This window comes from Heptranchias perlo, chromosome 33 (assembly GCF_035084215.1).
Source record: "Heptranchias perlo isolate sHepPer1 chromosome 33, sHepPer1.hap1, whole genome shotgun sequence".
NCBI classification, from domain to species: domain Eukaryota; kingdom Metazoa; phylum Chordata; class Chondrichthyes; order Hexanchiformes; family Hexanchidae; genus Heptranchias; species Heptranchias perlo.
The window spans coordinates 13,125,930-13,244,776 of NC_090357.1; the positions used below are offsets into that span (position 1 = coordinate 13,125,930).

At 40.4% G+C, this 118,847-nt stretch overlaps 2 protein-coding genes across 2 annotated transcripts; one reads left to right on the forward strand and one right to left on the reverse strand.

The window, feature by feature from the left end:
- Nucleotides 1-1,631: 1,631 nt before the first annotated feature.
- Nucleotides 1,632-40,651, reverse strand: LOC137301483 (A disintegrin and metalloproteinase with thrombospondin motifs 15-like). Its single transcript, XM_067970994.1, has 9 exons — nucleotides 39,824-40,651; nucleotides 34,531-34,919; nucleotides 20,965-21,097; nucleotides 19,718-19,885; nucleotides 14,535-14,818; nucleotides 11,968-12,145; nucleotides 8,920-9,095; nucleotides 6,472-6,647; nucleotides 1,632-3,895 (listed from the first exon to the last, which is right to left on the reverse strand). The coding sequence occupies exons 1-9, from the start codon at nucleotides 40,392-40,394 to the stop codon at nucleotides 3,109-3,111; spliced, it is 2,862 nt and encodes a 953-aa protein (XP_067827095.1). The 5' UTR covers nucleotides 40,395-40,651; the 3' UTR covers nucleotides 1,632-3,108.
- Nucleotides 40,652-63,935: 23,284 nt separating this feature from the next.
- LOC137301484 (A disintegrin and metalloproteinase with thrombospondin motifs 8-like) lies at nucleotides 63,936-89,869 on the forward strand. Its single transcript, XM_067970995.1, has 8 exons — nucleotides 63,936-65,199; nucleotides 71,901-72,033; nucleotides 76,489-76,656; nucleotides 79,471-79,763; nucleotides 82,258-82,444; nucleotides 83,238-83,404; nucleotides 85,828-86,003; nucleotides 88,240-89,869. Exons 1-8 carry the CDS (start codon nucleotides 64,237-64,239, stop codon nucleotides 88,976-88,978), a joined length of 2,826 nt encoding a protein of 941 aa, XP_067827096.1. The 5' UTR covers nucleotides 63,936-64,236; the 3' UTR covers nucleotides 88,979-89,869.
- The last annotated feature ends 28,978 nt before the right edge of the window (nucleotides 89,870-118,847 follow it).

Consider the following 118,847-nt stretch of genomic DNA (forward strand, 5'->3'; position numbering starts at 1 on the left):
TGGAGCCAGAGTGAAGACTCCGGAGACCAACCATCACAGAAGTGGAAGACCCTACGTCAGGGACGTAGAGACGACGTCGAGAGAGAGAGAATGGAACGCCTGGCCAGCATCAGCTCTCCTTTTCAGGTATTATCCTTTATATTCTGTGACCGCTCAGGGAGTGTCAGAGAAACCTAGTGGGTGTGCGTTTAGATCCTAGTTTGGGTATAAGACTGTATAACCTGTTGTAAACTGCATGCCTATATCTAACCAGACGTATAAGCTATATGTATATGATCTAACAGCGTGAATAAAGTGAATTGAGAATTAAGAGAGAATTGACTCTTCTCCTCTGTGTACTAAGCCAGTAACCGTAACCGGTGACCTCCGGTCAACACTGCATAGGCTCAAAGATGAAGAATGGATGTGCTGGTGAGGTACCAGAGGGCTGCCAGGGCTGGTGAACCAATACCCCAGTAAAAGTCAACACGTTCGGAAGAGGCAGGGAGATATGAGGAGATGCAATAGCAGAAAAAAAAACTATAAAAGAGAAAATGATGCATGCAGCTACTGCTGTAAAAGGTGCATTCATGGCTTTTAAGCCAGATGGCCAAGTAGCAAAAAAAATCATTAGGATGTAGTCACATGAAAAGTGGTTCATCACACAGATAAACAAGTATTCAAGGGTTAACAAGTTCAACTAATCATTGTTTTTTTCCCCTCAGATTTACCCGCCTCATGGTGTTGTGAATATCTTCAGCACTTGGCTAAGCCAGGGAGGAGGGAAAATCCTATGAATGCTAAGTTTCCCTCAGGAGCAGAAAAACTAACATTATATAAATTGTGCATTATCTCCACAGATCATAGATGTAGATCAAATTTTGACTTACATCTTGGATTTGCAATAATTACATGGAATTGCATAGATTTTACAGCACAGAACCAGGCCATTCGGCCCAACTGGTCTATGCCGGTGTTTATGCTCCACAAGAGCCTCCTCCCACCCTCTGTAACCTTATCAGCATAACCTTCTTTTCATTTCTCCCTCATGTACTTGTCTAGCTTCCCCTTAAATGCATCTATCTGTAGTTGAAATTGTGAAGAAAATTAATTATTTACCTTTCCATTTTGTAAGGTGCTCTGTAACCGATTCTTACATTTCAGTGAATGTTTTGTTGTAACAAACAGTAAACATTGACTAGAACTCATACAGAATATCTCGAAAATTTAACCAGACTTTTAGAAATAATGAATATGCGGCAGTGATTGGAAGACAGCAATCTCATTAAAGGATTTCGCTGATAGCATAAGCCATGAGTGTGGAGTTAAGTGACTTTTTAACCATCATCTGAATCCAAGCCAGCTGTGCAATCACTCTTATTTGTCTTTCCGACAAATACTGTGATATTCATGAGGAGGTTTTTGAGTTTTGGAGGGTTTTTTTTACTGATATTTATTGTCACAAGAGGCATTGTCAAGCAGTGCACTCGTCATTGGTGTTTGAAGATGTCCACAAAACACTACAGGTTTAGTCAAACATATTGACCACCAGTGAATATCATAACTCAATACTTCTGTTCTTGTGGAGGTACAATTGATCTGGCACCATATGTATATAATTCCCCTCAACAAACAATTAGACTACTAATTCATAGATATTTACAATTTTATTTGCGCACAATTAAACAGATGTATACATGGTATACATAACAGCCAATAAATGGTATTTATGCCTTTTGCAATTTAAAAATGCAAAAGAGTAAAATAAATCCCAATAACATATGAACCATCTTTTAGATGGAAGAACAGTAACTGCAGTCCCTCCCAACCAGAACGCAAGTGAAAGGGTTACAGAGTTTGGCAATATATGATGTGTTTTTTAAAAAAAGAAGCACTACCACAATACAAAGGTGGAAATGGAACAAACCATTAATACGAGGTGGCCTTGCATTTTAGCGACTTGTTCACAATACATTAAGAATTCAGACCTACTCATTATTGTTACGGGACGGATGACACAATTCTACAGATTCAATGTTTTTTTTGTAAAAGAAATTGAAAAATTGTCCAAAACTATCACAAATGTTTACAGGCAAGGTTATAAAATGTGCAAATGTGGACAAACAAATAGCACCATAGTTACAATCCTACCACAAAAATAACAGAATAATTAAATTGTCAGTTTGGTTTTCCATTGATGGTTTTGGAACCCAGTACACACAATAAATAATGTTGCCAGCATACAGAAAATGATTTATGCACCATGGAATATTGTCCCTCTCATAATAAATTATTACATATAAAACATGGTAGTTTACTAAGAGATACTTGGAAGAGATCAATTTACAAACAGGCTCAGCTACCAACACTGTAATGCTCTAGTTTTGGATAACATCCAAATGTGTTTATATTTATACAGAACTGTATCACAAGGCTCTACTGCTCTTTCATAAATACAGTTTTGTTAGAACGTAACACTTTGTAACTGATGACAACAGTTAAACTTGACTAAACGTCACTCAACATGTCATACTATAGTATTATTGGGTAAAATATTCTAATACATTTCACAAAGAACAGCTTATCTACCTAATATATTTCATAAAGTAGCACATAAGATTGCCCGTTTACAAATAAACTAACTTCCACATCTCTGAAGTTAAGGATGGTCACCCATTTTTGCATTGACCCATCAATATATCACATTAGGGCATATATCCCTGTATAATATTGCAGCTGTACCTACACTGGTCCCTGTATTATTTTGCACTCAATGGTGAATAAAACACCATCAGGCCATTAAAATCTTTGACTGCTTCGAACTTGGTGACAATCTGCATTGTGTAAGTGCTCAATAGGCAATCATCACTTCTTACATTAGTACATGGTCAATGAAGTCACTGAAACAGTTTAATACCAACTTACAAATGTCAGAGGTAGACTTCGACATGTAACTTTCAGGTAATTTCATTCACAATTATACATCACAGATCTCCATTTTTCCCAATGTGGAGTAGTTCTTTTTTTGTCAACTTTCCATTTGGATTCAGGTGTAACAGATATAACTGTTGCTGGAAACCTGCCATTTCTAAAGACTACTCTATCTGAAATAATGTCCACTGATGACTCTCAGCAGGGTCTCACAGTACAAAAATCCAGCTCTTGTGGCTTCTTCCTTATACTGCAATGTTCCCTGGGCAAAGCATGCCCAGTATCAGCTTTACATTTGATCATACGTCTCTTGAAGCCTTTGCCACAACTCTTTGAGCATGGTGACCATCCGCCAATCTCCCACACTGGGCAAGGATCTCCACACTGCCGTATGACTTCTGGTTTCTGGGTGGTATCACAATCAAATGCTATTTTACCATGATTGTCTTCACACTCAACAGATCTATGTTGCAGTCCATTTCCACAAGAAACAGAACACTGAGACCATGTTCTCACCACCCATTTATAATTGGGTCTTTTATAATCTGGTTGCCTTGTATCAATTTTATTTAATTTGCTCAAACTGTCATTGTTCAGCAAGATTCCTTTTGTGTCTTTTTTATTGGGACTATGTGAAGATTTATCTTCTTTGTTGTCCTTAGGTAGATAGAAGGAATAGCGAACACGAGGAGGAGTCATTTTTCCAACTGATAGGACTTCAATGATCAATGGTTCCTGGATGGGTCTAAAAGCTTGAAGGCTTTCAACAGAAGTTGCTGTTCCACTATACCTCAACAAGCTTCCCTTTATTACAATGTCCCGCTCCACTGCAGAAACGATGTAATGGCCATTGAGTATATATTTGCCGTGCTCATTTTTAACTGCCAAATAGTTGTCATCATTGGTCATGCCTCTGTAGCCTCTTTGCTTGACATCAATGCTGGTGGCTCCAACTGGTATCGTCACAATATAATTATACCCATGTCTGTTGAAAGGAAACATTGTTTATTTTGTATTGAATATGCTAAGTATTGAAATATTTGGTGAGCATCTTTCCCCTTCGCCCAGTCTCTGCTTCACCTTTGGTAGCCCCACACAAATACATACTCCAAATCTCTTGTCTTGCTACCTTCAACAGCCTCCTAAAAACCTGCCTCCTTGACTGATCGCCTCCCTTAACTTTTCTCTACCCCTACAAGGTGTTCATTTCCATCTATGTGAAAATCATCTTGGGACATTTTACTATGACGAGTTTATACAAAATGGGAATTCAACAATTTGCATGTCATTTTCAAAGAGTGTGTCTATTTAATTATAGCACATATCGCTGAGGGTGAGAAACATTCAATGTGGAAGATTGACAGAGGGACAGGATGTGATGCTGTTTCTGAGAGAACTATTCATTCAGTCAGAACATCACCAACAGAGTGGTTTGGCCAGCCTGTTTACTATTAAATGCTTTACAAGAAGCAAAGAAACTCTCAAATACAGACAAAGGAAATAGAACCTTTGGTGATAGCAATAAAATGAAGGTCATTAAACCTAATTTCCTTCAAAGTTTGCTTCTTTTAATCGCTTTAGTAATTTTTTAGACTCAATTCCCTGTTAAGACTGTCCTTGAAACAGATAGGTCTGTACAAGAAGAGTAATGGAGCAGCACAATGGAGATTCAATATACTCTGCCATGGAGCAAGGTTCAAATTCTCACCACAACTCCCCATATGGTGAGCTTTTGATGCCTGTTGTGCCATTGTGGGGTATGCTATGTGAAAGCCTACTGCTGCCCACAAGCAGGAAGAGAAAATCACCCAGGACCCTTATTGCCCCTTCTAGCATCCAGCTATATTGGCAGAAACCTGCGAGCAAATTACCTGCCGCTCGTTTTGCCAGGGATAATAATTGGTGCAGAAACCTTAAAAAGCAAAGGGAGAAACTAATAAATAGTATTAAAAAACAGCAGCAACGTTGCTGCCTGGTATAGGAACATAGGAAAAGGAGAAGGCCATTCAGCCCCTCAAGCCTGTTCAATTAGATCATGGCTGATCTGTATCTTAACTCTATTTACCCGACTTGGTTCCATAACCCTTAATACCCTTGCCTGACAAAAATCTATCAATCTCATTTTTAAAATTTTCAATTAATCTAGCCTCAACAGCTTTTTGGGGGAGAGAGTTCCAGATTTCCACTACCCTTTGTGTGAAGAAATGCTTCCTGATATCACCCCTAAACAGCCTAGCTCTAATTTTAAGGTTCCTTGTTCTGGACTCCCATAGCAGAGGAAATAGTTTATCTCTATCTACCCTATCAAATCCTTTAATCATCTTAAACACCTCAATTAGATCACCCCTGAATCTTTTATGCTCAAGGAAATACAAGCCTCATCGAGGCAATTTATACACATGGTGACCATGTTGTTGACATCCCAACATAGTGTGCTAAGCTTGGGCTTCCCAGATCTCAATAAATGGAACTTTTTAAAAATGATGTGCACTTTTTTTGAAAGTGTGAAATTCTACAACTTTCTTCCCTTATCTCCCTAGGACATTTACCACTTGCGGTCAAAGCATGTGGGCAAGCTGATCACAGGCCTTTAAATCTTGCTCTGACCTGACAGCTAGAACATGTATAAAAGCAGCTCAGGGATGACTCTCCCTCTGTTTTGTTTCTCGCTCATGTGAGCACCTAGCTTCCACTCGGTGTTTTCCCCCGGAGCAGGGTACGGTAGCATAGTGGTTATCTTACTAGACTCATCATCCAGAGACCTAGACTAATAATCCAGAATCATGAGGTCAAATCCTGCCAAGGCAGCTGGGGAATTTAAATTCAATTAATTAAATAAAATCTGGTTTTAAAAAAAACTAGTATTATTAATGGTGGCCATGAAACTACCAGATTGTCATAAAAACCCATCTGGTTCACTAATGCTCTTTAGGGAAGGAAACCTGCTGTCCTTACCTGGTCTGGCCTATATGTGACTCCAGATCCCCAGCAATGTGGTTGATTCTTAATTGCCCTCTGAAATGGCCTAGCAAGCCGCTCAAGTAGGAGGAGACTCACCACCACCTTCTTAAGGGCAATTAGGGATGGGCAACAAATGCTGGCCTTGCCAGCGACGCCCACATCCAATGAACGAATTTTTAAAAAGCAGTGTAGTACACATTGGTGCTGCAACATTGTATGCCACTGTGATATCTATAACATAGGTTTTAGAAGATTGTTTGAATCTACAGATAATGCTTCCAGAGAGCAATAACAAAATTACACCATGAGCATGCTTTTGCCATTTGCTTGTTCTATTTTATCTTCAACAAGCTTCACTTTCTGGGGGTTTTCCAAAGGATTAATGGGCACCCTGTCACAAAGAAAATTAATTTGTATAGATTATATCGTTCTTTCTACATCAGGATAACATATCTAATTATGGAAATTACTATTTATCTTGTGATATATGATATTTTACATAACTGTGAAATTCAAATAAATGCTAATGGTGTTTTAGTGGAAAAGTATTAAAAGTTAAAACCAATTAAATTGTAATGTAAAGAAGAAAGAAATACATACATGGGTTTCGTGAATAAGCCAGAAACCTTCTTGCAGCTTTTGTGATCACCTCCACATATTCCACATTTGTCAAACTTCTTGTTGGAGCCAAGCTTTCCATCGCACCCGGCTTTTATACACTTTCCCTGGACACATACTGCTGAAGTGTCTGGCATACATGGAGTTCCGTCTACCACCTGGGTGTTTGAGAAAGAAATTGTGAATTATGAACCGTCAATGACTAAACCCTTTGCGTCTCATCCCCCACAGACTGAGCCCCAGTTTTTCCAACGTTGGTGTTGACAGGCAGTCATGCACTGATTCTTCTTTTGGTCTGTCTTTGAAATAGTTTCCTTTTTGTGGTTGTCTACTATTGTGCAAGTGGGCTTATGATGGATTAATGACATGAACGCCACGTTAAAGAGACATTTACATCATTGTAGCCATCTATAGGGATTTTCCAAACACCATTCATGCTATGCACCTTGCTACCTTTGATGAAGAATGGGAAATAGCTATGTGACATGTAATCTAGTGAAATAATAGACATAGGATGGTGCTTCATAAATACAGACATAATTGAAAAAATATTTCCACTGCCTAACTCCTTATGCAAGGTGGATATAATAAGCAAAAGGGTACACAGGGATAGACTAATATTGTCTGGGACATAGTCTAAACAGCTTTTTGTTTTAAAGCAGTGGGTTTTGTGACAGAGCTTCATGTCATATCAAAGATTGACAAAGGAGCAACAATATTTTTTTAATATATATTCAGTTCCAGATCTTTTTAAAAGAAACAAAATAGATGTGTAACTGCAGTTTTATTAGAATAAAAAGTTGTCTCTAAATCAACTAAATGAAAATCAGATTTCAAAACAGAACCAGTTTAACGACGCCCATGGCATAATGATAAGGTGAAGAAAGTCCTATTAATCGTGCAGTAAGGGATTCCTTTCTTACCACCTCCATCTGCCAGCCATATGTGCTGGGTTTAGCAAGCTCCATGCCAGACTGTTAGGCTGGGCATCCCGCCACAGAGAAAAAATGACACACTGTCTTGACCAAAGTACACCTCCTCTCATCTGGTCCATAGGGTGGCATTAGGCCCATTCGCCCACACTTTCAGACAAAGTAAGGATTCCTAAAGCTAAGTGAATTTGAAGGGAGGAGGAGAAGGCAGCAGAAAATTGGGAAAAATAACTAGATAGATAGGAGGTGTGGTGTTTTGAAGGTTACCCGATTGTAAGGAAAGTGTTTGAAACTTTGATGAGGGATCAAGTGCAAGGACAGGGTCTCATCACTGAGAGCTAGAATGGGTTCAGAATGGACAGATCACATCTGACCAATTTACTGGATTTCTTTGAGGCAGTTATAGATCTGGTAGAAAAGATTGAGGCAGCTACATAGAATTACATATAAATTCATCACAGAAACAGGCCATTTGACCCAACTGGTCTATACCAGTGTCTGTACTCCACATAAGCCTCCTCCCACTCTAATTACCACTTCCCATCCTGCCCTCATATCCTTCTATACCCTTCTCCCTCATATATGAATTAAACCTCCCCTTAAATGCATCAACGCTATCTGCTTCAACCATTCCATGTGGCAGCAAATTCCATATTCTCAACACTCTCCTAATTTTTTTATTTCTTCTGTTAGTCGCTATCTTATATTTATGGCCCTTTGTCTGGACTCATCAACAAGTGGAAACAGTTTCTCCACTTCCACCTTATCGAACCTCTTCATAATTTTAAGCACTACTCTCAGGTCTCCTCTTAATCTTCTCTTTTCCAAAGAAAAGAGTCCCAGCCTACTCAATCGTTCCTGATAGTTTTGTCCTCTCAATTCTGGTAACAACCTTATAAATATTTTCAGCACTTTCTCCAGTGCTTCAATATCCTTTTTGTTGTATGGGGGCCAGAATTGCACACAGCACTCCAAGTGTGGTCTAACCCAAGGTTCTATATAAATTTAGGCAACATTTTTAGGAAGAGGATAACAGAATTGTAGAACAGATTACCAGCCGGGGTAATGGAAAAGAAAACGATGGCAGGTTTTAAAATAAGAATTGGATGAATTCCTTTTGGTAAAGGGAATAAAGGGCTATTAGTGCTAGAATCATGGTAAGGAACTCAATGGGAGGTTTGGAACAGTAGCCTAGATGGAAAAATGGTCTTCTCTTGCCCAAAAAGTTAGGAAACTTTCTTTGTGTCCTTCAAGCAAACAAATTGCATGACATAGACATGAATTTGCAATATCAGTCTTATATCATTACAATAAGTTTAGAATAATAGACTGTAGGAGTGAAGTGTTATGAACTGGAAGCTGTGAAGGTTTTCTATGACAGTTCAAATTTAGAAAACTTGGAACAATATCTATAACTCTAGAAATAAGCTTCCCCCATTATAAATGTCATGTGTGCCCTGGTCTTAATATATTGCATTAAAGAATCTCATATGCTTACCTTGGGTGCAAGAACATAGAAGTATCCAGTACCATTCGCTCTGCATACAAGTTTACATTTGTCCTTGGGGGATACCCCTGAATATTTGGGAACCCACACAACAGATGGTGCAAGTCTGTTTGTATTGACATTGTATCCATTGAAGGATTCACACTGCTCCTCTCTGAAACTTTTACCTGTAATTCAAGTACAGACCAAACACAACCATTAATAGATAGTCAGAAGGGGTAAATATAGGTGATCACGTCTGTAATGTGGCAATATTCTTCCTTCACCATAGACATATAACTCAGGGCCTTTGCAGGCTCAAGAGGATTATGAAGCTGTGTCATGAATGAAAGAACAATGGCTGGGGTTTGTAAAGCAGATGTTACCATTAGTCCACATACAAACGCTGTGTTGTGTTCAAAATGCTCGCACAGATACTCCAGCACCCATGACCTAATGCGATAGTGAGTATAAGCTGCATTGTCCACTAGCATCGTTGTCAAAATTATACCTGTATTGTGCCAATACCTGCACTATAACTGGGGCATTACATTCTATATGTGAATTCAATCCCTTCACCCTGTAAAGCTAAGCAACTTCTCCCAGCCAATGCCAATGGCACCTGCTGTTCCTTTTCAATGGTTTTGTCTAAACAACAGGAGTAAAAAAGAACAGAAGGTTGCTGCTTGGGTTTTAAAAAGGGACCTTATTTGATACAAAGAAATTGGGGGATATTTTAACAAATGTATATTTGTCATTTTTATGAGGACCTATAGTATAGACCTATTGCTGTGTGATGAACTGGAAATAGCTGCATCTGAGCCAATTATTTCAAACGGATCCTTACATGCAAACTATGTTCAGTTTTATGTCAGGGAAAGTTTGAGTGCCATAAGTGTACTTTGCACACACAATAAAAACATTTATTTAAATGATTTGTACTATTTGACATTAGAAGGTACATGTATATATCACACATACATTTGTGGTATTATTGATATTGAATTTTAAAAATATTGAGTTTATCACCATTATTGAGAATTTTCTGTCTCTTCAGTACTTAGCATCCCCATTACAGTTGGCAGTTTTTGTTTCTATTGGTGAAAATATTTCCTTCAGTGCTCGTGAATTTATTAAAACCTAAAAAATAAGGAAAAATTCTTCTCCAAACTATCCACCATCCAATACTTATTTTGTTTACATCCACTGAAGGAAATTAACTCTGGTCTGAACTGAATAATAAGCCTTGACCGGCCCTAGTGTATGACATCTTTATGCAAAAGATCCAAAGTCACATGCTGTTTACTGGCCAGTTACAGAAAAAAAGGAAAATATCCAGCAACACTACCTTTAGTGAGAACAAGCTGGTGTGCAACACATCAAACACTTCCATCTTCTAACACTCCACAGACCTGTTCTTGATACTTTAGTCTATTCAACGATTCAGGAATGATGCCATATTGGCTTACACCCAATTATACATCTAGCCAGAGTTCACACTATTTAAATGACATGGGTATAAACTTTGCAATTTTGTAACCAGTATTACAGTGTCAACAATCCTCCATATTCGGACACTCACCCACACAAATTTATGAGTTATGGGGAGGAGAAAGATATTTTTAAATGTGTCACATTCCATAGCCTCTGAGCATCATATAGTATGCACAAAACAAATGGCAGCAGCTCTCAAGGAATTAAAATATAATTGCCAAGTCTTTTTTGCCAGGCATTAGCCACTTATATTCCAAAGGAAGTACAGAAGTAAAAATAATTACTGAGTCTTTAAGGACATTTTTAAAAGAAGGAACAACTATTACTGTTTTATTTTTTAAAATCTGTTCACCACATTTGATATCTTCAGAAATGTGCCAGAGTAACAATGTTTAATTAACTTGAGGACAGTTCTATTATAAGTAGGTAAAATAGGGGGTGCTATATTATTTTTCACTGTTATAAATTCAGATGATTAAGACCAATCAGCCCCTACAGTCACTGTATCTAACTGCCACTTGAATGCCTCCATTTTTTTTGTCTCCTTACTCAGAAGGGTACACACTATACCTGCCACATGAAAAGACAATGCTTTTTCTTTTGTTGTTAAATCCCTTAGTCTTGGCTAATTATCTTTTTTCTAAAAAGAAACTCTTCTGGTGATGCCACAATAATCTGCACAACAAACTCATCAGCCTTAAATGCACCTATTAATAGTGATAAAGTAAAGGTTGGTGCAACTAATTGAAGATACAAATGGCAATGGAAAAACTTTGTAGTTAATTATGTCACTCAAATCTTTTAAGTGTGCTACAGTCTTAAATCAGATTCCCCACCATCTGTTATTCCATACTTAATAGGGCTATTGGGACCATAGTGCCAGGCTTCTCAGACCTCCCAAAGCATTCTTCACATTAAAAACTGTATCAGCATCAAGCACTTCTTGATCAGCTTTAGCATGAGTCAGATACAAAATAAAGCTCTCTACTTGGCTCCAACAATGAACCTTAACTCAAACTTCAGAACAGTCCCCCTTACTTCAGCGGTATGAATTTTCCTGGGCCTTGTTATCCTTGGGGCCTCGCCAATTAAGTGTTGAATTATGGATAACTTTTTATGGATAACTTTATGATACAGAGTCATATAAACTGAAAACTAGCTTTGAAACTATCTAAACTGATTTAATTTTGACTTTCCAGCTATCAGAGAGGAGAGGTTATGCTATCAATATAGATCAGAGTCCCAATGGTGAAAGGACAGTGTTCTTTCTAACCTATTAAACCATCCAGTCACCTGAAAAATGGACATTGTCAATTCAGAAAGAAGAGGGAAATTGACCTTTAGCCAAGGGAAGAAGGCAACGAAAATGGTTTGAGATTTCTTGAGTAAGCTGCGGGGTAACTAAATAACCATAATGGTCCCTTTTTGTTCCATCTCTCCTATAAACTTAGTACTACAGAATGCATACAACAGATTGCCTCCAGTAGGTAACATTATATGAAAATGTAAAAGTTATTAGAAGTTGGATAAAATAACAACACAATATGTCTTTAATAAATGTTTTACCATTGTCAGGGCATGGATCCAAATTGCAGGATCGGTACTTGACACGGATCCCAACACAATATCTTCCACCATTGGCAGGGGTTGGATTGTTACATTCCCTCTTGGCAAGCTGCACACCACCTCCACATGTACGTGAACATGATCCATAAGGACCCCACTTTCCCCATCTCCCATCGACCTGTAATAAGAAGTGGTCAACAGTACTAATTTAAAGCTTTATCCTTGTACTGCAAATGATATATATGCCAATATTACAAAATAATACAGGCTGACACGATTATTAACTTTAAATTAAACCCAGATGTAAGTGAACAATTTTTTTTATCCATTTTAAAGCGGAGTTGATTGGGCTTGCTATTGCCAAATCATTGCGAATGCCAAAGGTTTTCATGATGCTGTGATCAATTACTGCATTATTTTCTTATATTTACACTCTAGATTAATAGACATCTAATATTACTGAACTGACTACATGTTCTGCCCAGAGATTCTCAGGGCTGACCATTCTGATTTGCTTTGATATGAACCCAATGCTGAGAAATAATGACCACTGCATCTAGCCAACTGCAGCATGTCAAAGGCAATATTTCCATGTTGAAGGGCAATTTGGAATCATGCTTTCTGTGCTCAATTATTGTTATTAGTGGTGTTTATCTATTCATTAGGGACCTTGACCTAGGAGTTCCAGAATCACACCTGCAAGAGTGATTCTGGACTGTACATTTTCAAGTTTACTAGGAGTGGGAGCTTCCTTAACCTTCTCATTATCCTTTCCAAAGTGTTGTCAATTAAACATTCATCAACCCTTTAAAAAATAAAATACCATCTAGTCTATTTAGATAAATGCACAGTTTAAATGTTTATCAAAAAACTAAATCACTTATTCCCTTTCTTTTCTAGAAGCCTGATCTGTTGAGTGTGTAGTTTTGCAGGCCACATGCCCAGTCTACACTTAAGAAGCAGAGTATTGGCTCCAATCTCACTTTTGTAAAAGTTAATATGCTAATTGCTCACCTAGACACCTCAGTTCAACTAATTATTTGCAAACTACATCCTAGCTAGGCGATTATCATGCTTCTCATGTCAAACTGTCCTTTTGTTAATATAACATGAGATTTATTTTAATTTTTGTTGCACAACTAACTGTGTATATCTTAGATAAAGAAAATTGTGATGGATCAGTTATACCCTTATATACACTTAATGACTGTTGCACAACACAGTGTTTACTGCAATCATATTAGATCCATTTACCATTTTTAAATCTGCCAACATTTTAGATATAAATTTTGGAAGGTTGTTTACAAAGATAACTAATTAATTTTATTGTATCTTACCATTATGAAAGCCCATTACATTGAAAGCACTTCTGTATCTTTTTCTAAGCACAGCAATGTCAGGTAAAATAAATTAAGTTTTACTATATTTAATCACATTGTCTACTGACAGTATAATATTCTCTCTCTCTCTCTCTGCCATTTGGGTCTCTTTTTTTCTGTCTGTGTAATTGACACAATGTATATCCAGTGTACTGGGACGTGCTGTTCTCCGTGACTGGCCTGTTTGAACAACAATGACACCTTTTGATTGGTGTGATGCTGTCCCAGCCTAATATAAGATATGCGATTTGAGAATCTTTCACTCAGTCACCTGACAAAGGGGATAATCTCCGAAAGCTTGTGATTTTAAAATAAAATTGTTGGACTATAACCTGGTGTTGTAAGATTCCTTACATTAGTATAATAGTGAGAAGAGCTATCTTTTGACATTAAGTCATAATGGCATCTCTGTGGGATAACTGTAGGACTGATGGGTTTCTGGTGCTTAAACTGTTAGTTGCCATACAAGATTTACATACTTATTAAATTTAATTGGTGTCTATTGCATGAGTTATGAACTCTTAGCAGGTTAGCTGTCTTATGACATTAATGATTTAGCATTAGGATCAAGTATGAAAACTTCCTGCCAACTATGATCACTGACATATTTAATTAAATTAAAATGTTCCACTCCCCAGATTTTCAAGTACAATTCAACACAATTAAAAAGTAACTCATTTATACAGTAATTTTTTGACTATGTATATATTTAATGGTATAACAAGTTGCATCCAGAGGCAACTGTAACAAGGACAGACATCTGTTGAAACTGAAATTGAAACAAAAATGATCTGGGGTCAATGATGAAAAGGCATTGATTATGTTTTCCAGCCAATCATTGAGGAACTAAAGTTAGAATGTTTTCTTACATGTAACCATATATGGACCTAGCACCAAGATAAAGTGCATATCACAAAATACCCAAATTATGTCTGATTTAACTTAATTTCTATTTTATGAAATAATTGTCCATAGATTAGACACTCATAAAATGTACTCTAGAAATATTGTATGATCCAAACTAACTACAACAGCAAATTGAAATAAGGATTATACTCATGTGAAGTATAAAATGAGCACATGCCACTGAATGTCTGAATACAAATATCTAGTGTGAAATGAAAAAAGAAATTGTGTATCACACAGGCACAAAGTTCTTTTATAATAGCAATTAGTCATAGACATTACCTTGTACTTTGTCACATCGTGCGTTTCCACACAGACACCTTTCATGCAGAACTTTCTGTCTCCACAGCTCGTTCCGTCTGCCCATGGGAAGTGTCTTGTCTGGCACACCAGCTGCCCACGGGCTTTCCCAGTGCACCACAGTTTCAGGCAGGGCTGCATATATGGGCATGGTTTTGAGTTAACCCCAAAAGCTAGTTCACACTGTCTGTTCAAGTTGTAGCTTTCTCCCGGTAAGCTATCTGGTAATGTAATCGGCTTCATTGGCTCATCTAGTAGGCAGTCACCTGTGGATGAAAGAGATTAGCTACTGACATTCCATAGCCAAATACTGTTACAATTAAAACTAAAACTGTTTTTTCTCCTCAGGAAACTTAATAATACACAAAAATGCTAACAATTCACTCATAACAGCATTGGTCGTGTATGACTCACAGTCAGGTATGTTCTAAACTGAGGCGATGGTGTACTTTACATAGCAGATGGACAAATCTATTTTGTAACTCATTCTGCTAGTGATGCAGGAACCAGTATTCATATAATGAACTTCTGGAACTACTACATCAACCATATAAATTAAATGGTATACATCACCTGTGTAAATAACATACAGTACTGGTCCTATATATATATGTACCAGTATCAATGTTTACATGGTGTGCGTTGTGTGGATGTTATCGAAGATTACATGTTACTGTTTATTTTAAGGAGGTGACAAACATTTATTCAATGTTTTGCAAATATTGATTGGTTCCATAAGTTATCATTTCAACTAACTACTATCAAAACAGTAAAAATGTAAGAATCCATTACAATCTTTACGATCTTCACCCACACCCCCATAAGAGTTTCCAGATTCTGATTTTTCTAGTAATTTTGCCACTATCTTGACTTCTGTCCAAATCATACAAATGTTTTAAACAAGAATTACCAACTACACCACTCTTTAATTCTTATGATGATCTGCCTCTGTCTCAAATCTATAACTTGAGCTATGATGCAATGGCTCAATGCCTTTGAAATTCTCAGTGCTATTTCTTAAGTTCGAATAACATTTAAATTTAACTCTAATTAAATAATCTGAACATTTTATATACACAGGGCAAGTAACATCATAGAATCTTACAGCACAAAAAATGGCCATTTGGCCAAATGGCCACTTTGAAACAGCTATTCAATTAGTCCCACTGCCTCACTCTTTCCCCATAACCTTGCAAAATTTTTCCTTTTCAAGTATATATCCAATTCCCTTTTGAAAGTTACTATTAAATTTGCTTCCACCACCCCTTCAGGACGTGCATTCCAGATCATAACAACTCACAGCGTGAATAAATTTCTCCTCATTTCCCCTCTAGTTCTTTTGCCAATTATCTTAACTGTGTCCTCTGGTTACCGACCCCCCCCCCCCCCACCCCCTGCCAGTGGAAACAACTTTTCCTTATTTATTCTATCAAATCCCTTCATTATTTTGAACACCTCTATTAAATCTCCCCTTAACCTTCTCTGCTCTAAGGAGAACAATCCCAGCTTCTCTTGTCTTTCCACATAACTGAAGTTCCCTCATCCCTGATATCATTCCGCACCCACTCCAAAGCCTTGACATCCTGCCTAAAATTTGGTGCCTAGAACAGGACACAGTGTTCCAGCTGAGGCCTAACCAGTGATTTATAAGTGTTTAATATACAAATGGAAATTATATTATATAAATTATGAGTCTGAGACAATTAGATCCATTGTTAAGACAATGTAGGGAGAACCTACAACTGTCATTGATCTGGCACAAGAGTACGTAATGAAACATGATCCATGCTTTCGCTTCTTAGGAATAGAGAATCCTCTGCAAAATAGTTTTTGTTAAATTTAATAGAATTTCCCCCCTTATTTTCAACTAATGTAAATCTTATCCATGTTTGATTTCTATACAAGCTTTGCCTGCTTGGACCATTTTTTAAAAAATCCTGCTTTCTAATCCAAAGAGCACAGCTGCACCTGCACGAATCCTTACAAATGAGCAATTGCACCATATGGGATCTCAAAACACTTAAAACTTTGAAACTATCTGGCTCAATTAGGCTTTGAATTTAGACAGCTGCCAGTGTCAAGCAACCTGAATAGCGCCTCTGAACTCTGCCTGATGCATTCAGTTCTAAAACTATTAGCTCAGCAAATATTCCACAGGATTAACAATATTGTGCCATGTGATTATTAGCAGACAGACAAAACTGCTGCTGCCCCACCCTGCAGGTCACCAGTTGTTGTCAAGCATCATTGTACTTTCAGCTTTTATGACACTGGATGCTTGGCAAGCTAATGTTTGTCACCGATCATTGCATCAGTCGCTGCACAGTCATCCTTGTCCTGATGAACATGTGATAGTTAATAATCCTGTTCATCACTCAGTAGTCTTTGTTTCCCTTATCCCTAAGCTTAAGAATTTCTCCATCCATGCTCCCATAAATCCCCTACATCATACCACTTTGATCCTATAGAAAGCAATATTGCACCTTCCACTCTGACTCTTCATTCAGGTGCCAAGATGTTGCAATATTACTTCTTTTCATGGTCATACTTCTTAGTTTCCATATCAAAATATGCATTCCATTCACTTCAATTCCTGTTGCGTTTAAAATAACGGGATAAATATGTAATCACCAAATACTAACTAGGTGCTTAATTTAACTCTGAATTCAAATGTCTTCCATTCCTTCCCTTTAAATATGGATGGATGCCTGCTTAGTTTAAAAAAGTAAATAAATACAATTGCTTGTTACTGAACAGAATACTTAATGTGTTTGTGTGTATATATAGTGCTACATACAAAATGGAAGATAGTCCACTCAATCCCTTTATAAATAAGGTACATCCATAATTGAACATTCATAATATGATAATGTGTATTCAGATAATTCATCAAAACCTCAGATTTCAATCAAATCAAATTTGAAATGGGTCTGAGTGACTCCTTAGAAAACATGGATAATATAACTCCAGTGATCACGAATTTTAGGCAAGTAATGCTGTTGTTAATTTGCACATCAGCCAAGATTAAATTGATTTATTAAAAGTATTCAACTCCTTGACTAAATCAGCAGAAAACAAAGCTATCTTGTTAAATTGAATTACAAACATTCACTTTCTCTACATATTCAAAAGATGGCAGAGTAGAATTCATGGACTCAGCAATTCAATACAGTTTTTAAAAGTATACTCTGAACGTGCTAGACACATTTATGTCTCTGTAAATTATCGTACTGAATGATCGGCATGCACATTGAAAATGCCAAAGTGGCACCAAACTATGGACGGTTTTGTGCTATGTGATCTCATGTCTACTAAAAATTGAGTTAAGACTGATCCTCAGGATCTTTTTAAAGGTAGAGATATTCATTTAATCCTTCTAGGCTAGATTCAAACCTAAGGCCCAGAAGTGAATGAACATTGTGCCACTCAATTCCCTCCAATCCTATCTTATAAATCACATATATTTGGCTAGGAATTACTCTTACATTACATTTATAGTAAATGCATGTCTTTGCTCCTGAAATTGATAGAATTCCATGAGGCTGGAATTTGTTGTTTCCCCTGGCTGGAGAGTCGAGAACTAGGGGTCACAGTCTCAGGATAAGGTGCACAGACTCAGGATAAGGGGTCGGCTATTTAAGACTGAGATGAGGAGGAATTTCTTCACTCGGAGGGTTGTGAATCTTTGGAATTCTCTACCCCAGGGAGCTGTGGATGCTGAGTCATTGAGTATATTTAAGGCTGAAATGGATAGATTTTTGGACTCTAGGAGAATCAAGGGATTTGGGGTTCGGGCGGCAAAGTGGAGTTGAGGTCGAAGATCAGCCATGATCTTGCTGAATGGCAGAGCAGGCTCGAGGGGACGCATGGCCTACTCCTGCTCCTATTTCTTATGTTCTTATGAAAAATTTCCAGTCAAAGGACTTGTGACGAGGCATCTTTATACATTATTTAGTTATTGTTTTTAATAGGCCAAGCTATCGTCAAAGTGAAATAAATAAGTAAAGGCTATTGCAGCCAGGGATATAACTTTTCATGCAGGACATTGTGTTTCTCCCCCTGCAGAGCTCCCTTATGCAATGGACTTTTCTGTAATAGGCCTCTTGGACAATACTTTTGAGTATGTAGAACTTCACTGATTAATACAATTCTCCGTCTGTTCGGGTTTCTAGCATTCATTGTACAGAATTGAAAACAGCTGTACAGAAACAAGAAAGGGAGGGGTGGAAAGAATTAAAAACAACCTCACTAAAAATACTAGTTGGCGTAGGTGTCTGAAAACCACTTTAATTCTTGATGAATCTCAAGATTAAAATGTCCGATCAAGTGTAGCTTATGCTGCTCGCTCACTGAAGTGCCATTATTTTTCTGCCAAGCATCAGAAAAGAATCCTTTGTTATTATATTTTTTAATATTTCTGAAGGAGAATTCCGCAATTAGAAAAAAAAAGTCCTGCATTTCTGGACATTTATTCTGGATTTACTCATGCCAGAGATAGGCATTTCTCTCAGTGCTACAAAGTGCCTTTGGAACTTCACTATGCTAGATGTTGCATTTTGCATTACTATCAATATGTAACAGTGTTGCTAGTCTCAGAGGTAGTAATCCCATTTAAAATAAGGATCACAATATTAACCATATCATGAATTCAAAAGTTAAAAAAAGAATATATTCACATTGTGGCTGCTGAGCAGAACTGGTCCACTATCAGGTGAATGAGTTTAAAAGAGATAAATGATTGAACAAGACTTACAGCGGATATTTTCTGATTGGCAATGTTCAGGTACGAACAATTAGTATTTCATGTTATATTCCTCTCCGGCCTTTTTTTTAAAGACAGCTGCTAATCCATTTCAAGTTCAACAGCTGATCTCATACACTAAGCCCCATTCAATGAGAATGGTTGGCATGTGGTGTGATTATAATGCATTGTTTCTGATTTTTTGCTTCTCTATAATGGATCCATTGTTTTAGTTGTGAAGGACAATGTGGCAGCTTTGTGAGGGTAACAGTTCCGACGACAAAGAACAACACAGCAAATTAATTGTATTGTTCTATGTGAAATTCAGTTGAGAACAGAAAGTGGAAGAGGTGGATTATTCATTTAAGTAAACACATTTAAAATTCATAGAAGCTTTGCCTTGCAGCAATGGTTTCCTGCTTACCATGCCCACTATCCAAGAAGTCTGTGATGATTGCTGCACTGCACACTGACCACGGTTTTGAACGGTCAATGTGTATGAGGGTTGGAGACATCATGTGATTGTCCTTCAGCTTCCCAAACACATTTTCACACGCCTTGACGTTGTCATGTGGCATATTAAACACATGGCCTAAAACCCAATGACAAAAGAATTTCAAATAAAAATGCAGTCATATAGAACCTGTCAGTTACTAGAGATTCTTTAGGATAAACAGTTGTAAGTAACTAGTTTTCTATCAAAGGACACTGCAAAATATTGTAAGATAGTGTACATCAAAAAGTACACCACTTAACGTAACTAACTCAACTATAGACCGAATTGTTTCACTGTATCTCAGACCTATTTTGCCTCTTCTTTATATATCCTTCATCACTGGGCTATGTCGGGTCCATATATTTCCCAACTGTGCTATCAATAATATTCAATGTTTACAATTGTCAACCCCAGTCCATCACCGGCATCTCCACATCAATAATATTCAATGATCAGCTTTAAATTGCAAAAGAGTAGATAATCAGCCTTCACAGCCCTCCCACCAAACTCAGCAAAATATCTGTCTGAATAGTTTGTGCACAAGCCAGTTTCTTCTGAAGGAAAGCCATTCAGCTTGGTCACTGCACATGGTCATTGTGATATCACTTGTAACAGCCTCCACTCATTCTGCACAGCTGCAATAAAGATGCCATCTGGCATCTATCCAGGAACTTCAGGGAATAATGCCAACTGGCATCTAGCAGTGACTGAGTGCATTCACCAGATCTGGAGAGTTCAGTGACTAATCAGCAAAATATCAATGACAATTTATTGTAATATTCAAGGACAAATAGCTAGCAAACAGCACTGTCTCTGGATTACCAATTCCCCTTTGTTTAGTTTCTTGATCGTAACAAATATCAGTGCACACTAGTTAATGGCCACATTTTCCTAAGCTTGGACCCATTTTCCCTCACTAGTTTTAATTTTGCTTGATAGAAATAATTGGGTGAAGGCAATATTTTGCTTGCATTCAAGAAAATGCATTAAAATGTTTTCACTAAATTTACAAAATATACTTAAGTTATATTTCATTTGGGACAGAATATCATTCCAATTTAAGATATTGCTCTACACTGTGCAATATGCTGAGGATTAAAAATAAATGGGGAGAGAAAATATAGGAAAGGACGTTGGATATTGCTATATCTAATGGAGTGCAATATAACTTATACCTAGTTCATGAGCAGTGGTAAAGGCTGATGGAAGCCCATCGTCTTCAATGACGGAGCAGCTACGCTTTGGGTCACACATGGTCCCCACGTCCGCCATCCCCAGCGTGTCACATGTCTGAGCACCGCACAAGTCCTATAAATAAATAAAACATAGACCTTTCATAAAGCAGCTGTGAGCTTGGAACGCCAGTACAGCAGAAGCGTTAACTGGAAATAGAAAGTGTAGCCATTAAAAAAATAAACTATCACACCATCCGCGTTTAAGGTTCCACAGAACCACATGATGTACAAAGTCTACAAGGCAGTTAGTAATAACTTCTAACAATGGTAGGTTTAGACAAAAAAAGGTGAGAGCTCATTATAGTTGCAAGTTCACAAAACATTTTTAACTCAAGGCCGGCCAAGTACTAAACTCACATCTGGCAAGCTATTGCCTGGCTAAACCATTCAGTATGGAGTTTATCACTGCCAGTAGATTACATGTGTTTGCATTTTTATTTTAAATGTCATGATTGGGAGGCCTGCCGGATTACAGCAAGTTTTTTTAAAAACTTTATTTCTAAGTTATTTTTCTTTAAAAAGTCACCAAGGTATATTTGCCAGCTAAGTACTGAAGAGTAAGACCCTGGTAGGAAGTATTCTTGCAACAGTTTGAAGACTGGTAGTCAGGCAGTCACAGTAAGCTGTGAGCCACTGTACAGATTTATAGCTCTTATATGCAGGGAGTGTAAAGATCAGATTGAATGTTAAAGAATTGAAAGTTTACAATGTTTGTTTTAGTTTTTAGTAGTGTAATATGCTCCCATTATTTTACCACACCAAAGGGAAAGTTTCATTTGTATTACTTTTCCCCAAAGATGTGCAAGCAAAAAGGCCATTTTTTTCCTATCCGATTTCATACTGAAAGAAAATGATTCTTCCTACATTCCAGGATCAATGACAAGTAGTCCCAGCTTTAAAGCATGGGGATAGCTTGGACCACTTGTCACTTCCCCCTGTCAATTTCTGGAAGAATACAGAGTATATTTCACCCTCAGTAAAGCTTACTTTGCCTTTTCTCCACCTTTCTGTGGTGAGAGAAATGTTCCCCATTACATCGACTCTCATTCTGTGTGGTCACACTAAAAATGTCTTCCACCGCAATTTGGTCGAAAGGTTTTTCCGTGCACCCCCATCCCTACGTTGCAGCAGGAGGGGCAACATTTCTGAGGAGAATACAGCTAGTAAAACCCACCAACCATTACACCGCCATCAATTATTCACAATGTTCCAGAATGACATCATGTGATACTCGGAATGATTATGTTTTGACACTGGTATATCATGAAAAGTATGTTCAGTAGATTCAGTTTCAATAAAATGTCCCTGTAACCTAGATACCATAAACTATGTACTCCTTTAAACTATTCTGACAAATGGCTTATAGCTGTAGTCCCAACACACTGAAGATGGTAATGCTAGAAGATTGCCAAAAATTCAGCAAGATTTACCAGTTTAACAGTTTCCATCCCTGGTGAATCTTCTTTACCAACTATAGCACTGTAATGGATTCCTTTCAATGTTTTGATTTAAAACAGCTGTAAATTAAGGGGGTAAAAATTCACATTCACAGCTGAATCATCAACTGGGATTAAGGTAATGCAGAAGATGGATTACTGATACACGGATCTGATAACTTGTCCATTGCTGGTTGGTTATGTTTATTTTAAAACATCATTGATAACATGATCCACTCGACCCAGGGCTATGCAGAGGGAGATAAGAGCTGGGGAGTGAATCAGTAAGTGCTATTAGGCTGGGCGCAATGTGGCTGCAAGGCCCCAATTTCTTCCTTCTTTGCACAAGCACAGATTCTGTTACTGTTGTGTCTCATTTCCACAAAAGTTATATTTCCTGGTTTTGTGAAAAAGTATTTTAATTTGTAAATGAGATGGCGAATCTGTTGTTTTGCAGGATGAGTTTCCCGGTACAAGATATTATTAAGCTACAATGTCCCTTTAAATGCCTATGGTAAAGATAAAAGCTGTTCTGATGAAGGGTCCCCCTGAAAAGTTTACCAGACTTTTATCTTTTAGATGCTGACTGACCTATTACACATTTCCAGCATTTTTTCATTTTTACTTCAGATTTCCAGCAAAGTTTTTTTAAATCTGCATTGCAAAATTAAAGATACACTTTCACCATTTTTATGACATCTCTGATTTATCTCCTAGTGCACTCAATTGCTTTCCTTTGTAACACTGTAGGTAACATCAGAGATGGCACAGCCTGAGCTGTTCTGAAAGCTCATGTGAAATCCCTTGTGATAGGGTCTTTGTATTTTGCTAGTATTTGTGTAACGTGCTATTAAAAATTCTAATGGTTTTCTTTATCAGGGACAGCATTAAGTCAGTTGCAAAGAACTTAAAAAAAACACAAAGGTAGCTGCTGTGATTGGATATCTGGAACCATATCATGCACCAGTGAAGGGATCAGAGCTATGGCAAGATGCAATGTTTTAATTTCAATGTGATAGGATATAATTGATTAGATGAAAGCTGATGATGAGACTGAAAGGCAGATGTGGAAAAAAACTGATCCTAGTGTACAAGTACTCAAGCTGGTGGGAAACAGACCTGAATATGACCTTTGACATCAGGGAGCTCTGCAGGTGATTAATTAGACACACCCAATACTGAAGCCATTTGTCACAGATCATAACGTCCCCACAGAGACTAGTAAGAGTTAAAAGGGAATGAGCTGAAAGATAAGACTAGAACATGGTGTCATTACTCTCCCTGCATTGTAGCTTTATGAGAATTTAAAATAATGTTGTTCTGTCCACATAAACCAAATTCAAAACCTCTCTTGAGATTGTCCCGTTTCATGATCCTGTGATATATCTGTTCACAAAGAATGTTAGCCAGATATGTAGCTCATAAACAGCAAAAGATGAATACCAGTCCAGTGCACTGGAGATACAGCAGATCCAGATACTGGGCCTTTACCAGCAGCACTGGAGTCAGAGGTACATGTTCACGATTAATCTACTGCATGTTTTTGAAATGTTTGTTATGATTTTCCTGACCCATCGGGGACACTGTTTGCCAGCACAAGATAAAAATCTCAAATAACTGAGATCCACACTGATCCTACATTATTAAAGAAACCACATCCGGCCTCTACTATACCATGTTATGCGTGTTATATTATCACTCAAATAAAATGCACTTCAATATTGGGAAAAGCACCGAATGAGGAACGGTGGGGGCAGTGGGGCATTCAGAACAACTGATGAGTTTGTAGAAGGATTGATTTATGAACATTTAGAACATTGTTCAGAGAGTTGATACCCCCTAGGAGTGAAAGAGACAATAGCTTCCATGGGGAGAGAACTCCCATGAGTCAATGTTATATATCTGTGGTACTGTGTCTGCTGATTTTACCCATCTCCACCCGGCCCTACAGATAGGGTAGTGCGACAGTAAGGCTGATGCCTGTGCTGCTCTGCACTATGCAAGAAAGGGCTGGGTGGGAGGGGGGGAGATTTACCATTTTGGGGTGAAATTATAAACACAATTGTAAAGAATATATTTACAATTTTGCTACAAGAATCTAACAGAGAAAATCTTGCCCCAGGATCAGCACAAAAGTTTAAATCTAAAGGGTTGAATTTTTACCCTTTTTTCAGTCTTCCACTATTTTTGGCTGGTACGAATGTCAGGCTGTGGAGGAAATTATCAAATTGCTTTTGGTTCAAGATAGGGAATTCAGTTCAATCTTAACATATTCAAGCCCATTAAACTCAGCCAGCTCTGAACTGTTAAAACAAAAACACCTTTAAATCAGTGGTATTCTACCAATGAGAATTTGGCTTCAGTCCAAGTTTTTTTTAACTGGCATGGGTTCAAATTTCTTATACTGGAGGATGTTGCTATTGTACAAGAAACTGGACTCTGAACTGATCAAGCCAATCAAATTCAGACCAGCTCAGATTTCCTCCTCAGATTAGTGTTCATCACTATGACCTGTAACATATTAACCTGCCAGGAAATTTGATACTTCCTTTGTATAAATCCCTCCCTCAGATACAGATCTGGTCCCCTGTCATCAGTAACTTATACTGGTAAAATTAAGGAAGGTGATATTGAGAATTTTTACCGAGGTCATTGAAATTTAAACCAGCAAATCAAATTGTCAAACCAAATTGGTACATGTTACTACAAAACAAAAATGCAATTTAAAAATTCTTAAACCAAACGGACTTTTAAATTTGGATATCAATTACCAGCTATACCCAAATATCGAAAGGGTGTAAGTATTTTTTCTTCAGGCTTTTCTCTTACATTTTTGAAGGTACTGTCTCATGCTGGATTATTATTCAACAGGCAATGCAAACACTCTGGTACCTTGCACAAGTGGCCATTCTTGACCAGTGAGCCCAGAAAGTGAGTATTTGCAGGCTGTAGGGGCAACACAGCTGTGCCCTGTCCTGCCCCCATCTGATGTCCATTCACATGTACTTTCCAACATGGCTAACAAGTTAGGAATTAAAAGTGGGAGCTGGTTTTCCGTCTCCTTAGACGAAGATTGATGAGGACCCCCACCACCATTGGACCTGGGTCTTCTCTGGTCTGTATGGTTCAGCGTCATACCAGTGATGGATTTACCCACCATGTTATCAGGTGAGCTTCCGATGGGCCTTAGGCTTTTTTGTCATTTATTGCAGAAGTACTGCTAATCCTGGTTATATAACTTATTGTGAGTGTGTTGAGGAAGCCAGGATTGTATTGTCCATTAGTGGGAATTCTGCATCAGCCATTTTGTAGACCTGAGTAGAACAGTGAATGGTGAATGAACTCGCAGGAGTTGACCGGGGTTCACCTTGAAATGTGGCCATGCCGTTTCCCTCTCATTGAACACGTATCATTGTGCAATTAGGCTGTTTCATGAATCTGTGCTGGGCACTTCAAATTTACTCCACATCTTATGTAGGTGTTTGTCCATATAACAGTCACCACACTCCAAAAGTAATTCATTGTGTGAAGCACTTTGAAAGGTTTAGACATTCTGAGCTGAAAATGTGCTATATAAATGCAAGTATTTCTTTCTTGAACATTCCAGCATCTGCAAGGAATCATAGCAAATGAGAGAGAGACAGATACACACAAAAAGAGAGAGACGGACAGAAAGGCGGAGACAGAAATAAACACAGGCAAAGACATTTCCTTCTTACTGGCAAAGCTGTACTGAATACTTTAGTATCACAATGTTATTCCCATATATGGTGTTAGAACCTTATCTGTAGCTGCTGTCTACACAAAGGAGACACAGAGCACCCAGGGGATGAATTACAATTGTGCAGTGAGGCACTGTACAATATGCTTGCTTCATGTGAAGGCTGGGGTTTGAACCTGGGGCTACATCCTAAAACCCATCTGCTATCGCCTTCTCATTCCAATCACTAACCATGATTAGTTGGGTTCAAGCCATTTTTTTCAGTACACTGTGTTCTGGTTTAATATCTCTACTGGTGGATAGCTGACAAGATTCTAAACAAACTTTCTATAAATTTTGGCTAATAGAAGTCACTTACTGTTCTTCAAGACATTGTATTGTATCTAAATCAGAATTTTTTTTTTGCTTTATCCAAGGGCACTTTTGATATTATGTTGGAAACCAAATCACCAGAAAACAATAGGATATCTGGCCAATTATATGGAATCCCTAGTAAGATATTATCTCCTAGCACCTCATATATGCCACATTTTCCAATCTAGTTGACATTTTTAATATGAATGGCAATGATCAGACAATTCTTAAATTCTTGAGAAATTTCTGGAGAGAAAGAAGTGCCATAAATGATGTTACAAGGTATATTCCCCTCCATGTGTAAAGGTAAAAACCAGCGATAGTTTGGCAAAAAAAATTAACTTTACACCCCTGGTGATTATACATAGATGTAGGGTAACAATTCACCATAGAAATCATGAACATTTACATCCATTCAACTCATGATACCCTGTGTCAAGTATTTTGACCTGATCTATTTGATAAAGTCTTGAGATACGTTTATACAACAAAGTTCAGTCTGGAAAACAAAACAATACACAGCAAGCTGTACAATTGGAGACTTTGGTGTGATTAAACAATGAGGATTAGTTCCACAGGAAGTAACAGATTAGGTGATTTTGATGTGTTCATGTAATTAGTGCCATTATGTTAAAGTCAGGCAGTTTGTGGTAAGATTTCAGCCAAAATTCTCCCACTGAATGACTGAAGTGCGCAATTAACATGAAAATATAGGATCCTAAATGGTTTACAGAATTTAACCTCACTATGTTAAAATATGGTTGAGGCTCAGAATGTTGAGCAATCAATTTATTAATGACTGGTACATGTTCCGGCAAAATAGCAGACCTCAGAGAAAGAATGCTCGACTTTAAAATTAGCGTTTAAGAAGAGAGTAGGCAGTCTGCTTTAACTTTGTGATAAAGTATTAATAAATAGAGTTACATTTAGGCACTGTTAAACTGACCAAACAGTGGGCTTTGTTCCAACATTAGAAATTCTACTGGTAGTCAGTATAGTGAGTTAAGGTCACAATGAGAAAAGTATAGGTCAATGCTGATCCTTTATCAATACCCTCAACATCATACATCATACAAGTATCAAAATGGTAGGTGCAGTATAACTGCACCAGACGTCAACTGCAAAACTTATCAAAGCCTGGCAGAATATGTGAAGCAATTGTGCAATATACTGTATATTAAATGTTAACAAAGAATCCACAAGCCTGACTCCAAGTTTTACACATCAAAATTTGAAAGAAAGTTAGATTATTACAATGCTGTATAAATAGCAAAGAATAAATATATAGTAGGTATATTAATTACACAGGCACAACTTCACTTCTTTTTATAATTTCCACACAAAAAGGATGCAGCCCTCAAGGCTACAGGCATCGATTAGTAATACATCCTTTAACATCTCTGATATATTCTAATAGCTTCCCATGGAATTGGTTTTAAAAACCTAACAGAGAGTTCCAAATACTGTATGATATTATGATGAGGAATTTTCCAGGAAACTCATGTACATTAATATATTTTGATCCATTTGCAGGTATACTCAAAACTGAACTAAGAGTGAAGTAGATTCAAATTAAAATACCACATGTTTAGCAAATGCATTCACTGTACTAAGAATCACATCAACTTTAAGGGCACGGAGTTCTGCTGAGGTACGGGCCAACATTCTTCCTCAACCAACGCCACCAAAATAAACAGATTGATTGGTCTTCACTTTGCTGAATGTGGGACATTCCTGGCACAGAATGGCTGCTGCATTTACCTACATAACAGTCACTTCACTTCCAAAGTGATTCTTTATGTGAAATGCTTTCAGATGTTGCAACATGATAAGTTACAAGTACAAACAAATTCAGCCACATCACAGCTAGACTCAGGTTAGTTTGGATTTAAGTATGTGTTAGATTTGTATTTTGAGGTGACTCAATAAGTTTATTCTTCATCTGTTACTATGATGCAATGGAATTTTGATAACTACGATCTTTCCTTTCTTTATGCAGGTTAAAATGGCTTAGTTGCTTTTTTCTGAAGCCTTTTGTTCTTGTGATCTATTGAGATGACCAAACCTAGAGGTTTGCAATTACTACAAAAGGGGCAAAACACTTAACAGGATCACTAAAGGCCATCATATGCTGATACATTGTGTTAATTAATGAATAAATCTGATAACAACTGGCTTAATGATTTATGAAATGACTATCCCTATGTTTGGACCAGGATTGATACTTGAGTGAAGAAATAATCTATTAGTTTCAAGGCTGTGTTTTCTCTTATGCACAATCATTCCAAATTCGATAAAGCAACTAATATTGTCTCTCTAATCCTGTGAATTGACTATCTGTCTACAATTCCTAAAACCTTGGCTCCTTTGCTAAGTTTCCACTGCTGCCCTTTTTGTCTGCACTCCAGATAAAAGCTTCCTCTGCACAGCATCTCCTAAGTGGGGTGGAGAACTCTGAGACCCCTGCAATAAATTCAGATCAAGGATATCCAAATTCACTTTGAAGTCCCCACGTTAGCAGAGTCAGAGTAGCAGACATGGCATCCCCTTATGCCTTCTGAAGGTCAGCAAGTGTGTAAACCTACTATGATCACTCAAACCCTCTCCACGGGTCTGAATATCTTCCCATGAACAAAACACACTGTTGATTGAATTTAACTGCTCAGGTCAACTACCTCTTTTCATTTCATAAGAAATACTCCAAGTGACCTGGGATTTGAAAGGGACAACATCTTGACATATAAAAGATATCATGTGTCAAAGCTGTTCAGGAGTCACAAATGCAACTTTATAGCAACTGTGCATGTTCAACGTTGGCATGTGCTGCTGCTTAAAAGTCACGTTTACAATGTTATGGGATGCATAATGTGGTTCAGGTGCTGTGCCATAGGAATTACAGCTCCTCAGGCACTGCGCGTGCTGCTCTCATGCTCACAGAGCTGACATTGCATAATAATGTGAAGCCAACTCATTTGAAGATTTTGTGAGTTCATCCAAAACTCTGTTGCCCACATCCTAACTCGCACCAAGTCCTGTTCACCCATCACCCTGTGTTCGCTGACCTACATTGGTTCCCGGTCCGGCAACGCCTCAATTTTAAAATTCTCATCCTTGTTTTCAAATCCCTCAATGGCCTCGCCCCCTCCCCGTAACCTCCTTCAGCCCTACAACCCTCTGAGATTTCTGTGCTCCTCCAATTTTGGCCTCTTGGGCATCCCTGATTTTCTTCGCTCCACCATTGGCGACCATGCCTTCAGCCTAAGTTCTGGAATTCCTTCCCTAAACCTCTCCGCCTCTCTACCTCGCTCTCCTCCTTTAAGACGCTCTTTAAAACCTATTTCTTTGACCAAGCTTTTGGTCACCTGTCCTAATATCTCCTTATGTGACTCAGTGTCAAATTTTGTTTGATAACCGCTCCTGTGAAGCGCCTTGCGACGTTTTACTATGTTAAAGGCATTATATAAGTACAAGTTGTTGTTGATGTTGTAACGAACTGAACTTTTAACTTATGGTTGTGCAATAGCTGCTAACTTGGGAGCGTTTTCAAATAAGTGCACACTGGACAGTAGAACTATTTTTAAAAGGAGAGTTTATCTATCAGGACACAATTTCACTTTGTCAGGAACTATTTAAGTCATAGGTCACATTTTTAGGAACTTCTTAAACCAAAGTTAACGATACTGCAGAGCATCATACTCTTAATTAATTTTTAAAAAGTAACCCTAACAATGGAAGTGAAACTTACAAGTTCTCACACATCACAATTTCCAGGTTTATATATTATGGTAGAAGCACTTGACACAGTCCTCTTCCCAAAACTTTATCAGAAGCATTAACTTTTTTAAATAAACCAGCTAACACATCTATTTAGTGAGAGAGGAATTTGATATTAATGCATTAAGCAATTGTATGATAATATCTCACAGTGTGATTTCCAGGTTCCATTCAGTGTGCAGACAGAAGTTAAACACTTTGTGAATGGAGTTTCCACTGATCTGTAGCACGCATTCCACGGCCCCTGACTGATTAAACAATGGAAAATTAATGTTCAGAGTTTCACCATAATGAGTTAGTTATTTGAATGTAAAAGAAGTGCAATTTAGTTTTGTTACACATGAAATGAATTGGGAGATTGCCATTTTCCATCATAAACTGAGTTTCACTGTATCAGAATTCATTGTAAACTGATTCTACTGTACCAGTAAACTAAAGCAATGGGTTTGTGGTTATCCTTAGATTAATATGCTCATTCTTTATCTTTTTCATTGTGCCCAACTTGCAAGTGCTATAAACCAATGTGGAAAAGATGGAAAATGCAACACAGTGTGGAGAATCTTCAATTTCTGCCCGCAACAGGTGGGCAAGGCTGCCATGTCACCTGCCCAAAACCGCTATCAGGAGGTCCGATCCAGTTAGAGCTTTGGGCCTTATCTGAAAGTGGTCGGCGAGCTGCGGGTACCAAGTAGGCACTCAGCTGCAGCTTGCCAATTTGTGGGAGGGCAGAAAATCAGCCAGTTTCTATGCTAAGTCAGTCGGCAGACCGGGCCTGGGCAGGGGGGGAGGAGGAGGAGGAGGGGGGGCCAATCCCATTGGGAGGACAGCATAGGCCGGCATTGAAGATAAAAAGTTTGGAGCCCTTTTGAGAAGTGGGCACCTCCAGTCCCTTTAAGGACTGCTGGTTAGACCGCTCACCGCCTGGTACAAATGGGCGGAGAATGCACGGCTCACATTCCACCCATCTGTACTTCAAATTGCAATCGGGGTCCTACACCAGCGCAGGTCCTTGATTTGCATATTTGAACAGCCTCCCACCGGAAACGGGCAGGCCTGCTGTTCGCCTATTTACTGGCCCATCTGAAAATTGCATTAGGCGGGCCTTACACGTCCAAGAGGTGCCTTCCCCACTCCCTATTTTCAATTGCCGTCCGCCCATTTTTCAAGTGAGAAACAGGCAGCCAGCAGTTTAAAATCACCCCAGTGGTGCAGGAACTAGATGCCAAAATAAAGTGCTTCTGGCTACACCAATCCAAGAACTCAACAGTTTGAGAAGATGGAGACAAACTCCATCCCACTATCACTTAAATCTCCAACCGCTCTAATACAATTTCAGCACAAAGAATTATTGCTCACATTTTTGCATATGGCCATGTGTATTGACTAAACAACCTGGTTGGTTCAAAATGCAGGTGATTTGACTAAAATAGATGGTTCCGTCTGTAAATAGCATGATTTTCTCGGGAGGTTCAGTTACTACAATGTAGTCATGAACAAGGTTAGTAAACATTGCTTATGCTCTAGGATCTCACAAGAAAATTACATCACATGGCTAATTACAAAGCCCGATATTAATATAACCAAGGCTTAGACCTGAACATCAGCTAAACAGATGACAACATTTTATTTTAGTTCATATGTTCTTACACTTTCAATGAGAGTAAAGTTTACACTAGGAGCATCTGCTCTCTTAAGTTTTAGAAAGTGAACTTTGGCTTTGACTGCATCAGAGGAAAGGCATGAAAACAAGAGTTATGGCAAGGCAAGTGACCGTGTAATATACACTAACAGAACAGGGCATGAGAAAGTAAATGGTGTCTAGTCTGGGAGGAGGGGAACAGGAATCTGAAAAACAGGACAACAAATCATGCATTTCTCATTTTTCCTGATATTTTGAGACAAAAATATGCCAATTAAAAATAATAATTGGGAAGTGGAGACATATAGACATGAGGATACATCTGGAGCTGAAGGGAAGGAGAACACAAACCTCACCCAAAAACCATGTCTGCTATAAGACCTGAATGTGTAAGTAGAGAAACATTCAGAAAGCAAGTGCAGCACCCTGGTGATTGGAGTTTTGAAATACCTGGTTCATCCTATCTCAGGATATACAGTCAGAATATATCAGTAGGTCAGTCCCTCTAAACCACAATAGGACTAGAAAAACACATGCAAACACCTGTGGGCGTAGTGCATACAAACAAAGCTTTCAGCTCTGTAAAACCAATGCCCTCCCAATAACACTAGTCACAGCAAGAATACAGATATCTGCCAATAAAAGTAGTTGTGATGCTACAATTGCCGTCAGTGTCCTTGGGCTAGGGAGAGGAATCATAAAATCAGGCAGGGTCCCATTCTTATTTGCTATTCAATGACCTCCTGCTGTACGCTTGAATGGGCATCAGTGAAGAACAGGATTGAGCTCAGCTTGTGATCCTCTCCATAAATGAATAGTCTGCTGACACTTATTGTGCAGGTCACTTAAGAATCACTGGTGTGGAGAGATACCAGAGGGCTGTTTGTACACATGGAACTGCACCCTAGCAAAGGTCAGGAGTGGAGGGGAAAAAGGGGAGCAAAAAAAGGAACAACTTTTTTTTAATGATTTTGATTGATTTTACTTGTGTCTGAATATCAAGAGCAAGAAATGATCAATCTTGTTTCTATTCAGTTGGCTAGATCATTTCAAACAACCCCTTGTTACCATGTGTTTAAACATTACCTGATTGGATCAGGTTAAATTAAAAGACTGATTTAGCATTGCTATTTTAGTCTGACCTGGTATATATTTAATTGAGCAAGTGTCCAAACTGAACATATCCCATTAATAACCAAACCATCAAGAAACTGGTCTTGTGAACCTGAGGAGACATTAGTAGTTAATGGTTGACAGGACAAAACACACAATCTGACCAAATGAAGAAGAGCAGACATGAGTTTCAGGGTCAATGCTCCAGTGGTCTAGAAATAGAGCTGTTCTGGCATGTTGAATTTTGACCTAAAGAAACAAAAATGCATGAGCCTGCATATGAATAAGACATGTCAATTAAAGAGCTGGTTTAGTCCAGCTCATTGCTCGGGACATGTCTGGCAGATGGCTGGTTAATGCCAGTGGTAAATTTGAGTACCTATTATCTGATGTATTTTCCACTAGTGGTGGTTAATGACCACTTGCTTTGAGGATGCCTAAGCCACAGCTTGCACTAAAGGACCAGATAATTAGCCCCTGTGGTTGCTGGGGCCAGGTTCTAACCTTTAAAAGATAGGACTCCTGGTGTATCAGAGGGGGATGGCAGGCTGTTCTTAGTCCCACCATTCTCCATTCCCCTGCAGTTACCTTATTTGATCTCATCCAGTTTTAAGTAACCACTTCCAATAGTGGTACCAGCAGAAAAATTATTTTGTCTAGTGGTTAATGCTATTACCAGGGAAAAAAATCAAAAAACCCCTGAGTAGTAAACTTCATATCAAGATATAAATCTAGGTCTCTTTCTTCGTACACTTAACTTTAAACAAAATTATATTCTCAAAAACTGATTTTTGTGTCTGGTACATATCCTCCATAACAATAAAAGAAAAGATGTGACTGGGACTTCTGAAATAATTGGAAAGCTGAACATCTTAAGCTGCAGTAGCATAATAACCCCACCACAACTCAGTAATTTCCCTTCAATGAATAGTCCATTGACACTAAATATTATATAACTGTGAATTGCTGAAAAATCAGTTGATGGATTTTTTTTCTGTATAAAATAGAATGTGAAAATATGCAGAAAAAGAGCTGCACTAGATCCTCTCTAATATGTTTTCTTTGGAAGCATTGCAAAAGTATGTTATAAATTCGGTGTTTTACACATTTTCTTCTATTAGAGAAGGAACCACAATGCATGAAATATTAGACATCGACAGGTTATGCTGTGCATCACAGCCTAGGCCTAGTGTATTTTGTAACACAGCATAGAGTTTAAACTTGTTGCATTTTAGTGAAATGATGGAAGCAGGATGTATGGAATGGAGCAGAAGGGGAGTATTATTTGGGTTGTCCATGTGGAACTGACATCTTAGGCAGTAGAATCATTCCATATTCTTGCATGGAGAGGTCTGTGCAGACAAGGTACACTGATAAAACACCACAAAACTGGAGGCTGACTTTTCAGTGCTCTTAATGGGTACTGACATGTCATCAATCACACTATAAAATGGGATAAAGGAACATACCTGTTTGGTGAAAAGGACTGCAGTGTCATAGTACTCAGGATTCTTATCATTGGCCTTGTTAAACTTTTTCTGCCATGCACAAAAGTTTCTTAGTGTTAGCGCTGCATTGCTGGAGATTTTCGGGCCCTTGTCTTCATGATTGATGACCATAAACTTCACCACCACAATGCTGACAGGGTTCAATATGCTGGGGTGTTTGTACAGTCTGGCTGCCACTGCCATTAACATCAGGACGTAGTGTTTAAGATCGTCACCATGAAAGTTGGCCATGGACTCATCAGCCACTACTAAGGTTTCCACAAAACGGGGAATTGATGCAAAACGCTTGGATCTACTGGCCTTTTTACCCGCATATTCCCTTGTCGGTGAATGATCCATGCTATGGGATGCTTTAAAAGAGAAGATTAAAATGTTAGCAGGTATATGATACTGGTTATTTTGCTAATGCTTACCTTCATTAAATAGACATTTGTTTTAAGAGTACAACTTGTCTCACACACAACAAAAAAATTTCATGTACATCAATAGAACTTGCACTTGAATGGATTTGTTGACATGGGGACCCAACTATGGGTACGATGGGATTGTAAAATTGCATTTATATTGAATTTAGTGACATGCCAGTGTCACCAGATCCCAAAATGCCCATCTTGTGATGCTGGCAGGAATGCCAAGGTGAAGTTGCCAGATTGTTAAGCCAAGAAGATGTGGCTAAAACAGCTTTTCCCAGTTGTTAGCATTAGCAAATTTGGCTAAATTTACTTTGGGATCATTGCTGACAGTTGCGTCAGGAACCAGCAACATTGGCATATCCCGAAACTAAATAAATGTACAGTTTAAAAATACAAGTGCACAATTACACAGCTATCCATAATGCCAATTACAGCTAAATTAAAAGCATCTGGGTTCAGTAGCTGCCTATCTAGAGTCAGGCTTGCCAAATCCCATTCATTAAAAATATCATTAGTGAAATATCAATTGTTTTGAATAGCTATCCACCAATTATCTGGGTTCAAGAGGCAATGAGGTGCAATTTTGTCGAGAGAATGAAGGATATGCTGAGAAGGTGGGTATTGGAGTTGATCTATTTAAATGGGCCAGGCTTGCTGGGCCTAATGTCTCTTTGTATTTACTATCTAACACGCACATCCATTGAAGATGGAGTGAAAACAGTTGCAACTGAAAGATTGCTTTAAAACAATGTTGTCTTGCTGATCTGTTAATCAATAGATTTTCAATCCAATTTTTTTAAAAAGTCAAATAACAAATATCCATTTTCAGTCAACCAGTCAGCAAGGAAAGTAATTAGTTAAGTGACAAATATAATTGTACTGAATGAGCTAATGCACTGTGTGTTAGGTTTGCTGGTTTTGGTGATCACAAAGCACGTGGAAAAATATTGATAAATTCTTCATCATCGTCTTCAGCACATTGGAACATCAAATCAGTGTGAGACACTCAAGTAGCCCTTTTGTTGCTCTTGTAGCTCCAGTTTTTATAAGCTCTGCGGAGTTAGAAAACCTCACATGTACTGAAGTTATTTCATTTTAAAAACATCAAATTTGGCTCCATTTTTGCTATTTCTTAGGACCATGGGTCTGGTACCATTGTATAGAACATTGCACATATAATATGTGTAGGAACCATGTATTTGCCCGAAATTTCTGGCCACCAGAGATCTGAATGTTAGCCTTGGTGGAAGCATTGAGCTCACCCACCACCTCCCCCCCAGCTCTGCCCTTCTATAAACTGCTTACAATAAATTGATCTGGCAATGCTGTCACCTAGGGTTGGTGCATGGGGCAGGACTACCTCTGGAAAATAAGAAATGTTACCAAAAATAGAATTATAGAAATGCATTAAAAAGATGGAATATTAGTAAAGAAAATGAATGGAATCAAGTGATCTGATCAGCTGTGTAAGCACCAATGTGTCACAGCACCCCCTTTTTTTAATAAAGAACTGCAACACTGCATGTGAATTCACTGCCAAGATCTATCCAGCAATTTAAAAGTTGTCCTACTAACTAGTATTGTAATGGATATTCCAACGCACTTTGTAATGGATGGAGAATGGATATCTGTTTAATTAATTCTCTATCCTCTACTCCAGTGTAAATTATTATCCCCACCCCCCGCTTTCTATTAAAGGTGACAACTCTTACTGAGATAACGCTCGACTGAGCCTGACAACCCTCTGGTTTCTTGTTCAAGTGGTCATTCCTCATGTGTGAATCCAGAGTGTAACTATTGGCAGACTATTAAAACTTCGATAGCCATCAAACTAGAACCCAATCTATTCCTCACCTGAAATCCATATGCACCCATTTTCCGGCAGGGGATGCTGGACAGCAATCGGGAGCAAGAATCCCAGTTGTTTTTATTACCTCCCTAGGCTGGTGTACCAAAGCCAATTGTAGCATCCCAACTATTAGTCCAGGCAAGATCAGCAAATTCAGGAATCGAACCTGAGGCCTTTGAATCTCAATGGCTTAGCACCAAAAGCACACAGTGCATTTATCCACTGAGGTATTGGGGAAGCTGCTAATCAAGTGATTCTGATAACCTCATAGATCTCCAAATCTCAAGTGGTTCATAAACAGAATGGAATTCGATTAAACTCACTGCCAGTCATTGTTCCTGTTCCAGTTAAGGGCAATTTGAATTTGTCCAAAAGAAAGGTGCCAAAAATTTATGTCACAAATTGTTCTTAGCTGCAAGTAACTTATGATTAATAATTAATGTTCAAATTGATATACAGCATAGGGAGAGGTTGCTTTTAATCGACCGGTGAAGGCCATAAGGCACAGCACAGTCATTTTCAAAAAGCTGCAGAAAGATTTTAGTTAAGTTAGATCCCTCAATCTGCTTCTCCTGGATTCCCTGGTATCATAGGTTGTGAATTGAGGGTGAATTTGGTTACTAGAGAATGGGCTCAATCTTATAGTTTTAGCCTGGTTGACATGAATAGGGCAGGAGGGATTCAATGTGCTCTTGAGCAGTCTTGAAGGCATTCATCAAAATGGTACTTACGCAGCCTCCAAATATGTTGAATAGGTTTCTATAATAAAGATTTTTCTTAGATTTAATAATCTTCCCATTGTGTGAGACGATGGTAGAGAAAAAGTAAGGGGTCGGGGGCAGGGAGTGAAGTGACGATAAAGCCAACCGTCACTTATGACCTGAGCTACAAAACAACTTGTATTTATATAGCGCCTTTAACTTAAGAAAATGTCCCAAGGTGCTTCACAGGAGCGTAATGAGACAACAATTGACACCGAGCCAAAGAAGGAAATATTAGGACAGGTGGCTAAGAGTTTGATCAAAGAGATAAGTTTTAAAGGAGAGGTATAGAGATGGAGATGTTTGGGGAGGGAATTCCAGAGTTTATGGCTTCGATGGCTGAAGGCACAGCCACCAATGGTGGGGCAAAAGGATTGGGGGATGGACAAGAGGCCAGAGTTGGAGGAATGCAGAGATTTTGGAGGGTTGTAGGGTTGGAGGAGGTTACAGAGATAGGGAGAGGTGAGGCCATGTAGTAATTTGAACAGGAGGATGAGAATTTTCAAATCGAGGCGTCGCTGGACCGGGAGCCAGGTGAGTGAGCACAGGGGTGATGGGTGAACGGGACTTAGTGCGAGTTAGGATACGGGCAGCAGAGTTTTGGATGAGCTCAAGTGCATGGAGGGTGGAAGATAAGAGGCCAGCCGGGAGAGCATTGGAATAGTTGATTCTAAAGGTAACAAAAGCATGGGCGAGGGTTTCAACAGCAGATAAGCTGAGGCAGGGGTGGAGGCAGGCAATGTTACAGAGATGGAAGTAGGCAGTCTTTGTAATGGGGAGGATATGGAGTCAGAAGCTTAGCTCAGGGTCAAATAGGATGTCGAGGTTGCAAACAGTCTGGTTCAGCCTGAGACAGTGGCCATCGAGGGGGTTGGAATCGGTGGTAAATGTACTGAGTTTGTGGCAGGAGCCGAAGACAATGGTCTTCCCGGTGTTTAACTGGAGGAAATTGGGGCTCATCCAAGACTGGATCTCGGACGAGCAGTCTAACAACACAGGGGCAGTGAGGTAGTTGTATAGCATGTAATACTGTAGGAACATTTTCCCCCTTTGGCAGTCGATCACTGCAAAGTAAACAATTTATATTCAAACTAAACATTTGTCTAAATGAACAAAAACGAGAAATGTAGGACGTTATTTTGCAGGACTGAAACTTGCAGCCTGCAAATAGTTAATGTCTAAAGCGGTTGTAGTCACGTGGATACTCTTGGACTGTCAGCGATTCAGTTGGAAGATGTTTGACCCTGTTAAGGAGTGAAAGCGCATCACCGCTCTCCGAATCATCAGAATCGACATCGTAATCACCAAACTATTAGAAAATCCCACTCTCGCCAATATGACAGAGCGGCACCAGATGTGGGGGAAATGCAGAGCTGCAGTGAGGGGGGTCACACATGACAAGTTTGATCACGTGAAGCACAGGGCTCAACCCCTCGGTAGATGTACAGTAAGGAGCAGAACACATGCACATTGCTTCCTGACATTACCAGTGTGAGAAGGTGCTAACAAAAAACTTCAGCTAAACAGTGTCACTGCCCAGAGAAGGAGTGGGCAAGAGGGTGGAATGAAAAGCAAAGTTTCACTTTTCAATAAGCAAAATGTTCTGGAAACCCCGTTCCTGTTAGTACATAGTATAATCACAGTGACTGTGAGTGCAGTTACAATGTGCAACACCTTACTGCAAAAGATACATTGCGCATTTATAGTGGTTGCCTTCGACATTTCAGTGAGTACAAAGGAATGCGTTTTATTGCATTTAATAAATATTTTACCCATATAAAGTCATAATTGCAGGAAATTATGGCGTAAATGCAAAAAGATGTTGTACAAAAACGGCTGAGTCTGCAGATGTGGGAGAGCAATGAGCAGAATGACTACCGACTTCCTGATGTAACTGATTCTCTTGGTCAGTCCGCGGCGCAGCATCACTTACCGACCGAGTCAGTTACAGAAATTGGCTAACCCACAGTACTGGCGCCAAGTGAATACAATATCTATATTAAAATAGAAATTAGAATGCAGATCAATAAAAATTAGTTACAGGAACCCCAACATGTTTCAATATCAGATGCAGAAAGTTTACTATTTTCAATAAAAATGTGACAGTGAATTTTGATGTAAATGTGACGCCTGTTGTAATTCAGGGAAAGATATTTTGATGGGTCTCACAAATTAAAATGAATCTGTAATTGCAAATACTTTTGCTGGGAAAAACAACATATTCAGATCACCTTTAAATTTCTCGAGCACTTCCACGTTTGCATGTGTCCCACTCACTCCGCATCTGGATGTGGCGTTAACCGAGAGGATGGAAGCGCTCCTGCGGCGGATAACGTGAGTGGTGTCGGCACCTGCGCCCGTTTGTGTCCCGGTCTCGTTTTTAACCGGTTGGATGAGATACTCCGATCCGTTGGAACCAAAAGCTCCGTGCATACCATCGCACAGGCTCAGAGCCGCGAAAGATTCCGGGTCGGCGTTCACAGAGCCCGAATAAAAGCAGTGGGTCAAACTGGTACCCCAGGCAGGACTCGGAGATGCAGCCAGGGACTGCATAGTGAAAGCCGGCGCCAGGAAACTGGAATCGGGCACCAAATTCAAATAAAACTCCTCGTCAAACGCCCTGATTTTAAAAGCCACATTCTGGTCGTTGATATCTTCGACGCTTCTTTTGAAGAAGTGCCGCTCTTTGGATGCAGCGTCTAGTCGGACGGGAGTAACCAACTGACTCTCCATAGAAAGAGTGGATTTGGAGAAGACGAGGAAGAAATCCAAAATTATGATCGATCTAGTTACCGCTAACATTGTTAGATTCTTTTTTTTTTGTTAAAAAATGTGAAATTCCTAAAAAGTCCAACACCAATCCAAAAAAAAGGGGGGGATTTCCTTTTTCATTAAAATAAATCCAGAAATGTTTTCTCAGCAATCTCTGTAATGTAAAATCCACGGCTGCAATCGAGCTGCTCCATTACCTCTGGTACCTGTGTGTTGGAGTGTGGACTGAGTCTGTGGTTTATATACATTCTGTCGTGTGTAAACAGCCGTGCAAATCAGGGCTGGGACCTCCTGGAAAATGCTTATTGGACGTGGTTTTTTTTTTATAATGTAGTGTCTCAACCACTTAGAGGCGGTTTGCCCCCCTCCAAATATTATCGGTTTACATCCGATCATGATGGGGACGTGTTGCATCCCACCCATGAGAGGATTCGACCATGGACATGCTTTATTATTTAATTGAATAACCGAATGCTGTACCAACACATCTCTCCCCCCCTCCAGTTAACTCGTTCAAGTCATTCCGATATTCCTAGTTGTCGCATTTAGAACCAAGCTGCTAACTGTATATTCCGACATGGAATCGATTAAAGATCGGCTTTATGATAAATCGGTCCCTGATTTGACGTTGGGCTGGGATCGTGAAATCTTGCTCGTGTTTCGTTCAGCACGTTATTAAAGTGAAGCCGCTCACATATCTGTTCAGCGGGTCGCAGATCATTCACACGCATCTGAAGGACAAGACACTGCATAAACGCGCATTGCCCTTTTTAATTGTAATGATTATTTTTTAATGACCCTTTGAATGAAAACCAGTCGTTATCTAAACTGGAATTACATTAGTGAACCTGACGTGCCACATCCTTACACACATTCCGCGTACAAGACATTTTGGAAAACAGAAGAAAGCTCAGCAAACAATCGCGCGAAGTGTTGTGGAGAGAGCAATGAATGCAGCTGAGCGTTTGACATAAAGCTTTACAGCTGGCGCTTCTTCCCGAGTGCAGTTCTCATCCTGGCTTCTCAACCATCTGCAGCACAGAATGCTCTTTCCACTGTGTATAATGAAACAAGTTTGGGAGTATGTGTGTTAAATCATTGCATCCCCAACCAATTTCATTCTGATTGCTCAGAAAGCGAAGCACCGAGGCAGAGCTACACCGAGGCTCACACATCTGTTCACACCAAGGCTCACACATCTATCACATTAACTCCATTTGACTCTCAGACGACACAGCATCTAAAATAGGACAAAAGCCGAACCCACTACAAGTGGCTTTTCATCACAGAACAGTCATCGAGCGTGTCCCAGTCTTTCTAACATCTGGAGACATTACACCTTTAAGAATGATTTTTTTTTCGCCCTAGTCCTGCAGCAATCAGTAAATCTTAATTGACGCGTAATGTACACATATCCTTCCCCTTCCAATCTGCGTGTTACTGTTACACAAACGTACCCTCTCTAAACGGTTTGTATCTTGCAGTGAAAGTATGTTGTAAACAAACACTATTCTAATCGGATAGACCTGGACCACTAACAGAATGCAGATGTTTACACCCATCTTCTCGTGTTAAAAATAATTAAAGACACACACAATCCTCTGATTTTTAAAGATCTGATTTTTGTAACTGACCAGTTGGAATGCGGGGAAACTTTATGCGGCTGCAACTTCAACGGTTTACTAAAGGAATAAAATAAAATGAGTGAAAGGAATGATTTATTTACATTCGGGAATAATGATTGAAGCGATTTGTTTCTTGGTTGGGGTCACGGTGGGTTTTAAAAATGCTGCCGACCTGATCGCTCCTTTAGTTATTTGCTGGACGACAGCGCCGACTTCGTCCTGTCTCTAAACCTCGGTACTGCAAGTGAGCTCGGCATCTGGCTGAATCACTGCCGGGGGATCTTCAATACCGCCGGGTAGGCGCAAAGGTCTTCAAACAGAGTGATGAGCCGACCCCCACCCACCCCCAGCTCCCACTCGGTTTATGTCATGGATTAGCTGCATCAGTCAGACCTGCATACAACTGTGGACTATTCGCTACTTTCTCAATGAGCTACAGGTATCTGCGCCGCCCCCCCCATTTAACCTGCACATGGTCCAAGTGGCTGTATTATACAGACCTGAAGGATGATTGAGAGAGTGGTATATATATATAGAGAGAGAGATGCGCCAGATAACAGACAGATCGAATAAATAAACATGTGAATAGGGTTGGATTCAGGGCAGCATTGAAGTTATCATTAGTCAGTCAGGACCCTCCTCTCTCTGAACATCTGATGCTGTTAAGTTAATCTTAATAGGGATACAAATATAAGGCCCAAGGGTCGTAGTGTTTGTTACAATATTTATGTAATGACGGCTACGACGACTTACACTGTGTAATATTTCTTAGCCATTGAAATGAACTTTAAACGAGTCCATTCATTGTACTCCCCTCTAAACCAGTGCTCACTAATCTCTGACCTCCAGAAATGTATTGTGTGATTGCGAAATGTTATGTTTCTCAAACTTGTGGGGCCCGGATGTGTTTATCTTCTTATCACATTTCCCGTCCTCATTATATCCAGAGAGTTGTGTTTAACCACAGGGTTTGTTTGAGATAGGATCTGATCTGGGGAGAACTCTGCCGGTCATTAGAACAGGTGGGTCTCGCTGGGCTGGTTGAAAGCTTTTGTTCAGGGCTCAGCATCGCCACCTAACGGCGGAAACTCCTCTTGCCGTTAGTTCCAGCCAGCGGTTAAAGTCGAATTTGTTAAAAGGTACTCACCCATCCCGCCCTGTTTAATTTTTGAGCCCTCCCGGTAATCTTCGACCCCTGAAACCTTTGGTACTGCCAACTCAAGCAATGTTGGCCTTTCTGACATTAGTCTTGTCACATTCTAATTATAGTACTATTTCATAAGTACTTGTTTATATCAACATAAAAAGGTAAGGTAACAAAATATTTACATAATCTAATGTTACAGTATGAGTGTTACAATGAACAGGATCAAAGGTCCTGGTTTCTACTCCAGTATTTTACCACCATTCAATGCAACTGTTAATCACTGTATTAGCAGAACTCCAATCTAGCAGTCTATCAACACGACATACAAAAGGGTCAATCCCTTTGTTAACAGGGCTTCAGGTTGGGGTCAGTAGCCTTATCACTCATTAACACCGGCGATGCGGCCAGCTCCATTTTAAAAGGCGCCTAAGGCCAGGTGTTCAAAGCACCCGCCTGTTTCAGGTGATAGGCCCCTTTTAACATGGAATCGGGGTCCTAAGACATAAATAGGATCCTGATTGCCATTTCTGGTTGGAACTGGTCCGGGTGATTGAAACGAAGAGGCTCGCAGAAGGTAAGTGTTGAATTATTTTTGTGGAGTGCACTTCTGAGGCCCACGAAAGTAAACTGAGTAGCTGCCACCCCGGGAACCCCACCCTCCACGATCGTGACCCTTCCCCCGTTACTTACCTTGCTGGCGGCTGCCCCCAGCCCGATCTTGAGGCCTCGATCCTGCCAAATTTAAATGAGGGGGGGCCTCTTCACTGCCAGAATGGGCGGCTGGCCAGCGTGCTCCCCCGGTCGGTCACCCAAAAGTCAAAAACGACCCCACCTCTTAAACTCTGACCAATTGCATTCACTGAATGAGATTGCCATGTTCCAAGTACAAAACCCATTGTTACATTGTTGCATACCCATGCAGTACCACTTATGAATGGAACATTAAACCAAGCCCCACCTCTGCTCATGTTTTGGTGGCTCAGGTGTATGTTGAAGAAACCATGGCACTTTTCAAAGAAGAGCAGAGAGTGTCCAGTGAGAAGAGAGAAGACCAGTGTCCTGGTCAACTTCCCTCCCTCAAACAACACCATCAGAATTTAACTTGGTGGTGACCATCTTGAACAGGAAAAATTCCAGTTCACCTCCCCATAACCTTCAATGGCACCACTACTACAAAATACCCCACCATCAACATCCTAGGGGTCACCGTTGACTACAGCTGAGCTGGACCAGCCATATCAATACCATGGCTAAAAGAGCAGGACAGAGGCATGGTCTTCTGCGATGAGTGGCTCATCTCCTGACCCCTCAAAGCCTCTTCACTATCTACAATGCTCAAGTAAAGAGTGTGATGGAATATTCACCACTTGCCTGGATGGGTGCAACTGCAACAACATTCCAGAAACCTGCTATCAAGGACAGAGCAGTTCACTTGATTGATGCCCCTGCCACAGGAATCAACATCTGCCCCTCCACTACAGACACACTGTGGCTGCAGTATATACAATTTACAGGATGCAATGCAGCAACTCACCAAGGCTACTTCAACAACACCTCCCTCCCCTGAGACCTCCACCACCAAGAAGAAGACCAGCAATGTTGTGAGAACAAGTTCCCCTCCTAGTCACACACCATCCTGGCTTCGACATATATCGGCGTTCCTCCATCGTCGCTGAGTCAGAATCCTGGTATTCCCTACCTAACATCAATGTGGGAGCACCATCACCACAGGACTGCAGAGGTTCAAGGAAAAGACCCATCACCTTCTCAGGACAACTACGGATGGGCAATAATGCAGCTTTGCTAACATCATCCACATCCCAAGAACGAATATAAAAAAGAATCAGGTTAATTGGTCATTCACCTCAATGCTGTTTGTACAAAATGGCTGTCATATTTGCCTACATAATAATCACTGTCCTTCAAAAATAATTAATTACATGAGTTGCTTTGAGAGGCATGATAAGACAGTAGATAAATGCAAGTCTTTTTTATACTTATCTATATATCCTTCAATATTATTGTTAACCAGAAATTTATCTGGCTCTTTTTTAAAGGAATTAATCAATTTAGCATATTTGGTTTTACTGAGAACATAGTCAAGCATACATTTCCAATGTCACCTGAATACTTTGGTACCTTCCTACTGTACAATGCACCGTGTTTCTTACCATCTGTAATCCATAGTGGATATGCTGTTCCCACAACACAAGTCCTGTCCTGTGATCACCTCATACAATACACAAATAAAGTCGGAAAAATTAGAGTTAAAAGCAATTATATCACAGATACTGTGTTAGATTTTGTTTGGATAGAACTTCATACCACATGTGACAATCAGGAAGTAATTGACATTCTTCAAAGGGTGTGGGACTCTCAAAGACTTTGAAAGATAACTCTGTGCTAAATGTTAATGATGTGGAGATGCCGGTGATGGACTGGGGTTGACAATTGTAAACAATTTTACAACACCAAGTTATAGTCCAACAAATTTATTTTAAATTCCACAAGCTTTCGGAGGCTTCCTCCTTCCTCAGGTGAACGGTGTGGAAAATGGTTTTTCCACACCGTTCACCTGAGGAAGGAGGAAGCCTCCGAAAGCTTGTGGAATTTAAAATAAATTTGTTGGACTATAACTTGGTGTTGTAAAATTGTTTACAATTCTAAATGTTAATAACAGTTTTTTTATGAGGGGTATCTAAGTATGTGTACTTACTCTGATTAAAGCAAGTGCTTCAAGTACTAAACTATAGTTTGTTTACTGGTCTGTAAAGAATAAAGACTAACTTTCCAAACTTAGCCCCTGGTGGCAAGGCAAAGATAACAGCAAGCACTGCGGTCTCAGTGCTGACTGCAATATAAGCAGTGCATCTACTTGCAGTAAAGATCATGATGAATTGATCACACTCCGGTGCTGCAGTAAGCATTCAAAATGTTGGTTATTGTAAAGCCATGGTGGGTTAGACATGCCCTCTGCTGTCTGTGCTACAAATAAATTTGATGCTGTGTCAAGGGTCAGGGTCTCCAGACAGCAATGTTTGTCTTTCCCATTAAATGTCCCTGCATGACATTCATCACGTCAGAACAATACTCTGAGGGAAGTACCTTCAATTTCAAGTAACTCTCCACATGAACAGTGTAAAAAAAATTGTTTGTAACTTCAGCTAGCTGGTAGAAATGCTAACCTTTCAGAAACAAGGCGGCTAGCAGGAGACTTGCTGCGTTGAGTCTAGTCTGGAGTATGTGGCCGGTCTGCCTTCAGCCATCTCTCATTGTATTGAGCCGCGATCAGCATCTCAGAAGCCAATCACAGTGCTTCAATGTGAGTGAATGTTCAGTGTCGGCTGGGACTCCATTTAAAGATAGGTTCTCTGGGATACATCACTCAGTTACCGGCTTCAATTTAGTGCCTCCCACAGTAACACAACTGAGATTGGAAGCTCGGTGGAGTGAGTGGGTTTGAAACTGTCCCATCACTCCATACTCCCAATCGTAAGACAATGGGGTGAAACCTCTGTTTTAATTTTAAAAATCAACAGAACACCAGTTTTTTTCTGTAATTGATCATTAATGAAATTATAAAGTGTGACATTCAAATGCGATTTTTGAAACTCAATTTCATTCATGGTCCATCCATTACAGATAAATAAGTATTCTCGATTTATGTTATTAGAGTAATTTCACCCTTACATGTTTACTGGACCATTGTTCTGTTTAGGCACAAGGTAACCCCTGATTCAGAAGAAAAAATTAAAACTTTTCACATCTATGATAGAAGTGCATTACAAATGGTATCACCTTGGTCACCCATTAACAATGGCAAGTGAAAACATACAGAGCTCTGGATTTCCATAACAGGTCATCAATTATCAGTAGAAACAGCAGACCTGCCCAGTACAGTATTGAACAGATCTGCCCAGTACAGTATTGAACAGAGACCTGCCTGGTACAGTATTGAACAGAGACCTCCTCAGTACAGTATTGTCAACCCCAGTCCATCACCGGCATCTCCACATTACAGTATTGAACAGAGACCTGCTCAGTACAGTATTGAACAGAGACCTGCTCAGTACAGTATTGAACAGATACCTGCCCAGTACAGTATTGAACAGATACCTGCCCAGTACAGTATTGAAGAGACCTGCTCAGTACAGTATTGAACAGACCTGCTCAGTACAGTATTGAACAGCAGACCTGACCAGTACAGTATTGAACAGACCTGCTCAGTACAGTATTGAACAGACATGCCCAGTACAATATTGAACAGCAGACCTGCCCAGTACAGTATTGAACAGACCTGCTCAGTACAGTATTGAACAGACTTGCCCAGTACAATATTGAACAGCAGACCTGCTCAGTACAGTATTGAACACAGACCTGCTCAGTACAGTATTGAACAGACATGCCCAGGACAGAATTGAACAGAGACCTGCTCAGTACAGTATTCAACAGAGACCTGCCCAGTACAGTATTGAACAGCAGAACTGCTCAGTACAGTATTGAACAGCAGGCCTGCACAGTACAGTATTGAACAGCAGACCTGCTCAGTACAGTATTGAACAACAAATCTGCTCAGTAAAGTATTGAACAGAGACCAGCACAGTACAGTATTGAACAGAGACCTGCTCAGTACAGTACTGAACAGAGACCAGCCCAGTACAGTATTGAACAGCAGGCCTGCTCAGCACAGTATTGAACAGCAGATCTGCCCAGTACAGTATTGAACAGAGACCTGCTCAGTACAGTACTGAACAGAGACCTGCCCAGTACAGTATTGAACAGAGACCTGCTCAGTACAGTACTGAACAGAGACCAGCCCAGTACAGTATTGAACAACAAACCTGCTCAGTAGAGTATTGAACAACAGACCTGCCCAGTACAGTATTGAACAGACCTGCTCAGCACAGTATTAAACAGACCTGCCCAGTACAATATTGAACAGCAGACCTGCTCAGTACAGTATTGAACAGCAGACCTGCTCAGTAGAGTATTGAACAGACCTGCCCAGTAAAGTATTGAACGGAGACCTGCTCAGTACAGTACTGAACAGAGACCTGCCCAATGCAGTATTAAACAGCAGGCCTGCTCAGTACAGCATTGAACAGCAGATCTGCTCAGTACAGTATTGAACAGCAGACCTGCCAAGTACAATATTGAACAGCAGACCTGCCCAGTACAGTATTGAACAGCAGACCTGCTCAGTACAGTATTGAACAGCAGACCTGCCCAGTACAGTATTGAACAGCAGACCTGCCCAGTACAGTATTGAACAGAGACCTGCCCAGTACAGTACTGAACAGCAGGCCTGCTCAGTACAGTATTGAACCGACCTGCCCAGTACAGTATTGAACAACAAACCTGCCCAGTACAGTATTGAACAGAGACCTGCCCAGTACAGTATTGAACAGAGACCTGCCCAGTACAGTATTGAAAAGCAGACTTGCTCAGTACAGTATTGAACAGGCCTGCCCAGTACAGCATTGAACAGACCTGCTCAGTACAGTATTGAACAGACCTGCCCAGTAAAATATTGAACAGCAGACCTGCTCAGTACAGTATTGAACAGACCTGCCCAGTACAGTATGGAACAGAGACCTGCTCAGTACAGTATTGAACAGCAGACCTGCTCAGTACAGTATTGAACAGCAGGCTTGCACAGTACAGTATTGAACAGCAGACCTGCCCAGTACAGTATTGAACAACAAACCTGCTCAGTAGAGTATTGAACAGCAGATCTGCCCAGTACAGTATTGAACAGAGACCTGCCCAGTACAGTATTGAACAGACCTGCTCAGTACAGTATTGAACAGACATGCCCAGTACAATATTGAACAGCAGACCTGCCCAGTACAGTATTGAACAGACCTGCTCAGTACAGTATTGAACAGCAGACCTGCCCAGTACAGTATTGAACAGACCTGCCCAGTACAGTATTGAACAGCAGAACTGCTCAGCACAGTATTGAACAGCAGGCCTGCACAGTACAGTATTGAACAGCAGACCTGCTCAGTACAGTATTGAACAACAAACCTGCTCAGTAGAGTATTGAACAGCAGATCTGCCCAGTACAGTATTGAACAGACCTGCTCAGTACAGTATTGAACAGACTTGCCCAGTACAATATTGAACAGCAGACCTGCTCAGTACAGTATTGAACACAGACCTGCTCAGTACAGTATTGAACAGACCTGCCCAGGACAGAATTGAACAGCAGAACTGCTCAGCACAGTATTGAACAACAAACCTGCTCAGTAGAGTATTGAACAGACCTGCCCAGGACAGTATTGAACAGCAGACCTGCTCAGTACAGTATTGAACAACAAACCTGCTCAGTAGAGTATTGAACAGCAGATCTGCCCAGTACAGTATTGAACAGAGACCTGCCCAGTACAGTATTGAACAGAGACCTGCTCAGTACAGTACTGAACAGAGACCAGCCCAGTTCAGTATTGAACAGCAGGCCTGCACATCACAGTATTGAACAGCAGATCTGCCCAGTACAGTATTGAACAGAGACCTGCCCAGTACAGTATTGAACAGAGACCTGCTCAGTACAGTATTGAACAGCAGACCAGCCCAGTACAGTATTGAACAGAGACCTGCTCAGTACAGTACTGAACAGAGACCTGCCCAGTACAGTACTGAACAGAGACCTGCCCAGTACAGTATTGAACAACAAACCTGCTCAGTAGAGTATTGAACAACAGATCTGCCCAGTACAGTATTGAACAGACCTGCTCAGCACGGTATTGAACAGACCTGCTCAGCACAGTATTAAACAGACCTGCCCAGTACAATATTGAACAGCAGACCTGCTCAGTACAGTATTGAACAGCAGACCTGCTCAGTACAGTATTGAACAGACCTGCCCAGTACAGTATTGAACGGAGACCTGCTCAGTACAGTATTAAACAGCAGGCCTGCTCAGTACAGTATTGAACAGCAGATCTGCCCAGTACAGTATTGAACAGAGACCTGCTCAGTACAGTACTGAACAGAGACCTGCCCAGTACAGTATTGAACAGAGACCTGCTCAGTACAGTACTGAACAGAGACCAGCCCAGTACAGTATTGAACAACAAACCTGCTCAGTAGAGTATTGAACAACAGACCTGCCCAGTACAGTATTGAACAGACCTGCTCAGCACAGTATTAAACAGACCTGCCCAGTACAATATTGAACAGCAGACCTGCTCAGTACAGTATTGAACAGCAGACCTGCTCAGTAGAGTATTGAACAGACCTGCCCAGTAAAGTATTGAACGGAGACCTGCTCAGTACAGTACTGAACAGAGACCTGCCCAATGCAGTATTAAACAGCAGGCCTGCTCAGTACAGCATTGAACAGCAGATCTGCTCAGTACAGTATTGAACAGCAGACCTGCCAAGTACAATATTGAACAGCAGACCTGCTCAGTACAGTATTGAACAGCAGACCTGCCCAGTACAGTATTGAACAGCAGACCTGCCCAGTACAGTATTGAACAGAGACCTGCCCAGTACAGTACTGAATAGCAGGCCTGCTCAGTACAGTATTGAACCGACCTGCCCAGTACAGTATTGAACAACAAACCTGCCCAGTACAGTATTGAACAGAGACCTGCCCAGTACAGTATTGAACAGAGACCTGCCCAGTACAGTATTGAAAAGCAGACTTGCTCAGTACAGTATTGAACAGGCCTGCCCAGTACAGTATTGAACAGACCTGCTCAGTACAGTATTGAACAGACCTGCCCAGTAAAATATTGAACAGCAGACCTGCTCAGTACAGTATTGAACAGACCTGCCCAGTACAGTATGGAACAGAGACCTGCTCAGTACAGTATTGAACAGCAGACCTGCTCAGTACAGTATTGAACAGCAGGCTTGCACAGTACAGTATTGAACAGCAGACCTGCCCAGTACAGTATTGAACAACAAACCTGCTCAGTAGAGTATTGAACAGCAGATCTGCCCAGTACAGTATTGAACAGAGACCTGCCCAGTACAGTATTGAACAGACCTGCTCAGTACAGTATTGAACAGACATGCCCAGTACAATATTGAACAGCAGACCTGCCCAGTACAGTATTGAACAGACCTGCTCAGTACAGTATTGAACAGCAGACCTGCCCAGTACAGTATTGAACAGACCTGCCCAGTACAGTATTGAACAGCAGAACTGCTCAGCACAGTATTGAACAGCAGGCCTGCACAGTACAGTATTGAACAGCAGACCTGCTCAGTACAGTATTGAACAACAAACCTGCTCAGTAGAGTATTGAACAGCAGATCTGCCCAGTACAGTATTGAACAGACCTGCTCAGTACAGTATTGAACAGACTTGCCCAGTACAATATTGAACAGCAGACCTGCTCAGTACAGTATTGAACACAGACCTGCTCAGTACAGTATTGAACAGACCTGCCCAGGACAGAATTGAACAGCAGAACTGCTCAGCACAGTATTGAACAACAAACCTGCTCAGTAGAGTATTGAACAGACCTGCCCAGGACAGTATTGAACAGCAGACCTGCTCAGTACAGTATTGAACAGCAGATCTGCCCAGTACAGTATTGAACAGAGACCTGCCCAGTACAGTATTGAACAGAGACCTGCTCAGTACAGTACTGAACAGAGACCAGCCCAGTACAGTATTGAACAGCAGGCCTGCACATCACAGTATTGAACAGCAGATCTGCCCAGTACAGTATTGAACAGAGACCTGCCCAGTACAGTATTGAACAGAGACCTGCTCAGTACAGTACTGAACAGAGACCAGCCCAGTACAGTATTGAACAGCAGGCCTGCTCAGCACAGTATTGAACAGCAGACCAGCCCAGTACAGTATTGAACAGAGACCTGCTCAGTACAGTACTGAACAGAGACCTGCCCAGTACAGTACTGAACAGAGACCTGCCCAGTACAGTATTGAACAACAAACCTGCTCAGTAGAGTATTGAACAACAGATCTGCCCAGTACAGTATTGAACTGACCTGCTCAGCACGGTATTGAACAGACCTGCTCAGCACAGTATTAAACAGACCTGCCCAGTACAATATTGAACAGCAGACCTGCTCAGTACAGTATTGAACAGCAGACCTGCTCAGTACAGTATTGAACAGACCTGCCCAGTACAGTATTGAACGGAGACCTGCTCAGTACAGTATTAAACAGCAGGCCTGCTCAGTACAGCATTGAACAGCAGATCTGCTCAGTACAGTATTGAACAGCAGACCTGCCAAGTACAATATTGAACAGAAGACCTGCCCAGTACAATATTGAACAGAAGACCAGCCCAGTACAGTATTGAACAGCAGAACTGCTCAGTACAGTATTGAACATCAGACCTGCCCAGTACAGTACTGAACAGAGACCTGCCCAGTACAGTATTGAACAGCAGGCCTGCTCAGTACAGTATTGAACAGACCTGCCCAGTACAGTACTGAAAAGAGACCTGCCCAGTACAGTATTGAAAAGCAGACTTGCTCAGTACAGTATTGAACAGACCTGCTCAGTACAGTATTGAACAGACCTGCCCAGTACAATATTGAACAGCATACCTGCTCAGTACAGTATTGAACAGCAGACCTGCTCAGTACAGTATTGAACAGACCTGCCCAGTACAGTATGGAACAGAGACCTGCCCAGTACAGTATTGAACAGCAGACCTGCCCAGTACAGTATTGAACAGCAGATCTGCCCAGTACAGTATTGAACAGCAGACCTGCCCAGTACAGTATTGAACAGCAGGCCTGCTCAGTACAGTATTGAACAGCAGATCTGCTCAGTACAGTATTGAACAGCAGACCTGCCAAGTACAATATTGAACAGCAGAACTGCCCAGTACAGTATTGAACAGCAGAACTGCCCAGTAGAGTATTGAACAGCAGACCTGCTCAGTACAGTATTGAACAGCAGACCTGCCCAGTACAGTATTGAACAGCAGACCTGCCCAGTACAGTATTGAACAGCAGACCTGCCCAGCACAGTACTGAACAGACCTGCTCAGTACAGTATTGAACAGATACCTGCTCAGTACAGTATTGAACAGACTTGCCGAGTACAATATTGAACAGTAGACCTGCCCAGTACAGTATTGAACAGACCTGCTCAGTACAGTATTGAACAGACTTGCCCAGTACAATATTGAACATCAGACCTGCCCAGCACAGTATTGAACAGACCTGCTCAGTACAGTATTGAACAGCAGACCTGCCCAGTACAGTACTGAACAGTCCTGCTCAGTACAGTATTGAACAGAATTGCCCAGTACAATATTGAACAGCCAACCTGCTCAGTACAGTATTGAACACAGACCTGCTCAGTACAGTATTGAACTGACCTGCCCAGTACAGTATTGAACAGCAGACCTGCCCAGTACAGTATTGAACAGACCTGCCCAGTACAGTATTGAACAGCAGACCTGCCCAGTACAGTATTGAACATCAAACCTGCTCAGTAGAGTATTGAACAGCAGATCTGCCCAGTACAGTATTGAACAGAGAGCTGCCCAGTACAGTATTGAACAGAGACCTGCCCAGTACAGTATTGAACAGACTTGCCCAGTACAATATTGAACATCAGACCTGCCCAGCATAGTATTGAACAGACCTGCTCAGTACAGTATTGAACAGATACCTGCTCAGTACAGTATTGAACAGACTTGCCGAGTACAATATTGAACAGCAGACCTGCTCAGTACAGTATTGAACACAGACCTGCTCAGTACAGTATTGAACACAGACCTGCCCAGTACAGTATTGAACAGACCTGCTCAGTACAGTATTGAACAGACTTGCCCAGTACAATATTGAACATCAGACCTGCCCAGCACAGTATTGAACAGACCTGCTCAGTACAGTATTGAACAGATACCTGCTCAGTACAGTATTGAACAGACTTGCCGAGTACAATATTGAACAGCAGACCTGCTCAGTACAGTATTGAACACAGACCTGCTCAGTACAGTATTGAACACAGACCTGCTCAGTACAGTATTGAACAGACCTGCTCAGTACAGTATTGAACAGACTTGCCCAGTACAATATTGAATATCAGACCTGCCCAGCACAGTATTGAACAGACCTGCTCAGTACAGTATTGAACAGATACCTGCTCAGTACAGTATTGAACAGACTTGCCGAGTACAATATTGAACAGCAGACCTGCTCAGTACAGTATTGAACACAGACCTGCTCAGTACAGTATTGAACACAGACCTGCCCAGTACAGTATTGAACAGACCTGCTCAGTACAGTATTGAACAGACTTGCCCAGTACAATATTGAACATCAGACCTGCCCAGCACAGTATTGAACAGACCTGCTCAGTACAGTATTGAACAGATACCTGCTCAGTACAGTATTGAACAGACTTGCCGAGTACAATATTGAACAGCAGGCCTGCTCAGTACAGTATTGAACACAGACCTGCTCAGTACAGTATTGAACACAGACCTGCCCAGTACAGTATTGAACAGACCTGCTCAGTACAGTATTGAACAGACTTGCCCAGTACAATATTGAACATCAGACCTGCCCAGCACAGTATTGAACAGACCTGCTCAGTACAGTATTGAACAGATACCTGCTCAGTACAGTATTGAACAGACTTGCCGAGTACAATATTGAACAGCAGACCTGCTCAGTACAGTATTGAACACAGACCTGCTCAGTACAGTATTGAACACAGACCTGCCCAGTACAGTATTGAACAGACCTGCTCAGTACAGTATTGAACAGACTTGCCCAGTACAATATTGAACAGCAGGCCTGCTCAGTACAGTATTGAACAGCAGACCTGCCCAGTACAGTATTGAACAGATACCTGCTCAGTACAGTATTGAACAGACTTGCCGAGTACAATATTGAACAGCAGACCTGCTCAGTACAGTATTGAACACAGACCTGCTCAGTACAGTATTGAACACAGACCTGCCCAGTACAGTATTGAACAGACCTGCCCAGTACAGTATTGAACAGTAGACCTGCCCAGTACAGTATTGAACAGACCTGCTCAGTACAGTATTGAACAGACTTGCCCAGTACAATATTGAACATCAGACCTGCCCAGCACAGTATTGAACAGACCTGCTCAGTACAGTATTGAACAGCAGACCTGCCCAGTACAGTACTGAACAGTCCTGCTCAGTACAGTATTGAACAGAATTGCCCAGTACAATATTGAACAGCCAACCTGCTCAGTACAGTATTGAACACAGACCTGCTCAGTACAGTATTGAACTGACCTGCCCAGTACAGTATTGAACAGCAGACCTGCCCAGTACAGTATTGAACAGACCTGCCCAGTACAGTATTGAACAGCAGACCTGCCCAGTACAGTATTGAACATCAAACCTGCTCAGTAGAGTATTGAACAGCAGATCTGCCCAGTACAGTATTGAACAGAGAGCTGCCCAGTACAGTATTGAACAGAGACCTGCCCAGTACAGTATTGAACAGTGACCTGCCCAGTAAAGTATTGAACAGCAGGCCTGCTCAGCACAGCATTGAACAGCAGACCAGCCCAGGACAGTATTGAACAGAGACCTGCTCAGTACAGCACTGAACAGAGACCTGCCCAGTACAGTATTGAACAGCAGGCCTGCTCAGTACAGTACTGAACAGCAGATCTGCCCAGTACAGTATTGAACAGAGACCTGCCCAGTACAGTATTGAACAGAGACCTGCCCAGTACAGTATTGAACAGCAGGCCTGCTCAGTACAGTACTGAACAGAGCCCTGCTCTGTACAGTACTGAACAGAGACCTGCTCAGTACAGTACTGAACAGAGACCTGCCCAGTGCAGTATTGAACAGCAGACCTGCCCAGTATAGTATTGAACAGAGACCTGCTCAGTACAGTACTGAACAGATACCTGCCCAGTTCAGTATTGAACAGCAGGCCTGCTCAGTACAGTATTGAACAGCAGATCTGCTCAGTACAGTATTGAACAGCAGACCTGCCAAGTACAATATTGAACAGCAGACCTGCCCAGTACAGTATTGAACAGCAGACCTGCCCAGTACAGTATTGAACAGCAGACCTGCCCAGTACAGTATTGAACAGTAGACCTGCCCAGTACAGTATTGAACAGAAGACCTGCCCAGCACAGTATGAACAGCAGACCTGCCCAGTACAGTATTGAACAGCAGACCTGCCCAGTACAGTATTGAACAGCAGACCTGCCCAGCACAGTATGAACAGCAGACCTGCCCAGTACAGTATTGAACAGCAGATCTGCTCAGTACAGTATTGAACAGACTTGCCCAGTACAATATTGAACAGCCAACCTGCTCAGTACAGTATTCAACACAGACCTGCTCAGTACAGTATTGAACCGACCTGCCCAGTACAGTATTGAACAGCAGACCTGCTCAGTACAGTATTGAACAGCAGGCCTGCACAGTACAGTATTGAATAGCAGGCCTGCACAGTACAGTATTGAACAGCAGACCTGCCCAGTACAGTATTGAACAACAAACCTGCTCAGTAGAGTATTGAACAGCAGATCTGCCCAGTACAGCATTGAACAGAGACCTGCTCAGTACAGTACTGAACAGAGACCTGCCCAGTACAGTATTGAACAGCAGGCCTGCTCAGTACAGTATTGAACAGCAGATCTGCCCAGTACAGTATTGAACAGAGACCTGTCCAGTGCAGTATTGAACAGAGACCTGCTCAGTACAGTATTGAACAACAGACCTGCCCAGTACAGTATTGAACAGCAGACCTGCTCAGTACAGTATTGAACAGACCTGCCCAGTACAGTATTGAACAGAGACCTGCTCAGTACAGTATTGAACAGCAGGCCTGCACAGTACAGTATTGAACAGCAGACCTGCCCAGTACAGTATTGAACAGACCTGCTCAGTACAGTATTCAACAGAGACCTGCCCAGTACAGTATTGAACAGCAGACCTGCTCAGTACAGTATTGAACAGCAGGCCTGCACAGTACAGTATTGAACAGCAGACCTGCCCAGTACAGTATTGAACAACAAACCTGCTCAGAAGAGTATTGAACAGCAGATCTGCCCAGTACAGTATTGAACATAGACCTGCTCAGTACAGTATTGAACAGCAGGCCTGCTCAGTACAGTATTGAACAGCAGATCTGCCCAGTACAGTATTGAACAGAGACCTGCCCAGTACAGTATTGAACAGAGACCTGCCCAGTACAGTATTGAACAGAGACCTGCCCAGTACAGTACTGAACAGAGACCTGCCCAGTACAGTAATTAAAAGCATACCTGCTCAGTACAGTATTGATCAGACCTGCCCAGTACAGTATTGAACAGACCTGCTCATTACAGTATTGAACAGAGACCTGCCCAGTACAGTATTGAACAGAGACCTGCCCAGTACAGTATTGAACAGCAGACCTGCTCAGTACAGCATTGAACAGCAGACCTGCCCAGTACAGTATTGAACAGAGACCTGCTCAGTACAGTACTGAACAAATCTGCTCAGTACAGTATTGAACAGAGACCTGCTCAGTATAGTATTGAACAGAGACCTGCTCAGTACAGTACTGAACAGATCTGCTCAGTACAGTATTGAACAGCAGGCCTGCTCAGTACAGTATTGAACAGAGACCTGCTCAGTACAGTATTGAACAGCAGGCCTGCTCAGTACAGTATTGAACAGCAGGCCTGCTCAGTACAGTATTGAACAGAGACCTGCTCAGTACAGTATTGAACAGAGACCTGCTCAGTACAGTATTGAACAGCAGATCTGCTCAGTACAGTATTGAACAGCAGGCCTGCTCAGTACAGCATTGAACAACAGATCTGCCCAGTACAATATTGAACAGCAGACCTGCTCAGTACAGCATTGAACAGAGACCTGCTCAGTACAGTACTGAACAGATCTGCTCAGTACAGTATTGAACAGAGACTTGCTCAGTACAGTATTGAACAGACCTGCCCAGTACAATATTGAACAGCAGACCTGCCCAGTACAGTAATGAACAGAGACCTGCTCAGTACAGTACTGAACAGATCTGCTCAGTACAGTATTGAACAGAGACCTGCTCAGTACAGTACTGAACAGATCTGCTCAGTACAGTATTGAACAGAGACCTGCCCAGTACAGTATTGAAAAGCAGACCTGCTCAGTACAGCATTGAACAGCAGACCTGCCCAGTACAGTATTGAACAGAGACCTGCCCAGTACAGTATTGCAAAGCAGACCTGCTCAGTACAGTATTGAACAGCAGACCTGCTCAGTGCAGCATTGAACAGCAGACCTGCCCAGTACAGTATTGAACAGAGACCTGCTCAGTACAGTATCGAACAGCAGGCCTGCTCAGTACAGTATTGAACAGCAGATCTGCTCAGTACAGTATTGAACAACAGATCTGCCCAGTACAGTATTGAACAGAGACCTGCCCAGTACAGTATTGAACAGAGACCTGCTCAGTACAGTATCGAACAGCAGGCCTGCTCAGTACAATATCGAACAGCAGGCCTGCTCAGTACAGTATTGAACAGCAGATCTGCTCAGTACAGTATTGAACAACAGATCTGCCCAGTACAGTATTGAACAGAGACCTGCCCAGTACAGTATTGAACAGCAGACCTGCCCAGTACAGTACTGAACAGACCTACCCAGTACAATATTGAACAGCAGACCTGCTCTGTACAGTATTGAACAGAGACCTGCTCAGTACAGTATTGAACAGAGACCTGCTCAGTACAGTACTGAACAGATCTGCTCAGTACAGTATTGAACAGCAGGCCTGCTCAGTACAGTATTGAACAGATCTGCTCAGTACAGTATTGAACAGACCTTCCCAGTACAGTATTTAACAGAGACCTGATCAGTACAGTATTGAACAGAGACCTGCTCAGTACAGTACTGAACAGATCTGCTCAGTACAGTATTGAACAGCAGGCCTGCTCAGTACAGTATTGAACAGATCTGCTCAGTACAGTATTGAACAGACCTTCCCAGTACAGTATTTAACAGAGACCTGATCAGTACAGTATTGAACAGCAGACCTGCCCAGTACAGTATTAAACAACAAACCTGCTCAGTAGATTATTGAACAGCAGACCTGCCCAGTACAGTAGTGAACAGAGACCTGCCCAGTACAGTACTGAACAGAGACCTGCCCAGTACAGTATTGAACAGTAGACCTGCCCAGTACAGTATTGAACAGCAGATCTGCTCAGTACAGTATTAAACAGCAGACCTGCCAGTACATTATTGAACTGCACACCTGCTCAGTACAGTATTGAACAGCAGACCTGCCCAGTACAGTATTGAACAGCAGACCTGCTCAGTACAGTATTGATCAGTAGACCTGCTCAGTACAGTATTGAATGGATTGGTTCAGTACAGTATTGAACAGCAGACCTGCTCAGTACAGTATTGAACAGCAGACCTGCCCAGTACAGTATTGAACAGCAGACCTGCCCAGTACAGTATTGAACAGCAGACCTGCTCAGTACAGTATTGAACAGCAGAGCTGCCCATTACAGTATTGAACAGAGACCTGCCCAGTACAGTATTGAACAGCAGACCTGCCCAGTACTGTATTGAACAGCAGACCTGCCCAATACAGTATTGAACAGGAGGCCTGCCAGTACAGTATTGTAAACAATTTTACAACACCAAGTTATAGTCCAGCAATTTTATTTTAAATTCACAAGCTTTCGGAGACTTCCTCCTTCCTCAGGTAAACATTTACCTGAGGAAGGAGGAAGTCTCCGAAAGCTTGTGAATTTAAAATAAAATTGCTGGACTATAACTTGGTGTTGTAAAATTGTTTACAATTGTCAACCCCAGTCCATCACCGGCATCTCCACATCAGTACATTATTGAACAGGAGGCCTGCTCAGTACAGTATTGAACAGCAGACCTGATCAGTACAGTATTGAACAGCAGACCTGCCCAATACAGTATTGAACAGGAGGCCTGCCCAGTACAGTATTGAACAGCAGACCTGTGCTCACTCATTGCAGAATGTGACTTGAGGTGGACCTGAGGAAAAAACAGAACTGTCCCACATTCACCTGCACCAGCCCAAAGACTAAGAGCGGCTGTTGACCTGTAAAAGAAAGACTTGCATTTATATAACATTGTTCATGACCTCAGGACATCCAAAAGTGCTTTACAACTAATTAAGTACTTTCGAAGTGAAGTCACTGTTGTAATGTCGGGAACATGTCAGCCAATTTGTTAAACAGCAAGGTCCCACAAACAGCAATGTGATAATGACCAGATAATCTGTTTTAGTGATGTTGGTTGTGGGATAAATATTGGCCAGGACACCAGGGAGAACTCCCCTGCTCTTAGTTCAAAATAGTGCCGTGGGATCTTTTACGTTCACCTCAGAGGGCAGACAGGGCCTGTGTCTAACATCTCATCCGAAAGACGGCATCTCTGACAGTGCAGCACTCCCTCACTACAGCACTGACGTGTCAGCCTGGATTATGTGCTTAAGTCTGTGGAGTGAGACTTGAACCCACAATTTCCTGACTCAGAGGTGAGAGTGCTACCACTGAGCCACAGCTGACACTACCTGGAATAGTTTAAATAGTGTGTCTGAAGATGGGCACCATTAAGCAGCGTGGATTGAATGCTGATGTAATCAGTATAACAGGCACAGTCCCCCAGTACTGTGAGGACTGACATTTGCCCCTTTTCTTTACAGTAAGGAGCCGCTGTTCTTGTTTCAAGGCAACTTTGGAGGCCAAAACGCACCATTACAATTAACTGTCCACAGCTGACGGACATTAACAAAGTGAATTCAAATTGTTCATGAGTGAATCAGTCCACTTGCACCCAAATACCATTCTTTTATCAGTAATAGTCAGCTACAAGGAATTCATATTTGAAAACAGATATGATTATCTTATATACAAAGTTCAGATATATGTGCATAATTGCAATTTAAACTTTGCGACCTCATAATTTATCTGTATGTGTAGTACAATTCATACTGAGATTATCTTGGAAAAAATGTAACAGAGTGGTGCAAGACACAGGATTGCCCACAGAACGAGTCTCTTCTTCGGAGAACATTTACTCTTAAAGGTGTGACTACCTTTTGCCTGAGAAAATATCTATCTTTCTCAGAATCTATTCAATTTTCCATCCTTCAAGGCTTCATGTTTTCTCAATTTACTGAAGCTTAAATACAAATTATGTATTAATTTTTTATACACTTGTTGGTCTTTATATTTATTTATACTTTGAACCAACTATTATTGGTTTGAAAAAAGAATTCTCCTACAAAAAACAAATATGATGCCACCTGGTGGATAGTTTAAGAAAGTGTCTAAAAAGCAAGAACACCGTCAACTCAGTGTTGGAAATAGATAATTTATTCAAACAACTTCTTTAAAATGTTAAAAATAAAAACAGACATGAGATTTAATAAGTTATAAATATAATGATGGCACGCTTGAAGCTTTTAATTAGATATGTGCACAGGTACAATTAAGTAATCAAAAAGGCTAATGGAATGTTAGCCTTTATCTCAAGGATGTTGAAATTCAAAAGTGAGGAAGTGATGCTTCAGTTGCACAGAGCCTTGGTCAGATCCCACCTGGACTGCTGCATTCAGTTTTGGGCAGTGAAACTCAGAAACGATATATTGGCTTTGTAAGGGGTACAGTGCAGATTCACCAGAATAATATCAGGGCTTAAAGGGTTTAATTATGAGGACAAGTTGCATAAACTTGGTTTGTATTCGCCTGAGTTTAAAAGGTTGAGGATGATCTAATTGAGGGATTTAAAATGATAAAACGATTGGAAAGGGTCGATACAGAGAAACTATTTCCTCTGGCGGGAGAATCCAGAACAAGAGGGCATAATCTTAAAATTAGAGCCAGCCCATTTAGGAGTGAAATCAGGAAGCACTTTTTCACACAAAGGATAGTGGAAATCAGGAACTCACTCGCCCAAAAGACCATGGATATTGGTCAATTGAAATTTTCAAGACAGACATTGATAGATTTTTGTTAGGTGAGGGTATCAAGGTTTATGGAGCAAAGACGGGTAAAAGGAGTTGAGGTACAGATCAACCATGATCTAATTGAGTGGTGGAATAGACTCGAGGGGCTGAATGGTCTACTCCTGTTCCTATGTTGCGTTATTTTTTTTGCAAGATTAGACCAACACTGCCATCTGGCGGTATGTGCTGGTGGTGTACCTGTTAGTCTATATGAATGCGTTTTGTATCTTAAGGATCAACATCTTTAAACGAAACATAAAATTTATACTGCATAATAATTTGCAGTCTGTTATATTAAGTATATTGTTCGTCTTTATTTCTGCACGTGAAACAACTGATTTCCTCTTGTAGTTATTGAATGTTTGAGAAGCCTGGACTTACTTTCATAATCTACAAAAGCAGCATTTTTAATCTATTTACATCTTTCGGCCAACAATTTATATTAAAATATATATGCTGTGCTATAAGACTCTGTATAAATCCAAGTCATTTTTTTTTATTGAAAGCACTTCTCAGTTAATATATTATAATAACTAAATTATAATAAATTATATATTGCAGAATTCTTAGACAATAGTACCACCATGTGGCAAATTTCGGAACTCTTTAGCGAAAGTCAAGTTCTAGTGGGAATTTCTGGGAAAGAGTCGGTGAGTAATGGGCAGGTATATAAAATAGGTGAACACTTGAACTACAAAGTTAAAACAGAAATCTAGAAAACTGGGACAGGACATCGAGGAGATTTGATTCATAAAGTAACTTGATTTCTTTTTTGAAAAAAAGGCTGGCAGGTGAAAGACAGCCCGACGCTACCCCAAAAAGCCAGTCCCGTGAGTGTTCGCTCTGTAAATCTCTTGACTCGGTGCTCGCTTTGATCGATGGGGCCAGCAGCAGCCGCTCGAGTGATTTACAGCGCGTCGCTGGGAATGAAGTTTGCCTGCAGCCGGTTAGATTTAGTAGACTGACCGACACGTAAACACTGAGCGTTGCTTCCACAAATTGAAGCAGTCTGCAGTGGAGCCGTTTTGGTCGGGAGTCTCAAACTGTCCCATATTTAAGTAATTTAAAAGAAAGGGAAGCGTGCTGAGCAATCCCTGTTTATGCTGCGCTAGTACAGGATTGTATTCAATGCGAGCCTGTATGTTTCACTGATTAATTTCTGGAAATGATATAGACAAAAAGAGAGGAAATGTCTCAATCTACACCTGATCTTAATAAAGATACTCTTAGTTGACAGGTGAGTGACTGCAGCTCATAGTCGCGAGCCCACTTATCCTCTCGATGATACGCACAACAGAATTCTGAACTGTTTTATATTCAGGTTACCATATTAAAGAGGTATAATTTATCCACTTTGATAATGTGTTGAATCGATTTATTGAATTACTAACATCGTGCCATATACGGCCCAATGCCATAAGTGGTCGCAATTCTGAAGAAGGATTATATTTTGAGACATTACCTTTTCCCCTTATCTACACAGAGAGTTATGGGGGAAGAGTAGGGGAGTGGGACTAATTGGATATCTCTTTCATAGAGCCAGCACGGGCACGATGGGCCAAATGGTCTCGTTCTGTGCTGTAAGATGCTGCCTGACCCGCTGAGCGTTTATTCATGTTTCACGAACCGCTTGTACTCTGGTTTACTTGCTGACCAGAGGCACTCGGTCCTTTCTCTGCTGATTCCTGGAGCGGTCGATGGGTTAAAAAGAGAGAGAAAAGGGGGCGTGGCGAGCCCTTCGCTGATTGGTGAAAAGTTTGCAGCAAAGTCAAAGCAACTTTCCAAGTCTAGGGAGGGCAAAGCCGGATCGTGATAGTGATCAAAGCGAGGGTTCGAGTAAAAATAAAACCGCTTATGTCAATGGATGCGGTTGAGAGAGTATAAAAGGCCGTCGCTTTCTAGCCTCTCACTGGTGCTGCTGCCGCGGGAGATCCCGGTCACTTCAGTACATTGAACCCCAGCAAAGATCTTCTGCAAATAAGGGAGACTTTTTTTTTTAAACATCAGCTACTGCAGAACTGGTTGAATTATCAGAAGCTGCTTGTGGACAGATAGGGTTTTCTACAGCAGTGATAGACTTTTTACCCTAGCACAGGAAAAAAGTACATCATTGTATTTCTTTATTCGCTTTTAATTTTAAACATTGATCGAGATGTTCTGCAGAATGCCCTTGCTGTTCAGCACAGTTTCAGTCCTGCTCTCGTGTCGTTCGCTGGTTCTAGGGGCTACCGACCCCTGTGTGGCCGAGGTGACTCCAGTCAGGTTGGATGAGAGAGCGGGGCGCTTGGAGGAGCGGAGCGCACCTGAGCTCGAAGCGGATCTCCCCGTCTACCAGCTATGGGCATTCGGCAAAGATTTCATCCTGAGGCTGGTCCCCGATTCTAGCTTCCTGGCGCCGGCTTTCACCGTCCAACACGTTGGCAGACCCCGGACTGGCAAAACCCAGGGTGACACCGACCTAAGGAAGTGTTTCTATTCGGGAAACGTGAACTCCAGCCCGGGCTCGATGGTGGCCGTCAGCCTGTGCCAGGGCATCCAAGGCGCCTTTTACACGGACGGGGAGGAGTACCTGATCCAGCCCGTGAGCCCAGGGGAGACCCCGAACCGGCCTCACCTGCTCCAGAGGAGAATCGATAAGAAAGAGGTGCGGGGAGACGCGGAGAGATGCGCCGTTTCTGGCAACCATGCGCTCGACTATCCCAATTTCTTGAAACTAGGGAGAGAGGTGCTGAGCAGCGAGGAGAAGAAGAAGAACGACAGCCAAGGTCAGGTCCACCAGCCCAGACCCAAGAGATTCGTGTCGGAGGCGCGTTACATCGAGACCATGCTGGTTGCGGACAAGTCCATGGTGAGGTTCCACGGAGCCGGCTTGCAGCATTACCTGCTCACCCTGATGGCGGTGGTTTCTCGGCTCTACAAGGACCCCAGCATCAGGAACCTGGTGAACGTGGTGGTGGTGAAGGTCTTGTTGGTGGAGGATGAGGGCGAAGGGCCGTCCGTCTCCAGCAACGCCGGCCTGACTCTGCGCAATTTCTGCAACTGGCAGATGGATTATAACCACCCGAACGACAGACACCCCGAGCACTTTGACACGGCCGTCTTATTCACCCACCAGGTAATGTATGGCTAAAGGAACTAGAAGCATACAGCACAGAAGGAGGCCATTCGGTCCATCGTGCCTCTGCCGGCCCTTTGAAAGAGCTCTCCAATTGGTCCCACTCCCCCTGCTCTAACCCTGCAAATTTTCCCTTTTCAAGTATCTATCCGATTCCCTTTTGGAAGTTAAAACTGAATCTGCTTCCACCACCCTTTCAGGCAGTGCATTCCAGATCATAACTCCCTGTGTGGAGAAAATTCCCCTCTGGTTCTTTTGCCAATTATTTTAAATCTGTGTCTTCTGGTGACTGACCCTCCTGACAGTCTCCATGTACTCTTATCAAAACCCACCATGACTTTAAACACCCCTATTAAATCTCCACTAGATTTATAGTGGGCACTCAAACGGGTGTGACACCGGCTCTGAGGGGGGGGGGAGTGGGGGGTTGTTACAAAGTCTCAGGGCCTTTAGTGCACTCCATATTCTAAGTTACACGGTTGCCTTGATGTGTATCCCAAACCACTTCACATGGATACAAGTGGCAGTGTAAATACCGCCAATTGAAACCCTGATTCAAGTGGGAGGTGCGGGATGGGACCTGACTAAAAGACTTTTACCCAATTACTGGATAGGATCGACCGGTTAACGCACGGATTTCCAAAAAAAAATGATCGCAGCGCAATCTTAAATTTGAATAAATCCAATAAATATCGTTTCCGTGCGCTGGGATCGAATTACCAATGAATCAGACAAGTGATCTATTCCCGGGCTGGCCGCCAAATCGGGACGTATCACACAGTCAGTGGTGCAAAATTGCAAATTGCACCACTGACTGTGTGTGATACGTCCCGATTATCCGATAGTGATACCGAAACTGAGACTCCCCGACCGCTCCCGTGTTACATGCAAGAAATTGAGTGGAAGGGTCGATTCCCAGTCTGTTCCTCCCACAGGACACCTGTTTGAAAGGACACGTGGGTGGGTAGGCTTGTTCTGGGCCAGAGATGCAACCAGATCGAAAAAAAAGTTTTGGGAAGGGGAGGAATCATCAGATGCAATTTCCGGACGAGGAAAAGGGGGACAATTTAAAGTGGTTTCGCCTTTTAGAATGGTTGCTGAGGGCAGCGAAATCGTCTTTGTGCCCCGTCGCTACACACAGCAACACAAGCAATCTTCTCACCCCCAGATATTATTGATACTGATACTGTTCTCTGGGATTGCAAGGAAGCTGCACACTAACCGTGGTGTTCGGTGAATGCTGGGCTCATGTCAGTGGTACTGAGCCCGGCTGCAGTCGGTGGTCGGTCCCCACGGTGAGTGGATCTGTTTCTATTCCCCCTCTGGATGACCTTTCTCGTGTTGAGTGGACGCTTATGCTGCTGGCTTGGGTTTTACCTGCATCATTCCAGGGAGGCGGGCCAGCTCCAAATCCCCGCCTCTCCCCCCCCCCCCCCCGACCCCCGCTCCAGTCGTGTAATCGCTACATTAAAGCGGGGTCACCTCATCAAGTTTGGCGGAGCTTGGACCTCCGCCAGAGATCTGCACACAGGGTTCTCAGCGGCTCTGTCAAAGGGGGAATTGACGAGAAGGGTTATTTGGAGAAGAAACTGCAGCTGTAATAATGTCACATGTCCCTGATATCACGTCCTCAGCACTACAAGTTCCTGTGTGTGTCTGTCTGTGTGTATATGTTTATCTGTGTATGTGTGTATTTGTTTATCTGTGTATATGTTTATCTGTGTGTATGTTTATCTGTGTGTATGTGTGTATGTTTATCTGTGTGTATGTTTATGTGTGTGTATGTTTATCTGTGTGTATGTGTGTGTATGTTTATCTGTGTGTGTATGTGTGTATGTTTATGTGTGTGTATGTTTGTGTGTGTATGTTTATCTCTGTGTGTATGTTTATCTGTGTGTCTATGTGTGTATGTTTATCTGTGTGTCTATGTGTGTATGTTTATCTGTGTGTCTATGTGTGTATGTGTGTTTATCTGTGTGTCTATGTGTGTATGTGTGTGTATGTTTGTATATATGTTTATCTGTGTATGTGTGTGTATATGTTTATCTGTGTGTGTATGTTTATCTGTGTGTGTATATGTTTATCTGTGTGTGTCTGTGTTCAATAGCCATTCTCCAGTCTCTGAGCACTCGGGTATCCTGGTCTGCAGGTAATAACGCATCGCTGAAGATAGATATAGTGACAGTGGGATGATGAAGTAAGGAGGAAGTTAATATTTACAGTTCTGTAACTGACGAGTGATGTGTTTGACGAGCTCTGATTAGCCCTGGTACAATATTGTGCCGGTGGCCGAGTCGCTTCCTCCCACAATCTGCTGCCGGCTCCTGTTACACTCGGTACTATATAAATAGCAAAGAGGCTATGAGGGGTGGGGCATAATTCGAACAATCAGGAGACAGAGAGCTAACTGGTAATGTTGGAGTCCTGCCTCTTTCTATTCCCCTCATTCCCCTCCCCCATTCACTATGGTTAAGTGGGAAACCCACAGAAGGTGAATTACAGGTCAGCATTAATGTAGAAGGGAAGCAGGGTTTGGTTTTACAGTCTGTTTTTAGGGACGGGGTAACAGACTGTACCATCACAGACTGTACCATCACAAACCTAGTCTGGAAACTGTGCAGGTATTTTTCATATTTGTGATGTAATAGAAAACTATGACATTTATTTCTAAATTATGATTTGACATGTTCATAAATAAAATCTTCCAGCCAATGAGAGGTTAATAACTGCAGTGGCAAGGCTACCTATAATAACTCAGCATGTGATTTCTGGATATAATTATCTTATCTCACTGCTTAGCCATGAGATGTGGACTATTTCTGTACTTAGAAAACATTAGACATTACAAACACGCTTTCCCTTTTTACCAGTGTGAAGACTTAAGTCTGAGTTACGGTTACTGCGCAGGTAAAGATTTCAATGCAGAAATTTTACACCTGGTCTTTAGACTGTTTATTAACGGTTTCAGAATCAGATCACTAGAGAGTGATGACAGATGTTGTAAACTGCTACTGGTAGACTTGTAGAAACCTTTCTCCTTGGGCGCTGCAGTCGAGGAGTATTTCTTTTGGGGAGAGTTGTAATGAGCCCCTGAGGGAAATGAGAGTTACTGAGCAGGAGGATGTGCTTCTGTTTTCAGTATCAGAATGGTTCAATAAAAATATTAAATCTAACGCCTTGCATATGCAAGTAGGGTCTAAGCAGGGAATAATGGTAAAAAGTTAAAATTAAAGGCTCTTTATCCGAATGCACAAAGCATTCATAACAAGATAGACAAATTAGTGGCACAAATAGCGATAAATGAGTTTGATCAAATAGCAATTACAGAACCGTGGTTGTAAGGTGACCAAGGTTGGGAACTAAATATTCCGAGGTACTAGACATTTTGGAAAGACAGGCAGAATGGAAAAGGGGGCAGAGGTAGCCCTGATAAAGGATGACATAAGGATAGTCGTGAGAAAGGATCTTGGCTCAGAAGATCAGGAAGTAGAATCTGTATTTCAGAATTTTCAACGAATATACATTCCATTGAGAAATGAAAACTCCATGGGAAAAGTGATCTATCTGTGGCTAACTAAAGAAGTTAAGGATAGTATTAGATTAAAAGAAGAGGCTTATAACATTGCGAAGAATAGTAGTAAGCTGAAGATTGGGAGAGTTTTAGAAACCAGCAAAGGATAACCAAAAAATTGATGATAAGGGAGAAAATAGAAAATGAGAGTAAACTAGCAAGAAATATAAAAACAGATTGTAAGAGCTTCTACAAGTATTTAAAAAGGAAGAGAGTAGCAAAAGTAAACATTGGTCCCTTAGAGGCTGAGACAGGAGAAATTATAATGGGGAATAAGGAAATGGCAGAGACATTAAACAAATATTTTATATCTATCTTCACAATAGAAGACACAAAAAGCATACCAAAAATAGTAGGGAACCAAGAGGCAAAAGAGAGTGAGGAACTTCAAACAATTAATATCAGTAGAGAAAAAGTACTAGACAAACTAATGGGACTAAAAGCTGACAAATCCTCTGGACCTGATGACCTACATCCTAGGGTTCTAAAAGAGGAGGCTGCAGAGATAGTGGATGCATTGGTTGTAATCTTCCAAAATTCCCTAGATTCTAGAACAGTCCCAGCGGATTGGATGGTAGCAAATGTAACACCGCTATTCAAGAAAGGAGGGAGAGAGGAAACAGGTAACTATAGGCCAGTTAGCCTGACATCAGTCGTTGGGAAAATGCTGGAATCCATTATTAAGGAAGTAGTAACAGAGCACTTAGAAAATCATAATATGATTAGGCAGATTCAACATGGTTTTATGAAAGGGAAATCGTATTTAACAACTTTATTAGAGTTCTTTGAGGATGTAACTAGAAGGGTAGATAAAGGGGAACCAGTAGATGTAGTATATTTGGATTTCCAAAAGGCATTCGATAAGGTGCCATGTAAAAGTTTGCTATGCAGGATAAGGGCTCATGGGGTTGAGGGAATATATTAGCATGGATAGAGGATTGGTTAACGGACAGAAAACAGAGATTAGGGATAAACATGTGATTTTCAGGTTGGCAGGCTGTAACTAGTGAGGTGCTGCAAGGATCATTGCTGGGGCCTCAGCTATTTACAATCAATATTAATGACTTAGATGAAGGGACCGAGTGTAATGCATCCAAGTTTGCTGATGATACAAAGGTAGGTATGAAAGTAAGCTGTGGGGAGGACACAGAGTTTGAAAAGGGATATAGACAGGTTAAGTGAGTGGACAAGAAGGTGGCAGATGGAGTATAATGTGGGGAAATGTGAGGTTATTCACTTTGGTAGGAAGAATAGAAAAGCAGAATATTTTTTAAATGGTGAGAAACTATTAAACGTTGGTGTTCAGAGAAATCTGGGTGTCCTCGTACAAGAAACACAGGAAGTTAGCATGCAGGTACAGCAAGCAATTAGGAAGGCAAATGGTATGTTGGCCTTTATTGCAAGGGGGTTAGAGTACAAGAGTAAGGAAGCCTTGCTACAATTGTACAGGGCTTTGGTGAGACCACACCTGGAATACTGTGTACAGTTTTGGCCTCCTTATCTAAGGAAGAATATACTTGCCTTGGAGGCGGTGCAACGAAGGTTCACTAGATTGATTCCTGAGATGAGAGGGTTATCCTATAGGAGAGAATGAGAAGAATGGGCCTATACTCTCTGGAGTTTAGAAGAATGAGGGGTGATCTCATTGAAACATATAAGATTCTGAGGCGATTTGACAGGGTAGATGCTGAGAGGTTGTTGCCCCAAGCTGGCGAGTCTAGAACTAGGGGGCATAGTCTCAGGATAAGGGGTCGGCCATTTAAGATTGAGATGAGGAGGAATTTCTTCATTCAGAGGGTTGTGAATCTTTGGAATTCTCTACCCCAGAGGGCTGTGGATGCTGAGTTGTTGAGTATGTTCAAGGCTGAGATAGATAGATTTTTGGACTCTAGGGGAATCAAGGGATATGTGGATTGGGCAGGAAAGTGGAGTTGAGGCCAAAGATCAGCCATGATATTAAATAGCGGAGCAGGTTCAAGGGGCCATTTGGCCTACTTCTGCTCCTATTATGTTCTTGCAATAAATGGTGGAACTGAGCCAGTTATTCAATCAGAAAATGTGTGAACTTCTTTTTTAAAGTGACTTGGGCATATATTTGTAATAATGTTAATGGATAAATATAAGCATTAGTTTTGTTAACTAATAGAAAGTTAATTGTGCTACTATAAAGCAAAAATTAAAAACAATGTAAAAAAACTTTTAAACGCTGGAGTTATTTTTTTTTTCATTCCCGTGGATGATCCCATTACAGTAGATCTTCATTACAAAATCTTATCACAAGATGCAAAACAATAAAATAATTTCTGCTGCTATCTTCCAAATGTTAGGAGTTTTTTCTTGTTTAAACTACAGTGACTGATCCAAACAATTTAATGCTGATCAGGGGACAGAAAACTAAAACATGAGGCCAGAGGCAAGTGTATAATAACTTAAATGCCCTCATTTCAATAAAATATTATTAAGAGTTTCAATTCCATTCATTAGAAATTAGGCATTTTTGTTTGTAATTTAGGTGAACACTTTTTTCATCAATCAATATAGAATGTTACCTTTACTTTATTACTTTTTTGTTCTCTAACTTGAAAGTTTAAGGATTTTAAATTTATCCACTAAGGGTTTTAAAAAATATTGTCCATTTAAGAATGTAGACTTTATTCTGTATTCAAACGCATTTTCTAGGAACTTGTGACTGGTAGTCAACCAATACAAAATGCGGATTTGAAAGAGAGGATAGCTGAGTGTGACAGCAGAGATGGAGTTTATTCCATATAGGGTTGAATTAAATTATCACTCTCTCAATGAGTTACATGTACTCCCAGTCGGTACAGCAAGTTTGTTTCTTTTAATTAAACATTTGATCATATTGTTTACTGGTTGTATATATGCAAAAATGTTTGCTTTGATCTGCTGCTGGACTTCATAGTCCTGTGTGAGATTTAGAATTTATAAGTGTTGTAACTTTATAAATTTTAAAATTGGATTAATGCCTTTGTGAAATAAATGAGGCAGTTGTGAAAATTATAACTATATTGCATGTAGTATTATAATTTGATTCAACTACAGCCTTTTTTGACCATTTTCATTTTGGAGTGAGAATATTTGAGAAGTTGTCTCATTTTCTTCCTCACAGGACATCTGTGGCCAACTAAACTGTGACACCATTGGGGCAACAAACACCGGGACCATGTGTGACACAAGTAGGAGCTGTGCCGTGATAGAGGATGATGGACTGCAGGCAGCCTACACCACAGCACATGAACTGGGTATAGTGACAACTATAGTCAATGTCCTTAAATGAATGTGTTTATTCCTTGTCGTTGCGCACATGCAATCTTCCATCTGCCTTCTCAGTCTTAAGCATTGTATACATCTTGACCATAGAGAAAGTCCGTTTTCTTCCTCATTGGTTCAGTGTTTAAGTATCTGTGCATTTCTCTCTTTTCTAATTGGTCATTTTTCGACTTTCATTATTCACCAATCATATTGCACGTTCTTCCCATTTACATTCTAGCCAGTCACAGTCTATCAATTTTTTTCCCCAATCATCTTCCAGGGAAAAAGAAATAATGAGATATAGAAACCACATGATAGTTTCTAATCTACCCCATTATATACTGTTTAAAATAAAATTTTGTATAATGCATACATATGTAAAAAAAAGTTTACCCGTAAACTTGGCAATTTCCTCCCAAACAGCATGATGCATTCATCTGCGCCTCTGAGCATTCAGGGCTTCCGATACACCTCGCCACTGCCCCCCCCCCCCGCCACCCCCCCACTCTTCCAAATACTTCACAATCTTCATCCAGCCAGCTGACTACCTATATTTGATCTGTGCCAATGTGCCACCCTAACGAGACCACAATTCCCAGGAGCTGCCATATATATGGGCTCCACTATGTGCCCAAAGGCATGTGCTTCTTTCAGTGGCCCACTCCCTCCCGATCTCTGTGCTCCTACCGTGGTCAATTCCCACCAGATTTCTCTGTGTTTCTACCATGGCCCGCTCCCTTCCAATCTCTGTGCTCCTCACCTCCTGGAGTCTCCTTATGTAGCAATGCCAGAGGCATACAGGCCAATTGTAGGGCCATAACACTGGCTGATATCAGCTTACTTTGCACAGCTGAAAATGAAACATGGGACCTCCTTGTCTGTATGTTAACTAAACTAGCAGGGAACTTGCTTTGTTACTTCTAACCTATCCTGTACCTGACTTGAGAGGGCTGGTTGTAACTGGGTACAGAGTTGAAAAATAATTTTCATTTTTATTTTAAGTACTATCATTTGTTGCCCTATATAACCATTTTCTACTTTCGTATTATATTGCTTTTAGTTCATTCAGCACTGGGCAAAACAGGCTAAAGTACAAAGCCTTACACCTCAAGATATGAGGATACAGAATATTACTGACTATCTAGTAAAGCAATGTATGACTTCGGTTCAGTATCAGAACTGGACACAAGTCAGCTGTCACACATTGGATTATGTATTAGATTACAGCAGGGTAAAGCTGATAACATAAGGTGCCAAGTACTTCTGTATAAACGGCAGTATAATTGTAATGATTAAAAATAGTATTATCTGTTTTAAAAGTAGTGTAGAGTAGATCTCAGAACCTTGACTGTTGAGTCCAGTTTTTGGACAGAGAGTCAAGCCCTTGAGATAGTCCAGAGAACTTTAGACTGAATCCTAGCCTCTCAGAACTACGTTATGAGAAAAGACTGGAAAAGGTTAGGCTATTCACCCCTGAAAGCAGGAGACTAAGTGGGGACATCTTAAAAGATGTGTAGGGCATTAAATGTTACAGAAAAAGTATAACTGTGACAACAGGACAAGGTTCAAACTAGCAAAAGGCAAATTTAGAACTGATATCAGGAAGTTCTTTACACAGAGTGATCAATACATGGAGTGATCAACAGATGGAATGGGCTTTTGGGTAGAGTCAGGCGGGCAAAACTCCTGTCATCATTTTAAGACGCCATTAGAATGCAGTGTTTGGTGGAGTGTAGGTTCTTTCTGGATTGATGAGCTAAATGGTCTTCCCCATCCATATCGGTCATGTGTGATCTTTACGACACTTGCAACTTGTTCAGTTAGAAAACAGAAAGACTGATTCTCTGGCATCCCAAACTTTTTTTGAATTGGTTATCTTCTGACATGCAGCATCATCTGGAGACTAGATGGGAGAAGGGGAGAAAGATATATTTTTTGGGAAGGATTTTCAGGCTTAAAGTATTTGGTAGAGAAACAAAGATATCCCATATCTTAGCATTTGGACATAAAGAAATCTTCAAAAGCATCAGCAGCTGCACAGGAGGTGTCTTATTTTTTAAATATCATTTGTATTTGTACAGCAGCAGGCAACAAGGGCCTGTGGGAAGGGGAATAGTGAGATGGGGACAGGATAGGATATGAGGGAATGTGTTGGCAGATAGTACAGTCTAGTCTGGTTAGGATCAGCAAGTTTTTTTAAATTTCTGTACAACATTTAAGTTGAAATTGTTAGTCTTTTCACCTGCTGCTTTCAATGTGCAAGTAATTACCAGACTGCTTGTTCCCAGGACAGAGGATCATAGGTTATATCCTTTTGATTTCACTCAACTTTTTAGAACAAAGATTGGGTGGTGAGGTACGGAGGGGAGAAAGACAGCAACATAACAGAATACAATAGAAATTAAGTGGACCATTGAGTTGCTGTGATGATTGACCTGCTTTCCTGCATGTAGATGCTTGAATCCTTGTAAATAGGGATAAATATGTGAAAGGCACAGTACTATTCTGAATTTAGTGTTAGAATATAAGTAATGTATGGCATACAGTAGCACTAACCTGATTACTACCATAGAGACACCATACTCCCACTGTTGGAAAATGGCATGGCTAGTCATCTGTTAACTGTTATGGGATCAGGTATTTGTAAAAAAATTATCTTCAGCTCTTCAGAACAGTCCTGTTTTTCTGGGCTTCTTATTTTGTTTTGAATAGTAAAAAGGCAATTTTGTTTAACCAAATTCAAAAATGATGTATTTAAGAAAGGATTAGTTACACTTCAGCACTGAAAGTTATACACTTTAAAAAAATCTTTGTTGCTTTGCTCAGAGAAGGTTTGGAAAAGTGTCAGTTTTGTTCTCTAGAGAGGATTTGGCATGTTTCCACCTTCCATGGTCATAAGGTGCTGGAAACATCTGGAATCCCATAAACATTTTACTAGATATCATTTTTTTGTTTTACCACTAAATGGTTCTGTACATTCCTATTCTTCAATTAGCCCATTATATTACACATTTTGCAACAATGTGAAGCAATTTTGATTTTGCAGGAAACAAAAGTGTATAATCTAATTCAGGTGTGAAGTGACCCAACTTGATTTAGACAGACAATTTGAGACCAGCTCAAGGAAGGTAGTCTCGCAATACTTCAGTTTTACATCACCTGCAGTATAACTGCAACTCACGCAAGTAAAATTTAACAAATTTGCAAATGCTTCATTGGACTAGGTTGGAACCTTTTTAAACCTCATTCTTAATCTTTAACATTAACAAAGAACCAACTGCCCCATTTAACATGCGCTCAAATGACTGCGCAGAGCTCAGAGAATGTATGCAAGAACACATGTGCAAAGGTCCCTTTTCTCTGATCAAGGAAATGCAGAGCCAGCCACAAATAGTATTGCCTTGCATCAGTGTAAATAGGTACTAGTCTCAAACTGTTAGTATAGTATAACAACCTTAAAGTGACACCCTTGCTTTGCACATCCCTCTTGGTGTTCCTCAACAAAAGCATTGGTATCCTTTAGTTCTCCAATTCATATATCGTATCAACTGAAAACCGGAATATCTTAATCTTATTATCAAACTATTTTGCCCTCTGAAGTCACTAAGTTGAATGAAAAAAGAAAAGTTTATTAAAACTAGTAAATATTAAATGTGCAGTGGATTCTGATTTTTTTTTAGACAGATAACATTTGAGCTAGGATTGTGCTTGAATTATGATATCTATGAACTTCTAATTGAAATATGAAAGCCATTTGCAATATCTGTACCTCAACACAGTTACTCAGTCTGCCTGGAATTCAATCTAAGTTCAAATACTATTATTGTACTGAATGTGAACTTTTGCAAGAGATGGTTAATGTGGAGAAGATATGCTAGGCTGACAATATTCAACACAGTGAGTCATTAATCATAAATAGTTGGGAAGCATGTTTACACTTGGATTTGAATGATACATTTCAGTATTATTGCTGGATCTGGAATTCTATACAATGGGAGTGAATGGGAAATGACTTGATACAATGGAATTCCACATTTGGATCAACTACAACATCTTTTTATCTGAAGTCATTGATCAACAATTCTGTCTGCTCTTTAGTTCTTCAGACAGGAAGTCTATCAGCAGCCAGCATGCTGTTTAAAGTTCCATAGTGTGTCTTGTTAATAACTATATAATGGAATGTAGCAGGATTTTAGATTTCTAATATATATATTTAGGGGTTTATTCTTGCCCATTCCCAATTGCAATACTTATTAAAAATACAAAAGTTCTGTTTGATTATTAAAAATGATACAATAACCTTTAAAACTTACAAAATTGAACAATAATCATTTTAGAATGGCTTCATTCTTTCAGTACATTTAGCAGATGATAGTATAGCAATTGTACTCTCTTGCTGTATTCACTCTGGATTTGAATAAGTTAATATTTTCTTATTTTAACAGGTCATGAATTAAACATGCCACACGATGACTCAAAGACATGTGATAAGCTATTTGGTCAGATAGGGAAAAACCATGTGATGGCTCCATTGTTCATCCGCCTCAACAGAACTCTGCCTTGGTCTCCTTGCAGTGCATTTTATATCACAGAGTTCTTTGACAATGGTCACGGTAAGTGAGTCAACTGTAGTATGGTGGAGTGCTTGCCTTCTTGGTTTTGGTGTAACATGTAACTGGTGTTGAAGAACAGCTTATTTCCAGTTTCTATGAGATATATCTTTGTTGGAATCTAGTGTAACGTTCATTGGGATTTCTTGGTATCTAAATATTGGTTAAAATCCCCCATATTTTGCAACCAAGGAAAGTTTTATATTTTGTTATGGTCACTTGCTGGTAGTACAAGTACATTGAGGTAATTGTTGAGTTTCTGAAACTGAACTATATATAACAGGGGGACTATCTTGATTCAATTTACAAACGCCATGGATTTTCAGCCTAAAGCCATCCTCAAATTTGCTTTGATACACAACAATTCCATAAGCTCACCCAGACAGACTATATCGATAGTAGATTGGGAAACAAAAAGGTCATGTTGATACAGTACGAGGTAGGAATTGGACCCAGAGCTAGGATAATGTGGGTCTGCGTATATGAGGGAGTAAGATTCACTGAATTGTATCTTAGCCATGCTGTATCTAACTTGTGACTTTTGATAATATATTTGTATGTAAATGGGAAAATTTTTCCATTCCCCAAACTGAGTATATGCACAAAAACAGTAAGCAAAAAAAGATACTGCACATACAGGTTTAGAGCCATGTATAACCAAAACCCACCTGTTTAAAACATTTCAACACAAATGGTGCACGCATGGTTAACCATGCAATATGTGTCAGTAAATGCTTCACATGTCATGCTCCCAGACCCCTATTTGAATGAAGTTTTTTTTTCTGACTGCCAGTAAAGTTGGCACAGGAATGTACATGAACAGAGAAATAAGAACTTGGCGCTTAAGTCAATTGAATCCACTTACAACTGAGACTTATTTTCTTTGGCAGTCAGTAGGCGCAAATAGGTTGATTATTCCACAGAAGGCCTCGTTCATAAACTGGCTTGTGAATATGCATCATTATCCACAATTTGTAGTATCTCAAAATGAGCACTGCAATCCTGTAAACACATTTTCTCCTTTCATAATTATATGTGGTAAACAATCTCTCTAAGATGAAAATACCTAGTGGTAGGAATTTAGTGCACTTTAAACAGGGCCAAAGCTGATGGGGGAAATAGATTTATAGCAAGCGTGATACTCTCCTTCAGAACCTTAGACACTGGGTATAATAAATCGTATTGGTTTGCAAGTCCCTCTGAAGAATCTCCTCCTCATTTTTAGGTCCTAAAGTTATACTATGAAGTGATGATGTTCAAATGCTTAATATGTTCATCTGAAATTCCTTCCTCTGCTATTTTAGTGGCAGTATTAACTCATTTATTTTAAATTGGTTAACAGCTCTACTAAAATAGTGAAGAGGGGAATTTTAGACAAGCATGTTAAGTGTTTGTACCCTTGTATCCTATAACACCGTTTCAGGGCTCCAGTCTCCAAATTTGTGTTGTGCTACGGGACTGTGTCTACAGTTCAATTTCAACAGCTGGAGTTTGAAATTCCCACCTACAGCACATTATTTCCTAATTTCACAGTGGTAATGACATTGGATTTGTACTGACAGACTCTAGATACTGTATCAAATCTAATGTTCAACATTGCAACACAAGGCAGAACAAGGATATTGAGAAACTGATAAAAAAAAATTAGAGCGGTTAGTACAATAATAGTTTTTAACTGACCCCAGTATCTTACAATGAATTGGGAATTATAGAAAAGCTGTTCAGATTGTACAGTGTGCTAGTAGAATCAAAATGAAGTTTGATTCAGTATTGGTCTACTAGTACATAATGGTGAAATAAAAAGGGAAGCTGGAAATCTAACATTTTTTAAAAAGGAAATTCTGGAAATACATAACAGGGCAGACAGGATCTGAAACCGAAAGCTAGGTTACTGTTTCCGTTATGGTGGATTCCACCTAAAATATTTTATTTCTCAGGTGCTGAAGTATTTTCAACACTGTCTAATTTTATTTTAGTAAATACTGTTATCATGTTTATAAAGTATGCCAAGATATGAGTCCACTATATCATTACTGTAACATTTTTTCCCTCCACTGGAATTTCCTGAATCCAAATTGGACTCTTGCAGGGTGAAATTGGACTACATCAGTGGCGCGAAATGGACTCATAATGAACTGACAGTGCATTGACTTCAGTGGGAAAGAAAATCAAGTGCAGTGTAAAACTGGCAGTTGATTCGCTATGAGCCCATTTCGCGCTACTGGTGTGGATCAATTTAACCCCCTAATATTTGAAACAAGAGTCTGAATGGATTACTAGCTTGATAATCTTACATCTAAAAATACTGTCGGGAAGTTATTGTTGGTGCTCCCAGCCCTACCTAAACACAAAAGATGCAAAAACAATTATCAACATATTGATATTCAATTATTATTAGAACTCCAACTGATTTCCCTTTCCCTAGTATTTTCCTCTTTCCCTAGTTTATCCTGCAGCATCTCTCAGCTGGGGATATGGGGCTTCTAGGCTGAAATTACCCAATGGCCACTATCAATGGCCTACTACAGTCAGTTATTCAGTAGGAAATGTACTTGCAGCTGAGTGGGATAACTCAGTTTTGGTGTTCCCTGGAGATATAGGCATAGAAACAGGTGTGAAATAGACACAAAAAGGACTAAGTTCATGACACAATGTTATGCGCCCCAGAGATGCCTGAAAAATGTCTGACCCATATGTAACTGTATAAAAATAAAGCATTATTGTCAAGGTAGAATATACTCATTGAAAAAATATACAGTTCCTTTAAATATACAAAGTATAAAGAAAATACTTGATTGTATCTGGTGTTGTTCACAGGTGACTGTCTGCTCGATGCTCCTGTTAAATTAGTTCCATTGCCCACTGAGCTGCCAGGGCAGGCATACGACTTGGACGCACAGTGCCAGCAGATTTTCGGAGAGGAGTACAAACACTGTCCGAACACATCAGACTCTGACGTGTGTTCTCAGTTGTGGTGCAGGATTCAAGATCAACCCATGTGTCACACTAAAAATGGAAGCCTCCTGTGGGGAGATGGGACGCCTTGTGGGCAGAACAGAATCTGTATAGATGGCGCATGTATAGGTATCGACGAGGTAACTAGCATAAAGGTAAGTGTGATCATTTGGGATTTTTTTGGTTATTTTTGACTGTTCCAGGGCTGTAAAAGATCCTCTTCTATATTGAAGAAAAATCATCGTTGTTTTACAATGTAGATAATGAGAAGCCTCCTTAAATCTCAAATTTCAGTTTTTTAATTAATATAATTTTAAATATATACAAATCATGATTAGAATAGAGAGTGAAAAAGTAATGACTAAAACACAATCACAATTTATTTAGAACAATAGTTCCTTCAGTCCCAGGGACCCTTTCATAAGACAAGATGTGCTGTGTTATTATTCATAAGGGTTATGTGGTAGAAATATAAACAGATAAGGGAGAGTCTTAATCTTCCGCCTGAAATGGACACAAAGTCGGCAAAGCGGCCGCGCCACCTGCAAGAAGGCGGCATTGTGAGGCGCAAACCTTTTTCAGGTTCAGGCCTCATTTGAATGGAGCCAGCGAGCTGCTGGTACCAAAAGGGTTCTCCACTACAACCCAATGGTTGTGAGAGGGTAGGAAATCGGCTGGCGTGGGATGCAAACCAATCTCAGAGCAGGGCATAGTATTTTTGAGGAGCCAGGAGGAGCACTGTTGCTCCATCTGACCCACAAAAATAAAAGAAAAAAGGTTTGGGTCCCTTTTTATGGAGTGGCCACCAGCAGTGCCGCTGGTTACTGCTGGTGGCCACTCTCACCATCTAATACTGCCTAGGTGTCAGCTTTCTCTTAGCGGTAGCCCTCTCATCTGTGAGTCAGAAGGTCATGAGTTGGAACCCCACTCCAGAGACTTGAACACAAAATCTGGGCTGATATTTCAGTGCGGTACTGAGAGAGTGCTGCACTGTCATAGGTGCTGCCTTTCAGATGAGACATTAAACTGAAGCCCTATCTGCCCTCTCAGGTGGACGTAAAAGATTCCACGGCACTATTTGAAGAAGAGCAGAAGAGTTCTCCCGGTGTCCTGGCCGATAATTAACCCTTCCCCAACGCCTAAAACAGATGGTCACTTATTTCATTGCTGTTTGTGGGACCTTGCTGTGTGCAAATTGGCTGCTGCATTTTCCTACATTACAACCGTGACTACACTGCAAAGTACTTCATTAGCTGCAAAGCATTTTGTTACATCCTGAGGTCATGAAAGGCACTCTTGAAATGCAATTTCTTTCTTCCTTAGTACCAGTCCATTTCTACTTCAAAATTGGAGTTAGGGTCCTGCAATGGCATTGGGCCCTGATTTGCATATTTGAACAGCCACCCGCCCAAAACAGGTGGGCATGCTGTTCACCCATTTGCAGTCCCGTCTAAAAATTTGATCAGGTGAGTCTTGGGCGTCCAAGGGGTGGCTAAGGTGCCCCAGCACCAAATTTTCAACTGCCGGCCACTCGTTTTTCAGGCAAGAAATGGGCAACCCAGCAATTGAAAATTGCCCCCATACTGTTGTCCACATCGGGAACTTAGTAAAGTGATAGTAAGGTTAATAAATCTCATTTATGTTTCACTTATATAAAGTGAATACCGGTTTTCATGTAATTCCAGACATTATAAATTTTAATGTTGTATTACTCTGTCATTTGATATTAATGTACTGATTGAATAATTTACGGTTGTAGCTATGAAACAGAATGAGGGTAAAAATGAAAGACAGGCAGACAAAGGAGCAGCAGAAACTGTGTGGAGCAATAGGTTCACATACTGTCCTGGGACTTTGTTTAAATCCAACCCAAACTGATGGGATGAAAGTTTTCTTTCTTTGCTTCCTTTAAGTGTCCTATGCAAAATATATTTAGCATCAACCTGTCACAGGTCCACAGAACAGAACTGCCCACGGTCCAGCCCAACTTGGCCATATCCCTCAAAGATGGTTACTCTCGCTCATGAGAAAATTCACACTGCTACAGTACATGCTCATTTGAAGTTGAGACCTATAGTTGGGGCAGACTACAGGGAACTTTAATCTGCATCGAACATCCTATTCTTAACCTAGGAGTTCTTGATACTGACACTGTGAAGTATAAATAGGAAAGTGTTTGGGCTGGATTTAAACCAAATCTCAGGGCAATGTATGAACCTGCTGTTCCACCCAATTTTTGCTGCATCTGTCATCATTATTCTCTGTTGCGTAGCTGCAATCTTACACTGCCATTCATTGCCTTCATCTATATCTAATAGGGTGGCGAGGGTGGGGTGGGGGGGATGGTGGGAGAGATCAGGGCTAGAAACATCATTAATGATGGTGGATAATCATTTGAAAAAGCACTGCTGGAAAACAAGGCAAAGTTAGTGATGCATATTTTTAAAAATTGAAAACAGCAGCCTTGGTGAAAAATTGGAACTGCTTTGAAGGGGCAGCCACCTTTATGCTTTTGCTCAAATAATTGAGCTAAAATTACAAGATCATTCTTGTAATACACGTAATTACATAATTTTATTAGAAGTCTGTTCTGCCCTGAAACCACATGTAATCAGATAAGTGGGTGATGAGCTTTTGCATCTCTTGCAGACTGTTGTCCAGGGAAGCTGGGGATCTTGGAGTCCCTGGGGAGAATGTTCCAGGACTTGTGGTGGAGGTGTGCAATTTTCATTCAGAGAATGCAGTGATCCAGTGCCTCAAAATGGTGGAAAATATTGTGAAGGACAGAGAACACGGTATCAATCCTGCAATACACAAGATTGTCCTAATAACAATGGTAAATGGATTATTTTGGTCATTTAAGAAACTTGTAGAATTGTCAATGTGGAGTGATGGACAATGGGAAGTTAGTTACAATGACACAAGGAAGATATAATGTACAACCTAGAAGTGTAAGTGCTTCCTGACATCAGGAATTGATTTACTCTTCCATATTCCACCACTCATAAGTCATCAATTCCAAGTTTGTGTGATATATAATTTCACAATAGAATGTGATAACACATATTACCCATGTGACCCAAGGTCTTTGTTACAAACAATACATAACTGCAAATGGACCACATATGTAGTATGGAATCAAAAGTGAGAATTGAAATATTTTAGTTTGCTGTGCTCCCCGCATTGATGGATGATGATGCTAAGGAATGTGAAATGTTCACGTTAGACTTAGTAACCGTGTCAAGCGTTCAGGTCAGGTATGGCAGGTGCAATGGAAAGTTGCCCCTACACAGCTTTGACAGAGTTCAAATGGGGCTAATAGTGTAAGGGATGCTAATGCAGGCTAGTGATGCTACAAAGACATTTGCATTTTTCTCTTTTAAAATCTTGCATTAGAGGTTTGAAAGGAACAAGTCCACTTCAATCTTATTCCTTACAGAAATATAAGCATATTATAGTTTTGTCTGGCACATAGATTGTGCTTCTACAAAGCTCTGAAAAGAAACCATGGTTTTGGCAGTTTGGATCTGAGTCATATTACAATAGAGTAAATATTTTAAAATAAGAATAGGACTCAATCCCAATGTGACACAAAAAAAAATTTTTAGACTCCATTTATTTTGCAATAGGGAAAAGCTTCAGAGAGGAGCAGTGTGAAAAGTACAACAGCTGGAATTATGAAAAATTGGTTGCTGTTAAATGGATACCCAAATACTCCGGCGTGTCCCCAAGAGATCGGTGTAAACTGTTCTGCCGTGAAAGTGGGAGAAGCGATTTTAATGTGTTTGAACCCAAAGTAAGTACCTCCTTACAAAAGATAGTAATTTATAGTTATGGTTTCACCAAGTCTGGAAGTATAATTATTTAAAGTTGAATTACAGTGTATTTCTTTGAGAGATTTTCTAGTATCTTACTATTTGAAATAATGTCGGATCCTAAATTACTTTATCCCAATGATCTATTACATTCGGTGTTCAGAGCTGGCCTGTTAATTAATTATTTTTTTTTTAACAAAAGAAATGAATTGCTTATTGCATGAATAGTTCATATCTATTGATGGGTGACCTAAGACTTTTATCTAATGTGTCAGGATGACTGAATAGATGCATTATACATCTGACAATAGTTATCTCTAGTTTTAAGCAGCATCTTCAGTCATAAGCAGCAAGGAATATTCTTTATTTATTCAGAGTAAATGTGGAAAGACTAGAAGGTGTTTAATAGAGGCCTAAAAACTGCATCCATCATAAGTATTCAACGGACAATAGGCCTTAATTATACCCTATTGGTTCAGGTGCAACTTTGGCTAAGACTGAAATCGATAGATTTTTGTTGGGTAAGGGGTATCAAGGGATATGGAAAAATGGAGTTGAGGTACAGATCTGATTGAATGGCGGAACAGGCTTAAGGGGCTGAATGTTGCTATGACCAGAAAGCAAACTCATTTGAATCTGGAAAAAAAGGAGTTACTACCAAGCAGACACCGTGCAAAGTGAAAATAAAGTCATGTGTAAGTGCAGCATTTATCGTGAACCATGACCAGAACTGCTGGAGCATGCATTAATAAGTGGGGAATTTGTAACTTGCCCATTGGTACTTGTCTATAATCTCAAAATATCACAAAATGTCTGTCCCTATTACATTGTCTCCAGTTGGATTCTGCTCTGCTGAAGGGATCTTCATTATGCCATATTTTCAGGTTTAATTATGAGAGAAAAATGAGAGTATAATCCACAGAATATTAGTCACTGCAGCTATTCTGCTGAGGACCTTTAGAGATGTTTACATTTTTTTTATTCAATAAGCTAAAAGTATGAGAATCTTTCAATTCCATCATTTTCTTTATTGCGATGAGTTGTTTATTTGGTGTTTGCCAGTGTTCACAGCATCTTTATTTTTCACAGTCCATCACAAATTTAAAAAGCACAGACATGTACATACCAGCATTCCGTGATTTTCCAGCCCTGGCATCACTTACTGCTGAGAATTCAAACATCCAGCTATGATTGCCAAGCCCCATTATCGAGCACTTTTCTCCTTTGTGCAAAATAAAATGAAATAAGAAACTGCTGGTTGTCCTCAACATAACTCAGCTTTACACTGAGTTTTTAAAAGATATTGAAACATTTTATGTTTAATTATTTTTAAATATTGCCCAGATTGTCAAGGATAATAATCATGCTGTCAGTGCCTCACTGCTCTGTTTATTGCAATAGACAAATTATATCTATGAATCATTGTCTTGGCGTCATGCAGATTTGATGTGATCATTTTAAGGCTTTTAACTATATTGTGGCATTTGCAGTTAATTATTTTTGGAGACACTAATTTCATATCATAAAAATAAATAACATGTTATGCAAAGATCCTTCTGCTCTGTAATGAAGCATCAAATAAACACATATGGGCCAATGATAAAATATGTTGGATCCTTTTATAGTTTTTGGAAAAGTAACACTGATGCCTTATAACAACTTAATCTGGCAGGTTCTGAAAATCTGGTGATTTGGTCGAATAAATTAGATTCCTATATCCCACAAAATAGTCAGAAGAAAAATCTAGTGTCTAGAAATTTTGTAATCCAATATTAATAAGCATTTAACATATTTCTGCAAAATTACTTTGTCTTCTTGAGGCATTAAAACTGGTTAAATCCATTAAATGTTCATACACTAATATCACAGTGCATAGTGTTATTTCTAAGTTTTGGATATTTTGAATATGATAAGGGAGGTGCTCTGATATAAGGAGTCAGTAAGTTGGTAACCAGAGGGCATAAATTTAAGATAAACACCAAAAGGACAAAGGGCGAGGTTAGGAGAATTATTATTTACACAGAAACCATGTTGGAAGCAATGTCAAAAATAGCTTTAAAAGGGGAAATGGGGAAAATATTTTTAAAGGAAAAAATTAAAAGGAGTGTAAGGAAAGGGCTGGGGAATGGGACTAAATGGAAAGGTCTTTCAGAGGATTGGGCAAAGGTGCAAAAGACCAAATGGCCTCCTTCTGGGCTGTAAAATGTTATGATTCTGTGTAGGAAAAACTGATAAGTGTACATTGGTATAATATATAATATAAAATATAGCAGGCTACCACCCCCATCCCCTTATGCCTGCTTAGACCAATGCTCCATAATACTAATCACTCAAACACTGAACATCAAAATATTTTTATGATGATAAAATGCAAACTTATTTAAATCAATTTTTGGTGTTACAGGTGATTGATGGGACGCCATGTGGTCCTGATACCACATCGATTTGTGTCCAAGGTCAATGTATAAAAGCTGGCTGTGATCATGTCATTGGATCCAGCAAGAAATTCGACAAGTGCGCAGTATGTGGCGGGAATAGTTCAACATGCAGGAAAATAACTGGCTCTCTGAACAGGTCCAAGTATGTCCATTTCTACGGCAGATTCTGTACTCTTCAATGTTAAACACCGTCAACAAACCCATATGATACAGTGGGAGATGTGTGTTTAGTACTTCGGAAATATTTCATTATTTGTTTTTTTAGCAAATGTAATAAACTACTTATGAATGTTACAAACTTTGATATCATAAATATCCCCGGTTAAAATTGTCTGCAGTGAGCAGTAGTTAAAGCATGCGAGCATTGGATTCTGTATTAAGTACCTCAAGTTTGAATCCTGGCATTCAGATTTATCCTAAAGGCTGAATTGGCCACTTGTAAGTTAGCTGTTTTGGGAAGGAAAGAAAACTAGCTTGAGGAGATGTCCAAACATTTAATTGTCCCACCCTCTTGACCAAAGATGATGGTGTGAGTATAAGGAGGACTAACAATGAGAGAAAACAGGAATACAAATTATTAAAAGCAAACACATAACAAAAATTTTAACACATTGCTCTTAAAACATTTATAATGGTTGGGCCCATAGCTACAGCATTAGTGTATTGGATCCCCATCTACCAGACTTAAGTTCTATTTTTAGTCCTAACTGACTATCAAAACTAAGTTTCCTCTGGGGGATCTATCCACGGAGTGACGCTATCACCCAAACATCCCTCTTGCTGGGCCAAACAGCATCTGTAAATAAGTCAAAATGTACTCCATCATTTTACCCTTTTGAATAAGGAGATAGTGTGGATATCTAACAAATTTGGAGGAGGGGGTGAAACAGAAATAAATTAAATCAATACAGGAATGTAATTAAAATTAGTGGAGTTGCGTTGGTCCTAAATGCTTTTTAAAAGATTGGTACAAAAAGTAGGTGGATAGATAAACTTTTTTCAGATTAGCAGGATGTGGGTAGTGGTGAGTTCGAGAGATCTGTGCTGGAACCTTTTTTATTTTTGTCATTTTTACAATTGATTTGGGCATGGGCACAAGAATAATGATAATGATGTTTGTTGATCATATCAAATAAGGAGCATGGTAAACTGTGAGGAAGAATGGAGGACATTGCTGAAGGACATACAGTTTAGCAGAGTGGAAAGATGAGTAGCAGATGCAGTTCAGTGCAAAGAAATGTGAAGTAGTACATTCTGGGGGGGAGAAAACAGGGAAGGGAAGTATACCCTAAACAATAAGACACAAGAGTGGTGGAACAAAGAGACCTAACAGTCCAGATATAGATGTTTAAAAGGTGGGAGTGTAGATAGAAAAAGCCATAAAAAGGCAGTGGGATTCTGGGTATTATACATAAGGGCATTAATTGTAAAAGCAAGGAAGTGATGTTGAATTTGTATCAAAGATTAGTTAGGCCACTGCTGGTGTTGAAGGAACCCGATTGTTGGAAGGGTATTCAAGCTATGGAAAGGGCACAATAGAGAGTTGCTAGAACAATTCCAAGAATAAAAGATTATACTCTTGAAGAAAGGCTTGAAAGATTGATTCTTTTTAACTGGAACAGAAAAGGATGAAGGGGACCTAATAGAGGTTTTCAAAATTATGAAAGGTTTTGAGAGGGTAAATAATCAAATATTATTTCCACTGGTTGGCGAATTGGTAACAAGGAGGCATAGACTCAGGAATATTATTAGAACAAGGAGGGAAGTTTGAAATTTCTTTTCCACACTGATGATTGTTAGAACATGAAATGCTTTACCACAAGTGGCTATTGAGGCACAGACTATAACACTATTTAAAAAGAAAACTGAGTAAGAATTTGAAAAGCAAGTGTATACAAGTATAGAGAAAAGGAAAGAGGAATGGGACTAGAGTAGACAATTGCAGCTGAAGAACTAGCACAAATACAGGCACAATGGGCCGAATGGCCTCCTTCTGATTCTATAACATTGGTAGTGACTTTGCAGGCCTCCTACTGCAACTTGACCTGCTATTTGTTAACTTGCTTCTGGATGGAGTTTGGGTTTTCAGGCAAGTTGGACCTCAACCCAGTACAGACACAACATTAGTGCACAAAGGGAGACTTTTTTCATCTCCATACCGTTATTTAGTTGAGATTCCATCAAAAACTCAGGGACTGATGAAGATAATGATGTTTAATTTCAGGGGCTGAGGCTGCACTACATGCAGTCTTCATTCGTGTTATGAAAACCCTTAATTGTGTTAGAACCTCATATCACACTGCAACAATCATTCATTTATATTAAATAATGAATCCTTCATATCCTAATATTAGTTTTTATGGGGTTTTGTCTTCTAGGCATGGCTACAATGACATTGTTACAATTCCTGCTGGAGCAACTAATATAGATATCAAACAACGGAGCCACAAAGGGATTAAACATGATGGTAATTACTTGGCTGTGAAGTCGCTGGATAATAAGTACATTCTAAATGGAAACTATTCAGTGATAACAGTCGAACAAGATATTCCGATTGGAGGGGTTATTCTCAAGTACAGTGGCTCCTCTACCACTCTGGAAAGAATTCAGAGTTTCAAAAAACTGCAAGAGCCACTGACAATCCAGCTGCTGTCTATCACTACAGATATATTGCCTCCCAGGGTGAAGTACAGCTTCTTCATCCCCAAAGATATCTTATTTAGCAAGCTGAAAGCCAAATCAAACAAGAAGTCCCCTAATGCCATCAAGCAATCCATCGCCTCTCAGTATACTCTTGGGGAATGGTCAGAATGTTCTCGTAGCTGTGGATCTGGTTGGCAGAGGAGAAATGTAGAGTGCAGGGACAATGATGGCAAAGCGTCCTTGGATTGTAACAGAGCATTGAAGCCGGAGGATATCAGACCCTGTGCCGATATGCCATGCCCATTTTGGCAGCTAGGCTCTTGGTCCTCCTGCTCAAGAACTTGTGGCAAGGGAGAAAGGAAGCGCAGTGCTTTATGTGTTGAATACACTGGCAAAACTGCAGAAGAGGATAAGTGTGACCTTTCCAAACAACCCAAGCCTGTGACTGAGGAGTGCTTCGTACAGGAGTGCTAAACATGGCTTCTTTTTATGTGAAAAGAAATAGAATCTGTCAGCCCATTACTAACCAGGTTCGACCCTGCTTAGCTTTAGGGTTGTGCAGCCATAGGCAAATGGAGAAAGTGCACTAACTGACCCAAGTAGGTCAACAAAGTAGACCTGTTTGATGTATTAAGACAGCAAATACCACTGTATATCATCTTTTTGTTGATGCTTTGCCAGATAGTTATCTACCTCAGATGATAATGCTCAGAACGTTGCCTTTCAGACGTTAGGCTAATATACTGTAAGTGTTTCTTATATGCTGCTGTTTCAGTCTTAACTCTTGACAAGTCGGCCTTTGCGAAGACGACAAACCTGTAATCATAGTAACTGTAATTTAATAATTAAGAGGTACTGCCTTTGGTGTGTCTATAATAGTCTGTTATATATCTGTCCCATACAACAGTGTGTATATTTTATGGAAGATTTTAAAACTAATTGAGATGTAGCATTCCAATACTGTATATAGAGTACCTGAGGTATCATATACCTTCAATGAAGGAGTGTAGTTATTTTTAAGCTCCCTTTTAAAGCTATTTATTTTTGTACAGTTTGTATCTTAGTGACATTGTACTTCAAATTGTGTTTTTAGATGCTGCTGTGTTACAGAGAGACTTTTTTCCCCTTTATCTACATAGATGCTTTACTTTGATGTACAACTGGTTATTAGCTCTTAAGTGACAAATGACGAGACTCCAGTCAAACTTAGAGTACATTAAAATAAATCAACTTAATTTTATAAAAACTTTATAAAATCATGATTATGTATGAACTTTGCCACTTTAGTGAGTAATGCAGAACTTGCTCTGTCAACAGCCCTGTTTAATCTCACAGAATAAATCATGGATTATAGCTTTTATTCTACCCACTGTTACTTTCTTTTTTTTCTTTTCCCCAGTAATTATTTTCTTTTTTCTCTACCTCATGCTTTATTCCTTTTGTTTTTTATTTTCTTTATATCGCCTTCATTCCACTTGTTTTTGAAGGCGATAACTCAATTTCACTGGTTTTATCTGTGTGACTACAAGTCTCTAATTTCTGCTGCAAACAATTCATTCAAAATCTTGTTTCTTGAGAGGAGGGATTTGGTTGCAGAAAATCAAACATGCATGTTGAAATTCATTTATGAACCATCAAAATGCTAGAGTTGGCACTGTAATACTATATAGGAATGCAATGGAATTGTGTAATATAAGGCAGGGATTGCATTTTAAAAATGTTACTCTAGAGTCAACATTTTACTCCAGCTTTCATTGAGGCATTCACAGATATACAACTACGACGTCAATAAGCAAGAAAAATCTCAGCCACTTTCGCCTTTCATCAACCGGTTACAGAATTGGGTTGCCATATGTCTGTTAATTAGTTGCTTTCACATTGCTTAATGTGATCTGGGCAAAAAGGAAACAAAATAATACATTAAAAAGAATTGGAGCAAAAGAGACATTTCAGATTTGAATTTCAAGAGAACTTCAATTTAAGAAACAGTGAAAGGTGAACTATTAATATTTATATCAAAGGTTGATCTTATTCATTATGCGCTGCAACCTAGCAGTAGAACTTTTAACGCGGTGTTGTAAATTAAAATTCTTGCCATGACTGATATACAATATGTCCTGCCTTTCGCAAAATTGTTCAGCTAGCATAATATAAAGCTTGGAATAAGTAAAAGATATTCAACTCCCAAGCCAACTCCTTTTACAGATCATGCACAATGCAGCCTGGCTTGGATTGTACTTCAGAGCTCCATGAATAACCAATATTCAGAACTGGCCAGACATAGTTAGCATGGTCAATGATAAATGTCTGTCCTGAATAGGTTATCACCGTTGTCTCAAACCCTTTGTTCAAAAACTAAAGTTTAAAAAAGAATTGAAATTTTAATATATGCAGATTGACAGACCACGGAAGAGATGGGTTTAATCTATCTGATCACTGAACCATTAAGGGAAGTGTATGCAGGAAGATGTTACCACATCACCTGACAAGGTCTGCGATCTGTAAACCTGCAGGCTTTGTTTACATTAAAGAAATAGCTTATAACTTGAAATACATTACATGACTTTAATCATAGCTCTGGTTGTTCAGCTTTAGTTTGGGCAAAAGTTCCAAACTCCATGGGTGAACTGGAAAATTGGATTAGCAACATACATCATTGCATCATGAAGCATTATGAAACACTATTTCATCCAGAAATTATATTGCTTATCAAACTGTAACAAATACAATATAAAAAGGGTATTTTAACCCCTTATGGACTCTCACTTTTTTAAACTTAAGTATTGTTTCAATATCCTGCTATGTCTTAATGGTTCTGTGTATTATTTAATCTGTAAATAAATTTGACCTAATAGCTTTTAGCCTGTACACATTGGTTTGATTGTGCGGTATTTTCCACCTTTTGGAAGAGCCAGGAGTATGTAATAGGCACCCCATGAGGTCTCTTCTGTTTGATACCACACTCAGCAGTTAATGGTTAAACCTGGACATGCTAACCCATACACAATAATGTATAAGGGCACATGTTTCAGTTCATAGGAAGCTTGGTCTATTTATGGGAACAGCCCTCTTGCTGTGAACAAATAAAAAAACGTTGGGGAAAAGAACGGATGCACAAACACAAAATAATCCAAAATTTGGACATTTTTAATAAATCCATGACAGCTGGAATATTTTCAATGAAAGCACATAAGCAGCTCAAAATCAACAAGACTTTCCAATAATCTGAGACTTTCCACAGGGAGTTAGACCAGCTCTCTGCCAGTTCATTTGGCACTGGGGCATATGCGATAAGTGTAATGGAAAAATCTAGTGTCCACCCCACTATGGATTCAACAGGAGCACACGGTCAGTGTTCAGGGACAAAGTGCTGTTCATGCAGAAACTGCAGGTTATAATTTGCTGCTTCACCCAGTGCATTGCAAAAATGTAATGCTCACCAGGAATCTTTATAAGCTTTATTGTAGACTGACTAGTCTTTTTTTAAAAAGGTATTGGAATGCTATTGTTTCCCTGATTGGGTGAATGCACAGACCATTGGCAGTCATACAGATCAGACAGATTCTACATTTGATGCCCAGTCTGTGCTGAGTTACCCTTGCTATTATTAGATATCAGGAGGGATGATGCAACTGGTCAGAGTACCCTGGTTTAGAAGGTTACCACCCCTGATTTGTGATCTGTGCTAAAAAGTGCACATGTATGAACATTGGGTAAAAATAGGATCAGGCTTGATAGTGAAGAACCCCATGATAAAATAGCCTACCAATCTTCACTCTTGATGTTCACATATAAATAATTCCAACTTGGGCAAGATACCAGAGAGTGGCTGGCATGCTAGGAACCAAACCTCTGAATGAGTGAGCTCCTTCAGGAGAAGAAGAGAAATTTAGGGGGAAAAATCCACACCCAAATATATTGGGACAATGGCTGTTCAAAAATAAAATCTATATGAGTGGCATTAGATCACATCTATGTAGCTATAATGTAAGGCAATTGTGTACCTAGCCCCAGCTTGTCATCTCAATGTACCAAACACTTCTCCTTAATTTCCATTCTATACCATTCTAAATCAAACCTGATGCAAAATTCTGATTCAAACAGAAAATTTTCAAATAAACTTGGTCCATTGCCAATATCACCTTGAACTAACAATACATTCCAAAATCTGCTCACTTGTGGGAAATACCTGTTTCGTTAAGTGTCTTTGATTGGATTGAATTACTGTTTTAAGTCATTAAGGTTGATGTGGTACAAGGATTTGCAAATTGGCTCTTTTGATCTGACAATACGAATTATAATCGTACCACAGTTCTGGTTCACACAGAACAGTTGTTACCAAATTATTATATATCATCTTAAAAACATAGCTACAGTTGTTTAAATGAATTTGTGACCTGTGTTACCCTTTCACAAATTTCACTTTCATCATTTCTGAGTGAGTACGTCTACTAGGGTTCAGTGTTATCTGTATTACTGCTGCTAATGAGAATCTATTCCTCTCCATTTGCCTAGTGGACTAGACTCAAACTGCCATAGAATAAAATTATATAACCTTCCCATGGAACACAAGAAAACAGATGTTTGAAAAGTGTTAAGATCAAATTTATAACATAAATCTGGATCAGGCATCAACGGGGCAGAAATTGCTCGGAGCAGCGAAACAACAGTGCTCGCCGTTCCATAGATTTATACTAACCCACTAACATGTATCGATCTATAATATAATTAAAAATCTTATGCCTGTACAGACTTTCTGTCAACTTATAAGTTCATTATAAGTTCCTATGTCCACATTTATAATGGTAACTGTCTTATGTAAATTTGCTACACTGTAATTACACACTCCAGCCAGTGGTGCCACTGCTTGCACTTCCCAACTACTCAGCCTGTACTGAATAAAAATTCCTATGTATTATATAAAAATAAAGATAGAGGGTATGACTTCAATTTAGTGACTTAATTACATCTTCTCACCTTGGTCCAATTATCTCCCACCCTCTGATCTGCTTTACTGGAAGACTACACTTGATCTTGACTTTCCATATGCTATGCCAAAGGAGATTGACTAGTGATATGCTAAAAGTCTTGTATTTAGCATGCACTTCCTGTAAGCATCACAGCTATTTCCTGTCACATTTTAGCTGTCACATTTCAGAGCCTACATTTTACAATATCCTCTGACTCATTGTGAACAACACCACAAGAGAGCTTTTGAACTTGTTGAACTCATTTATAAATTAGACCTACAGCTGACACTGGAATGCTACATAGGAGTGCAATGGCATTGTCATGCAATATAGGGCAGAGATAGCATTTTTAAAATGTCTCCTTAGAGTCTTCCAGTACTTTAATCCACTGAGACTTGCAGACTCACAACTACAATATGAATAAGAGCTGTTTCAAGCAAGAAAGAAAATCACCTCAGCCATTCTTACACCTTCCTCCAGCAGGTTACAGAACTCTGTTGGCAGATGTCTGTTAGATGCCTACCCATTCTATTAGTGGGGATAGAAGGTGGTCTGCACAAAATGGAAGAGAATTAATACATTAAAATGTATATGTATATGTATAAATCAGAGAACTTCAATTTCAAGAATACTGAAAGGTAAAATATAAATATTTGTATCAAAGGTTAATCTGCTAATATATATATTTCCAACTGGTGCAGTAGAAATGATTGGAAAAAATAAAGAGTTGAGACATAAATAATTTCCAAAAATTTCTTCTGATCTCAAGGATCAAAAGATGAGGCTGAAGAAGCACCATGGATTTCTGCCAATATAACTTGTCCTAATACTTTTATCTCCCCCCCCTTATTTATTGCATTGTAAAATGGTGTGGCCTCCATGTATTATATGAAGGATCACAAAAGGTATATTCTTAACTTTTGGTAGGTGAGTTTCTGTGGAGGTTCTCCCACTGAAACCAAAGGGCCTTACTACTGTTTTAAGGTAAGTTATGCAACTTCTGAGGCAATATTAGAGGGTTATAATGCTGAAAAATAGCAATTGTTTGTCTTTCCTTACATTCCCCCAAATAAACTTACACTGTAATTAAGCATTAACTAACTATATGTCGTCTTAAGTAAATTATATGTGCACATTTTATATTTATTGGCTTTGAATTTCCTCCATGAGTGCAACCCAAAAGTTAGACCCTAAAATGCATCCATTCTGCTGATATCAAGTGACGCTCAAATTTTCTGCGAATCTAATTAGAATACGCCCGAATGTAAAATGGGCATAAATCAGCATAAACAATCGGGGCCCAAGGAAAGCATCGAACTCACACCATATATTTCTTCTTCAAGTATGAAAATTAAAGTTTCAACTCATTTCACCATTATGCCCATTAAGCACTGCACGTTTAAGAACTTGCAATTGGGAAAGCTTTTCAATTTTTAATGTGACTTATACTTATGCCATAAAAATGCATTCAAAGAAACAGAAGACAGTGAAGATCTCAGTGAGGATACATTTTAAAAAATGCGCAAAATTTTGCAATAAGACACCAGATAAATGATTGTTTCCAGCTGCACCTGAAAATCTGGTCGGAATTTGGAGAGAGTCTCTAAGCAAGTGCTATTGCATGAAACTCGCATATATGGGTCTGTAACTTGGGGGCGGGGCCATTATTATGGGCGAAGATGCATTTGGGTGGATGTATCGATAGGCGATTGTAAAAGATGGAGGAGATTTGGGCGTGCTGTACTTACACGTGTAACTCAATTACACTCAAAATTCTGCAATCTATTAGGCCGCATATTTGATTTGCTCCCAGATTGCGCATGACTCTGGGTGCCAATACGCAGAAAATTCCAGGCCATTACATATACATGCATATAAATATATATATATATATATATATACACACATAAACATGCACATGCATACATATGTACAAGTGAATCTCTTGTGACACTACTCATGCCAAATAAGAATAGGCACTGTTTTATAAGGGCAGGACACTACACCATATTAAATTTGTTGGCCTGGAATTCGCTGCAATGGCGATATTGGTGATGACTGCCTTAAGTTGGACCGTTGTGCTCCCCGATCCTCGAGTGTTGAAATTACACCACAATTAGCTGGAGAACTGACTAGAATACGCTGCAGCAAGCATCGTGGCGAGTCAGAAGCAGCGCATCCAATGTCCGATATAGACCTATGGTGCCGGGGATTGTGTCCGCTTTTGTAAATAGTCATTTAGGGAAACTGGCATTGTCGTTGTGAAACGTGGCCAGTTGCTTGTGATTGTTGACATTCCTACTAGTGATAAAAGTTCATTTTCAATTCTCCATACATTGGCGATGTTTAATCACAATTCTGAAAGCGCTAAAAACATTCCAAACCGGATTAAACCCAAAAAGTGAATGCAACTAACTTCAGTTTCTAATTGCATCTGATGTATTATTTTACCGAGGGTACGTTTTCTTCATGTTCTCTGAATGTATAATTCAGCTTTTGCTGACATTATTAATTAGCAATTTTAAATACATGTGGGGTTACCGATTATAAAATTTATAACTACAAACAAAGACTTACATTTATTTAATGTCTTATGGAGTCTCTCAGAAATGTCCCATAGCGCTTTGAATTTGATTCATGAGAATGGGCCTGGGGATTCTCTTAAGTGGAATGATGAGATATCAAAAGCAACCATCTTGAATAATCTTATAAGTCACGCTGCTGAGAGGACGCTGCATTATTTTTCAGTCTAAATGGCAGCGGCGTTAACACCGGCTTAAATGCAGCAAATTCGTAATTGGCATTGATTTTAATGGGGGCAGAGTTATGATAATTAGCTGTTCAACTTTTTCGGTGAAAGTCTCTGTGGAGCAGCACAAAGTCCCAGCAAACTATGGCGTGACACAAGTAATGGCATAAGTCAACTCATGCCGAAATTTCCTGGAATTTCTGGATCATCATGGCAGCATACGTTGTAAATATACCATTACTACAGTGCATGTTTTCAGCAAATTCAGGCTCAATGGATGTCTTTTTTAAGGCTAGTAGGTATAATTGTTCTGCATTCATGAAATAAAGGTGGTTTCATTTAGAGATCAGGCTTCAGATGAGATCACTCACTTTGACTGATTAATTGATTAACAGTTAAGTTGTTATAAAATTGATATGTTCATGGAGAAGAGGAGCTGGAACATGTAGGATTCTAAGATTGGTTCGTATCTGTAAGAATGAGAGTTGAGTGCAAGAGGTAGAAAATGCGAATTATCCTAATTGTAAGAATCATTGTTTGAAAATTTTAAACTTTCCTGCATCAACTTCAGCTTTGGAAGCATTCAATCCTTTTTTGCTTAAATTTATCTGTGGTCCGCTGCAGCTCTTGAACTAGAAGTCAGAGTTGGGAGTCAAACATGTGAGAAGAATGACTAAATCAGATGTGGTAATATAACTTTGCCTGGTTAGAATAAATTTGGGTTAATTATAATAAATTTGACTATAGGTAACAATGACAGACCGGTGGCTGAAAAAATGTTACATTAAGTAATTGTTATACTTAAAGGAAGCATATGCTTTGGTGAGGCTTTGGTGAGACCACACCTGGAGTACTGTGTACAGTTTTGGTCTCTTTACCTAAGGAAGGATATACTTGCCTTAGAGGCGGTGCAGTGAAGGTTCATTAGATTGATTCCTGGGATGAGAGGGTTGTCCTATGAGGAAAGATTGAGTAGAATGGGCCTATACTCTCTGGAGTTTAGAAGAATGAGAGGGGATCTCATTGAAACATATAAGATTCTAAGAGGGCTTGACAGGGTAGATGTTGAGAAGATATATTCCCTGGCTGGAGAGTCTAGAACTAGGGGACATAGTCTCAGGATAAGGGGTCAGACATTTAGGTATGAGATGAGGAGGAATTTCTTCACTCAGAGAGTTGTGAATATTTCAAATTCTCTATCCCAGAGTGCTGTAGCTGCTCAGTCGTTGAGAATATTCAAGACTGAGATCAATAGATATTTGGACCCTAAGGGAATCAAAGGATATGGGAATCAGGTGGGAAATTGGAGTTGAGGTCGAAGATCAGCCATGATCTTATTGAATGGCGTAGCAGGCTCGAACAGCTGTATGGCCTACTCCTACTCCTATTTCTTATGTTCTTAGGCCATGTGCAAGACTACATACACACACATATATGTACATACATGGTACAAGACTGTTTTCCATGAACAATCCTCCCTCCGCCAACTTGAAAGTTTCTCTGACTTTGCAACAGTGCATTTCCTACATTACAACAGTGACGACACTTAAAAAGTACTTCACTGGCTGTAAAGCACTTTGGGACGTCCTGAGATTGTGAAAGGCACAGATATAAGTGGTCTGTCCTCAGCTATGAATAGATGTCAACCACCAATGACCTAAGGAAGGATTACAGTAGTAGGATGTTGGAATTGAAGTGAACAACTTGACCGTCCTTGATATCAAAAAGCCCTTGCTAAATGGCTTTGCATGTTCCACCATTGGTGGCCGAGCCTTCAGCTCCCTAGGCTCTAAGCTCTGGAATTCTGTCCCTAAACCCCGCCACCTCCCTCCCTCTCTCTCCTCCTTTAAGATGCTCCTCAAAGCCTACATCTTTGACCAAGCTTTTGGTCACCTCTGTAATATCTCCTTATGTGGCTCAGTGTCAAATTTTGTTTGCTAACGCTCCAATGAAGCACTCCAGCTCCAGTTTAATGTTTTACTACGTTAAAGGCGCTATATAAATTCAACTTGTTGTTGTTCCACTCAAAGACAATCTTCTTGCTGAATTATTTGGCCCACTTATGTCAACTCTAAGCTTGACTTACAGTCGACATGTGCAGGACATATCAGTATTCAAAAACTACAGCATGGATACAGTTGTATCTGCCCATTCAATAATGGTCTTAATTGCCTTTTTTATTATGCTTTCAGGAAATTGTTGCCAACATTCAAACTCATGTTGGAAACTATCTACAGATAAGTGTTTCATAGTGCGTGGCAATGCATTTTCCCAGATAAGCTGTCAACAAAATCACTGACAACCAGAAATGTGCCTCCAATTTACCATGAACAGCAATTGATTTGTTCAGAAAGATAACTGAAAAGAGCATTTTGAGGTATATTTGTAATATCACAAGCATTTTTCCGAGAAAATAACTGAAGACATTTAAAGAAACAGTCTGTTCAAACCAATTATTGATTGGTACACATTAATTTAGCTTTTACTGCACACAATGGGGCAATGTGATATTTGAAAGAAAGAATTTGCATTTATATAGCGATCTTCACATCCTCAGGAAGTCCCAAAGCACTTCACAGTCCATGATTTACTTTTGAAGTGTAGTCACTGTTATTATGTAGGGAAGCACGGCAGTCTAATTGCCCTCAGCAAGGTCCCACAAACAGCAATAAGATAATGACTAGATCATTTATATTTTTTGTGTTGGTGGAGGGATAAAATTTGGCCAGGACACTAGGCAAACTCCCCTGCTCTTCTTCAAATGGTGCCATGGGATCTTTCACATCCACCTGAACAAGTAGACAGGGCTTTAGTTTAATGTCTCATCGGAAAGACAGCACCTCCAACCATGCAGCGTTCTCACAGTAATGTATTGAAGTGTCAGCCTAGATTATGTGTTCAAATCCCCAAAGTGGGATTTTAACCCACAACCTTCTGGTCTAGAAATTCAATCACACCTGAAAATGGGTGCATAAGGGGCAGGGTGCACACTGCACATTCCTGTTCATATGGGTGCAAGGATAATGTGAAATTCATGCAAGAAGTTCATTATAATGAATGTAGGACCCTTATTTAAATATTATAATGAGTGTGCTCCCTGAATGAGTTTGCACATACCGCCCGCCACATGGGATCCTTAGACACCCAATTTACATCTGTAAAACGGGTGCAGCTCAATCCAGTTTCTAGGTTTCTTTGACTCAGAGGCAAGAATGCTACCACTGAGCTTCTGTTATCATCAACCCATCTAGATTCAAATGTCATCCAAGGATCTGGCAAAAATAACCATTAAGGAATAAGCCTGTAATGTATATTAATTTTAGATGAGGCACATTGTTGGGTCATCCTACCCAGCTCATCTTATTTTCTTTTTTGGCAATGTATTTGATTTCTAGATGAACTTGAAGTCTGTGCGTGATATGTAGAATTTTAGATTAAAAGTTATTATTGAAACACACAGCATCTACTTTACCATTACAATTAAAATGTATAGATGTTTTGCTGGTATCTGTAGTCTAATGGCACACACAAACCCAAAAGGTGGTTATTTATTCATGCATAATGTTTATTGCATATTTCTATAATTGTAGTAGCAAATATAATACATACTAAATAATAAAACTAGGTGGGGCGATTTGACAGAATATAAAACTTGCTTGTTTCTGTGCAGCTTTGATCATTTTGCAGTTTCCCCCTCTATGAATGGAAAGATATTCTCTTTATTAATCGTCAAACCACCTTGCATTGTAACCATCCATCCTTGCAATTGTCCTTATGCTGGATCACCTCCCTAGTGTTCAACAGACCCTTATATAAAGACTTTATTGCCATTAATTTAAATCAACATCAATCACCTGGATACATGCTGCAGTACAAACCTACACTTAACCCTTTTTCACTAACTACTGCACTGCACTTGGAGCAGTCTATAATTTTTTATCTAATTTCAGATAGACTTTCAGTTTATGAAATCATCCGTTAGTTCCAGTGAACTAAACTTTTAAAAAAAGGAGAGGTTAAAAGGGTAAAGTTTTTTTACTCCTTTTTACCACCAATTTTTCCCCTCCCCTAGAAGTGCTGATGCTTTGTTGGGGAATGGTTCTATGGTGCGAATTGCCCTCTAGTACCTGGCCCAAGTAGACCTTATTCATGTGTTAGCCTAGACAATGAATGTCAGCAAGCTGCTCAATCATGTTGCATCTCAGTTGAGCCAGATCTTGACCTTGCCCAACATGTGCACATATGTACTGAATAGCATCCAGGAGCAGCAACCCTGGCCTGTTTTCCCCAAAACCAGATTCTACCTAGTTTGTATGACTCAGCTACTCATTGTCTCAACCAGCTGAGCCATGAGTAGGCAAAGTTGTACAAAATATGTTTGGACTGATAATATTTGCATGCCTTCTGTCATAGCAAATGTCATGTAAAATAATCTCTTTCCACAGCCACTGACATCATCTGTGGGCTCTGGCTAGCTTTGTACATTTCAAGCACAAAGTTGTAAAGAAAGAACTTGCATTTATATAGCACCTATCACGACCTCAGGACGTCACAAACTGTTTTACAGCCAATGAAGTACTTTTGAAGTGTAGTCACTGTTGTAATGTAGGAGACACATTGTTTTAAGGTCAGAGAAACATTCAAGTTGGTGGAGGGAGAATTGTTCAAGGAAAACAGTCTTGTACTGTATAATTACATATGTATATAGAATATATGTGTATGTGTGTACATAGTCTTGCATATAGCATACGCCTCCTTTAAGTGTAACAATTACTTAATGTAACACTTTTTCAGCCATCTGTCTGTGATTGTTACCAATAGTCAAATTTATTCTAATTAACCCAAATTTATTCTAACCAGGCAAATTTATTTTACCACATTTGATTTAGTCATTCTTCTCATATATTTGCCTCCCAAATCTGACTTCTATTTCAAGAGCTGCAGCAGACCACAGAGAAATGTAAACAAAAAAGGATTGAACACTTCCAAGCTGGAGTAGATGCAGGAAAGTTTAAACTTTTCAAACAATGATTCTTACAATTAGAATAATTCACACTTTCTACCTCTCGCATTCAGCTCTCATTCTTACAGATACGAACCAATCTTATAATTCTGTATGTTCCAGCTCCTCTTCTCCACGAACATATCAGTTTGACAACAACTTAACTGTTAATCAATCAAAGTAAGTGATCTCATTTGGAGCCTGACCTCTAAATGAAACCACCTTTATTTCATGAGTGCAGAGCAATTTTACCTACTAGCCTTAAAAAGGACATACATTGGGTAATTCAGGGAATGCAGCAGCCAATTTGTGCACAGCATAGCCCCACAAACAGCAATTGATAATGACCAGATAATCTGTTTCAAGTGTTGGTTGAGGGATAAATAATGCCAGGACACAATTCCCCTGCTCTTCTTTGAAATAGTGCCATGGGATCTTTTACATCCATCTGCAGCAACTCACTAGCTACATTCAAATGAGACCCGAATCCAAAAATGGGTCGGGCCTCCCGACTCCAGCTTCGGGCAGGCGGCACGGCCGCTCCACCCATTCCGGGCGGTAGTCAAAATTACCACATCCGGCAACTTTTCAAACTTTAAGAGACTTTTGCTGAAGATTATAACAACCCTAGACATGTGCCATCTATGCAGAGATTAAAAACCTGATGTTCCCAGTACATCCACTTAAGTATTCACCTACACACTCTCACTGTCAGACTTTGTCCCTATAATTGGAGTGTAGCTAAACACAATAGTCCCAGAATAGAGCAGACGAATCTGGTCTCAGTCTATCAATAACGATAACCTTGTACTTAATTTTAAATATTCTGGAAGTACATCTGATGCAATCCTTTCAGATTTAATGAAACCATTGAAAACTCCACAATACTCTGACAGTGCTCGATGGAAGACATCTGTCGTACAAAAGCAGCGACATTTGAGAGTGAGAAACTTTCATAGCTCCCAACAGTTGGCTACAGAGCTCCATTGGCAGAACCTTTGGAACAGGATGCATACCAATCCTTCTCTATAGGGAATTCTGCACTGTACTGTACAGTTAAGAGCACCAAAATGTTGGATGGGGGTAATAATTATAAGTCAATGAAGGGAATAAGTCAATGAAAGGTTTTAAGAAGTTAGAAAGGGTCGCATGTGATGTATTTGCAGAATATGTGCAGTTAGATGAATACTGTACGAAGGTAAAGTTGTAGTGTGATTAAACAGGGATAAGCAGCAGAATTTTTCTTAAAACTCTTCATAATTAAGATAATGAAAGGGTTTGATAGGGTAGACGTAGAGAAAATGTTTCCATTTGTGGGGGAGTCCAAAACTAGAGGTCATAAATATAAGATAGTCACTAATAAATCCAATAGGGAATTCAAGAGAAACCTCTTTATCCAAAGAGTGGTAAGAATGTGGAACAGGCTACCAAAAGGAGTAGTTGAGGCAAATAGCATAGATGCATTTAAGGGGAAGCTAGATAAGTACTTGAGGGACAAAGGGATAGAAGGATATCCTGATAGGGTTAGATGAAACAGGGAGGGATGAGGCTTGAGTGGAGCATAAACACCGGCATGGGCCAGTTGGACCGAATGGCCTGTTTCTGTGCTGTAGACTCAATGTAACTCGATATCATTGTTGTACAGATAATCTTCAAAATTTACTCCTGATAATCAATTCCATTATTTTACATTGAATTGAAATAGGACTATTGGGTTTGTAGTGGCCTGTGTCTGTTTTGTCACCATTTTTGAATATGGATCCCACATTAGCCTGTTTCCAATCTACTGGTATCTCCCCATTGTCCAGTGGTTCCCTCATAATGATTGCAATGCTTCACAAATCAAACTCCCTAGTCTTCCTCAACAGTCTGGGATAAATACTTTCTATCTTTAGGATTTATTTTTTGAGCCCTTTTAGCCTGTGTGGGACTACTATCTCATTTATAATGAAGTGATTGATTTTACTTAGGTTATCTCTGTTTGGGGAGAGCATATTGCTCATGTCATCCCTAGTAAATACCAGAAGGAAGTAATTATTCAGAATATTTACTGTCTAGTGCTCATCCTCAGTTTTGAGCCACTTTGCATCTTTTATAGCTCTCACCTCTTCTCTGATTGCCCTTATGCTACTGTAGTACTGAGAAAAAAAATTCTCAATTAATTTCAGATTGTGAATAGAATTAGAGGTTATAACGATAGGTATACTGAGATGATCAAATACTTCATGTGATACATTGATTCCTGGAGTCGGGGGAGAGAAGATGTTGTCTGTGGAGTCTTTTGATTGGATAGAGCCCATGATATAGATCGTACATGGTCTGTGAAAGAAGCTGGACTAATAGGTCAAAGGACATTTTTTGTACAATTTTTCCTAATGTTCTTTGTTTGCATAATGGCAGAGCTAATGTGCATCATTCAAAGAAAAAAAACTTGCATTTATATAGCATCTTTTATGTCCTGAAAATGTCCCAAAGTGTTTCATAGCCAACAAAGTACTTTTGAAATGTGGTCACTGTTATAATGTAGGGAAATATGGCAGCCAATTTGCATTTAACAAGGTCCCACAAACAGCAATAAGATAAATGACCAGATAATCTGTTTTAGTGGTCTAAGTTGAGGGCCAGGAAAACTTCCCTCCTCTGCTTTGAATAGCGCCGTGGCATCTTTTATATCCACCGGAGAGGGACCACGGTTTAATATTTCATCCAAAAGACAACACCTCTGCCTATACAGCACTTCATCAGTGCTGTAGTGTTACCCTAGATTACATGCTCAAGTCTTTGGAATGGGCCTTAAATCCACAATCTTCTGAATTGGAAGCTGGAGTGATACCACTTTGCCAAAGCTGACAACCATGGTAATGTTAGGAATGTGAATTTTGCAATAATATAGACAATGGCTGCAGTCCTGTACCTATATGCCAAGGATGAATTCTTGGACACAGAGTCAAACACTTGCAGTTTATTAACGGTTAATTGTTACATGCTCACGACCAACCCCGAGATTACAAAGGATGATTTGACGCAGAAGATACGCACGTTACAGTCGGATGTGCTCAACCCTCCAGATGTTCAGCTTTTGGGAATTACTCAGATATTTCTGTCATGCTCAATGTCAAGGACCTTCTCTTAAGTCAGCCCTTGCTCTCTATGAGCCGAAGTGTGACCGTACACATACAATATTTGGTAATGTAGTGAGAAAAGGGATTAAACAGAAACCTTGTTATTATATTTAGCTTTTTAGATATGTCACCACCCCCTTTATGAACTCTTAGACTTTGCAAACACTAGCATAAACAATCTATCAGATCATGGCCTAGGCTCCAAACTATGGTAGAGGTTTATTAAAAAAAGACAAGCAGAAGCAATAGACCATCGAGGAGATTACAGAACTTTACCTACCCCTTCTTGGTTTGAATAATAACAAATGACATGACCATTTCTAATTCCTCAGCAATACCAGACATGCACCAGCGTGCAGGGGTAACATACATAGCATTTTGGTAGGGAGGGAGCGGAGGCGAGTGTTGGCAGCTGGGAAACCTGGAAATGTCGGCAACGTGGAGGTCATGCCAAATTTAATGGCAGGACTTCAGATTTGCTTGAGAACCTGAGGGAAGCACTCCTGCTCCTCCCAGCCCACAAGCAGTGATCTAGAAAGTTCTTACCTACTGCAGCCAGCATTTCCTACATCATGATTAGTTGCCGGGTTTCCTGAGCGCTGGAAAACCCGTCCTGCACCGTTAAATTCAAATAGCTCCTAAAATCTGAGGAACGGAGCATCATTAACATATTACAATGACAAACCCGCCTCTCCAGAGTGGGTTACTCAGATGCCCCCAAACCCGCCACAGTTAAACCGGAAGTAGGTATGTTTTCAGTGGGTTGGATTCCGGTTTCACATATTTACTGATTTAACGCCCCCCCCACCCTATCCTCTGCCACCCATCGTGGGGCAGAGGAGGTTTAAAATGACCCCCTTAGAGTGTCTAGCCCCTATCTCAATGGTCTTGGAAGAACTGCTGGATTGGGAGCATATGCCCTGAAGTATATTCCTGGGACCCTTTCAGTTTCATTCTAGGGATGCTGAACACCAATGAGGGTCATCTCCAGACCATACTCATCAAAGGTTTCGAAGGCAATGGGGATATTCCCCCCAGAAGCTGTCTACAAGATGATGAACCAGTGATCTACCTGATGGGCTAATATTAATGTATACAACTAACAAAAAATATTTCCAAAAGTGCCTATTCAAAAACCCAAAACTGGTGGTAGCTCATGTATTAACTGCTAGAAACAAATCCATTGGTCACTCACTTGTCAAACTCCCTTGGACTCAATGGATTTATGCAAAACAAAGCAAGCAAATAAACATGGTTGCAGTTAAAACATTGGCATTTAATGCCTTCCTGGCTCATACAATAGGCATTTTGTCTTCAAGTCTCCTGCTGCTGTTGTGTACTTAGTCAGACTGGCTTTTTGCAGTAAGAAAAATTTAAAAGAGGCATCCAGCCCTCAAAGATAGTTCTAAAAGTCTGAATACTTCCTTATGATCCAAAATGTAATGGAACTCCTATTTGTTGCAAAGATAAAGAATGGGATAGGATGGAGTGAAGAAATAGGAAGGAAGATGATAGGTATTTATATGCTTCTAAAGTTGTTGGAAGGCTATATTTCTAAAATAATAACAAATAATTAGCAGTTTCCCAGTACTAATGAATGTGCAATACTTTCATTTTATCCAAGAATGCCTTTCCATATCTGGTACAATTAGAATATTACTAACAGACCAAAAACAGACAATTAAAACTCTTCAAATTAAAGTAATTATAGTTAAACACCAGTGGTTAGATTGTGTACAAGAGGTGCATATAGGGTTTACCAATTAGAAGTGATGGCACCAGTCAGTCTGCCCATGTACCACAGCCGCATTTGTGTTGTTCTGCTAACAATTCAAATGCCTGTAAAATCTGTCTATGTTGTTCCCATCATTAAATGTTGGAATCAGATTAGATTTATTAAGTCTATCATGTACCAGAACATGGTTGTGATTGACCCTAGCTTCCCTCACTTAGATTGGATTTTTGCAAAATGTCTAGTCATTGCGACCCTCATAATCTTGTTGGTTAGACTGGAGGGCACTAATTTAAGGAGCCGCATGAAAAGGAGCATCAACACAAGTTCAAGGCAGAGGAAAAGGAGAAGAAATATCAGCCTGTATATCAGCTTTATCCAACCACTAGAAGCTTAAAGGGGAAAGTTTAAGGTACAAGGTAGAAGAAAAGGAGAAGCAACAAGAATCTATTTGGTTAGAGTTAAGAAATAAAAGAGGTGCCAATACACTACTGGGTGTATTCTATAGGCCACCAACTAGTGGGAAGGATATGGAGGAGCAAATTTGCAGGGAAATTACAGAGAGGTGCAAAAGCTATAAGAGTAGTGATAACTTGGGACTTCAACTATCCTAATATAGACTGGGATAACAATTATAATATAAGGGGCAAAGAGGGGGAGGAATTTTTGAAATGTGTTCAGGATAACTTTCTTAACCAGTACATTTCTGGCCCAACAAGGAAGGAGGCATTGCTGGACTTGGTTCTAGGGAATGAGGCGGGCCAAGTGGAGCAAGTGTCAGTGGGGGAGCAATTAGGGAACAGCAATCATAGTATCAAAAGGTTTAGAATAGCTATGGAAAAGGACATGGACCACTCTAAAGCAAAAATACTCAATTGAAGGAGGGCCAATTTCAATGGGATGAGAACAGATCTGGCCCAGGTAAATTGGAGTCAAAGATTGGCAGGCAAATTGTAATTGAACAGTGGGCAGCCTTTAAAGAGGAGATGGTTTGGCTACAGTCTAGGCACATTCTCACAAGACAGAAAGGTGGGACAACTAAAGTCAGAGCTGGCTGGATGACAAAAGAGATAGTGAGTAAGATGAAACAGAAAAAAGGGGCATATGACAGATATTAGGTTGATAACACAAGTGAGAATCAGGCAGAATATAGAAAGTTCAGAGGGGAAGTGCAAAAGGAAATAAGAGGGGCAAAGAGAGGGTGTGAGATTAGACTGGCGGCCAACATAAAAGGGAATCCAAAAGTCTTCTACAGGCATGTAAACAGTAAACGGGTAGTAAGAGGAGGGGTGGGGCCAATTAGAGACCATAAAGGAGATCTACTCATGGAGGCTTAGGGGATGGCCAAGAAACTAAATGAGTACTTTGCATCTGTCTTTACCAAGGAAGAAGGTGCTCCAGAGTCGCAGTAAAGGAAGATATAGTTGAGATACTGGATGGCCTAAAAATTGATAAAGAGGAGGTACTAGAAATGCTAGCTCTACTTAAAGTAGATAAGTCACCTGGTCCGGATGGGATGCATAGAAACATAGAAACATAGAAAATAGGAGCAAGAGTAGGACATTCGGCCCATTCAAAATGATCATGGCTAATCGTCTAACTCAGTACCCTGTTCCCGCTTTTTCCCCATATCCCTTGATCCCTTTAGCATTAAGAAATATATCTATTTCCTTCGTGAATACATCTAATGACTTGGCCTCCACTGCCTTCTGTGGTAGAGAATTCCACAGGTTCACCACCCTCTGAGTGAAGAAATTTCTCCTCATCTCGGTTCTAAATGGCATACCCCGTATCCTGAGACTGTGACCCCTGGTTCTGGACTTCCCAGCCATCGGGAACATCCTCCCTGTATCTAGTCTGTCTAGTCCTGTTAGAATTTTATATGTTTCGATGAGATCACCTCTCATTCTTCTAAACTCTAGTGAATATAAGCCTAGTCGACCCAATCTCTCCTCATACATCAGTCCTGCCATCCCAGGAATCAGTCTGGCAAACCTTCGTTGCACTACCTCCATGGCAAGGACATCCTTCCTCAGATAAGGAGACCAAAACTGCACACAATACTCCAGATGTGGTCTCACCAAGGCCCTGTATAACTGCAGTAAGACATCCCTGCTCCTGTACTCAAATCCTCTTGCAATGAAGGCCAACATACCATTTGCCTTCCTAACTGCTTGCTGCACCTGAATGCTCACTTTCAATGACTGGTGTACAAGGGCATCCTAGATTGCTCAGGGAGGTAGGGGTGGAAATTTCGGAGGTACTGGCCACAATCTTCCAAACGTCCGTAGATATGGGGGTGGTGCCAGAGGACTGGAGAATTGCAAATGTTACACCCTTGTTCAAAAAAGGGTGTAAGGATAAACCCAGCAGCTATAGGCCAGTCAGTTTAACCTCGGTGGTGGGGAAACTTTTAGAAATGATAACCCAGGACAGAATGAACAGTCACTTGGATGAGTGTGGGTTGATTCGGGAAAGATAGTATGGATTTGTTAAAGGCAAATCGTGTTTAACTAACCTGGTAGAGTTTTTTGATGAGGTAACAGAGAGGGTAGATGAGGGCAATGCAGTTGATGTGGTGTATATGGACTTTCAAAAGGCGTTTGATAAAGTGCCGCATGGTAGGCTTATCATCAAGATTGCGGCCTATGGAATAAAGGGGGCAGTAGCAACATGGATACAAAATTGGCTAAGTGACAGGAAACAGAGAGTAGTGGTGAACGGTTGTTTCTCAGACTGGAGGGAGGTGTACAGGCCTGTTCCCCAGGGGTCGGTGCTGGGACCACTGCTTTTCTTGATATATATTAATGACTTGGGCTTGGGTGTACAGGGCACAATTTCAAAATTTACAGTTGACACAGAACTTGGAAGGGTAGTAAACAGTGAGGAGGATAGTGTTAGACTTCAAGAGGATATAGACAGGCTGGTGGCATGGGCAGACACTTGGCAGATGAAATTTAATGCAGAAAGATGCGAAGCAATACATTTCAGTAGGAAGGATGAGGAGAGGCAAGATAAACTAGAGGGCACAACTCTAAAAGGGATACGGGAGCAGAGAGATCGGGGGGTAAATGTACACAAATTGTTGACGGTGGCAGGGCAGGTTGAGAAAGCGGTTAAAAAAGCATACGGGATCCTGGGCTTTATAAATAGAGGCATAAAGTACAAAAGTATGGAAATCATGATGAACCTTTTTAAAATACTGGTTTGGCCACAACTGGAGTACTATGTCCAGTTCTGGGTACCGCACTTTAGGAAAGATGTGAAGGCCTTAGAGAAGGTGCAGAAGAGATTTACTAGAATGATTCCAGAGATGACCGGCATTAGTTTTGTGGATAGACTGTGGAGAAGCTGGTGTTGTTGTCCTTGGAACACAAATGGTTGCGAGGAGATTTGATAGAGGTATTTAAAATCATGAAGAGTCTTAGCAGAGTAGATAGAGAGAAACTGTTCCCATTGGCAAAGGGTCAAGAACCAAAGGACACAGATTTAAAGTGATTGGCAAAAGAACCAAAGGTGACATGAGGAAAACGTTTTTTACACAGCGAGTGGTTAGGATTTGGAATGCACTGCCAGAGGGAGTGGTGGTGGCAGATTCAATCGTGGCCTTCAAAAAGGAACTGGATAAGTACTTGAAAGGAAAAAAATTGCAAGACTACGGGGATAGGACAGGGGAGTGGGACTAGCTGGATTGCTCTTGCATAGAGCCGGTGCGGACACAATGGGCCGAATGGCCTTCTTCTGTGCTGTAACCTTTGATTCTAAGATTATGAGGGTCGCAATGACTGGACATTTTGCAAAAATCCAATCTAAGTGAGGGAAGCTAGAGTCAATCACACCCATGTTATGCGGGCAGAAAGGAAATGGGTGACTGCCAGGCAGAGTAAAAGGACTAGGCAGGTAGAGCAGGAGTCCCCTGGGGCCATCTCCCTCTCAAACAGATATATTGCTTTGAATACTGTTGGGGGAGATGGCTTATCAGGGGAAAGCAGCAAGAGCCAAGTTCATGGCACCACGGGTGGCTTTGCTACACAGGAGGGGAGGAATAAGAGTGGCAGGGCTACATTAATAGCGGATTCAATTGTAAGGGGAACAGATAGGCGTTTTTGCAGACACAAACGTGACTCCAGGATGGTATGTTGCCTCCCTAGTGCTAGGGTCAAGGATGTCACGGAGCGGCTGCAGGGCATTCTGGAGGGGGAGGGTGAACAGCCAGTAGTCGTGGTCCATATCGGTACCAACGACATAGGTAAAAAAAGGGATGAGGTCCTGCAAGGTGAATTTAAGGAGTTAGGAGATAAATTAAAAAGTAGGACCTCAAAGGTAGTGATCTCAGGATTACTACCAGTGCCACGTGCTAGTGAGTATAGGAACAGGAGAATAGACCAGATGAATGCGTGGCTGTAGGGATGGTGTAGGAGGGAGGGATTTAGATTCCTGGGACCAGTGGGACTGGTTCTGGGGAAGGTGGGACCTGTGCAAGCGTGACAGGTTACACCCGAGCAGGACCGGGACCAATGTCCTCTCGGGGGTGTTTTCTGGTGCTGTTGAGGAAGGTTTAAACTAGAATGGCAGGGGGATGGGAACCTGAGCAGGGAGACAGAGGAGGGGGAAACAAGGATGGAAACAAAAGACAGAAAGGGAAGAAGAAATAGTGGAAGGCAGAGAAAACATGGGCGAAAAACAAATAGGGCCATAGTGCAAAATAAAACTAAGATGACTAGCAATCTTAAAAAGACAAGTCTAAAGGCATTGTGTCTTAATGTGCGGAGCATTCGCAACAAGCTAGATGAATTAACAGCGCAGATAGATATTAACGGTTATGATATAGTTGCGATTACGGCGGCATGGCTGCAGGGTGACCAAGGATGGGAACTGAACATCCAGGGGTATTCAATATTCAGGAAGGACAGGCAAAAAGTGAAAGGAGGTGGAGTAGTGTTGATAGTAAAGCAGGAAATCAATGCAATAGTGAGGAAGGATATTGGCTTGGAAAATCACGATGTGGAATCTGTATGGTGGAGCTAAGAAACACCAAGAGTCAGAAAACGTTGGTGCGCGTTATCTATAGGCCCCCAAACAGTAGTGGAGATGTAGGGGAGGGCATTAAACAGGGAATTAGAGATGCGTGCAAGAAGGGTACAATTATAATCATGGGTGACTTTAATCTACATATAGATTGGTCAAATCAAATTAGCAATAATACTGTGGGGGAGGAATTCCTGGAGTGTGTACGTGATGGTTTTCTAGACCAATATGTTGAGGAACCAATTAGAGAACAGGCGATCCTAGATTGGGTATTGTGCAATGAGAAAGGATTAATTAACAATTTTGTTGTGCGGGGTACCTTAGGGTAGAGCGACCATAACATGATAGAATTCCTCATTAAGATGGAGAGTGAAGTAGCTGAATCCGAAACTAGGGTCCTGAATCTACATAAAGGAAATTACGGAAGTATGAGGTGCGAGTTGGCTATGATAGATTGGGAAACTTTACTAAAAGGGATGATGGTGGATAGGCAATGGTTAATATTTAAAGAACGTATGCAAGAATTACAACAATTATTCATTCCTGTCTGGCGCAAAAATAAAACAGGAAAGGTGGCTCAACCGCAGCTTACAAAAGAAATTAGGGATAGTATTAGATCCAAAGTGGAGACATATAAAATTGCCAGAAAAAGCGGCAAGCCTGAGGATTAGGAGCAGTTTAGAATTCAGCAAAGGAGGACAAAGAGATTGATTAAGAGGGGAAAAATAGAGTATGAGAGTAAACTAGCAGGGAACATAAAAACTGACTGTAAAAGATTCTATAAATATGTCAAGAGATAAAGATTAGTGAAAACAAGTGTAGGTCCCTTACAGTCAGAAATGGGGGAAATTATAATGGGGAACAAAGAAATGGCAGAACAATTAAACACATACTTTGGTTCGGACTTCACAAAGGAGGACACATAACCTGCCAGAAATGTTAGGGAACCAAGGGTCTCGTGAGAGGGAGAACTGAAGGAAACCAGTATTAGTAAAAAAATAGTGCTAGGGAAATTAATGGGGCTAAAGGCTGACAAATCCCCAGGGCCTGATAATCTACATCCCAGAGTACTAAAGGAAGTGGCCCTGGAAATAATGGATGCATTGGTGATCATTTTCCAAAATTCTATAGACTCTGGAACAGTTCCTACAGATTGGAGGGTGGCAAATGTAACCCCACTATTTAAAAAAGGAGGGAGAGAAAAAACAGGGAATTACAGACCAGTTAGCCTAATAGCAGTAGTGGGGAAAACGCTAGAGTCTATTATAAAAGATGTGATTACAGAACACTTGGAGGGCATTAATGGGATTGGACAAAGTCAGCATGGGTTTATGAAAGGGAATTCATGCTTAACAAATCTACTGGAGTTTTTTGAGGATGTAACTAGTAGAATAGAGAGGGGAGAACCAGTGGATGTGGTGTATTTGGATTTTCAGAAGGCTTTTGATAAGGTCCCACACAAGAGGTTAGTGTGCAAAATTAAAGCACATGGGATTGGGGAGAATATACAGGCATGGATTGAGAATTGGTTGACAGACAGGAAACAGAGAGTAGGAATAAACGGGTCTTTTTCTGGGTGGCAGGCAGTGACTAGTGGGGTACCGCAAGGATCAGTGCTTGGGCCCCAGCTATTCACAATATATATCAATGATTTGGATGAGGGAACTAAATGTAACATTTCCAAGTTTGCAGATGACACAAAGCTGGGGTGGAATGTGAGCTATGAGGAGGATGCAAAGAGGCTTCAATGTGATTTAGACAAGTTGGGTGAGTGGGCAAGAACATGGCAGATGCAGTATAACGTGGATAAATGTGAGGTTATCCACTTTGGCTGTAAAAACAGAAAGGCAGATTATTATCTGAATGGTGATAGATTGGGAAAAGGGGAGTTGCAACGAGACCTGGGTGTCCTTGTACACCAGTCGCTGAAAGCGAGCATTCAGGTGCAGCAAGCAGTTAGGAAGGCAAATAGTATGTTGGCCTTCATTGCAAGAGGATTTGAGTACAGGAGCAGGGATGTCTTACTACAGTTATACAGGGCCTTGGTGAGACCACATCTGGAGTATTGTGTGCAGTTTTGGTCTCCTTACCTGAGGAAGGATGTCCTTGCCATGGAGGGAGTGCAATGAAGGTTTACCAGACTGATTGCTGGGATGGCAGGACTGATGTATGAGGAGAGATTGGGTCGACTAGGCCTATATTCACTAGAGTTTAGAAGAATGAGAGGTGATCTCATCGAAACATATAAAATTCTAACAGGACTAGACAGACTAGATGCAGGGAGGATGTTCCTGATGGCTGGGGAGTCCAGAACCAGGGGTCACAGTCTCAGGATACGGGGTATGCCATTTAGAACCAAGATGAGGAGAAATTTCTTCACTCAGAGGGTGGTGAACCTGTGGAATTCTCTACCACAGAAGGCAGTGGAGGCCAAGTCATTAGATGTATTCAAGAAGGAGATAGATATATTTCTTAATGCTAAAGGGATCAAGGGATATGGGGAAAAAGCGGGAACAGGGTACTGAGTTAGACGATCAGCCATGATCATTTTGAATGGCGGAGCAGGCCCAAAGGGCCGAATGGCCTACTCTTGCTCCTATTTTCTATGTTTCCACGTTTCTATGTTCTGGTACATGTTAGACTTACTAAATCTAATCTGATTCCAACATTTAATGATGAGAACAACATAGACAGATTTTTACAGGCATTTGAATTGTTAGCAGGACAGCACAAATGGGGCTGTGGTACATGGGCAGACAGACTGGTGCCATCACTCAGTAGGGAAGATTTAACTGCATTTTTGCATGTAGAACTGGAATTCTGTCCAGACTATAATTTTGTGAAATGTGCGATTCTTAATTTTTACAATACCAGAAGCTTTAAGGGGAAAATTTAAGACAGCATGCAAAGAGCCTAACTATAATTCAAAGGATTGGCTCTTGAGATGCACAATACGTAAAAAAACTATGGTTAGAGGCAAAGAGTATAGTAAAAGCAGAAGAGATAAATGAGCTTATGTCAATTGACCAAATTCTGGGAGTTGTTCCAAAGGATTTACGCATGTGGTTACTGGACAACAAATGTAAATCCTAAGTGACAGCGAATGCAGATAGTTTCATAGTCTTGCAAGCACTGGGAAACCATTACGTGGATGGGAAGACAGGTGGCCTACACCTTTGAACAGGTAGCTGAGCCTGTGCATTGTGAGCCTGTATTGGCACTGCCAAGTCGATCACAGAATGATGATGCTTGAATGATTAGGACCCTGAAATTCCTAGGGCTGCAAGGGTGGGTTCCAATATGTTGGCAGGGGAGGGGAGGGAGTAGTCATCTTTGCCTTTTGTTTCCGTATAACACCAAAGGATTTGGGATCGTAATTCTGTGGGCAGCCTGTGTTACCAGGAAGTGAGTCTAAAACTTTCCAGCTGGAAAAGAACTCTGAGTTTCAGATTTCATATCGACCAGCAGAACAGTTCTGAAGTATATGTTCCACAGCCCAAGAAATGAGTTTATGTTTAGAGAAAGTGACATCTTTATTATTTTATGTATTGAGGAGAGTAATGAACGTTATGATTCACTGGGACTGATTTTTGTCTATGCCATCACTTCATTTATGCTTGTAAACAGGGCAGTAGTGAGACAAAATCGTGGAAAAAAACGCCAACTTACAGCTGGAGCTCTGCTCGTTCTGATTTTAAGGCCGCCAGCACTCCCACTGGAAACAGGCGGGGGCCTAATTGAATTAAGATAATCAAATAGGGGTCAACTGATGTTGTGAGGACCCCCAACATCATTTTCATGTCAATCAGCGCTACCACTGCTACTTCCTCAATCTGCCCACAAACTATGGGCGGTACAGGTTGGATGGTGGCCATTACAGCGATATTTAAAGGGATTCTTAGCTGCAGTCAGGGCAAGCTGGAAGCAGGGCTTACACTCATTTTTTCTTCAGTCTTTTGAGAGTTTCGAGTTTTAAAGGCATCCCATAAGTTCATCTCCTTTCTGCTGTGTGTTTATAAAATTTCCCTGCCGCTGAAATCTACTGCTTCATTTAACCCCCGATGTTTCCAGCCCTCCCCTTAAGATACTGCTCTGCTGCAACGGATTTCCCTCCCTCCCAAACGGCAAGCCGCCTATAAGCAGCAAGATTAGCACTGGCAGCTGGCTTGTTCTATTTAAATAAGGCCCGACCACCAAAATTGGTCGGGTCTCCCTGTACGGTCATCGGGCAGGTAGAGCGGACACCCCACCCGCTGCCTGCCTGATCTACACTCCACAACAAAATCGACCCCAGTATTTTATACTATTTACTGTTCATTCACCTGTCTTATGTAAATAAAACTATTAGTTGGTTCCAAGCCTGAGTGTTGGTCTGGTAAGATACCAAAAAAAGTTTATAATATAGTAATAGTCCATTCAGCCATTCTGTGCACACGCTTTGCTAGAGCAATTCAAAACTAATCACACTGCCCTGCTCACTCCCCATGTTGTATAATTAGTCTCCCATTCAAAGAGAGGAGAATCATGTAGCAGTACCATCACCCCTGTGCTCACTGACCTAAATTGGCTCACGGCCCGGCAACACGTCGATTTAAAAATTCTCACCCTTGTTTTCAAATCCCTCCATGGCCTTGCCCTCCCCTGTCTCTGTAACCTCCTCCAGCCGCACAAACCTTCGAGATCTCTGCACTCCTCCAATTCTGGCTTCTTGCGCACCCCAATTTTAATCGCGAACCATTGGTGGGTGCGCCTTCAGCTGTCTAGGCCCAAAGCTCTGGAATTCCCTCCCTAAACCTCTCCGCCTCTCTACCTCTGTCTCTTCCTTTAAGATGCTCCTTAAAACCTATCTCTTTGGCCAAGCTTTTGGTCACCTGTCCTAATATCTCCATATGTGGCTTGGTGTCAAGTTTTGTTTGATAAAGTTCCTGTGAATCACCTTGGGACGCTTTACTACATTAAAGGTGCTATATAGATGCGAGCTGTTGTTGTTGTTGTTGTTGTTGTTGTTGTTGCTGCTGCTGCTGCATTCCAGTAGCAAGTTTACAGAATAAGGTTCTCTGTCATGGTCCCTGGGTCTCATGATCACTGACCCTTGTTTTGGGCAAAACATGGTGCACTTCAGATGATAGGAAACAAAAGTTTTGCTTGTGGGAGTGGCTAGTAATGCCGAACCCTAGAAAATATCTAGTCTAATAATAACCCCAAAACATGATAGTTTTGTTAACAAATGCTTATCTCGGTATTTTTTGTAGGCAGTTTACAGCCTAAGTCATAAGCTGTTACAGTATTTATTTTACTGCTTTCTAAAGTCTAGGAGGTCATGAGGGAGCTATCTTGTAAGCTCAATAGAGTAACATAGGCTTCTGTTCAAACGGTAGGTTCACTACAATATTAGATTTTCTGTGTGTAATGTTATACTGCAGTTAATAGGCAGCAAGGTTTCACTTACGGGTGTGGTCCTTCATGCTGAACACAAGAGAAATATCTGAATAAAATCCAAAAATGTTACATCCCCATTATCTCTCCTTCTCTCCTTATGCAATATGTTTTTTCCTTCTTCCATCTTTCTTCTTTTCTAAACCCAAAATTTCCTGTCTTGCTCTATCAATATATAATTTCCCATTTTACCCTTATTTGCTCCACTCTTTGCGTATGTCTGCTAATATTATCTTTCCATTGGCTCATTAGTAGCACTCTTGCTTCAAAGTCAGAAGATCCTGGGTTCAAGCCCCACTCTTGAGATTTATAGAATAGAATCATAGAAGTTTACAACATGGAAACAGGCCCTTCGGTCCAATATGTCCATGTCGCCCAGTTTATACCACTAAGCTAGTCCCAATTGCCTGCACTTGGCCCATATCCCTCTATACCCATGTAACTGTCCAAATGCTTTTTAAAAGACAAAATTGTACCCGCCTCTACTACTGCCTCTGGCAGCTCGTTCCAGACACTCACCACCCTTTGAGTGAAAAAATTGCCCCTCTGGACCCTTTTGTATCTCTCCCCTCTCACCTTAAATCTATGCCCCCTCGTTATAGACTCCTCTACCTTTGGGAAAAGATTTTGACTATCTACCTTATCTATGCCCCTCATTATTTTATAGATTTCTATAAGATCATCCCTAAACCTCCTATTCTCCAGGGAAAAAAGTCCCAGTCTGTCGAACCTCTCCCTATAAGTCAAACCATCAAGTCCCGGTAGCATCCTAGTAAATCTTTTCTGCACTCTTTCTAGTTTAATAATATCCTTTCTATAATAGGGTGACCAGAACTGTACACAGTATTCCAAGTGTGGCCTTACTAATGTCTTGTACAACTTCAACAAGACATCCCAACTCCTGTATTCAATGTTCTGACCAATGAAACCAAGCATGCCGAATGCCTTCTTCACCACCCTATCCACCTGTGACTCCACTTTCAAGGAGCTATGAACCTGTACTCCTAGATCTCGTTGTTCTATAACTCTCCCCAACGCCCTACCATTAACGGAGTAGGTCCTGGCCCAATTCGATCTACCAAAATGCATCACCTCACATTTACCTAAATTAAACTCCATCTGCCATTCATTGGCCCACTGGCCCAATTTATCAAGATCTCGTTACAATCCTAGATAACCTTCTTCACTGTCCACAATGCCACCAATCTTGGTGTCATCTGCAAACTTACTAACCATACCTCCTAAATTCTCATCCAAATCATTAATATAAATAACAAATAGCAGCGGACCCAGCACCGATCCCTGAGGCACACCGCTGGTCACAGGCCTCCAGTTTGAAAAACAACCCTCTACAACCACCCTCTGTCTTCTGTCGTCAATCCAATTTTGTATCCAATTGGCTACCTCACCTTGGATCCCGTGAGATTTAACCTTATGTAACAACCTACCATGCGATACCTTGTCAAAGGCTTTGCTAAAGTCCATGTAGACCACGTCTACTGCACAGCCCTCATCTATCTTCTTGGTTACCCCTTCAAAAAACTCAATCAAATTCGTGAGACATGATTTTCCACTCACAAAACCATGCTGACTGTTCATAATCAGTCCCTGCCTCTCTAAATGCCTGTAGATCCTGTCTCTCAGAATACCCTCGAACAACTTACCCACTACAGATGTCAGGCTCACCGGTCTGTAGTTCCCAGGCTTTTCCCTGCCGCCCTTCTTAAACAAAGGCACAACATTTGCTACCCTCCAATCTTCAGGCACCTCACCTGTAGCTGTCGATGATTCAAATATCTCTGCTAGGGGACCCGCAATTTCCTCCCTAACCTCCCATAACGTCCTGGGATACATTTCATCAGGTCCCGGAGATTTATCTACCCTGATGCACGTTAAGACTTCCAGCACCTCCCTCTCTGTAATATGTACACTCCTCAAGACATCACTATTTATTTCCCCAAGTTCCCTAACATCCATGCCTTTCTCAACCGTAAATACCGATGTGAAATATTCATTTAGGATCTCACCCATCTCTTGTGGTTCCGCACATAGATGACCTTGTTGATCCTTAAGAGGCCCTACTCTCTCCCTAGTTACTCTTTTGCCCTTTATGTATTTGTAGAAGCTCTTTGGATTCTCCTTTGCCTTATCTGCCAAAGCAATCTCATGTCCCCTTTTTGCCCTCCTGATTTCTCTCTTAACTCTACTCTGGCAATCTCTATACTCTTCAAGGGATCCACTTGATCCCAGCTGCCTATGCATGTCATATGCCTCCTTCTTCTTTCTGACTAGGGCCTCAATCTC

Bases quoted from the DNA above. Each gene is read 5' to 3' on its own strand.
- LOC137301484 (XM_067970995.1), top strand. From the start codon at position 64,237: ATGTTCTGCAGAATGCCCTTGCTGTTCAGCACAGTTTCAGTCCTGCTC. The intron at 65,200-71,900 runs GTAATGTATGGC...TCTTCCTCACAG, and splicing joins CCGTCTTATTCACCCACCAG to GACATCTGTGGCCAACTAAA. The intron at 82,445-83,237 runs GTAAATGGATTA...ATTTTGCAATAG, and splicing joins AGATTGTCCTAATAACAATG to GGAAAAGCTTCAGAGAGGAG.
- LOC137301483 (XM_067970994.1), bottom strand. From the start codon at position 40,394: ATGTTAGCGGTAACTAGATCGATCATAATTTTGGATTTCTTCCTCGTC. The intron at 19,886-20,964 runs GTATAAGTTATA...ATTGGGTTTTAG, and splicing joins TACCACTGCTCATGAACTAG to GCCATGTGTTTAATATGCCA. The intron at 9,096-11,967 runs GTAAAACATTTA...CTTGAATTACAG, and splicing joins GGATCCATGCCCTGACAATG to GTAAAAGTTTCAGAGAGGAG.